The 144179-nt window shown below is 43.2% G+C and overlaps 1 protein-coding gene across 1 annotated transcript; it reads left to right on the forward strand.

Annotated features, from left to right (window-relative positions):
• The first annotated feature begins 12018 nt into the window (after positions 1–12018).
• On the forward strand, positions 12019–108572 carry sdc2 (syndecan 2). Its single transcript, XM_052022631.1, has 5 exons — positions 12019–12397; positions 90030–90168; positions 105459–105610; positions 105965–106109; positions 108409–108572. Exons 1-5 carry the CDS (start codon positions 12338–12340, stop codon positions 108570–108572), a joined length of 660 nt encoding a protein of 219 aa, XP_051878591.1. The 5' UTR covers positions 12019–12337.
• The last annotated feature ends 35607 nt before the right edge of the window (positions 108573–144179 follow it).

Below are 144179 nucleotides of genomic sequence, written 5' to 3' on the forward strand. Positions count from 1 at the left end.
GTGTGGAACCTCATCCCATGACTTTGGATGATGTCACCAAGTAACAGCAGGAGGAATAGTGTTGTGCACAATTGTTACAAACATTAAAAAGTCACTTATTATTTAGATAAGTTACTTCTGCTGATGGGATCTATCCCAGGGTATTGAGGGAGGCAAGAGATGATATTGCTGGGGTTTTTAACAGAGATTTTTGTATCCTCTTTAGCCACAAGCGAGGTCCCAGAGGACGAGAGACAGACAATGTTGTTCCTTTGTTTAAGAAGGGCAATAGGGAAAACTAGGAAATTATAGGCTTGTGAGCCTTACATCAGTGGAAGGGAAATTAATGGAGAAGATTCTTTAGGGATAGTCAGCATGTCTTTGTACGGGGGAGATCGTGTCTTGTGAATGATTCCGTTTCTGAGGAAGTGGTGAAGATGATTGATGAGGGTCGGGCAGTGGATATTGTCTACATGGACTTCAGTAAGGCATTTGACAAGGTCCCTCATGATAGGCTGGTCCAAAAGATTAAGGCACATAGGATCCATGGAGACTTGGTAGATTGGATTCAAAATTGGCTTGGCCATAGCAGACAGATAGTAGAGGTGGAGGAGTGTCATTCTGGCTGGAGGTCTGTGACCATTGGTACTCCACAGGGATAAGTGCTGGGACCTTTGTTGTTTGTGATGTATATAAATGGTTTGATTGAAAATTAAGTGAGGTGACTAGTAAGTTTGCACGACAAAAATTGGCAGTGTTGTGGATAGTGAGGATGGTTGTCAAAGGATAGAGCAGGATGTAGATCAATTGGAAATATGAACAGAAACAGCAGATGGACTTTAATCCAGACAGGTATGAGGTGTTGCACATTGGGAGGTGTTACAGGCTAGGTTACTATTGGTGAATGTTCCTTTAAGACATAGCACAGTAGTGTGTGTGTGTGCGTGCGTGTGTGTGAGTGGCGTGATGACGACAACAACAGGAGATAAGGATGTGATGACGTTGTTTGGAGCAGACAGTCGGAGTCAGTCAGAGAAGAGAAGGGAGAGAGAAGGAGAGAGAGAGAGAGAGAGAGACCAACCTGCCTGCTGGTCTTTGTATCGATGGATGAAAAATAGTAACTGTGTCTGTCACTACAATCCACGTATGGATTTTTGGAGTAATCCAGTGGAGTCCACTTTGTCGTTAACCTGTAGAAGGAAACAGGTATTTGTGTGGACGGCCACGTCTCGAATGCCTTTCGGGTGGCAGATACTTCGGAACAAAGGAATGGAGATCATCAGTGATTGAAGTGTTGCATGAGTTCCATCCTGGAAAATTTGGATTTCGTAATTACTCTCTATTTTCTCTCTACATTTCCTCCTCAGTCAACGGTGGTTTTGCAAAAGCCTTTGCTCACGTTTCACCTTACGGCTTGCTGAACTGAACTTCAAGAACTATTCCTGGACTTGGAGTTTGGGAATTTGCCACACACACACTTTGAGTTTAGTTTTTGGTGTTAATGTTTAAGATCTAACATTTTTACTTTTATTTTTCTTATTATCATAAGTAGTTATTAATAAAATAGTTTTTTAACACTTATACATGACTCGGTGTGTTCCTCTTGTTGCTGGTACATGACAGAGGTCAAGTGTAAAGGGAAACTATACAGTAAATTGCGGGGCCGTTAGGGGCAGTGATTTACGGAGGGGACATAATCCCTGAAAGTTGCAAAACAAGTACATAGGGTGGAAAGAAGGCATACAGGATACTTGCCTTCATCAATTGGGGCACTGAGTACAAAAGTCAGAAAGTCATGGTCTAGCTGTTTAAACCTTTGGTTAGGCCACATTTGGAGTATTGTGGGCAGTTCTGGTCACTGCATTACAGGTAGGTTGTGGAGTCTTTGGAGACGGTGCAGAAGAGGTTCACCAGGATATTGCCTGAACTAGAGAATATTAACTATAGGGAGAGATTGTTTTCTCTGGAGTGTCAGAGGCTGAGGGACGACCTGATAAAGGTGTAGAAAATTATGAGAGTTATAGACAGGGGAGGCAGTCAGAGTCTTTCTGCCAGGGTAGAAATGTCAGATGCTAGAGGACATAGCTTTGAGGTGAGAGGGGGATCGTTTAAAGAAGATTTACGAGGCAAGTTATTAACACAGAGAGTAGTTGGTGCCTGGGACTTGCTGCCGGGGAGGTGGTGGAAGCAGACACAATAGCAACGTTTGAGACATTTAGACTGGCAGATGAATAGGTCGGGATACGGACCATGTGCAGGCAGATCTGCAGTCTCAATTGGTATCGTGGTCGGCATAGATTTTGTGGGCCGAAGGGCCTGTTCTTGCGCTGTACTGTTCCACGTTGTACATTCTCCATCCACAAAACTAATTGAAATGTCAGAAATAGGAGCAGGGCTGAGCAGAAAAAGCTGGTCAGTACCACCACAGCTAAACCTCATCATCAACCCCGCCTTCCCGGCCGAGCCCCTTGATTCTCTGAGGCCAAGCAAGCAAACTAAGATTCTCCACACCTTCATCAGTGGGGACGGAAAAATATTTCAAAGATTCATAACCATCTTTGAGATTTTTCTACATCTGTTGTCATCTGAGCTCGTTAGCGGGGAGAACTCTATGGACAGAGCTGTGCAGGCAGATGAAGAGACAGAAGGACAACACCTGGCGTCAGAACCAACAGGAGGTGATGGGATGGACCGTGGGACCCAGGTGGTCTGTCAACACATGGGCATCTGCTGCCAGTCCCTGCAACAACCCACCCTCATCATTGCCAGCCAATTTGCAGCCTGAGCCCCAATTGTCCACACTGAGTGGCTGCACCGTTCACAACAGCTCTCTCACGCAGTCACTGCAGCTTGTCTCGATGGCTCACTCTCTACTGAGCTATGTGTTGACTATGGGAGTGTCATCAGGGGACTGAACCCTCCTGCAGGTTCCCTACTCAGCAGTAGGGAGAGCAGGGGTTCACACTAGGTTCCTGGCTATCAGTGTTGTCAGTGACGCATCTCTCTAGATGTATGATACCACAAAGACTCTCATTCCTAAGAGTCACATCTTAAGCGCTAAGTGAGGTACCAATGTAATTTAACTCATCTCTACCTTTTTAAACACTTGTAAAGTTCTTTTCAAATGGTTTTTATATTTCCATTGCCATTGTATCTGATGACAGAAAACCAAGTGGGAACATAGGCAGCGATGAAGATGCAAAGAGGCTTCAACATATGAAAATTTGTAATATTATGATCACTCTTCCTCAGAAGGTCCTTTACTTTGAGATTACTAATTAAACTTGTCTCATTACATAGCAGCCGATCAAAGACAATTGATTCCCCAACAATTTTTTAAAAACTGATTTGAATTCATCCTTCAAGCACTCGTTTTGCCATTCTACATGATGGTTCAAAACACCATGATAATTACATCAGGTTTGTTGCAATCTTCTTCAGTTTGTTCATTTGTACTCTGTCCAGCTCTGTGTAAACTGTCCAGATGCCTATAAACTACATCTGACAATATATTCTTTCATTTATCATTTATTAGCTCAACACGAACAATGATTTTATTTCCTGCTGTCAAAGCTATTGAGAATGTATTGGAGAAATTGACTGAGATAATAACAGTTGGTTTCCCTCAAATCTTCTGGTTTTCTCCCATATCCCAAAGCAGGTTATTGGCTACTTTAAACTACCCCAGGTAGAGATGGGTGGGAGTTGATGCACATGTGAGAGAGAGTAGGTTGTGGGGAAATTTTGGGAGCTTAGGATTTTTCTGTGAGCTGGCATAGAGTTGGTGGACCAAATGGCCTTCTTCAAAGTCATAAGGAAATATGAGAAATATGAAACAATAAAGCAAGCTTTATTGATGACAAGAACTGAGAAAATTGCCAAATTTTGACAAGAAGAGAGATGGGAAATCTGCTAAAGACGTTCTTGATTACGCAAACATTTTAATGATGGAAGAAAAGTACTTCTACTGGTGGATGAATTACTAAAAATTGGCATACTTTTCAGAACATCGCTAAAAGAATAAAGTCAGCAGCTTTTTTTTCAGGTGTCTTCTAGGACATAGAATACTCTTTCAAATAAAAGATGTTTAATTGCTTTCAAATTGAATAATACATTTTCAACAGGATCTAAAAGAACAAGACAATGAGATTCACGGACAAGTGGCTCAGCAGACAGAGTCTACTGTGTCAGGGTCCTGCATTGCTCCGTTCAGTGCTGTGCCCTTCTGATGCCTGCTGTACAGGAACGTACGTTTCACTGATATCCCACGATTTCATTGCATGTCTTCTGAAAGCGAAAAAAAGGATTTCAGAGGATAGTTTTACCTGGGATTATTCATTCTTCCTGTGTAGGAGCCTCGGTAATGCAGATTACACATAGTTGGCTCCTCTGGTGTGCAAAATGACTGCTATTGTTTCATACTTAATGTAATGATGAACTGCCTCAGACTTTCTCTCATGTATTTGTAGAACAATGACTGATGGGGATTATTGATAAAAATTGATCAGTGATGTACAGAAAATTGCAAAATAATTGAAGTTTCTCTGCACAAAAATTGATTAGAAATCCAAAACTGGATTTTTAAACTGTTCCACTTTAATATACCTTGACCTATCTTTAGGGGGCACTGTAGCCTTTGCGATGATTTTAAAACTGTCACCAATCTGCTACTTATGATAATAAGTAAAATAAAAGTAAAAATGTTAGAATGTTAGAAGTAAAAATGTTAAATCTTAAACATTAACCCCAAAAACTAAACTCGACGTGTGTGTGTGGCAAACTTCCAAACTCCACGTCCAGGAATAGTCTCCAAAGTTCAGTTCAGCAAGCCGTAAGGTGAAACATGAGCAAAGGCTTCTTCAAAACCACCATTGGTTGAAGATAAGACGTAGATGTAGAGAGAACATAGTGAGAAATTACGAAATCCAAATGTTCCACGATGGAACCCAAACGACAGCTCAGTGTCTACTCAGCAGTGATCACTCCACCGCATCTGCCTCACCCCGAAAGGCTCTCGAATCGTGGCCGTCCACACAAATACCTGTTTCCTTCTACAGGTCAACAACAAAGTGAACTCCACTGCTTTGTTCCGAAGTATCTGCCACCCTGAAAGGCATCCGAGATGTGGCTGTCCACACAAATACCTGTTTCCCTCTACAGGTTAACGACAAAGTGGACTCCACTGGATTACTCCAAAAATCCATACGTGGATTGTAGTGACACACATAGTTACTGTTTTTCATCCATCGACAGAGACTAGCAGGCTGCTCTCTCTCTCCCTCTCTCTCTCTCTCTCTCTCTCTCTCCTCCGACTGATTCCGACTGACTACTTCAAAAACATCATTACGTCCTTTATCTTCTGTTGTTGTAACCACCCCCCCCCCCACACACACACACCACTATGCTCCATCTTAAAGGGACATTCACCTATAGTAACCTAGTCCGTAACAATACCTTCTGCATGGCAGAGTTACTAGTTTTGAAAGATGACAAGTTTTCTATAAAAAAATGACAATAGCCCATAAGTGTAATCTATCAGGGAAGGTGTAAAGTACAAGAGGTTATTGGTCCTAAGCTGTGGCAATTGGGGCACTTTGCATTTCCAGCCAGACTCCCTGTATAGGAATGAATAGTAATTGTTGTGGGTAAATATTCAGTCAAAACAAGGGAGTTCTGGAGTTAATCTGCTGTGAGAGATCTTTGTGCTACTATTCCTGTAGTATAATACCACATTCATTGCAGTCCTAGAAATGTTTGATACAAACAACAATGTACATTGACTGAAGCCCAGAAGTTGTTTGGATACCATTCAAGAAACTTGGTAGCTCGCTGTTGTTTGAAGACTGTTGTTGGCTTTTTAAGGGTGTTCCCTCAGATTTTCTCAGAGTGAACAGGGGTGCAAGAGAGTGGTGAAGTGGAGCAATGCTGGAAATGTGAAAGACTCTTATTCCCCATGACAGCCAAGTGATCAGGAGGTACAAAGAAGGGAAGGTGGCCATCTGAGGTGGCTGATGCTGAACGCTCTGAGAACAAGGTTCAGACTCTGCAGATGGAGGTGAAGGAGCAGGTCCATGCATTTTCTCTGGTTCAACAGATGACAGAGTTCAGTGGCACTGCAAAATGTGCCAATATTAGTCTAGCAATTGCTTACATCCAATTACTTCCTTCTTACATGGAATGTAACTTTCCAACTGTTTGAAATCTCCGCTTGCCTTGATGAATGCTGAACCAACATCATGTAAAGACCATCTAGGTCAAAGAAGCCTGCTCACCACTCTAAACATTCACTCTTTCTCTAGCAACACACCACAGGTATAGTCTGTATCACCGACAGAAGGCACTGCAACAGCTTTCCAATACTACTTCAACAGACCTCCAAAACCCACAACTTTTACCACTTACAAGGGCGATAGCAACATGTGCATGGAAATGCCATTGCCTACTAGTACCCCTTCCAGCTGCAGACCTGCCCAGCTTGAAAATATATTACCACTGCTTTGTAATTGCCAGGTCAAAATCCCGGAAGTCCTTTCCTGACAAGTGTGGTACTCCCTTCATCACAGGGAATGAAATGGCTCAAAATCCCTCACCAGCATGTTCTGATGTGTAGCCAGGGAAGGTAGTTACGTGCTGGTCTTGTCTGTAACACCCACATCCTACAAATTAATAACCTTTGCTTTGGTATCTTTCAAGTTGAGTTAGGAAGGTTTCTGGACTAAAATGGAATCCTGGCCTATGTACACTGGGCAAGAAAACTGAGTCCAAAAATCACAACTTTGTTCAAGTGGAGCGGGTTTGAAGGACAGTATGGGCTTCTCTTGCTCATATTTCTCATGTCCGAATGCACATTAATTAAACTCAGACCTTTATCCGTCCTTGCCTGGAAACCCTGTTCCCAGGTGGTGAGAGAGAGGTGGCAGGGTGGTTGGGGGGTGGGTGAGCTGATGGTGTGGTGAGCAAATGGATCGATGAGTAGTTAACTCTTCCCTTGCCTACCTACCATCATTTGAGCTAATGAGCGGAATATCTACAAGACATCCTGGGCTCTGCTGTATTGTCCCAGAAAGAATATGCAGATCATGTCTGATAACCTATTCAGTCAGGCTAGACTGGACAGACCAGTAAAATAGAGTGCAGAAGGGGCACTGTGAAATTAACCCAGTTGATGCAGGAAACATGCTAATTCTGAGCTACCTGTTGATTGATTTTGCAACCAGTGCCATCTGCATTGCTATTTGGTTTATCACCTTTCCAAGTAGGTGGCCAGTTTGTGGTTTGACTAATCTGTGCTCCCTAAGGCCAACTTGCGTCGGATTTGCATTGTGCTGGCACAAGTTGAACATTACAGAGATGATTATTGCTTGCCAAGTTTCATGGCGTGGCATGGGATAGGCCAGGTTGCTTGGCTTCCTTGGTTGAAAATCTCCAAGAAATTCAGTGGCCTCATACGTAGTCCGTCTGTGATGGCAACTTCATAGGCCAGATACCACCAGGTGTACCATAAAACTCAGAGACTGATCTTCCCACCATTGTTCACTGACCAACTATCCATCAGGTCTCAGATCTACACCAAGCCTGCTGTCTACATCCCACAGATTACTCACATTTCGTTTATTTATCGATGATGGGCACAAAACACTCACTAACGTCCTTCCCCCCCTTGCACAGAATGAGGTTCTGCACATCTGGAGGCAGCTGATCAGCAAGCTGCAACTTATCTCGCTGAGGTAGAGAGGGCTTGTCATTACTGGACAACCATCATATTGTTCATGGCTGATGCTGTAGATGACAGTATCCTCATCCCTAATCCCCTTCTCACGTCCTACCTCCCCCTCGTTCTTCCATCTCCTCTGATTTATCAGTGTCTCAGTACACGTGGCAATAAAAAACCAGTGGTCACTTGGTTTGACCACTCTCCTCACAATAAACCTACCCATGAGCTCTCCTCCTGCCACAGGCCAAAAACAGACAGCATGAGGAAGCTGCTAATGAAGATGCACCATCATGTGATTTAGGAGATTTCCAGCCAGCTGCTCAACTACTGATATTTTGTGTGCCGTTCGAGTTAGCTCCTCAGCAGGACCTGAATGTGGTGACTCACCAGGATTGAGCAGAGTTCAGGCAGGGTAGGGAAATGGGTAAATTGGCTACTCCTACCTCACACTACAAGGTCACACATTTACCACAGGAGACCCAAATGATGACTTTAATAAACAGTCTCCAAGAGAAGGACGATGGCAATGCAAAATAAAATGCCTGATGGATTGGCCGCCTACATCAAATGTTAAGTAACATTAAGGATTCCTGCACTAACCATGAAGAGTTCTTGTGCAGAGCTTAGAACCTATTCTTTGCACAGCCAACTATCACGCAACATCTGATGGCCATCTAACAGCCTCACTTAAGAAATGCAGGTTTGATTTGCTTAATGTTATTGAGTTGTGAAGAGTTTTGTGCATGATCTTAAAAAGTAACACCACAGGTAGACAGGGTGGTGAAGAAGGTGCTTAGCAGGTAGACATTCATCGGTCAGGGCACTGCGTACTGGAATTAGGACGTTATGTTGCAGTTGTACAGGTTGTTGGTGAGGTTGCAAGTGGACTATTGGGTCCAAGTTTGGTCACCATGTTATAGGAAAGATGTCATGAAGCTGGAAAGAGTGTAAAGAGGATTTACAAGGATGTTGCCAGGACTCAAGGGCCTGAGTTATAGGGAGAGGTTGGCCAGGCTGGGACTTTAGTCCTTGGAATGTAGGAGGCTGAGGGGTGACCTTATAGAGGTGTATAAAATCATAACAGGCATAGATAGGGTGAATACACACAGTCTCTTTCCCAGGGAAGGGGAATCAAGAACTAGAGGGCACAGGTTTAAGGTGAGAGGGGAAAGATTTAACAGGAACCTAACAAGCAACGTTTTTACCCAGAGGGTGGTCCATACATGGAACGAGTTGCCTGAGGAAGTGGGTGAGACAGGTACAATAACAACATTTAAAAGACACTTGGACAGGCCCATGGATAGGAAAGATTCAGAGGGATATTGGACAAACGCGGGCAAATGGGACTGGCTTAGATGGATACCTTGGTCAGTATGGATGATTTGGGCCAGGGGCCTGTTTCTGTCCTGTATGCCTCTGTGAGCAAAACAAGTTTACATAATACATTTGCTTCCAATTCATTCCAAGGCATCCAAAGTAATTTTCAGCAGGCTTTCTTCATGGCTAACAAAAACATTAAATTAAGGGCTGAATTTGAATCCAATTAGTGACAGGAAAGGAACAATGTTTTTGTAATACAGAACATTACTGACTGTGAAAATAAACCTTTAAAAATATAACTTTAACTCTATCTGCACACAGTTTGTTGCGATAACTGCCAAACACATATTTGGCAGAATCACATTTATTTTTGATACACAGCCTTTGAAAATATTGCAAGAACTATCTAAAAATATGATACAGTCTTTGAAGAAACCTGATTGTTAATTTGATTGTGATGCAAAGTAAAAGGTAAATTGTCTTGCCTTTTGGTATTGGTATTGGTTCATTATTGTCACTTGTACCGAGGTACAGTGAAACACTAGTCTTAGGAACCGATCTTACAGGTCAATCCATTACACAGTGCAGTTACATCAAGTTAGTACAGAGTGCATTGATGTAGTGCAGGTAAAAACAATAACAGTACAGAGTAAAGTGTCACAGCTACAGAGAAAGTGCAGTGCAATAAGGTGCAAGGTCACAACAAGGTAGATTGTGAGGTCATGAGGTCATAGGTCATAGTCCATCTCATTGTATGAGGGAACTGTTCAATAGTCTTATCACAGTGGGGTAGAAGCTGTCCTTAAGCCTGGTGGTACGTGCCCTCAGGCTCCTGTATCTTCTACCCGATGGAAGAGGAGAGAAGAGAGAATGTCCCAGGTGGGTGGGGTCTTTGATTATGCTGGCTGCTACACCAAGACAACGAGAAGTGAAGATGGTGTAAAAGGAGGGGAGACTGGTGTCCGTAATGCGCTGGGCTGTGCCCACGACTCTGTGCAGCTTCTGCATTGGGGGAAGTGTCTAGTATTGGTTCTTCGCTGTGGTTTGTAGAAAGAAATATATTCCAGAGCCACAAACCTTATTTTTGTTTCACTGCTTGTTATGAAATAGTGAGAGATTTTTTTCTCTCCTCACTACTTAAACATAATTTCCACAGGGTATGTTGTGCAGGTAGCAACTTAATGAACTAAAATGTATTAATTATCAAGCAATATAGACTTTACAGTGAAAAAAAAATCCTCTTCACCCTCTGTAGTCTAAAAAATCTTGTCCTCGTTTTCAAATCCCACTGCAGACTCATCCCTCCATTTCTCCATGTTCCCCTTCCAAGAAATTCTCCCAGATATCTGTGCTTCTCCAATTCCAGGCTCTAAATGGATGAGTTGCTTCACCATTGCCCTTGGCAGGTGACCCACGCCGGGGATACACTCTCTAAACCATTCTGCCTCGTTACATCTCTCTTTAGACAGTCCTTGGATCCCATCTTCCTGGTTTAATGTTAAATTTTAACACCAAGCATCTTGAGATATTTTATTACTTTAAAGGTGCCATATAATTGCAATAAGAACAGAAAATGCTGGAAACACTCATCAGGTCAGGCAGCAGGTGTGGAAAGAGATTTGATGTTTCAAATCAGAGGCCCTTGGTCAGAATGGGGAAAGAGAGGAAACAAGTTAGTTTTTAAGCTGCAGGGAAGGTTAAGGAGGGATGGGCAGCTCAAAGGTAATATCTCACTGAGGGTGAGGACAGGGTTGCCATGGAGATAAGTTGTAGGGGTCATCCAGTGGATGGGTTAATGGAGCAGTTAGAAAGGAAAATGGAACAACAGGTGTGAGTTGAGGATGGATGGAGAACGAGATCACAGGCAAAGGAACGTGAGAAAGTGCAGGATGGGGGATGGACTGCACTGGTGGAGAGAGACTGCACTGGTGGAGAGAGTAAATCTGAGACTGCACTGGTGGAGAGAGATTGCACTGGTGGAGAGAGTAAAACTGAGCCAATGTCACATTTGGATGATTACAACAGAAATGGACAGTTCTGATACAAAGAGAAAGTGAGTTACCTGAAGAAATGTAAGTTGTTGTTATTGGGTAATTGGCACCGGTTCCCCTGCTGAGCCAACCAAGCTTCACTTGATTTTCTGCCTCTGTTTTGTCCTATCAGCAGCTTTCAATTCCTGTGCGTTAACCTATCCAACAACCTGTCCCGGGCCCAGCACAGAGATGCAATCACAAGGAAGGTGCGCCAGTGTCTTTACTTTCTTAGGAGGTTAAGGGGTTTCGGCTTGTCACCGAACACGCCAACAAACTTCCACAGATGCGCTGTTGAAAGTATTCTGACTGGGTGCATCATGGCCTGGTACAGCAATTTGAATGTGCAGGAACGTAAGAAGCTGCAGAGAGCAGTGGACTCAGCCCACGGGCACATCCCTCCCCACCATTGGTGGTATCTACGGGAGGCGCTGCCTCAAGGAGGCAACATCCATCTACAAAGATCCCCACCATCCGGGCCGTGCCATCTTCTCACAGCTCCCATCGGGCAGGAGGTACAGAAGCCTGAAGTCCCCTCACCACCAGGTTCAGGAACAGCTACTTCCCTTCAACCATTCGGTTCTTGAACGAACAGGCACAACCCTAATCACTACAGTTTAGCAACACCATGAACACTTTGATCACTTTGCACTAAAATGGACTGTTTTTTTGTTCCAACTGTGTTCTTTCTTATAAAAATTGCACATAAGTTATGTTTTTCTTGTCAGTGCTGCTGATCTGATGGTCTGTGCCTGTGATGCTGCTGCAATCAGAGTTTCACTGGCCCTGTGCACACGGGGAGTTGTGCAGAGAGCAACAGGCTGGAGCGGGGTGGACGCGGCTCCCAGTGACGCGGCGGACGGGACGGGACGGGACGGGACGGCACTGCCGAGCGTTCACGTCCATCAGCCCCGCCGCGCACGCTCGGAGCGGGCTTCCCTCAGTTAAATCCCACAGCCTCGGCGCACGGGGGTTATTGCAGGAGTTAGGTAAGGGCTGTGCTAATGGGCTGAGGAGGGAGCTCCTGCCTTCTGTATTCCTTTCGGCTGTGTTTCTGCCTGAGCTGCAAAGTTTAATGATCTGAATTGCATTTTGATCAGGGAAGGAGGAAGCGGGACGCGAGGGGCGAGTCGGCGGAGGATCAGCCGCTGAGGAAGGAGAGGGGAAGCCGCGCTGCTGGGATTGAGGAGGTGCGGCTGGGGCTCGGCTCGCTGGCGGGGAGAAGCCCCGGCTTCCCGGAGGGAGGGAGGCGGCGTGAACCCTCTGCAGCCCGGACCTCGGCTCTGCGCCCGGGATGGGTAACGGCTGGATCCTCCTCACCCTGGGGCTCTGCACCCTGGCCAACGGAGAGCTGGTGAGTCCGGGCTCCGGGGGGGGGGGGGGGGGTCTGGCGGTCCGGCGGAGTGGTCCAAGGGTGGTCCGGGGGGGGGGGGGTGGGTTCAGGGGTCCGGGGGGTGTCCGGGAGAGGGGTCCGAGGGTGGTCCGGGTGGTGGGTCAGGGGTCTGGGGGTCCGGGGGACGGGTCCGAGGGTGGTCTGTGGGGGGGGGGTGGTTGGGAGGTCCGGGGGGGGGGTGTCTGGCGGGGGGGGGGGGGGTAGATCCTCCTCGGCGGGGCAGCGATCCAATATCTTCTTGGCAAGCGGTGAAAGTTGGGGGTCACCTCAGTGCTGCAGTGTTCCATCTGCAGTTGAACGTAATCCGAGCCCAACTCCCCGCTCAGCCGGTGCCCGGAGATCGGATCTCAGGGGGTGTGGAGGAGCTTTGCCCCCCCCCCCCCCCCCCCTCCGTCCCCGGCAGTTGCGAGTGGGAGCGGAGCCGGCTCGGCGGCGCTCTCCCCGTGCGGGACGGCGGCGTCTGTAATCCCTAATCCCCCGGGGCACCCGCGGCCGGGACTGGGGGCTGTGGGCAGGAGGCTGCGGTCACCGGTCGCCGTGTGGGGATGACCCCGTTGGCGGAACGGGCCGTGCATTCTCCCGGGGGAAGGGCTGGGAAGAGTGGGAGACAAAGTTTGTGTGTGGCGGTGCAGGTGAGCGTGTATCTCCGCCGTCCTTTAGATGGCGTGTGAGATTGTCTTCTGGTCAGCGCTCCCTGATTCACCGGTTTATGTGAAATCCCCGGTTCCTGCCCCAGATATTCAGCCGCGCAGCCCGGTCCTTGCTTCCCTGCATCGATCGGGATGTTGTCATCTCGTTACATGTTTGGCTTTTGTGTAGTTTAAACCCCACGGAATTCGCCACAAAACCGTTAAAGTAAATGAATTCAAAGTGAAATTAAACAAACTTTTTTTGTTCTGGAAGGAGTATTATTCTCAACAGCTATTCCGATGACATTTGTACATTGTCACACGCCACTCTCTTCAGTGAAGTTACACTTTATTTATCATTTTTTAAAAATCTATGTAATTTGTCAGTCGATCTGTCGCAATTTCACTTGCTCTCCTGAATGTTTTATAGAGTTAACTGTCCCAGAAATAAAATAACATTCTAATAAACTTTACTGGACATCAGAGATTGTTCAGGTTGGAAGATTTTTTTCTGATACTGGTCTCCAACAGAGAGACCCATTAACACTCCAAGCAGCAGAACTTTAATATTGCTTTGTATTTTTCCCATACTCTTAGTATGTTGATAGAATTCAGTAAAACTTCATGCCTTGGAACAATCCAGTTGTGACTGATTTTTAGTTCATTCTACATTATGGATTGCTTTGCCGCAACGAATTTGGTTGAGAGTTTGCAAAATTATTCGTACTTTGATTAAGCCAATAATTTTGGTTTTCAAAAGTCAAAATTAGTTTATAATTATAATAAGGCTGTTTGAGGGTGGGAGTCTTACAGCAGGCGTGCCTTTGATTTTTTTGAAAATTTGGATTAAACAATTGATCGAGACTGAGTACAGTGTTTTGGAAGGAGAAGTAAATATCAAGGTTCTTGGCGAGCTGTGTGGAGCACTCCATTCACCAACAGCAGATGTTTGGGCAAGTAGCAGATGAGAACATTGAGACCTCTGCTGAAACATGTAAAGGGAGGACTGTACACAAGAACAATACTTGCCTATCAAGGTCACAGTATTTCTCATCTGAGTTTTGGAGAGTTGAGCTGTTGCTGCTGAAGCTCTGTGTTTACAACTGGAGGAACCAATATGTGATGTGAAGTCAGGATATTGACATCACTTGACATATACAACTCTTTGTTTTTTTGCTACTTCATGCCTGAAGTTGTGTAGTACAGGCCCATATCTGCAGTTGCTGTCCAGCCAACCAGTTACTTGGGCAATGAAATCCTATAAAGTTCTAGGTGGCTCAAATTCTGATAAGGCAGTAGGATCCCTACTGGCAGATTTAATTGTCCTGTATGTGCATTACCCCATTGATGATTGCCTGATCCATTAACAAAAGCCACCGGTGTGCAGAATGGATCTGAATGTTTCTTATTTGGATCCAGTTATCCTTGCAAGGAAGGCAGTATCTCAAAGTATAAATAACTGGGAAAACAAGTCAAATCATCTCTTGTAAGGTAAATGGTTTTTTTGCTGGATAGTTCACTTCAGCACTGCCAGGTACCAAAGAGAGGTCTCTGCTTGTCACTGGCACAGTTATGTTGGAGGTTTTTTTCACAGTACAGTGTGTACTGATTTAATCAACACCTTGATTTGTAGAGTATTGAAATGTGGTGATCAGCTTTGTGTTGGTATCAGACTGCCTGCAGTACGTACATGTGCATCAAATTCAAACATCTGGGGAATTCTATGAAAATTATGTTTTGGGAGTATCAGTAGCACAAATGTAATTTTTTTTGTTTGTAGCCACTTCCACTATATCCAGAAATTAAATGTCTGTAGCAAGATTTTACTAACTTATTGCATAAGACTGAAGACTTAAATACTCAAATTATTCAATGACATTTCCCTTCAATAAGATTATAAAATCTTCAAATTAAAGGAATTTCAAAAAATTGGTTTGGAATATATTGAAGATGTATTATTTTAAACTGTTATTTTCTCCTTCCTTTCCTCTGTTTTCATGTATTGTTCTATTCGGGAAATAGTTACGAGGGCCAAAAATGCAGGATGTCCACAACTGGAACGTGTGAGGCTGGTGAAATATTACAGTACAGAAATGGGTCAGTCTGCATTAATCTAGACATAAGCCAGATCTATCCTCCCTCGTCGAGCAGACAGTATTATAGAATTTTATAATATGCAAGAAACAATTGAGCCTGTTTGTTTGAAAAATGCTGTCTGTTGTCTTATTCTAAAATATTATTGATTCCATTTGTATTCAAAAATAATTAAAATCTTAATTCTCATTCTTCTGGTGAATTTATGCTTTTTCTTTGTCAATTCACCAGTGGAAAATAGACTTCAATTTTTAGCTTCAATTTTTAGCTTCATAGTTTTCCTTTTTAAAGGAATCCTTTGATGGTAAATAACATAAACTTGGCTTAAAATTAGAATGTTGAATGATAATTATAAAACTTGCAGGGATTTTACTGTGGGGAAAATGGAATTATACCTCTGGTAGGAAGGTTGAAATAGAAATTGTAACATTGGAGTTAAACCTTGTAGGAATAAAACACTTCATCATGTCAAATGTGTAGTGTAAAATTGGATTTTGTTCCATCAGAAAATTGATGGATGCTGACAGCCATTAAAGGTTTTAAGCTGGTTAAACATTTTGTAGAATTGCAACAAGAGGAGGCAGGGGGAGTTGAAGTACATGTCAGCTGTGATCTAATGCAATCGTGCAAGGTTTGAATGGTGTACTCCTGTCCAATATTCTTTCTGCACTGACGTGCCCAAGATGGCCCACGTTATCCCCTGTCGCAGTCCCTTAATGTTCTCCACAAGGCAGGTCTGACAGCATTTGTCAGAACAGAAATAGTTCATGTCTTGTGTTAATGAACTTTCATGAGAATTTCCAACATTTTCTTTTTATTTTGGATTTCCTGTGTTTGTAGTGGATCCAGTCTTTGATGCTCTTAGATACAAGGATATTGCTTGTAGCATTTTAATGGCCTCGTCTATTCACTTGTAAGAATACCCCATATTCTTCCAAAATGTATTAGTTAACATCTGTCAATGATCTATCAAACTAACCTGTATTACAGGCTTCCAGTACTCATTGCCGTTCACCTTGAATTCTGTGGTGGCTTAGTAAATTTAAAAAAAAATGCTTCAATTTAATGCTAAATCTAATCTATAGTTAATGGGATTATTATTCCACTTGTAAAGTTTTTCCCAATTGAGATACTCTTTTATACTTCCTTCCATTTTCTGTCTGCCTTTCAACTCTCTCTCTTTCCATGTTACCTTTCCCATGGCAATGTGTCTCATGTGGAACATATTGAAATGCTTTTTAAAATCCACTTGCATTTATTTTTCTTTTATGTCTCTGTTTGAAAATCCTGTAGTTGGCCAACCATGATCCATCTTTTCTAATCTGTGCTGACTAGAACTGAATAAGCAAAGATTTGTTCGACGATATTGAGTGTATTGTCCTTTTGGATCCTGAGGGTAATACTGTTTGTCATAGGATATTGGATTGCTCAAATTACCTTTGTCTTGGTAGGATTTCTTAACTTGATCACCCAAAACAACATAGGTTACTTCTGTAATTGTTGCACTGTGGCTGCAGTTTATCTGTCTACAAACTGACTGCACTTCCTTGCTGAGGCTGTAATGAGAGCATCTCCCAACCTGCAACTTGCACCTACTGCCCTTGTCCTTAATGGTTGATGAGGACACCACCTGTGGTTTCCCTGCAAGCTTGATGGAATTGGTTTATTATTGTAACATGTACTGAGGTACAGTGAAAAACTTTGCTTTGCATGCCATCCATACAGATCATTTCATTGCAACAGTGCCTTGAGGTAGTAAAAGGTAAAACAGAGTGCAGAATAGTGTTACAGTTATAGAGAGAGTGCAGTGCAGGTAGACAATAAGGTGCAAGGTCGTAACGAGGTAGGTTGTGAGGTCAAGCATCCATCTTATCGTACTAGGGAACTGTTCAATTGTCTTATAACAGCGGGATAGGAGCTGTCCTTGAGCCTCGTAGTATGTGCTTTCAGGCTTTTGTATCTTATGCCTGATGAGAGAGGGGAGAAGAGAGAATGTCCAGAGTGGGGTCTGATTATGCTGAGATGCTTTACTGAGGCAGTGAGAAGTATAGACAGAGTCCATGGAGGGGAGGCTGGTTTCTGTGATGTGCTGGGCTGTGTCCACAACTCTCTGCAGTTTCTTGTGGTCTTAGGCAGAGCAGTTGCCATACCAAGCCGTGATACATCCAGATAGGATGCTTTCTATGGTGCATTGATTTTAAAAATTGGTCACGGTCAATGGGGACATGCCAAATTTCTTTAGCCTCCTGAGGAAGTAGATGCACAGGTGAGCTTTCTTGGCTGTGGCATCTACGTGGTTAGACCAGAACAGGCCATTGGTGATGTTCAGTCCTGGGAACTGGCATGGAGGTACATTGCTGTTTCTTCATTGTCGCTTGGTCTAAATCCAGCACAACATCAGAGAGTATCTTCAGAAGGCCTGCTACGTTTTGTTTTGAAAGCAATGTCTCACCACTGCCTTCTTGAGGATAGCTAGGTGCTGGCTTTGCCAGTGACACCCACTTTCCTGAAAACCAAATAAATGTTAAGAGTTTCTCTCTGTATCCATGTTTTGATTAAATTGGTCAGCAGAGTTGTGTATATGGCTGCTTTGCAGAACATTGTCACAGTCTGGAATGTTTGTCAACCTGTTTAAAATTTCATGAATATGTCATGTGTGCTTTGATGCTGTTGTGAAATGACTACACCTGAGACCAATTTGGTCTCATGACAACATGATTTTTTTGAACTTTGCATCATCAAAGTACATGTTGTAAATTTAATTTTTGTCAAATGCATTTTCTTAAGGATACTCTGCCTCATTGATGCCCAGATACCTTGTATTTGCAGCAAAGAGTAGGTGTGCCAAGTACCTTTCATGATGGATAAAGACTAATTTCAACACCACAGCTATGTCCGAATCAGTAATGTCCCATGGAGCTTTGACATTTGGTTAAGCCACACCCCTTGACAACTCTTTCCATGTTTGTGAATGTCATTCACAAACATTCAAAACAAAAGTATTAATTATACTTGGAACAATTAAATTTGAAAATTTTTAAACAAAAACAGAAATCATTTAACCACTTTAACTTCATTTAAACACATTGGTTAACTTAATTTAAAACCTGCAAATGGCTGAAATGAACAATGGTTGAATTTTAACCTGGCGCTTGCTTAGCATCCAGTTTTTCTGCTGTGTAGCTGTAGAATCAGCCTTCTGCCAATGGACTCAATGAGGAATCCAGCATTGGAGCATAACCAAAATAATGGTGACATGGATTTCACTCAAGTACAAGATGTGATCATGTTCACGTGAGGGGTGTCTCGGTCATGGCCTGGATTCTCAATCTGGCCGTCCTTGCAAACAATAATTCTGCATTGTTGCTTTAGTCAGGAGTAGAACTTCCTGACTTCAATGAAATCCCTTCTGGGAAGGCAGGAGGGAATGGAGTTTCATGTACCTGGAAGGAAGGCCAGAAAGAAGTCAACTTGGACATCATTGTCATTGGCTGTGGCACAGGTGGAGCACGCATATTGTCATCAGCTGTGGCACAGGCAGACCATGCATATTGCCTGCGTGGTCCAAACTAGAAAGGGTGTATGTAATCTGAAATTAAAAAACTAGAAATGCTTCCTGGTTTTCCAAGGATACTGCTTAATGTAAATTCATGGAAATTTAACCGTTCAAATAGATATTGAAAATTCTTAGCAAATATTTTGATCTTCAATTCATATCTTTTAACATTCATCCATAAACCATTGGTTGACTTGATGTAGGAAAAGAGCTCTGAATCTAATTAGTTGATCACAAGGTACTGGCCAGTCTCTTTGCTTTTCCTTGGGATATGTACTTGTGAAGAGAGCTGGAGCTCTTGAACATTGCTGCTTAATCTATAATCGTAAACGTCTGTGTGGATTCTCCCATTGTGCCATGTTTGAAGAAGTAAAATTGCTGTTTCAAGGCCTCGTCACAGAGTTAATTTGATCGCATAGGTTGGTGTTTAGGACATTTTGGGGTTAGTTTGTAAAAAGTCAGCATCAGGAAGTTATAATCGGAATGCTTTAAGTATTTTGTTTTTCCCAAATTAAAATGCTTGAACATTAATGAATTTGGAGAAGGTCAACAAGGATCCGTTCAAGATTTTAATATAATAAAAATCTCATTCTCTTAACACTAGTTAATATCGTGTGTTGCTGCGCATGGTGGAGAAGTAGGATGAGGAAGGGAAGGAATGGGTGGGAGAGGGCACCTTGAGGTCATCATTGTTTTGTGGGAATGAGAGTGGTGGACATCTTGTGTTTAGGGAGAGGATGGTGGTATTTTGACTATTTCATTCCCCTTGTGGTTTATTTTGGAGAGGCTTTTTGAATTTGAGATTATGCATCATTTTCTGACCCACAAAGCAAAGTTACCTTTGATTCCTTCAACACATCAGTCTGAGACCTTGTGTACCTGGATGATTGCATATCTGGTCACTTTTCGTTTTTGTGTGTAGGCTTGCCTGGTGTAATATCACAAGCTGACATTTATTTTAAATTTGTGCACAGTGAAAACTTCACTAATCTAATTCTATTCTTATCAGGTTCAGTTTGTGGGTACATCTCACAATTTAAGTTATTTAATGATGAGACTACTGAATGGTTCCCTTATATGATGAGATGGACTTATGACCTCTCAAACTACCTCGTTATGACCTTGTACCTTATTGTCTACCTGCAATGCACTTCCTTTGTAGCTGTGACACCTTATTCTATTCTGTTATTGTTTTTGCCCTGTACTACCTCAATGCACTGTGTAATGAATTGATCTGTATGAATGGTATGCAAGACAAGTTTTTCACTGTACCTCTGTACAAGTGACAATAATAAACCAATACCAAAATTGTTCATTGAATTTAACAAATTTGACTTGAAAGATCTGAGTTTTTTTTTGTTTCACTTGAAGATAAAGTCACCTACCTCTACCTACCCTCCCACCCGCTCCCCCCCCCCCCCCCCCCCCCCGCCCCTCACACCCCTGCCTCTGATTTTGGGTGCTTTACCAATATATTTTGCTTTGAAAGCCACTGTAACTTTTGTTTCATAGCAATAGTATAGGGAAAAAAACACAGAAATTACTGGGAGCTGCCGAGGAAGTAAGTGGGGGGATAGATTGCTTGTACCTTGATGGAAAGCCAGAAGGAAGTTAACTTGGATGTCATTCCCATCATCAGTGGCATTGGTGGAGCAGGCACATTGCCTTTCCTTGCTCTCCAACCGGGAAAGCGTGCATAAAGTAGGAAACCTGAAAACTGCAAGTGTTGTCTGACTGAAACCCTTTAGTAGGGATGCACATCTTGTTATGGGCTTTCTAAAGAACTATGTTAAAAGTGTGGAATTATCTTACTTTGAAGAGCACAGATATAATTTTGCTTAATGTTGGCTTAATCTGTGATTTTTTTTTTGAGTGTGAGAACACAGGAGTAGGAAATCAGCCAATGAGGTTAGGCTTTTATTTCCCACATTTGAGGAGATGGTACATCCACTTTTCAGGTGCTCATTCTGTGCAGTCTCTAATAGTTGTATACTTCATGGAATTCGATAGCCAAGATAAAGGAATGCTCTGTTTGTTAGGAATTAATCAAATGGCTATACTGAAATTGGGAAACGCACAGTTCACAAACAACTTCTTAATCTGTTTCTGACTTGATCAAAGTTAGGGAAAAGCAGGCATCCAATGTATTTTACAAAAAAAGTTGTATTGGTAAAAGCAGTTGGAGAAAACATGAAGATCTACCCTGAAGGTAGAAAGATGTGATATTTAGGTCGCTATGGAAACAGTGATTTTAAATTTGGATTACAGAAATCCAGAATATTTCGAAGTCAAATTGTATTCCCAGCAGCATGGCTGGAGATACAGTATTCATTATTATTGCAAATGTGGGTGTTCTGTTCTTTTTTTGCTAGCACTTGATTTACTGCAGTTCTGGTACAGAAAATGTTCTTGTGCAGTCTTTGGAGCAAGCTCTGAAGAGTTCTGAAGCATTAGCCTAATGTTTTTGAACAGTCAGAATATAAATGAGTTCCTGTGAATGCATAAATGGGTTACAGAAGTTGGAGGTAGGGACTGTTACAGTTCAATCAACACAATAATGGTTGAGACAGGTTTCTGTAAGTAGAGTCTCGTTGAAAGCAAAGAATTCTACTATTTCATATTTGTTGTCTCTGAGATTACTTATCAAGGATTAACAATGATCCTTTTGTTAGAATGTCACATTGGAGGTTCTGGAATATTCTTTTGCGTTTTAGATTAGTGAACAATTAGAAAGTGTATCAGTACACCTAGAAGAAAAAGTTAACTGCATGTTGGTCATGGTAAGTTCTGCTTGTGGAACAAGATAAACTATTGTGCCTTTAGGGTGTAAAGAAGGTTGGTATGTTTTATTGGAAAGAAGGTTAGGACATCAATCCTTTCCTTTCCCAGAGGCCAAGTATCATCTTGCCTATTGTACAGCCTTAGCTGATGGCTTTCCCACATAGTTCAGTAATAGGAAGATCGATACTATAGAAGTTCTTTAAATTGATGTATTTTGGGAATTTGAATATGTTTTCCTGCCCAGTAAATTTTGGTCCATAATTTTTTTTTACTAATTAGTAGCTGAAACCTTTTTGTGTATTCTGAAAATATTTAATCCATTTATTTTGGGTCCTAGAAATTTTGACAAGAGGTAATTATCTAGGTGTAGGCATTTTCCCCCACCCATGCAACACCTTGAGAACTCATTGTCTTTGGCAGTCTCTCAGCATTGAGGATGACTTGCTTCCTCAGTGGTTTTCTGGGTTTTGGGATGACTAATGAAGCCAGTGTGGGAAGTGCAGACTCCTGCATAGATGGTGCAGCTGGGTAGTTGGTGAAGTGGTGCACTCCTCCCACTGCTGACACTGGCTCCTGCATCCTCCCAAACCACTGACTCAATCCTCCCTGCCATCCTGACTGTTGCTTGGGCTACAAGTGGGGGTGTTTTTTTTTCTCCCCCCAAGAAGGTTTTGAATCTTTTCCCTTCCCACCTGGCAATCTCCTCCCGTGACACAGCTTGGAAAAATTCCAGTCTGTTTTGGGAGTCTGGTGTCTGACATGCAAATGAGGTGGCCTGGTTTACATTGCCAACCAAGTGTAACCAGGCCTCAGTGCTGCAACCATTGGTCTAGTTCGCTAATCCTTCGACTGAATTTGGAGGAATTTAGCTAAACAGTGTTGGTGATTTTCTTCCAACGCCTTGATTTTCCTGCTGTGTATTGTCCCAAGTCTCAGAAGCATACAGGATAGCATAAGCCACTGCCTCTGTAAGGTTTATGCCAAGTCTTGATCTTCAAACACCCTTTCCCTCTTGACCAAAGGTTGTATTGCTGAATTGAAGGTGCTGACGACTTTTGCCATTGATTTTTTTTTTGCTGAAATGTGTCTCTCGAAAAATGGGAAGTGGTCCACGTTTTTCATGGTCTTGCTATGAACCTTTCTGGTCAAAGGGCAGTGTGATACAGTGGAGGTTGGTTGTAGAGGACTCTGTCTTGCAGATGTTGAGTATAAGACCATTAAATTGCATAATTTGAAGTATGATGGCATGTATTCAGAAGCCTGGATTATTGAAAGGAGGTGGAATCCCACCTCAACAGCTTGGGAATTCAACCTTGTCCTCAAATGTTTATATATATGACCCATCTGGTTCATCAGTGATCTTCAGGGAAGGAAAATCTGCCATTCTTGCACACACCTAACTTGTAATTCTGTTTCATAAATATTTGTAAACACTTTTTATTTAAGGTTTGGTAGTTCACTGTGGGTAATTTTGGCTTAAGCTCTTGGAAAACCTGAGATGTCAACCCTTTGACATGGAACCAACCAGACCTTAAATGTACAGAGTTCAGGGATTCTTTTTGAAGTGCTTAAATGTTTACCATGACAGACCTAAGTGCATTCATGTAATTATTTGAACATATCCACTGACATGACATCTAGTCAAGCCAAAGTTGCAATGTGTGAACCTGGTCGAATCCGATGTGGTTCTTAGTCACATGAGGTGCACCTAAGATGAGATGATCATTTAATGATCATTCGTGCTTGTCCTTAAAGTGATGGTGAGCCATTGCAATGAACTCCAGCTCAAATGCTGTGAGGTAGGGAGCACTGCAAGTGTGCCAGTGTCCAAATAATCAATGTCTGTTAGCACTTCTATTTCACCTTTTCACTTTGTGTTCAATTATTGTAACTTTGCTAGTGGAAACTAGTTTTGTCGGAAGAGAGGGTTTGGTGAGAAAGGGCAATACCTAAGGCGGTGAAACGTTGCTGGGTCTTTTGCCCACAGAAGTAGACGTTTGTGGTCTTTCCATGGACAAGAAGTTCTTGTGTCCATTTCACTCTCCTGCCCTGCCCATCTAACTCAACAGAGGAAATGCTTGGAAATCCTTAAATATCTTTTGAGTTCCTTGATCATGCTCAATTAGTGACCTTTTTTGTTGGGGTTGGAAAATGTATTTTTAAAAATTGGTCTTTTGAGACCGAGTAATTGTGGGAAAATTACACCGACGCAGTCATACAATTTCTAGTCAGTCTTGGATCAGTGGTTTCAGAAAATAGCTTACAGATGTGCAAGTAATCTTGTACTCACTTGCTTTCAATTTTTTAAAATTCCATTTGTGTATTTTTTTGAAAACCACTGAATGAGAGACTATTTTGATGTAGAAGGTTCCAAAGGCGCTCCTCTCAATGAGAACCAATGCCATAATAAACAGGAAGACCAATTTTGGTGAAGCAGGACTGTGCTTCTGGCTTTCTCACGAGGCAATTGCTATTGTGAGATGGGGCGGAATTACTTGGGTCGCAATGATTAAAGCAGCAACTACCCCGTTGCCTGGTCCAGCTTGGTCTGTGTGCTTGTATTACAGAAAGTGTTGCCTAATATTGTGTTCAGATGAGGAACTTGTGTTCAGCTAGCACCATTTCCAATCCCAGGATATCCTAAGCTCTCTAAGAAATATTTTGAGGATAATTACCCTGAGGAAAATTTAGAAATGGAGTCTGAGTAGGCAATATAACTCATTGAGCTTGTGCCTCTCAGTAGGATCATTAGCCCCAGCTCTGTTTTCTTGCCTGGTCTCCATAAACCTTTTGATTTCCCTCAATTTTCTCAAACCTTTTGAATGTAATATCTTGGTCTTCAAAGCTCTGTTAATATAAGATTACAAAGATTTCTCCACATCTCTCTGGTGGCCAATCTGTTGTCGTGAATCTGTGCTCAGAGTCCAAGATTCACTCACTGGTACAAACATTTAATTCAGCATCCACCTTGTTGAGCCCCCTCCGTAATCTTGGATGTTTCAGTTAGAGCACCAGTTATTCTGTTAAATGCTAATAAGTGTTGGCCCACACTGCTTGACCTTATAAGATAATCCACTTCACCCCAGGAATCGAACTAGTGATCCTTTCGCACTTCCTAAGTACATCATCTTCAAATAGGGAGCTGTAACTCATATGCAGGATCTGGGCCCATGCACTTATTTCCTGTGCACACAGATTTTTGACTACAAAGCAGCATAAATCAAAACCTTCTTAATTCCACACTTCATCTGTGCACTGACTTTGCTGTGATATTTATTCATCTCTCTGATATTGTATACTTGTGGCTGTTAAGCTGCCATGGTATCCTTAATGTTGGGATTCAAGTTTCCATGAAAATGAGATATCAATGTGAAGGCTCAAAGTGCAGAATACCATTGGTGTGGAAGGTGACTCGATGAGGTGAGGACAAACCAGGATTTTAAAAACCTATGGGATGGGTAACTTTGAAATTGGGTTCCAATAGGTTGAATGGGGAAACTAACAATGAATTGTATTGGGTGTTCAAATTGCACATTTAAAAATGTACACGGATTGCTTTTGAGCAACCTTCAACATACAATTCAATTCCAAGCTGCTTTGTAGAAAAGTGGTACAAGTAAAGGCTGCAGGGTAGCAAAGTGATGTAGCTGGTAGAGCCTCTCGCAGCACCAGAGACCTGGGTTCAATCCTGAGCTCGGGAGTGTGCCAATCTCCCTGTGACTGCGTGAGTTTCCTCTGGGAACTGTGGTTTCCTCCCACAGATGTGAGGGTTGATAGACAACTGTAAAATTCCCCTAGTGTGTTGGTGAGTGGTAAAATTTGGGGGGGAATCGATGAGAATGTGGGGAGAGTAGTATTAGTGTGAGAGAGTGGTTGATGGTCCGCACAGACTTGGTGGGCCGAAGGGCCTGTTTCTACGCTGTAGGTCTCTGATTCTGGTAGTGGGGGTGTGGGAAAGAAAAGGACTCAAGTGCGTGTCCCTCGACCATTGACGTCACCCAGTGTCATTAAGCAGAATTGGTCACTGTCAGACTGCTGCATTTCCTAACGTTTCTTGTGCTTATTAAAAATGGATTAGCAGTGAAGTTTTTTTGTTTTTCTGTGTACTTCTCGGTCACTTTGAAGGATGCAAATTCAACTGAAGGCTTGCTTTTATTTTTGAACAAAGTCATTAAAATTATTTTAATATGTTGTCCCCATGGATTTGACAAGCCCTCTGTACATCTTATTTTCTTTTCCGTTGTGTTGATTACATGTTAATCTATGTACAGTGTCGTTAATTTTTGGATTGATGGATTTGGGTGAAAATGTGTATCCCAGCGCACGTAATACCGGTTGTTGCTTCAGCTGATGTTGTGACGTTTGTGCTCAGTGATGGAGCAGATGTTGCGTGGATGGCTTGACTGACAGGCAAATATCTGCTGGACTTCACTTAGTACAAGCTGCATGTAGCCACGTGATGGAGGGAGGAGAGTTCTCCTGATTAAATCAAAAGCCTGTTCACAATTTATAATTTAATATAAAGGGTCACAACATCTTTCTAACTAATCTGGCTCACAGCAAGCTCATGTATTTGAATTTCTATCAAAGAAATAAGATGAGACTTTTTCTTTGACATTATTGTCTTCCCAGCCTGCAAACATAACTTTATCCAGATCATCTGAGCCGTGACTGTTGAAGTGATGTGATTTCCTGTGATGGACTTGGTTGTCATCTGTCCCTAGTTAGTGGTTCCAGAGCTCAGAAATTAGTTAAGTGCCAGGCATCCTACTGTATTTCAAAAGTCAGATTATTAAGTTACTTCCCGAAACTTTTGAAATTAATACAGCTGAGATAGTTTTAGTTTTAATTGAGACTGACAAGAATTGAGACCATGATTGGTTTTTGTTTGGAGAACGGTACCAAAGTATGCAGAGTTAATAATTGTGGAAATAAGCTTATTTGGCTGATCTCAGAGCCCATTTCCTTGCCCTTGTTTTCCCATACCATAATAATTTGTTAATCTAATTACTGTGCTATTGATTTATAACTACACATTCCTTGAAGCTTAACCATTTGACATCCCAGCAAATAACAGTAAACAAGCAAGATGAAGGCAACTTTCATTTGCCACACAATGCTTGAGTGTCTCCTTCCTTTAAACCCCTCCCTCCACGACCCCTCCAAAAACCTAGCAAGAGGGTCACACACAACTTGTACTTTGCTTCCCTGTCTTTGTAAAGAAGAGAAGTTAATGAAGGTATTTTTAATGTTTGTTTCCTCTTTGCTTTTTAATGTCTCATCTCTGACCCTGAAACCACTTTCCTTCCTTGGGATATGGTGACGTGGACACCAGCAGCTTTCTGGCGTCTTGCACAAGGGTCAGTTATTCGTGTCTGAGGGATTCTTAAACTATGAGGAACATGGCAGTTGAGCCAAATCCTGTTCTACTCCGTGCTCTGCCTGAATCTGGTACCTACATTTTTTGTTAAAGTAGATGGAAATGAAGACTCTATCCACTGCCCAACTCCACTCTTGATCCCTCCCTGGTGCCCTGCGCCTGCCCTGGGCCCTGTGCCTGCCACCTTGGGACCAAGTGCATTATCTGTCTTGACTGACTTATGGAGCTTTTGGTTGCCTGACAATGCCTAGATTTTGTTTTTTTTTGGGCAGTCCTGCATAGAATTGTTGGCACATATGCTCATACCAGTCAGAAAATTTGGGATTCCTGCATTGTATGGGAGCTTGGATCTTGCTGGCTGTGCCCTGTCAGTGATCTCTGGGCTGCGCCCTGTCCCTGGGCTGTGTGGGGTCCAGCACTGGAGCAGGGGCTTGCTGAGATTGCTTGGGTCCTGCCACCTGCTTCCTGCACCCCCTGTATCAGTGGTGGAGATACAGCTGGGAGAAAGGCAAGTTCAGGCTTTTTAGTTAAAAACTGGAAATGCTGTAAAAACTCAACCAGTCAGACAGCACCTGTGGGAAAGGAAATGGTCAACGTTTCAACCCTGGCACCCTTCACTGGAATGGAGAAAGAGAGGAACAAGTTAGTTCAGGTAGCAGTGAAGGTGGCAGAAGGCAGTGGATGCAACCACAGGAATTATTTCGCCCTATCGAAGAAATTCCCTTGTTGCACCCATCGCGCACTCACACCTGCTGCTGCTTTGTCCAAGCTGACTGGTCATGGGGTGTCCCAGTCTGGTGAGCTCAGTGCTATGAAGAGGCCCATGTCTCCGTGATGTCAACGTCCATTCGAAACTGCATCCATAAACTACCTTGAACACTCTTACTACAGGTCTCTCGAACAAGTATACATTGCTGCTGCTTCATCTGGGTTTTATTAAGTTGTTATTGGTAAGAAATTGAATGCAGTGCCCTCTGATCTTTATAGCTTGAGCGTTTGATGTCAGCTGAGTGTCAAACTGTTGCAGTGTTTGTCCTGACTTTTGTTCCCTGCAGGTTCTGAGATCCAGGCCATGAGCCACATTGCACTGCCTGTGCTGTTAGGTCTGTTTCTTCTCGTCCAGCAGGACGATTCCAGCTGAAGTAAAACTGGGTCCAAGAGACTGCCAGCAGGTTGTGGAAATGGTTTCACAAGGATTTGGCTTGGGCTCTGGAGTTTTAAGATGTGCTCAATAGCCTATTGCTGACAAAGATTGCAATGTTGTGAGAAGGTTGTGATTAAAGCTGGAGAAGAGATGATGAAATGTTTACAATCTGAAGTTGTATAAAATACAATTCAAGGTTCTCTGCTGCTTCCTCCCTCTAATTTTTGAAACTTTAAATAAATGGCTATTAAAATCTGATCTCAATAACAGCTTGCATGTATCTGGGGCCTTGTTTGTAAGAAACAGTAGTATTGGTATTGGTTTATTATTGTCACTTGTACCGAGATACAGTGGAAAAACTTGTCTTGCACACCGATCGTACAGGTCAATTCATTACACAGTGCAGTTACATTGAGTAAGTACAGAGTCCATTGATGTAGTACAGGTAAAAACAATAACAGTACAGAGTAAAGTGTCACAGCTACAGAGAAAGTGCAGTGCAATAAGGTGCAAGGTCACAACAAGGTAGATCATGAGGTCAGAGTCCATCTCATTGCATAAGGGAACTGTTCAATAGTCTTATCACAGTGGGGTACATGTCAAGATATTTCACTTAAGATAAGGTTTCTTTATTAGTCACATGTACATCGAAACACACAGTGAAATGCATCTTTTGTGTAGAGAATCCTGGGGAGCAGCCCGCAAGTGTCGCCACGCTACCGGCGCCAACATAGCATGCCCACAACTTCCTAACCCATACGTCTTTGGAATGTGGGAGGAAACCAGAGCACCCGGAGGAAACCCACGCAGACACGGGGAGAACGTACAAACTCCTTACAGACAGCGGTGGGAATTGAACCCGGGTCGCTGACGCTCTAATAGCGTTACGCTAATCGCTACACTGCCTTGCATGCCAGAGCAAGAAGACAAAGATTTACACTTGGTCAGAAAACCAGGGGTGCCTCAGTTTGGCCATTAATTGAGCCACTTTTGCTGCTGTGTTTTCATTGGCTGTCTTAGAGATGGAACAGCTGGTAGGGGCAAGGGAGTGACTATTTGAATAAAATATTGTAAAACAAGTATAGTTGGCATGACAGCACAGTGGTTAGTGATTTGCTTTGATAAGTGCTATTGGATTCAGCCTGTTTAAAACTGTTGGCCCTGAAATTGCTTGGGACGCGTTCCTGGCGGATTCAGTGGAATTGTGCCTCGTGGCACAGGACACGCAGCAGTCAGCAGGGGCACACCTCCTGTGTTCATCTGCCCCATGGGGCAGAAGCATTTGGCAGTCAACAGCAGTGGTTGTTGATGCCCCTGCTATGCCTTTCCACCTCCCAGGTTAACGTCCACCCCACCTTGGGAGGGCAGACATTGCGCTGTGGTACAGGCTGTGTCCCTGGTCTCCATCCCCATCAGTGGTTCCGACTTCTGTCTGTTTTTGTCAATGAGCTTCAGTTTGCTCGGTGCAATCCTTGGCGGTAACGTAGGTCGGGAATGAGCTGGGAGAGTCTGGATTCCAGCTTCAAGCCGTGTGCATCCAAGATCCTGCCAAACAATCCATCCGCCCCACAATATTCATACTGTAACTAGAGCAGAAAAATGGCAAATATTAGAAATCCAAACTCAATAAATGCTGGAAGGTTAGGCAGCATCTGTGGATTGAGAGCTGTTGGCATTTCGCCTTGTTTTGGATTTGCCTGCTGTGATCTGGGTGAAGGAATTGCCCCAGAAGTTGAACGGACAGCAGGGTTGTGAAGCAGTAACAGCAAAACTGACACTTGTACCGTCTTTGTCACCCAGTAAATTCTGATAAAGCCAACTAATAGCTCTGCCCCAGCCCTGGTAATCCTGAAGAGAATTCACTCACTACTGTCCCCACCAGTTAATTTGAAACATGTGGCCTTATAGTTTTAAAAAGCAACTTGGAATGCTGAGGTTGGTTTAAACTTAAAATCTGTTTGATATTGAATAATGGCTGAAATTTCAATGCTGGTTGCTCTTTTTTTGCTAAATTCTTTAAAAGTATGCTCTTTAAAGTCATTGATTATTAAAAAATTGACTATATTTGAAAGGATGCTATTAAGACATCTTGGCAGAAAATATGGTACAGGAATGCAATTGGTTCGCTACAAGCATGTTTTAAGGATTTGTTGATTGATCATCTGGCATTAGATTTCAACTCAACATTGGCAGTAAACTTTTCTATTGAAGACTAGTTGTTGCCATTTGAAATGGAGGCTAACTTTTATTGCTAATCATGGACCAAAAAAATTGTCAACTTTAATTGTAAAATTATCAAATTTTAACATGAGTAAAGGAAACCATTATCTTGCCCAAAGTGCTTTATTTTTGATGAACTGAATTACTACCAAAGATGGTTCTTTTGCATATTAGTAAGTACAAGACTTTTTAAACTCCTCAAAGTACGATCATTTAAATACCATTTTAAGTAAGGGAATCCTTAATTGTGGAATGCTCAAAGCTCAAGGTGGTAACATGAAATCTTTCAGGCACAGGGCTTTGTGTAACATGAGACCATCTCTTCCTTTCCTGTCAAACCTCGTTTGCTTTTGCTTGAGGCTGAGTCTCTGTTTCTAGCAGTGTCACTTCAAGCTGCCAAAAACCCACGCAGCTGGCGTGGAAACGGTTCGTCCTCAAACCCGAGGACTGCCTCAAAGGGTAGAAATGTAATCATTTTCAAGCAAGTCTCTCCTAACCCCCAGCTTTAATTCTGCTGTCTCCACAGATTGTCCAGTGCTTGACCTGCTGTATATTTTCCCCTTTTATCATGTCTCAGGATATTTAGAACTGGACTGAAGTTAAGTCAAACAATGCAATAGTTTAAATTCTTTGTCTTCCTAGGCAGTCCCTGGGGTCAAAGATGATTTGTTTCCACTCCAGCTCTGTAGTTTGAGGTGGTGAAAAGTCCACTATGGGGTCCACAGACTTTGCCTCAGTTGGGGTAGGTCGTGCTTGGCGGGTTAGTGGGTGGGTACTTTGGGAACAGGCCCCCATTGTAGAGACACAAGGTGCTCTTTGCTTTCCTGAATGCTCCTCCATTATGAATGGATTCCCATGAGTTGGTGAGGATGTTGCATTTTGTTTTTCTGAAGAAAATATGAAAAATGTCCTTGAACCATTTCCTCTGACCCCCTGAAAATCTTCTGCTGCTGTGCGTGCTTTGGGAGTCTGGCATCAGGCATGTGGGTGACGTGGCCTGTCCGTTGAAGCTTGTGGAGCGTGCTCAGAAACTTGATGTTGGTCTGGGAGAGGACGCTGACTTTGGTCGTTCTTAAGGCCTTGGCATTCTGCCTTTCTCCTTTTTTTGCCACTTGATCCTGCCAATGGATTTGCAGAGATGGTTTGCTGCTACTTCAGTGCTTTAAGGTGCCTACTGTCCACCCATCAGACACACACAGAAGGGTAGGGATCAGTGCTGCTCACACACATGAGTGTGGTATCAAGGGGTGAAGTCTGTGTCTTCCAAGACTCTCATCCCCTGGTTAGCTGAAGGCTGTGCAGGTGAGTGGTAGGATGGTGGATTTCAGTACTCGTGTTTGCTGAAAGATCATTCCCAGGAAATGTAGAGTGATCCATGTTTTCCAGGATCTCTGTGGCAAAACCCATGCAGTCACTGCGAGAATCTGTAAACTCCACACAGTCAGCGCTAGGGGTCAGAATCAAACCCGGATCACTGGGGCGTGGAGCCGGCTGCACAACTGCCCCGTTGTCTGGAATTCAGTTCAAACTGATGGAAGAAAAATCTCCCAACAAGTTTGTCATTTGTGTTGGCTTCATATGTCCTGTTTTCCCCCTTTTTTATCAAAAGCTACCAGCAGGAGTGCCACACATTAAATTGTATGTACTTGAAAACTATCTTCAAAATTGATTTTTTTTTTGTTATTGAGCAGATACTCATGTATATTGTGATCTCTTTGGGTGGCTTTCGAGATTCTTTAGTAGTGACTCCTAAACTATTGCCTTTTGAAGCCTTGCACTATAAAAATACTTTCAGTCTGGGAACTTTCAACACCACTTGTGATAACATATGCTATTTGTTTTAGAGTAATTAAGTGGAACACTTCCAGACACTCTGGCTGGATGGAAAAATTGTAGAACATTGTGGGAAGTTTTTCCAGCATCGTGTCTTAAAGTGGCAAGAAAAATAAGAGCCCAGATGGGGAAAAGGGAGGAATGTCAAAATTCTAAGAACTGACCATGATAAATTGATAAATGTGTGTGTTGAGATCTGGTGAAATGTACAAGATTAGGTTGTAACTTTGACTCGATCTTTTAAGTAGGATACTCCTGCAGAAAAGACTTGCTTTACTTGAGAGCCTTTTGGTTCCCAATCTTTTAATGTTTTGCATGTCTTCAGAATTAACACAAAATCCAGACCTATATATCTTCCAATTTTTTTTTCGATTGGGTTACAAATATAGTCATTTTAAGTAACTAGTGGTACATTTATTTAAGAGGTTTGATATTTTTCAATCAAACTCCATGGACTCAATTTCTGATGCTTGTCATCTTCTGAATCTGATTTTTATTTAATGTGGCTAAGGTAACTGTTTCTCAAAAATCTCTTTGATTCACTGACACAATGTTTCAAGACTTCTATCACGTTTTGTGATTTTTATCAAACTTTCAGGCGAGCAGTGTATTAAAGAATCTCCCTGGCTCATGACAAACTTTGATTTCTGCATGAGTGCCAAATAGTGTCACACGTAGTGGCAATTTATTTTTCCTTTGGCCTTTTGTTTATATATTGAGACATGATACCATAAATATTGATGTCTAGCTTTATCTGTATAAGTTGGACATATTTCCTGAGTGGTGAACCACTTTTCAGCTTGTGCTAACAGACTAGATGCACAAGATTTAAGTAAGGCATTGCTTCATATGGAATGTTAATAGCAAAGTCGAATGTTTTGTGCATTATGTTCCAGATTTTTTTTCACTCTTTGCAGAGATTTGTTAGCTCTGATACAAACTGTACTGTGGAATTTTGAATTTGTGTCCTTCGTTAGAATGTCTGATCTATAATTGTGCATGAAAGATGGATGTATCTTTCACTGAATAGTTATTAAAATTTTAAAATCATAAAAGCAGTTTGGAATTGGTAATCATAATTCAATAAAGTGTGCATTTGGTGCATTGAAACAGAAGGATGGTCATTTCTAGCAGAGTAGGGCTATGCAATAGTATTGCTGCAATAATATTTGGGGGAAGAAACAACTTTGTGGTGTCCAAATGTGACTCCATCTTCCCAGATGGTGTTTTCATTGTTTGTTTGCCAGTCCCTGATTTTGCCAGCCACTTTCCCATTAAACAAGTAGGGTAGTTACAGGTTGGCACACTCTTTCATTCTTTCAGCTTTAGAAATAACCACAAATGGGAGACATTTTGCATACACTGTAGCTTAATTTCCTCTGCAATGTTGTTCGAACTACTGAAGAGATTAAATCTGTGTTGGCATTATGCCACTGTTAATGTATTCTCTGCACAGTGGTTAGTGACAACTCTCTTGTCCCCATTTGTCAACTCCTTGCAAGAGTCAAGGCAGTGAAACACCATCAGACCAAGAAAAACTCCCAATAATGTGTTGGGATTATATTTGACCACTGAATATGTGGTACCTTGGGGTCATGTTACAATCCACTGACCCTTACAACATATCAGGAAATTTAACAATAGTAAACAAACTCCAGACTATCAGCTCTGTGGCCAATGTTCCAAACAAACCAGGGAACAACTGGTAAATTGGTTTATTATCATCACATGTACTGAGGTACAGTGAAACTTTGTTTTACATGCTGTCCGTACAGATCATTTCATCACATCAGTGCATTGAAAGCAGTTTGACCTGAACTGTGTTTGTGTGGGACAATTTGTGAAAAAGAACAGGTTATTTTTACACTCCATTGAGCTTAAAATGTTTCCTGAATTATACTCTCATTTCTTTTTCATTCCTGTGTAAATATCTTCGAGGGTTACACAATCTATGGTATCTAGGACTAGGTTTCATGTTAGCCAATCAATGCAGGAATACCTGCTCTTGCAGACTGTTACCACTGATGGTTCCTTTGCTTCATTGTGTACACATCATATCAATGTGGTGCTCTATCAATCTTGTAGGAACATAGTGGGCCTTGTAAGTAACTTGCTCCCTCGACATGCTGCCCCTTGGGGATTGCACCAACCATCTCTGAAGAGGAACTTTTCTCTTTCTTTGAAGAAGAGGAACAAGAACAGATGTTCTATACCCACTACGTGGATCTATTCCACAATCCAAGAGGCAAAGCTCAGAAACCATTGTCATAGAGTTGTACAGCACTGGAACCCTCCCCACCACCTACCACGTCCATGACTGCCATCAAGCACCTGTCTATATTAATCCCATTCTCCATCATGAATTGCTTTGGTGATGCAACTGCTCGTTGAGATACTTGCATGTTGTGAGATCACCTGCCTCTCTTCCCCCACCCTGGCAGTGTGTTCCAGACTCCAACCACTATCTGAGTGAGAAAGTTCTTCCTCATATCCCTTGTAACCACTTGCAACTTATCCTGAACCTGTGCCTTTTTTTAGCTTTCTGGTCCAGGGAAAAGTCTTCTACTTTCTACTGCATCTGAGTTTTTCATCACTTTGTACACCCCCTCTTTCCCCCCACCCCAGCTTGTGCAATCTTGGTGAATCTCCTCTGTACCCTTTCCAGTGTAATCCTACTGTTGCTATAGAAACCATTCGCTCTAAAATACTGATGTCAGAGATTGCCAAATAACAAAATGGCAGTAAGTAATAATGTTGTAGGACTGATTGGCTAAGAAAGCTCCTTCCAGGCAGGCAATCTGAAGTAAAATCATTGGTTAACTCTTAAACCAGAGCTGGGTTGGCAAAAAGATGGTAACAACGTGACCAAATAGAATCTGAGAAGCATACAGGATGATAATGTTGGGTTCCTCTGATCAGCTGGGAAGTTGGACACAGTAATGGCAGATGAAATTTAATCCTGACAAGGGCAAAGTGATGCATCTTGGAAGGTCAAGTGAGAGTAGGGCTTGCACAGTAAACGGCAGGGCCGCAGGGAGCGTTAATCAACAGAGGGACCTTGGGATACAAGTTTAAAGATCCCTGACAGTGGCAACAGGGGTGGTGAAGGAGGTGTGTGGTATACTGGCATAGAATGTTAGAGCAGGGCTGTCATGTTACAACTTGATTAAGCCACACTTGGGGAACTATGCAGTTCTGGTAGCCACACTATTAGGAAGGATGTGATGGTGCTGGAGGGTGAAGAGGAGAGGCATCAGGATGTCGCCCAGATTGGAGTGCTTCAATTATAAGGTGCGATTGGATAGTCAGGGTTTTTTCACCCTGGAGTGCATGAGGCTCTGGTACAAAGGGGATTGGTTGGGATGATAAGAATCTCTTTCCCATAGTGGTGTGTCTAAAACAGAGGTCATGGGTATAAGGTGAAAGGTGGGAAATTTGGAGGTAATGTGAAAGTTGTTTTGTAATCTGGAATGCACAAGCTGAGACAGTGGAGGCAGATAACACCACAACATTGAAGATGCATCTAGACAATGGCCAGCCATTGAAGGCTACAAATGAAATGTGGGTGGATGGGACCCATGTAGGTGAGTGCGGTGGTCAGTGTAGATGTGGCTTGCCGAAGGGCCTGGCTCTGACTGTGGATGTAGTGTTGCCATCAGCACCACTGCTCCTGAGGATGTATTCAGGATGAAACGTGAAGGTTCTAATCTTGCACGCTAGTTTTTTTTCCTACATTTTGGCCTTTTTTCTTGAATGTAAATAATTGCTGTTGGCCACATGAACTAATTTTATCCTGGCCCTCACAACCAACTTTAGATTTTAGGGAGAAAACCAAATTTATATTTGTGTTGTCTCTTGCAATAGATTTGATTTAATACCTTACAAAGCACGTATGCAAATTGCTAGCCTTCTTGTGTGCGAGTTGGTATTCTGTTACATGTGCACTAAAAGGTGTTTTAAGTATCTTCTGCAAGAGCAGTTTTGGCTCTCCTTGTACAAGCACTGGCAGTAATCAAAGTTTTTTTTGGTAGTTCATTTGGATGCAGTTTGTTTTCCTCTCTTCACACTTGCATTTGGTTATGGTGATTTCTTAGAATTAGGGATTGGTGCCAAAGAAACATTTTAAGTATTATTTTGTTATTGTTCTCTTGTGTTTAATTAAACTATAAAATAATTAGCCCGTTTGAAATGGTATTTGCTGATACCAGTAGCGAGTGTAATTGCTGCATTTGCTGATGTGAGCATGTTGCAATGCCAAAATAATTTGCACTGTTGTTGCATCTTCTGTCAGCTTTGACTTCTACAGCCTAGATTGAATAACCTCATAGAAAATTATGAATTGCTTAGTAATAATTGTCTTGGATATTGATTTATGTCCTATAAAGAAGCTTTAAGCAGTGATTATCATTTTTTTTGAGGAGGGGAATAGTTGTGCAATAGTTATTCCAGTCTATGGGGTTTAACTTCCAGTAAAATTATAAATGCTTGCTCAACTCTAAATTCATTAAATTTTGTTTCAATTGGCTATTAATATTTGTTGTGAATCCAGTTTTGGAATCTCTTTTTACTTGCTTTTGGTTCAGGATTTGACCCCCAGTTGATTTTTCAGGATACCATTATTGTTGGATTTGGCACAGAAGTTCCTACTTCCCACTGATCGCAGGCTGACAGATGCCCTTTAAGTGCTAGCATGCCATTTGGAAAATTGAATGTTGTTCTCTATTTACCAGGGAGTATCACAGGTTGAGGGGGAGCAAGGTTGATGTATTTTATTAAATACTGAAAAGATTCTCCTGAACAGCAATATTGTGTTCTGTGAATAATAGTCTGTGTGAAGGTAGGTTTGTGCTGTAGTTTTAGCTAGAGGTTTAATCCTTTGTGAATGAAGTTTAGAATGTGTTAATACTGTACATTTGTAAGGATTATAAAGAAATTCTTTTCACCTCAATGCAGAATTTTTTTATCTTAGAATTATCCATATTTACTAGTTCACACAGAAAAGAATGTTAATACAACTACATACATCAAAGTGCATTGGCTTGTGTGATCTTGTATATCTTGAGCTCCAGTGCCAGCAGTGTTGACTCATTGCTCTTTATTAAGGAACAAAGATTTCCTGATTATTTCCTCCCTTGATAAAACTGATTAGAGACAATCGAGGCATGGCCAATTCCAAAACACTGCATTGACTGTGAATGGAAGAAAGGTCTAGGCTGTGCTACAACACTCCAATGCATGCAATTCAAGATTTGGTGTTAGAAAACCAGCTGGAAATCACAGCACAGGAACAGGCCCTTCAGCCCACCAGGTCTGTACTGGACATTTTGGCAATTTAAACTAATCCCTTCTGCCTGCGCGCAATCCACAACACACTCCGTTCCCAGCATATTCATGTGTTTATCTGAAAGCCTCTTGAATGTCACTATTGTATTTGCTTCCACTGCCACCTCTGGCAATGCATTCCAGGCACCCACCACTCTGTGTAACAAAGAACTTGCCCTGCACATCCCCTTTTAAACTTTCTCCCTCTAACCTTAAAAGCACGTCCTCTGGTGTTTGACATTTCTACCTTGGGGAACAGATTCTGGCTGTCTACCCTATCGATGCCTCTCATAATTTTAAAAACCTGCATCAGGTCTCTCCTCAGCCTCTGACGCTCTGGAGAGAATAACCCAAGTTTGTCCAACCTTTCCTTGTAGCTCATATGCTCTAATCCAGAAAACGTACTGGTGAACCTTTCCTGGACCCTCTCCAGTCTCCACATCCTTCCTACGATGAGGTGACCAGAACTGCACACAGTACTCCATGTGGGGTCTGACTAAAGCTGCAGCATGATTTCCTTACTCTTATAGTCAACACTCCTACCTATGAAGGCAAGCGTTCCATAGGCCACCTCACCCACTTGCGCAGCCACTTTCAGTGAACTATGGACCTGGACCCCAAGTTCTGCACAGGTGTAAGAAGCAGCTCCAATGCATGGAAGAGGGAGAGAAGTGTCCTGATGCAGGGTTGACCCGAAACATCGACAATTCCTTTCCTCCAGCAGATGCTGCTCGACCTGTTGAGTTCTTCCAGCAGATATTTGCTGCAGTCAATTTAGTTTCTCTCATTCCTTTTCGGAAGAGTCACTTAAATTCTGAAAAATCCAGAAAATCTTAAATCTTCTGTGCTTGCAGACTAATGCTCCAGTATCCCCAAATCTCTCTCCACTGATGCTCAGGAGCAGAAAGGAACCTTTTCTGATTTGCATCAAGAAGTTCTGATGAAAGGTCATCAACCTGAAATGTTAATTGTTTCTTTCTGCACAGACGCTGCCTGACCTGAGTATTTCCACCATTTTCTGTTTTTATTTCAAATGGTGCTGTTGAAAAGGCTAATTGCAGGTTGATTTTTCTTCAGCCTTTTACTACGACTCGAGAAACGTTCCCTACTTTTCAAGCATGTTTTAAGATGGAAGAGGGAGTGGTATGGCTGATGCTGAAACACGATATTGTCTTCAAGACTTGTGCCCAAGTCAGTTGCTGGCAAACATGGGTGCAAGAGTAGATATTCTCGGTATGCACCATGACTGGGAGGATGAGCTTGAGAGCATCTTGAATGGGTTACGCTCAAAGGACAGGGGGAGAAAGACCTTTTACCATCAACCCATATTCATGGTGAATGTTGAGAGAGCATTTCCTCTAAATTTGCCAGGTTTGAGTGAAAATTTATAAATAACACTGTGCATTATCGAAAAAGAAGTGAGTTAAAGTGTGTTGGAGTATTAATAGAATGATATCTGCTAGTCCAGCACCAGCAAAGTCCCGAGCATGCAGGGTTTGCAGAATTTTACTGTATTTACCTGGCTCTACTTCAGGAGTCAATGTTAAGGTGGAACTAATAACCTTGTGCTTGAGCTGGAACATTTTTGAAAGTTGAAAACATTGGTGCCACTTTGTATGCCAGTGTTAACTCCTGAGCAGTTTGGTCCCAGATCTGTGGTGATTTAGCTCATCTTGTGATGCTACCTGGTCTCAGTGTCTTCTGGCTAGACAAATGAGCACCTTTAATTCCTTCTCCTTTTGGGTGCTCTGGTTTTCTCACTGTTCTCCTTCAGATCTGAATACTTTTGGTATGCTTGTGTGGCGCTCAATGTACCACACTAAGTACTGCTCGGACTTTACCCTTCCATTTGTCAAGCAGTCTAATGTCCCGTCAGTGCTCCCTAAAGAATGGCTGTGTGGGTGCCCCTACCCTATGATGGTATTTGTGGAGTCGCAACCTTCTGTGTGACCCTTCTCGCAACCTTCATGAGCAAGAACATTTGAGAAGAGTAGTGCGGAGAATGGATAAGTTTCATCCGATACTGACCCTAACCCATTGCCACCAGTGACTTGGGAAGGAAATCCTACGGCTTCATTTTCTCTGCACATTCCAAAGGAGGATATTGCAAGAGTTGGAACCTGACAGTTCACTGCAGCTTTGTTTGTTGCTCACTTGAATTATGGCGCAGCGTGGGTTTTTAAGACTGTGCATCAGTCAGTACAGTGCACAGCCAGTCATTCATTGCATTGGCAGTAGGTGGGCTGAGTCTACTTTGTACTGTGAGGTGACATTTGCTTGGGTCTATTTTGCAGTAACCAATAACAAGAAAGTGTTCCATTCCATAAGAGAGCCTTGTAAGGTGCCTCTCTTCCGGCAATACTTACTTGTTTGTTTTACTTAGTTTGGAATGGACCACCTAGGGCACGGTATTCAGCCAGCCAGCCCACATAGCCCCAAGAAAATATTTATAACGAAATTGCAAAAGCATAATGACTTTCTTTGTTCCTTTTGTTCATTTGTTTCCTCCCTGCCATCAATAAAGGCTTCACCAGAGACGAAGGCTGCATGAAGACAAATCTAAAAATTATCTTGGGTGCTCACGTTTTCTTCACTTCCGGTCTGAATAGTTTCAGAATGCATGTGCAGCTTTGGTGTGAATGCATATAGAAGCACTCGGTAAAATTGTGGCTGATCTCATCTTTGATCTCCTTAACCTTTCTGGAGTCCAAAGATTCAAATTGGCATTAAACAAAATGTTTTGGTGTGAATTCAAATGAATGTCCTGCATCAAACTGCCTTGAGCTGATCTGTGTAGTCCAGGTATCTCATTGATATGGGTGGTAATTTTGATGCTGATTATGCAAGCAATTTCGAACGGCATCAATTCCAGACAGCTGCCGGCTTTTAAGGCTCACTGGCACCGGACTGAGCTCCAGTCTGAAGGAAGGTTCTGCTGTTCCCAAATACAGTGTGTTTTGACTTGAATAGAAGCTGGCCATGTCATGGTACATTTCATACTTTTGTAATGGAACATGAATATTTTAATCTGGAGTTGTAAGTTTTCCATTATTTTTGATAATTTGATGATCAAAAGTGCAGAATTAATTGCAGTACCACAGTAAACAATTTGAGGATTGCGTATAAATTATTAAAAACATTTTGTTGACCCTGAACCTAGTTTGTGAAAACACATAGTATGGGATGTGCCTGGAGCATTTCATTTCCTCTGTAGCATCTTTTAGCAGAATGAATGGAAGGTTTGAGGATAATTATTTGGTAGTGCTGGTTACTTGTGCACACAAACACATTTTTAAAAAAAGCATTCACCATTGTTTTGAGGAAACCAGACAAGCCCGTGGCAGCAGTACGTTGGTTTTGTGCTTCACACAGTGAATACTTGGGTTATTACTGCCACCTTTCATTGAGTTCATAAAGGATGTCACCAATATTAATGACAGTACTGCAGTCAAATCCTGCCTCTGAATCCTGAAGGAATACCTGGCCAGGCTGGGATGTTTTTGCCGTGATGTAATCTCTTTGTATATCAGAAGGACGATGGGCAACTTTTAATCTGATTTGGTCAATCCTAGAATTTTTCCCCTTCGTGAAATGCAAATGTTTTCAATTTGCTGGTATCTTGATAAATTGAAATTCCAGTCAGGTCAGGTTCCAATCAGATCCAGCATCAGTGTTTTTCACCGCCTGCTTTTCTCCACGGATGCTGCCTGGCCTGCTGAGTTCCTCCAGCATCGTCGTGTTTTTCACCTGGCTTCCAGCATCTGCAGTCCTTTGTTTCTCTAGATCAGATTTGGGAACTTGTGTCTTAAATTTTAAAAAAAGTGCTAGATATGTCATTTTATCTAGAGATAAAGGTGATGGTGTTTGAAATGAGGATCCTTCGTAAAGGCGCACAGCTGAAAAGAAGGAAGGTGTCATTTTTTTTTCTTGCAGGTAGTGGCTGTTCTGTTGGATATTTCTGCTGTTCTGTTTACATTTCCATTTCTATTTTGCTATGTTTCAGTAGTGTTCAATGACGTGAATGCTGGCATTGAACTGTTCTAGTCCCTTGTACAATGCATTTGAGCAGTGATTTGGGACCTTTTGTCAAATAAGTTGTGATACTCCAGAATGATGCTTTGAGCTGTTTATTCCACACAGAACCACACTAGTTATTAAGGGAATATCATTGCAGGTGGAGCATAGTTCTTCATTCAGAGTCCGTCATAATGAACTACAGTGATTCAGATTGATAATGGTTAAATTGTGTTCACCTTTTGAGTTCTATGAATTTTCAACATAATTGATATAGGAAATAACAGCAACTTTTTAATGGGTCCCCAGTTTACAAAAGGCATGTCTGGTTTACCATAAGCTGTATTACAACTCGAGTACTTTGTAAAGCTGTGTAATTGTACTTTCCTTGCAGCATAAAGTTGACAGAAGGCTTCTGTTTGAGCTTTCTGTCTTGCCACTGTTGCATGAGTTAAAGGTTAACAACTCTGCCCATTTTGCTGCCTCACAAATTCCTTCTCCCTAGAGCAGGGCCAGGCTGGTGACCATAAACACAACTGGGGTTGTTTCACCTCATTGGAATTTGCACACAAAAAGGCCAACCAGTGATTGTACAGCGAGGACTCGTAATCCTGTAGTGGAAGGAAGTCAATTGCACAGCATGCATGAATGCGTGCATTCCTGAATCAATGAAGCACCAGTGACTGTGCGGTCTCCTGAGGTTTTAAACACTATTGTTCACTAATCAAAGGGGTGGATTGAATGTGTTACGGGATATGATGACGTTGATTAGTGAGCAAAATCTACTGCCTGTCTTTGTCCATGGTTTGTTTAACACATTTTAACTTTTAACCAAGATTCTATTCTATCTAAGATCCAGTACACTGTGGAAAGTACTGGAAAGCCTAGCTGAACATGTTTCTGTTTTGTATATACAAAGATTTTTTTTGATATCTTTTTATTGTTCGAAAATCTAACCCTCTAAATTCAAAGCAAGCTTACTCACAAAAGCAAAAACACTGCAGATGCTGGAAATCTGAAATAAATAAACAAAACGCTAGAGATATTCAGTAGATCGGGCAGCATCTGTGGAGCGATTTCTGGTCTGTGACCTTTCATTATTATTAACCTAGCCCAAGTGGTGAAATAATGATTTTTGCCACTGACTTGGACAAAAGTTACTATGAGTTTTATACTGCGAATTCCCATTTTCCCACTGGTTCTGAGCAACAGTGATGTCATTAAGCAAGTGGGTAGATTGTACTGTTGGAAGAATTCTCAGAAGGAAACTTCTTAAACACTTTAAAGAATAAAGATTAGGAGAAAAACTTGAAATTAAGGTAGAAATTAACTTTTTTAAAATTTGTTTTCAAATTTCTTTTTTAAATAACATAGAATTGGGCTCGACAAGTAAAATTTAAGAGTGGGAGTGGTTGTTAATTTATAATTATGGCTTATTGTATCATTTTCAAAACTCGGTTAAACCTCATTTGTCAAAATGTAATGGGTTAATGTTGTACAGGCAAACAGCTGGGATACTTGGCAGTTCAGATTTCTGCTGCTCACCCTGGAGAAAGCTGCAACAACACAGGCTGTAGAAGAGCAGGAAATGAGTGACAACGGGATTTCCGAATTTAACTGCAAATGCTTACTCCAGAAGTTAATGCTAGATTCCTACATTACACAGCTCAACTCTGACCTCACTGTATTTTCACTGCTTTTTCCTGGGCTCTTAATACCACTTCCTAACTCTCTTTATTACCCTGCTTTAATGTTTTAAGATATATCTGTTACTGTACAGTAAATCGTCTTATGGTTTGCAACACCATTTTACTTCCCCAAGGTAACATGAGTGCAAGTATAAAATTGATTCTAGGTTCTAAATATGTGTGTGCCTCTTGTATGATCTGTGATATTTCCTTACTTAAGGACAGTACTTTGGAAGGGTTGTGGGAGCCTCTAAGTTTCAAAACATTGTTTTGTGTTGGCTATTACAATTAAGTTGCTCTTGTGTCTTTTTAAAAAAAAAATGGAGGTTCTTTGCAAGGAAGTAAAAGCAGTTTTTTTGCACATGAAAGGAGCAATTAAAGGCAGTCTATGAAGATGAGCAATTGGCTTAAAGGTAGAAGGAGAGCCTGTTGCAGAAAACCCTCCGGGGTGGGGAGGGAATCAGATTTGTAGTATTTCAGACTTCTTAAATCATGAGATTTAAAGCTTGATGTTTCTCTATCAGATTAACATAGTTGTTCATTTCTATGATTGTCTTGTGACTTCTCCATCACGTGACATCTTCCGCTCTGAGCACAGACAAGTATTTACCTAGATGTGCGATGTTGCAGCTTGGAAGTGGTCTGACCAGCCTGTGCTCTGCACTCCTCGATTGTCCTCGTGCACTGCTTAGTGAAAACTGTGATCTCGTGTTTATGGCAATGTTATTCTCTTCAATCAGATAATTACCAACCAATTATCCAACACTGTTTAACATCTTGGGTCGGGAGTAGGTTGAAATCTGGATTCTAGATTCTTGCCTGCATGTTTAAAGGAATGTGAAAAAACTTGTGTTGAAAGCAGATTATTAACTAGGATTTTATTTCCATTACACAATAAATGGCACCTTTCCAGTGGACAGTTATCAAGGACAAATGAAAATTCCTGAAATTGAATTTCAAATGTTACAACCTAGTAGTCTTCAGGCACCAGGATCCAAACAAAAATTGTCCAAGCTGAACTTGCAATGCATACATTTATTTTGAAGTTTAGTGATCTCTAGATTTTGTAGCGTTTTCCATTTTACAGGATATGGTAGCGAAGTGGTTGGACGATAGATCCCAAGGTGAGGATTGGAATCCAGCCTGGCTTGACATGGGGGAGGATCTTGTTTTCAGTTAATCTGGAAGAAATGCCAGCATCAATAATAATAATGAAACTGCTGGATTGTCACTTCAAGAATCAAATTGACTTCTTTTGTCCTGCATGGAAGAAAATCTGTTGTTGCTCTTTCCCAGTCTGGCCTTTGACTCCAGCCCCATCAATGTAGTTGACTCACTTCCTGTGAATGAAAGAATCTAGCTGGCACAGTGGAAGGACAGCGAAGCTCCAGTTTAGTGTAGGTAAGAAGATAAAGTATGATTTTTTTTTTGAAAAGCAGGTGGTCAACATTTTGGGTCAGGACCCTTCTTCAGGACTGAAGATAGGAAAAAGGGAAGCCCAATATATGGGGGGGGGGGGGGGGGGGGTGGAAACGAGCAGTGATAGATGGACAAAAGAGGGGAGGTGGGGTGGGCACAGGGTGGTGATTAGGTCGATGCAGGTATGAGATGGTCATTGGCAGGTGCGGGGGAGGAGGGGGAGAGCAGATCCACCGGGGGATGGGGCAAAGGCAGGGAGAACAAAAAGGGGATAGAAAAAAAGAGGCTAGGAAAGGGAAGAAAAGAAGAGGCACGGAATTCTAAGCACAAACTGCAGGAACAGCACCTCCATTTCCCATCTTGGAACATTGCAGCCTAACGGCATGAACATTGAACACATTGAATTCTCCCACTTTAGGTAATCCCCCCCCCCCCCCAACCACGCCTCTTCTACCCCTTCCCACCTATTTCTTTTTTTTCTACCCCCCCTTCTCTCCTTAGCTTTGCCCCACCCCCCGGTGGATCTGCTCTCCCCTCCTCCCCCACACCTGCCCATCACTATCTCTTACCTGCATCTACCTATCACCACCCTGTGCCCACCCCACCTCCCCTCTTTTGTCCACCTATCGCTGCTCTGCTTTTCCCTCCTATATATCGGGCTTCCCCTTTTCCTATCTTTAGTCCTGAAGAAGGGTCCTGACCCGAAACATTGACCGCCTGCTTTTCTCCATGGATGCTGCCTGGCCTGCTGAGTTCCTCCAGCATCATCGTGTTTTTCATCTGGATTCCAGCATCTACAGTCCTTTGTTTCTCTCTGATTTTTGAAGTTGCTTAAATGCCCATAATCATAATGGTTAGACCTCTCCGTGATGGAATGTTGGTAATAACACAATTAGGGAAGTAAATGACTTGGATAGGAATCCCTTGCATCTTTCGGAAGTTTAGTTTTACTGTATAGTGTATAATCTACCATGTTGTCTTTCACTAACCAAGGCTTATTTTTTAAGCAACATATGTTTGGAATCCATGATCGTATGATGTAACTGGCCTCCCTGCCAAATGGATGATTTAATGGTGTGCAGAACAGGGAGGAAGGAATCTACAAACTAGACCCCAGGCACACAATATATTTCAGACTGGTGTAATGCTGGAAACTCTCTCTCCACAATAAAAGTCTGTAAATATCAAAATAAAAGAAAAAATCTTTAATTTCATCTTTTATGCTCCCTGCTGAACCTCCCTGCACTCTGTCTGCTCCAGCACCAAGTCCCCTGGTACTTCTCTGGTCATCTCCCTCCCTCCCTCCCCAGTTTGCTTCCCAACCACCAATTTCATCGTAATTTCCTGAATTGTAGGGAGCAGGATAAATCAGTGGTTTAGAGAGTATTCAAAAATGCAAACCCCTTGTTTTTAACCTTGCCCACCAACCACCCCCCCCCCACACTGCTTTCAACTAAGACACATCTGTTTAAAATGTGATTCAAGTAGTCATTGACAAATCCTCAGTACCACATGGAAAAAGTGGAGGTGGTTCTGGTGTCTTTCCAATATCCCCTCCCCTATGCACTCACCAATACCAGAAGACACAGACTCTACAGCCAACGATGCTGCAATAGTTATTATAATAGAATTTGTATGTTTGTCTATGTACTAAGTGAACATGCTTAAGAAAATTTAAGTATTCTATATTTGGGGTAGCTTGACAGAAAAAGGAACTTTCATTTGTGGAAACATACTACATTTTTGAGGTGTTATGAAGCGTTATGAGGCCAATGAGTTATTTTCGTATAGTTTGAGTAAATATGGCACCCATCTGAATGCTTCTCGTACAGCAAATATCTGGTTAACTGTTTCTGTGTGGAGGTGATTGTTGGTCAGGATACTAACAATTCCCTGAAGGCTTTGATTTGGCGTTTAAGCTTGTTTTCAGGTGCTGGTCTAAACCCATAAGTTCCTGCTTGACATATGTTTGTCATTGTAGAGACAAACTTGTGGACCACAAGGTGGGATGAGCCATTTCAGTGGATGAAAGCTGCTGCTTTCTTGACCTCTTAAATTTCTGGCACACTTGTATAATACTGCATTGTGTGGAAAGACAAATAAAAATCTTAGATGAAATAGAACACATTTGCTTTATTTCTAATTCTTTCCCATACTCCTGCCACTCAACCAGCCAAATTGGGACAGATGCAGTTAGTGGATAATTTGATTGCAGCAGTCTTTTATAAAGGAGCAATCTTGTGATGACCTTTTATGAACCACAAATGCAAAAATATACTGAAATTTGGGATGGAAGAAGGCCAGTCACTCCATTAAGCCTGTGGGTTTAACGTATCCTGTACATGTGACGTCACCTATCCATTATCCCTGAGGAAGAGTACTTTGGTTTAGGTTATGGTGTTTTGTTTTGATGCTCAGTCATTTGCTTAAGCAAAAATGTAGTCGTTTTTCAAAGTGCAAAAGTAGTTAAATTGAGAATGATTGTAATAATTATTATCAGTTTGAACCAGAATTCAGGTGTCATTTAAGTTGCCTTTCTCAAAACCCAATGGTTTTCATAGTTACAATTGAAACTAAACAGGGTGCAAAGCAACAGGACTGCCATCAGACTGAGCAGTTAGATAAACTCTTTCAGCAGATGCCGGGAACAGTGCAAAAGGAGGAAAATCATTCACAGAAACCCTTACTTTGTAATACTTGAAAGCTTTTTTGAAACTTTTTTTCCATTGATGAAGTTGTTTGTTTACTCACAGAAATCTTGCTAAATTTTTAAAAAAAAATGACAGTTTGATTTTTGAGTGTAAACCCAGCAACGAATAAAATTTGTGGGCTTATTTTTTTCTCTCTGTGAAATGTGAGGTTTTGTGCTCTTTACAATTGAATGAATCCTGTGCAGACACAGTATGCTTCTAGAAAGTCCGTGATAAATCCACTCTTAAAACTAACTCCAAGTAAGCCAGGCTTTAGCAACCTGTGGATGGAGGAGTTTGTCACCAAAATGGAAGCCTACAGAAGATCAATGTGGATACATAGTTGTCTTGGGGATAGGAAGGAGCATTGAGGTGAATAGTGGATTTTTGTTCCAGACTCTTTTCCTTGGGGATTGATACTGGGAATATGATTTGATGCATATCAATGACCTAGATGTGCAGGGCATAATTTTGAAATCTATAGATGAGGCAGTTTGGGGTAGATTGGGAGACTTGAAGACGAAGGCTGGTGGATTGGGATGGAATTTAATGGGGCAATATATTTTAATGGGAAGAACTGGGGATATGTATGCACACACCTTTTGGAAGGTGGCAGGGCAGTTTTAGAATGCAGTCCAACAACTTACTGGATCCTTGGACCATAGAAGGAAGAAATTTTAAACCTTAATAAAATCAGCCATGATTGAACAATAGAGCAGACTCGATGGGCTGAATGGCCTAATTCTGCTCCTGTATCCTATGGTCTAAAACACTGGGGTATTGTGTAATACTGGGCAACTTGCATTTTGAAGGCCCCAGAGATGGCATAAAATTACTTATTAGGATGGTTCTGTGGTAAAACATTACTGCTGAGTGGGCAAACTGGAGCAGTTGTGCTGGTTCACCTCAATGTGAAAGGCCTGGACAGAGTAAATGGAATCTTATTGGCAGGAGGACTGAGAATCAGAGGGCATAAACTTAAAGCAATTGGCATAATAACTGAAGGAAACAGGATAAACTTTTTTTCTCTCATGAATTTTCTGATCTATGATTGAATTAGTTTTGAGCAATGGATTCTAATTCTTAAGGAGTTGCTAAGTATAATTGGGAAACAAAGGGTTGGTGGAGGTTGTTAAAGGGGGCAGGCACTGTTTGGTCTGGGGCAAGAGGTTGGCCTGGTAGCAATCTCCCTTCATGAACAGAGCTGAACTTGGATTAAAGGATAAATTTGTGAATCCAGATTTGGGGCGGCAGAAGATGTGGTGTGTGCTAATCCAGAGGAGGCCGCCAGTAAAGTTCTGCCCCTTTGTCAGTGGTCATGTAGTCTTGCATTCGACTGTCAGTAACAAATGAGCCTGATGTAGGCCCTGCACGTGGATGTTTAACGCGTCAGTGTGGCTGCCATAATGCTCTGTAGGTCTTTCACCACACCAAGCTGACCAGGAAATTTGGTTGCTGGATGACATCTGTAAAAGGTCGAATGCAAGAAAGCATACTTGTAGGTTAAGGGGTTGGCGCTGGGGATGTGATTGGATTGCAGGGTGATGAGCCTTTTATTGCTGAATCTGCATATCTTCCACTGATGAAATAATAACTCACTGGAATGGGGTTCCTCATTCCTGCTGGTCACCCTGAAAAACTAATGGTTGTTTAGGTCGTGGTGGAACAAAGTGAACATGGTAGGACCTATCCATTAATTGATGCCTAGACTAGGTCAAGGAAAGATCCTTGGAGGTCAGCAAGGCCACAGACCACCCCAATAAACACGAAGGTCAGTAAGATGTGTCCCTCCAAATACAGTCTAATCGAAATTCTGCTACATGGCCTTGGAGCAAATGGATTTGCTTCATAGCAGTGTTGATGAAAGCCATGATCAAGTTCTTAATGGAACCAATCACACAAGACACAAAACATTCCACTGTTCCATTAAACCAGCACAACAGTGCCTTACAGTGTGCAAGCAATAGGACATTTATAATATCTTGGGCTCATAAATTACGCATGTGGCCAGTTAATCTCCAGCAGTACTTTACACATTTATCGAGTGTGTTCTCACAGGAAGAACATGTGGGCTCCCTGTTGGGTAAGCAGACCTTTGGTGCGTGTTGATTTCGAAGACTTGAACATGGTTGAGTTTCCTATGTTGGACACCCACTGACTAGCAATAAATTACTTTCAACTTCCTATTACTGCCTGCAGCAAAAGTCTGCTGAAAGATGGTGCCTAACAATCAGGTTTCAAAAAATGCTTGAATGCTTCAGAGGAAAGGGGGGAACTCTGGAACAAAAACTATTGGTGGATGTGTATCGGAATCGCACACTTGTACATTGTGAAACTTGTTGTTTTGTGGCAGCAGTACAGTGAAAAGACATGAAATTACTGTAAATTACAAAATAAATAGTGCTAAGAAAAGGAATAACAAAGTAGGGTTCATGGACCGTTCAGAAATCTGATGGCGGAGGGGAAGAAGCTGTTCCTGAATTGTTGAGTGTGGGTCTTCAGGCTCCTGTGTTGTTGAAACTGCTGAAGCAAGAGGATACAATTATTTTCTGCCTAAGCAAATTTTTCTCAAGTTTATTTCAAACAAGCAGAACTGAGCAAGTTAGATCCTCTGCTCTCTTGCAGCTGAGCTTGATGTGTTTGGCTCCAGGGTTATGTTAAATCCAGCAGAGATTCAGATTAATCTCACAGCTGTCCTTCCACGATGCCAAGTATTGCTATGGAAAATGATTGTATCCTCTTCCTTCTGTCCTTTCATCGAAGTACTCTGCAATACTAGCAGAATTCCAGGGCAGCATTGAGAACTGAGTTGGGTTTAATGAAACGTATGCCTACAGTTAAAACTCGCCAAAACCTCTTAAGAAATTCGTCAGGATATTTTGCATCATTGTGAATCCTGGCCCATGAAGTACTTCTGGTTACTAGAGTTGTGTATCTTTTTGTTAAGACCCACTCATTCAAGTTGATCACTTGCATGGTTATATGTAATAAATCCAGCAGCAAGTACACTTTTTTTGGAAGGCATCTGATTTTTTTTTTATTTCTATGGAATGTTAAAGTTGCAACTGTAACTGAGCCCTCTCACCCCCACCCCTCCCAAACCCAACGGGGATAGGGACCCCCTTGTCCTTACATTTCATCCCACCAGCCTATGTATCCAACACATCATTCTCCGCCACTTCCGCCATCTCCAATGGGACCCCACCACCAAACATATCTTCCCCTCCCCACTCCTTTTGCAGGGACCACTCTCTTCACAACTCCCTAGTTCACTCCTTCTCTTCCCCCCCCCCCCACCCATTTTGCTCCCACCCCAAGAACTTTCCACTGCCCCCACCACAGGTGCAACCCCTTCCCCTACAAGCAGACTAGGTGACTGTTTTGCTGAACACCTGTACTCTGTCCATAACAGAGATTTGCATCTCCCTGTTGCCAGTCACTTCAACTCCCCCTCCCACACTATCACTGATATATCAGTCCTCGGCCTCCTCCACTGCCGGGAGAATTCCAAGGGCAAACTAGAGGAACAGCACCTCATTTTCTGTCTTGGAACTTTGCAGTCTAACAGCATGAACATTGAATTCTCCAACTTTAAGAGACACAAACACACAGACCTATGAATATCTCTTACCTGCATCTAGCTATCACCACCTGGTGCCCCCCCCCCTCTTTTGTCCAGCTATCACTGCTCTGCTTCTCCCTCCCTATATATTGGGCTTCCTCTTTCCCTATCTTCAGTCCTGAAGAAGGGTCCTGACCCGAGGTGTTGACCGCCTGCTTTTCTCCACAGATGCTGCCTGGCCTGCTGAGTTCCTCCAGCATCATTGTGTTTTTCTGCAGTCCTTTGTTTCTCTTGGAAAATATTTGCATCGCTATTGGTTCTGAAATAGTATTGCAAATGGAAAGCAAGTCACCTCCTCCAGCATCATAGTGTTTTTCATATATTTTCTAAGAAGATTGGATTCAAAGAAATTCTCTTCAAATCTTCCTCTGATTTCCCACACAAAGGAGATTTTCAGTCTCGTGCACCTCTGTATGAGGGGCTGAGAGAAGAGAAGATGGATTCTCCAAGGTGCTGATTTAGGTGGACTTTAGCACTCTCCAGACTCTGGACACTGCAGTTGTTGTTGGCAGGGATTTGACAGCTTGTTAAATCCGGCAGAGAATTTGCAGATTAATCCTCCAGCTGTCCTTCTCTGAGCCAAGCAACTATTGTTACAGAAAATGATTGTATCCTCTTCCTCCTTACCTTTCACAGGATTCACGGTGAGGTAGCATAAGCTTAAAGTAACTTGTTTACAACATTTTTGAGTGAACAGTTTGTATCATTAAAACCATCATTCAAAAACCAGCAAATGTTCACTTTTAGCATCTAAGACTTCCAGGAGAGCTAGTGGATGGCTGAAGACCACATCATCTTACCCAGAAGAATTGAGTTAGTTTTTCTGCTAGGTATTCCCTGTGGATCAAGTAGGACCTTCGCCATTGTCATTGGGTTCTGAGGTGACTGCTGAGGATGGACAGGATTTGCGAACTCTTCCACATATGGAGCAGGCAGTACCTGATGGGGGGAACGGATGGGCGGGTGGGTGGTTTGTGAGGTGATGCACTCCTTCACTCTGTTTACGCTGGGCTTCTGTGTGCTCCTCACCCATGGACTCAAGGTTCTTGGTGCTATCACAATGATCCTCCATTTTAACCATTCATGGGCCAGGAATTCCAGGAGATGTTGAAGTTTTTCTTGGAGGGTTTGAGAGCATTTCCTCTGTCTGCTGAGTATTCTCTTCCATTGACAGCTCAGAACAGAATTTTTTTCTAAAGAATCCTGGTGTTGGGTATGTAAATGATGTGGACTTCCTGGTGGCCTTGCTCTTCAAGCTGTCGGCCTGGCAGAGGGCACTGACAATCAATCACTTGTCCTTCCAGGGGATTTTGCATAATGACAGTTGTGCTGGTGGCATCTTTTGGATGCCTTGAGTTATCTGTTATAGCTAATCCAGTTTTCAGCACATCAGTGTGCTGGGGTCACTGCCTGGCAGACCACGAGTTTGTGCAAGGTTTGAAGTCTTGATCTTCAAATATCCTTTTCCTTGGTCGACCAAAGGTTGTGCTGGTGCACTGGGGGGCCTGGTGAATTTCAGCATTGCTCTCTGCCTTTCAGAAGTGATTCCCAGTAAATGGGAAGTGGTCCATCTTTTCCAGGGTTGCGCCATGAACCTTTTGATTATTGAAAGCTGCCATCGTACATCACAACAGGTTGGTAGAAGACCTTTGTCTTGCGTATGTTGAGTTTAAGGCTTCTCCAGTCTTGTGCTTCAGTGGATAGGCCTTTGCCTTCAAGGGTGAGCTCCATCACACATTCGGTCACAATCTGACTTGGAACTATCTTGCTGGTCCTTTGTTGCTGGATCTAAATCCTTGAATCCCCAGCAAATGGCACAGTGGGTGTAGCTTCACCAGAAGGACTCCAGTGGTTCAAAAAGGCAGCTTGCCTCCACAGCCTTGCAATTGGGATTGACAACAAATGCTGACCTTGCCAGCAGCTTCTGTCCTGAAAATGGAAAAGTTCGGACTTGCTGCCATGCCTCATCGCCAACTAAAAAATAACAAGACCCAGGGAGCTGACAGTATCACCTCTGAAGTTCTGGTGAGGAGCTTCACTCGCACATCCACAGCTTGCCCACCCGTGTGGGGAGCAGAAGATGTGCTGAGATCCTCAGCTGCCTATTCTCAGTGGATGTCGATCTGCTCTCTAAATCGTAGTGTGGATTCCATCCATCTGGAAGGCAATATGGACATGATCTTTACAGCAGGATAACTGCAAGAGAAGTACAAGGAGCAGCACCATCCAGTAGACATGGCCTTTTTTTTGACCTCACTAAAGCCTTTGACTCAAATCAACTGGTGAGAGTATGGAGCGCCCACCTCAAATTCAGTTGCCTGCAGAGATTCACCTCAATCTTGCTTTTACTTGACTACCTGTACCCATACCAGTGCCAATGTCAATGAAAAAGCAAAGCTGTGTCATTGCCCTAGCACTTTCCTTCAGTTTCTGTCATATTGCTATACCTCACCCCCAGCAAGCTTTCTGTTGTCATGGAGCTAATCTGCAGGACAAATGAAAAACTCTTCCACCTACAGACTTTTATTCCAGGACCCGTGGTCAATAAAGTAGCTGAGTTGTGTGTGCTGATTGTTGTGCCTCCGTCTTCCTGCATAGACTTGGCAGCAATGAAATCCTGTAATGATGCCGTTTTGCAGATATGCAGTTAAATCATTGTTGGGACTTGGCCCATTTGTCTAGTACTTTTCTTCTTGTTTCAAGCATGACCGCGAAGCTGACTGTCTAACTCGTTCACAGACAGACTTGAGAATGACAACCAAGTGACAAATGTGAAAGCCATTTTTAGTGTTTGCTTCTGACGAAAGCTGACCTTGGGTTCTTTGTTGGAGATTCTCCTGCTAGCTTGGGTAATATTCTGTATAATGAGGCTTTGAAATATTTAATGATGTTTTCTATTTGTAGTAGTCTTTGATGTATCTGAAAATATCTTTTTAACATTACACAAGAGCAAACTGACCTTTCACCATTGGTGATATATTTTAAGCATCGAATAACCTGCATCCCACATTGTAAATGCTTTCATATCCTTTCTCTGGAATTCACATAATCAATTTCTTCTGTTGAATAGAAGCTGTGGTCGAAGTTGCACCTCTTAAGGTTTTAAAAGTAGTAATGATCAACTGGACAATTGAAAGATCGACGCGAAGTGGTTGACTGTTCTACATTTCACTGTGTCAGATTTGGTGTCCTCTGCTCAGGCAGTCCCTCAGGATTGAGAGTGGCTTGTGCTCTGGTTTTGTGGGTTCTAAAGTGACAGAGGCTAAGGGTGGGGTGGGGAGGGATATCAGTAATCCAAAGAGGATACAAGTAATCACTTGGGAAAGCTGAACATAATCAAACCTAGTCAATATGGTCTTATGAAAGGCAAGTTGATTGCTTGAATTCTTTGAGGATGTGATGGAGAGTTGATTGAGGGGAACTTGTAGTGTATTTAGAATTCCAAACGGTATTTGACAAAATGCCACAGAAGAGGTTAAGAGCCCAAGGTATAGGAGGAAGTGTGTTCACATGGATTGAAAACTGGCTGTCACGTAGAAAACAGTTGGAATAAACTGGTTCTTAGTCTGGAGGGAGTGCCCTGGGGGTCGGTGTTTGATCCTCATTTGTCACGTTAATGACATGAAAGAGGGAACAAAATGTAAGGTTTCCAAATTTGATGATGATACAACAAGTATTTATTATAATGTAGACATGTGATTCTGCAAATAAGATAAGATCTTTATTAGTCACATGTACATTGAAACACACAGTGAAATGCATTTTTTGCGTGGTGTTCTGGGGGGCAGCCTGCAAGTGTTGCCATGCTCCCGGTGCCAACATAGCATTGCCCAAACTTGCCCGTACTACTTTGGAATGTGGGACGAAACTGGAGCAGCTGGAGGAAACCCACGCAGACACGGGGAGAACATACAAACTCCTTACAGACAGCAGTGGGAATTGAACCTGGGTCGCTGGCGCTGTAAAGCGTTATGCTAACCACTACACTACCATGCCCTAATGGGACCAGACAGACAGCAAATGGAGCTGAATGTGGGGAGGTGAGAGGTCAGAGGCACCTCTGTCAGAGGAATTGAAAGGCAGATTATTATCTAAATGAAGAGACTGCAAATGAGTAAATTTCAGAGGGATCAAGGGTATGAATCACAAAAAGTTAGCGGGAAAGTCCGGCACGTAGTTAGAAAAGCAAATGACACGTTCGCCTTCATTGCAAAGGGGCTGGAGTTTAAGAAAAGTGAGGTTTTCTATAGTTGTACAAAGTGTTGATGAGATACAATTTTGGTCCCCTTAACTACAAAATGATTATAGTAGCATTGGAGGCAGTCCAGGATCAAGAGAAGCTCCTGCACATGGAGGGGCAGAGGTGGGTGTGGAAGTCCCTCAAACGATGAAAGGGGGATTACCTCAGGGGGCCACGTGAGGGGCAACAGTGCTGTGTGTGTTTGTGCTTTTCTTTTAAAGTTTACACTACTGAAATGTAACGACCATGAATGTTAAAGTTTTCTTGGTTTTGCATTGTTTCTTCCTTTTTGTATGTACTTTTTATTGTGAATAAAGTCTATTTTTGAAGTAAAAAAAAGAAGCTGGACAGTTTAGAAGAGTGAGGGGTGACTCATTCAAACATACCTGATCCTAAGAGGGGCTCGACAGGGGAGATGTTCAAACTAGTAGGAGAGTCGCAAACAAGGGGGCCAGTCAGTTAAAACAGAGGTGTGTGGAAATTTGTTTGAGGATGGTGATTCTCTGCCACTGAGGGTGAAGGGCAGATCATTAGATACATCTAAGGTGGGGGATAGATAAAGATCTGGGGAATTCAGGATAATGGGGAGCTGGCACAGAGGAGCAGTGGATCATATTGAATGGCGGGACGGGCTTGAGGCACCGGGCAGCCTACTCCTCCTGTTCGCTCGTGTTATTTGTTGGAGCTGGGGGTGAAAATTCAAGTGCAAAGAACTGAAAATTACTGGTTAAGAAGAGCAAAGTAATAAAACAAAGATGAGGTATGGAAGTAACCCCTAAATCATGCAAGATTTATTTTCACTAAAGAGAACTCAAAACAGTTGGTCTTAATACGTGTGCTGATTTCTTTTTCAGTTGCTATTTTTGGACTCCCCGAACCTTAATTCCTTCCTATAACTTCCTTTTTGAGGAAGCACTGCAAGAAATAGGAAGTTAACGAGTATCACGGGGATAGTTAATGAGCCGTGCAGTTGGCTATGAATTGTAGTAATCTACTGATCTAAAACGTCTGTGTTTTGCAAATACCGAATTGCAGCAAAACAGTCTTGAGATAAACTGAAAGCATCATCCTTGTATTACAAGTTGTCTGAAATAGTTGTGTACAGTTTATATTTGTGGAGGACGGAAAATACTGACCTTTTGGCTGAGGAATGTGTTCATTCCTGTGAGTTTGAATCAGGAAAATTTGAGTAGGAAGAGTCACAAAGCAATTGAACTGAATAGGGAAACTTGTGTTTTTTTTAAAATACAACTATTTGACAACAGCTTAAATAGTGTTTGAATGTTTGCTTTATGATAAGACCACCTCCTCTTTCCTATCACCTCAGGGCTTCCTGCATGTTGTGCTGAAGCTGATGTTTCCCCTGAACCAACTCCACCTCTAAGTTCTTGAATCCTTGTCCCCAGATAAGTTTTGTTTGAATAACTGGCGTTGAGAAGTTAACAATTTATGAATCTCGCACAAAAAGGGAAGGTAGTAGACACCAAGCGGAATTGAGGGTAATTGATCTGAGATGGATTTTTGTCGATCGATCATTCACTGGCTGGACCTCAAATCTCCAGAGAAGCTGAGAGTATGAGAACTCCGACAGATATTGCAGGAAGGTTGGGTTGTTGAAGGAGCTGGAAAGTCAAAGAGTGGAGATATCCATAGTTGGACCCTCACCAGGCGATCTCAAAGTTGGGCTTTGGATTTCAATGGGTTGAGGAAGAGTTAAGCAGCAAGAATGAGAGAAGACAGCAGTTTGGCAGCAGCAAAGTACTGAAGGTGCTCTGAGCAGAGATTTGAACAACATACTGAGTGTCGTTCTCAGAGACTGGAAAAGTTTCAGAGGGTGGGAAAAGTTGCTGGGAAATTTTTTGTCATCTTCTAAGAGGTAAATCTAGTGTGGGTGATTAAAATGCTGAAGGACTTTGAGAGATGACGTTGAAAGGTGTGAGATGAGAAACACTAATGTTTGGGGCAAATGAGTGCGGGGGAGGAGGGGAGAGCAGATCCACCGGGAGGTGAGTGAAAGGTAAGGAGGAAAGAAGGATGGTAGAAAAAGGACAGGCTAGGAAAGGGAAGAAAAGAGGAGGCATGGTTGGGGGGAGGGGGGTGGTTGGGGATTATTTAAAGTGGGAGAATTCAATGTTCATACCGTTAGGCTGCAAAGTTCCAAGACGGAAAATGAGTGCTGGTTTGGGAGTTCAGTGGCGGAAGTGGAAGGTCCTGACCCAAAACGTTGACCGGCTGCTTTTCTCCACGGACACTGCCTGGACTGCTGAGTTCCTCCAGCATCACCGTGGTTTTCATTAAGGAGGGCGACTGACATTTGGAGACCAAGGCACTCTGTTTGTGACGTTCATCATCTGGGGTGGGCTCAATCAGTAGAGATTGGTTACAGGTGATGTACAATGAATAGGACTGGTTCTGTTTTTATTTAACATAAATGCGAGACACTCAGCAGGTCAGAAAGCATTCGTGAAGAGAGAAATGGGTAATGTTTCAGGTCTGAGATCCTTCGTCAGAACTGGGAAAGAGATAGACAAGTTGGTTTTCAGTGGGAGAGAAGGTGGGGTGTAGAACAAAGGGAATATATCTAATAGGATGAGTTCAAATAGGTTTATGGGGGCAGTGCCAAGTGCATCATTAACAGCACATTACACAGACACAGAAGCAGAGTGAAGCCGTGGACATGCCCAGCAAGCCTGGCTGCATAAGAATAAGAAAAACTGGCGGGTAGAAATGGCCAATTCTGATGCAGACCGGAAATAAGAGTGAGATGCCTAAAGTTCGAGATTTAGATATTGAGTCCAGAAGGACTTTTATATTGTTCTTGAATCATCTGGTGGTTCTCCTGATTGTGAATCAAAGGTTGCAGACCCAACCCCCATTGCAGGACTAGTGCACAGTCTGGGCTAACGTTTTAGCACAGTGTAGCTCCACTGTTGGTGCTGTTCAAGTCCTTGTAAGTGGTTGCATGACTGTTCAAAGAGCAAAGTGTCCTTGTGTTGTTCTGAATAATGTTTATCCTTCAATCAATGCCACCAAAGCACTTCTCTTTGTTGCTGTGGGACTTAGCTGTGTGCACATTAGCTGAACTGTCACGTTGGCCTTCATTGCAGTTACTGCAGTGTGGGGGGGGGGGGCGCGGATGGTGGAGGGGGAGATTTTTGTCATTTAAAAAGCACGGATGGCCTGAGGGCTGGAAAGGTGACGTGGAAAAGCAAGTCTTTTATAAATTTGACTTGTATTTTCTCCATGGTGTGATGGGATTTAAACCCCGAAAAGGACTTCCTATTTGAGTTGGTATGTTTTTTGTGATGTCTTTACACTTTCAGCTGCATAAGTTATTGATACTGTATCGGGGATCCATTGGAGTGAGTGAGTTGTTTTGGGATCTGGCGCAAATGGGCCAATTTAGCTATGGCAGAAAAGGCAGCTGCGGAATGGACTGGTCAGTGTATCTGTGACACCACCGATGATTGGGCAGCGAGGTTTAAATGTGTGAAATAGGACACTTGGTTCAAGCCTTTAGGAATGTGTGGGACTGAACAACTGTAATTGTTACAGACCTAGCCAAGCAATGCTGGGAAGTGTCATGTTGTGCAAAGAACCCTGAGGAGTGAGTGACAACAAAGAGCAATGTAATACCTTGGAATGGGAGTGGTGGGGGGGTAGGGAGGAGGAAGGAAAAACTACATTTTCTGTATTTATTTTTGTTTCAAACTTCCTGCATGGTTAAATGTTAGCACAAGTCCCATATATATTGGTTTAATTAATGCATAGCTGAAGAATCTTGGGACCGGTTTTGTTTTGATGTTTGGGATCTAAAGCAGGAAGAAACATAGAAGCCATTTCCTGTCCAGTTTAATCCAGTCGCGTTCTGAATGGGCCACATGAAACCTGAGCACAAGCGATCTGTTGTCAGGCTGCAGCGCTTGGAATGTGGTGCCTGCCGAGAAAATGTTGGGCTGTTTTGAAGCCAATTGATTTTTTTTTTAACTACTTTTTCCTCACACATTCCAGCTGATATCATATAAGCATAATGGAGCAAAAGATGTTTTTAAGTTAATGTTCTAGATCAAAAATGGAGCTTTCTTCATGCAGTAATTTCATCTAGTACTTGCGTGCCTCTGTGCCTGCCCTCTCTGTGATTCCGTTACTGAACAAATTGATTGCTGGACGTCTGCTTTGCCTGAATTCTGTCTTGGTGGAGAAAGTTTTTAACCTGTAACGACAACTATGTGTTGGCTTTATTATTTATTACCGTTCTAGCTTGTAATGTTTCAATGTATTAGTGCTGCTGCCGTATTGGTTTAATACCCGATTTAAATTGTTTACCTCACTAGTCCTGCCAAAGCAAAATTTAATTCCATTCTGTTCTGTCGCTCATTGCTTGTTGCCACATTTATCCACTGTTCCACTGGAGACCCGTGGTTTCCTTTTAACACTTTCAAAGTTGGTTGAAGTTAAATTCAGGATACAAATGCTTTTTTTAACATAGAATATTACAGCACAGTACAGGCCCTTCGGCCCACAATGTTGTGCCAACGTTTTATCCTGCTCTAAGATCTAGTTAACCCTTCCCTCCCACATAGCCCCCCATTTCTCTATCATTCATTTGTATATCTAACAGTCTCTTAAACGTCCCTGATGTATCTGCCCCCACAACCTCTGTCGGCTTTTAATCAGAACTTCAACACAAAGTATTGTATTGAAGTTTAAATTCAACAATAAGAGTTTATCCTGTTGATTCAAATGATCTAATGTTTGACATCAGCTTCTGGTCCTGTGAGATTTATGGTTGATTTTGGGTCATTGTTTTCACTGCACAGAACATTTGTTGCTCTGAATCGTTTAACTTGAGGAATCTCAGCGCAGAGTCATTGGTGCACAGTTATTTTTCTGTCTGTCATACGTGTGCTGGTCCTTTCTTGGTTTCTCCAGAAGGTACTTGTTATGTTTCACAGTGACTTTCCTGTAACTGTCAAGATGGCTTTGCTTCATGTATGAACCTGGACCACAAATATTCACCGGAATATTCAGACAAATGCTTAGGAGAAGCAACACTGTTGTACACCAAACATTTTCTCACCATCTTGCTTGATCACCAAGGGCCCTCACCATCTGGGACACACCCTCTTCTCATTACTACCATTGGGGAGTGTCACGAACCAGCAGCAAAAGAAACACACTGAGCATGATTCAGCGTTAAAAACTATTTTATTAATCACTACTTATGGTAATACGTAAAATAAAAGTAAAAATGTTAGTATGTTAGAATTCAAAAATATTAAACCTCGAACGTTAACCCCAAAACTAAACTCTTCGTGTGTGTGTGTGACAAAGTCCAAAACTCCCAGTTCCGGAATGGTTCTTAAAGTTCAGTTCCGCAAGCCATAAGGTGAAACATGAGCAAGGGCTTCTTCAACAACCACCGTTGTCTGAAGATAAGATGTAGATGTAGAAAAACATAGAGAGAGTACATACGAAATCCAAATGTTCCACGATGGAACCCAAACGACACTTCAGTGTTTACTCGGTAGTGACTTCCTCACCCCGAAAAGCATCCGAACCGTGGTCGTCCACACACAAATACCTGCTTCCTTCTACAGGTCAGCAACAAAGTGAACTCCACCGGATTACTTCCAACTTCCATACATGGATTTCAGTGGCAAACACAGTTATTGTTTCTCATCCATCGATAGAGAAAACAAGCAGGCTGGTGTCTCTCTCCCTTCTCTCTCTCTCCTTCTTCTTCAACAACGTCATTACATCCTTTATCTTCTATTGACGTAAGCACGCCCCACACACACATACACACACACTCTCTATCTTAAAGGGACTTTCACTGAGTCCATAACACCTCCCACCTAAAAAAAAAATTTTCCAAGAAAATTTTAACCGCGCATAGTTAGTAATTTTAATAATTATCATGCTACACAACTACAGACTATCAGATTAGTACAGATACATGTTTCCCATTTAACATCGGGAAAGACAATCAGCAATCACATTATCTTTGCCTTTAATGTGAGTTATCATGAGATCAAACTCTTGCAAAATTAAACTCCAGTTTAACAGCCTTCTGTTCTTGTTTTTGACTCGGCTCAGAAACACCAATGGGTTATGATCTGTATACACAGTCAATGGTTTCTGAGCGGTGCAAACATATACACTGAAATGTTGCAAGGCTAAAACAAGCGACAGTAATTCTTTCTCTATGGTGGAATAATTCTTTTGATGCTCATTAAATTTCTTTGAAAAGTAAGCTACAGGATGGTCAATATCATCAAGGTCACCCTTCTGCAACAACACAGCTCCTGCAGCTTCATCACTGGCATCTACTGCTAATGAAAATGGCTTTTCAAAGTCAGGTGTTCTGAGCACAGGATGGTAGCATAAAATGGCTTTCAGCTTCTCAAATGCTTCTTGACAAGAATCTGTCCAAACAAACTTTACTCCCTTCTTCTGAAGATTAGTTAGGGGAAGAGCAATATCAGCAAAATTCTTACAAAATTTTCGATAATATCCAACCATTCCCAAAAATCTTCTAACAGTCCTCGTACCTGTGGGAATAGGGAACTCAGATATTGCTTGAACTTTTGCCTGAACAGGAGCTTGCTTGCCTTGACCTACAACATAACCAAGATACGTCACAGTGGCATGGCCAAATTCACTTTTAGCCAAGTTAACTGTAAGGTTAGCCTTGGAAAGTCTTTCAAACAACCTTTCTAACGCAGAGATGTGATCTTCCCAAGTATCATTCCCAGTCACTAAGTCGTCAATGTAGGCATCTGTATGTTTTAACCCATGAATCACTGAATTAATCATTCTTTGAAATGTTGCCGGAGCATTTTTCATTCCAAATGGCAAAACATTGTATTCATACAATCCAGAAGGGGTTACAAAGGCTGAAATCTCCCTTCCTCTATCTGTTAATGGAACACACCAGTACCCTTTTAATAGGTCAATCTTTGTAAGAAATTTTGCCTTTCCCACTCTGTCTATGCAATCATCCACCCTAGGAATAGGGTAAGCATCTGACTTTGTTACAGCATTCACTTTCCTGTAATCTGTGCAAAATCTAACAGTTCCATCAGGTTTAGGTACAATAACACAGGGCGAACTCCAATTTGAAGTAGAATGTCTAATAATATCATTTTCCAACATGCATTTTATTTCCTGATCAACAAGTTTACTTTTTTCCACATTCATTCGATATGGGTGTTGTTTGATTGGTTTTGCATCCCCAACATCAACATCATGGGTAATTATCGATGTTCTGTTTGGAACATCTGGGAACAGATTTTTAAATTTTAAAATTAATTCTCTCATCTGTTGTTTTTGTGAAACTTGTAAATGGTCCAACTTCGTTTCAAGGTTCTCCAGGATATTTTGGTTTTTCAGTTTCGATGGAACAATATTTGGTCTAAATTGGCCTTCCTCAACATCAACATCAGGCATTCTAGAAACAACCTTTACACCATCCACCAAGGCCACAACTGAATCCCTCTCATAATAAGGTTTTAGCATGTTTACATGACAGAGTTGTGTTTTCTTGCGTCTATCTGGTGTTTTGATTATATATGTTAGATCAGTCACTCGAGATTCAATAACATAGGGTCCAGAAAAACGAGCTTGCAAGGGATTATTTTGGCTAGGGAAAAATACCAACACCTTTTGCCCCACTGCGAATGTCCTAGGCCGAGCACGTCTATCAAAATATGTCTTCATTCTTATCTGGCTTGTTTTCAAATTCTCTCTCGCTAGCTGGCCGACTCTCTCCAACCGAGTTTTAAATTTTTGGACATAGTCCAACAGACTCAAGTGAACTTCCTCATTAACCCATTGCTCTCTTAACAACTCCAAAGGTCCTCTCACCCTATGTCCAAACACAAGCTCAAACGGACTAAATCCGATTGACTCCTGGATCGATTCTCTAACGGCAAACAAAAGTAAATGGATACCTTCGTCCCAATCCTTTGTGTTTTCAAAGCAATAAGTCTTCAGCATATTTTTGAGAGTAGAATGAAATCTCTCCAGAGCTCCTTGAGATTCTGGGTGATATGCAGATGATACAATCTGCTTTGCTCCCAGCTCATAGACTATTTGTTGAAAAATTTTTGACATAAAATTACTACCTTGATCAGATTGGATTTCTTTTGGCAAACCAAACAAGGTAAAAAATTTTACAAGAGCCTTTGACACCGTCTTGGCCTTAATATTTCTAAGGGGTATTGCCTCTGGAAATCTAGAAGTGGCACACATGATGCTTAACAAATACTGATTTCCAGTCTTAGACTTTGGTAATGGACCAACACAGTCCACAATCACCTTCGAAAAGGGTTCACCAAAAGCAGGAATTGGTTTCAAAGGAGCCACAGGGGGTTTTTGATTTGGTTTACCTACCATCTGACATGTGTGGCAGGTTCGACAAAACATCACCACATCTTTTCTCAAACCAGGCCAATAGAATTGTTTCAAGATCTTCCCTACAGTTTTATTCACACCAAAATGACCACCCAAAGGCATACTATGGGCCAGGTTTAAAATCTCATCCCTATAAACTTTTGGAACAACAACCTGATGAATAACTTCCCATTCCTCAGTAACAGGAACATGAGGAGGTCTCCATTTCCTCATTAACACTCCATTTTTGACATAGTATCCAGTTGGCACTTTTTCAATCTCCTCACATGAGAGAGCTTTTTCTTTCAATTCTGTCAACTCAGGGTCCTTTGTCTGTTCCACCATAAAATCCTTCCTCGACAAAGACAAATCTTTAAATTCAGGCTCACTATAAGGATGTTGATCCTCCAGTGAAGACAGAAAAGTCTCAGATAAGGCATCATAATTTTCTTCCTGTTTAGGACTGTCACAAGGAACTACATCAGACTGCATCGGACTGTCTGTCTTGGCTAATTCTCTAGCTCTAGCTCGAGTCACCGCACATGATGGGTAAACATCTGGATCATCCTCAGACTCATCAATCCTTGGTTTGGTTGTTAACCGTACCACAGGATCACTTTCTCCATTTGCAAGGTCATTTCCCAATAACAAAGAAACTCCTTCCACTGGCAAACTAGGTCTTATCCCTATCTCGACTGGTCCTTCTACGAACTTTGACTTTAAAATCACCCTGTGAAAAGGGACAGACATGGTCTCACCTGTAACGCCTCGTACTAGATTTACTTCACCAGTGTCACTTTCTTCACCAAAATTTAAAACACTGTCCAGCAAGAGAGATTGACTAGCCCCAGTATCTCTAAGAATTTTCACTGGCACCTGGGGTGACTCATCATTCAGTGAAACAAAACCCTCTGATACATACGAACGGAATTCTTTTCTCACCTCCTCCAACTTTTCCGCTTTTCCCTCTTGCAAGGACTGATCTTTAACAGCATCTCCTGAACCTTTTTGATTTTTAATTGCCTGAAAGCAAGCATTGGGCCCAGCTTCCTTCTTTTTCTTCAAAAGGGCACAATTAGATATCACGTGGCCAGGTTTCCTACAGTAATAACAAGTACGCTCAACAGGTTTCTCCAGCCCTGGCTTCTTTTCATCCTTTCCTTTTTGATTACCTCCCAATTTAATCTCTGGTTTACCTGGATTGTCTTTGTAACTCTTTTGAAAGGTTTTAGGTTGTCCCCATTTGGATTTATGGGTTAAAGCATAATCATCTGCCAACCTAGCAGTTTCTTGTAAAGTTTCCACTGCCTTTTCATTTAAATATGTTGTTAATTCAGCTGGAACACATCTTTTAAAGTCTTCCACCAGTATCAATTCTGTCAATTTATCATAATCCCCATCTACATTTTTAGCCAGGCACCATCGTTCAAAACATATTCTCTTTCCATTGGCAAATTCCATATAAGTCTGATCTGCAGATTTCCTCAAGTCTCTGAATTTTTGTCTATAAGCCTCAGGGACCAATTCATAAGCCTTCAAAATAGCTTGTTTTACCTTGGTATAATCAGCTGCATCCTCAACAGACAAAGCAGAATAAGCTTTTTGAGCTTTACCTTTAATCACACTCTGTACCATAAGAGCCCATCCTTTCCTTGGCCAGTTTGAACTCACAGCAACCTTTTCAAAATGTTGGAAATACTGATCAACCTGATCTTCTTCAAACGGAGGGACTAATCGAACCTCCCTGCTGGCTGAAAAACCATCATCAGAATCAGATTCCGAACTCCTACGCTTCATTTGTAACTCATGCTGCCTCTTTTTCTCCTCGTTATCCAGCTCCATCCTCTTCAATTCCATCTGCTTCATTGCTAGATCAGCCTCTATCTTCATTTGAGTTATCTTTTGTTCGGCCTCTAATTTCTCTCGTTCGGCCTCTATCTTTAACTGGGTTTGTTCTCGTTCAGCCTCTAATCTCTTTTGCTCTCGTTCAGCTTCTAATTTATTTTGTTCTCGTTCAGCCTCTATCTTTGCCAGCTGCACCTGTGCCTCAGAAATTGCTATTTCACTGCCAGGAAACTGTTTTAACACTTCCTTCTCAAACACCTTCTTTTCCACATAATGGCCAGCTATCAGTCTCTGAATATCTGCCTTTCTCATAGACTGCTTTACTTCTGTAAGGTTTAGCCTTGTAGCAATCTTTATCAAATCATCCTTTTTCGCCACCTCCAATCCCTTTTGGGTTGGTGACTCCAAAAATGCCTTAATATCCATTGCTGCTGGTTTCCACACACACAAGCCAATTAAAAAGAATTTATCAGACCTCCCTCAAAAATCTTTGGATTGAATCCCGAACAAATCTCGTCAATCTGGGGTACAATCCCAGACGACACTCGTTAACCTTGGGAACTATCCCGGACGAGCCCCCAATTTTGTCACGAACCAGCAGCAAAAGAAACACACTGAGCATGATTCAGCGTTAAAAACTATTTTATTAATCACTACTTATGGTAATACGTAAAATAAAAGTAAAAATGTTAGTATGTTAGAATTCAAAAATGTTAAACCTCGAACGTTAACCCCAAAACTAAACTCTTCGTGTGTGTGTGTGACAAAGTCCAAAACTCCCAGTTCCGGAATGGTTCTTAAAGTTCAGTTCCGCAAGCCATAAGGTGAAACATGAGCAAGGGCTTCTTCAACAACCACCGTTGTCTGAAGATAAGATGTAGATGTAGAAAAACATAGAGAGAGTACATACGAAATCCAAATGTTCCACGATGGAACCCAAACGACACTTCAGTGTTTACTCGGTAGTGACTTCCTCACCCCGAAAAGCATCCGAATCGTGGTCGTCCACACACACAAATACCTGTTTCCTTCTACAGGTCAGCAACAAAGTGAACTCCACTGGATTACTTCCAACTTCCATACATGGATTTCAGTGGCAGACACAGTTATTGTTTCTCATCCATCGATAGAGAAAACTAGCAGGCTGGTGTCACTCTCCCTTCTCTCTCTCTCTTTCTTCTTCTTCTGACTTCTTCAACAACGTCATTACGTCCTTTATCTTCTATTGACGTAAGCACGCCCCACACACACATACACACACACTCTCTATCTTAAAGGGACTTTCACTGAGTCCATAACAGGAGGAGGTACAGGAGCCTGAAGACCCACTCTTAATGTTTCAGGAACAGCTTCTTCCCCTCCGCTATCAGATTTCTGAACCGTCAGTGAACACTACTTCATTATTCCTTTTTTTTGTGCTATTTTGTTTTTGTAATTTATAGTAATTTTGTATCTTTGCTTGGTACTGCTGCCACAAAACAACAAACTTCACATAAGTCAGTGATAGTAATTCTGATTTGCATGGGAGTGACAGGATGGTTTTTTTTCTGTTCCTATCTTCATGGCATTTAGCCCAGTGTATTTGAGAATGAACGTCCTTGATGTTTCTCCCACTCCACCATTTTTGAGGCTGGCAGAAACCCTGTTTTGGCCCTGTAAGTGGGACCTCTGCCAGATTTACAATGAAGCAGGAGACGTCCCATTGGAATTCATCCCCTTCCAAGTTGGATTAGAAGATTTGCTGGCTCAGCTGAGCACCAAACCTGGGGCTTTTCTGGCTTCTGTAGGTTACCTGCCCACTGATGACCAATTCCAATGAGAATCTGGCTTTCAATGACGTGCAGGTGGATGTGGCTTGTTTGGGAATTTGTTTCTGATTTCTGGTCCTGCCAGCCAGCTTGAGCACCAATATAAGGTTCTTGGATCTGAGTTCCGGAATACAACAGCAGCCACTTACCAAAACTTCTCAAAGCACATATCGAACAAAAAATTGTATTGAGTCATGGAAGAAGATATTGAAGCATTTGACAAAACACTTACAGGGTGGAAAGCTTTAAAGGGTATAAAAGGGAGTTTTGAGAGGATGTGTCAGAGGTCAAGGCTTTGATTGCATAAGGCACAACTACCAATGGTGAAGCGCACAGATTTGGATGTTGAGTGAGACCAGAAATGAAGGAGTGCAGATATGCTGGGAGGGTTCTGTTGCTCGAGGTGGTAACAAAGTTAAGGTGGAACAAGATTGTGGAGGAATTTGAGACTTAAAATATCAAGGCCTTCTCTACCAAAGAACCAACTTGGTTCAGCAATCATGGTGCTGATGAGAGTTTGGGCATGCATCATGGAATTAAGATTACCTCATTTATAAAGAGTAGAAGATTTAGTTCAAAATGTGCCTACCATCAACACTAATATCTGCACCACCCTTGCTATGAAACTTATCACGTTGCTTTGAGAATACTCTATGTAATAACAGAAGACATTTTAACATGTGGCTGTAATTCTCTATTTTAATGATAACACTAATAATTTATAGTTGTGATTTTATTGTGCAATAAATTTAAATTTAGAACATATAGAGCATAGAACACTACAGCACAGTACAGGCCCTTCGGCCCACATTTTATCCTGCTCTGAGACCTATCTAACCCTTCCCTCCCACATATCCCCCTATTTTTCTATCATTCATGTGTCTATCTAACAGTCTCTTAAATGTCCCTAATGTATCTGCCCCCACCACCTCTGCCGGCAGTGCGTTCCACACACCCACCACTCTCTGTGTAAAAAAAAATAAAAAAAACTTACCCCTGATATCCCCCTTATACCTTCCTCCAATCACCTTAAAATTATGCCCCCTCATGTTAGCCATTGTCACCCTGGGGAAAAAGTCTCTGACTGTCCACTCAATCTATGCCTCTTATCTTGTACACCTCTATCAAGTCACCTCTCATTCCTCCTCCTCTCCAAAGAGAAAAGCCCTAGCTCACTCAACCTATCCTCATAAGACATGCTCTCCAATCCAGGCAACATCCTTGTAAATCTCCTCTGCACCCTCTCTAAAGCTTCCACATCCTTCCTATAATGAGGCGACCAGAACTGAACACAATCCTCCAAGTGTGGTCTAACCAGAGTTCTATAGAGCTGCAACATCACCTCATGGCTCTTGAAATCAATTCCCCGACTAATGAAGGCCAACACTCCATACGCCACCTTAGCAACCCTATCGACCTGCGTGGCAACCTTGAGGGAGCTATGGACATGGACCCCAAGATCCCTCTGTTCCTCCACACTGCTAAAAGTCCTGCCATTAACCTTGTATTCTGCCTTCAGATTCAATCTCCCGAAGTGTATCACTTCACACTTCTCCAGGTTGAACTCCATCTGCCACTTCTCAGCCCAGGTCTGCATTCTATCAATATCCTGTTGTAATCTACAGCAACTTTCTACACTATCCACAACACCACCAACCTTTTGTATCATCAGCAAACTTACTAACCCACCCTTCCACATCCTCATCCAAGTCATTTATAAAAATCACGATTAGCAGGTGTCCCAGAACAGATCCCTGTGGAACACCACTGGTCACCGACCTTCAGGCAGAATACGCTCCTTCTACCATTACCCTCTGTCTTCTATGGGCGAGCCAATTCTGAATCCACAAGTTTCCCTGGATCCCATGCCTCCTGACTTTCTGAATAAGCCTTCCATGAGGAATCTTATTAAACGCCTTACTAAAATCCATGTACACCACATCCACTGCTCTACCTTCATCAATGTGCTTTGTCACATCCTCAAAGAATTCACTCAGGCTCATGAGTCATGACCTGCCCCTCACAAAGTGATTAATTATAAGGTGATTAATATAGTAACTTATCAGCCACGCACGCAGGATGCAATTAATTGTCTTCAACCCTTTACTGGAGAATAATGCACACAGCAAGCAAGAGTAAGGTTACTTGTACATTTATTGGCACTCTTCAGTGGTAGCAGCACTGATTTCAGAGAGAGGAGCTTTGATGTTTGGGTACTATTTCCATCAAATGTTTTTCATGTACCCAACACCACACTCCTTGTTGCAGGTTAATTCTTGGTTCGGAGCTCGCAGCACTCTTTCAGTAATTTCAAAGTAAATTTTTAAATTGCTGAATAATTTAGATGTGAATTGTGCTGAAAAATGAAGTTGTACAGCATGGAAACGGGCAAGTTGGCCCAACTCATCCCTGAAGTTGCTGTTAAATGATTCATTTAATTCAAATGTCTGGATTGTCCAATCTTATTTTCAGGCAAAGAAAGCCAACAGAATTGTCAGAAGTGGGTGGCATCTAGATTTTGAGTTCTTTCGCACTTTGTTGCCACTGAAGGAGGGGAGGTGGTTTCTGAGACACGGCCCAGCACATCATGGAAACCAGCATCCCCTCCATGGACTCTGTCTATACTTATCGCTGCCTCGGTAAAGCAGCCAGCATAATCAAAGACCCCACCCAACCCTGACATTCTCTCTTCTCCCCTCTCCCATCAGGCAGAAGATGCAAAAGCCTGAAAGCATATACCAGCAGGCCCACGCATAGCTTCTATCCCGCTGTTGTAAGACTATTGAACGGTTCCCTAGTACGATAAGATGGGCTCTTTGACCTCACAATCTACCTTGTCATGATCTTGCACCTTACTGTCTGCCTCCACTGCTCTTTCCCTGTAACTGTAACACTTTATTCTGCATTCTGTTATTGTTATCCCTTGTAGTACCTCAATGCACTGGGTAATGAATTGATCAGTACAAACAGTATGCAAAACAAGTTTTTCACTGTACCTCAGTACATGTGACAATAATAAGCCAATTTACCAATGTATCAGTTTAAAGTGGATGAGATTGCTTGACAGCTGGCTGGCAGTTGTGGTTTGTAGTCATTGAACGATTGGGTGAAGCAAGTTTATTTGTAATATGTTCAGCATTGCTTGCAGATAGTTAGTGGACGAATATTAAAGGAAAACTGTTGCATTTCTGAGTAGAATTTGGAGACTGAAATTTCTTGAAATAAAAGCTGACCAAATATGGGATGATTTAGACAACTAAAGGAGGCAAAAATAAATTGAACCTTTGTTTTAGAAAAAAGCATATACAAAGTACATGAAGGCAAAGGAAATCTTGGGTGTTGAGGAAATCCAGGAAGGAACAGGAAATCAAAACAAATAATAAAAGAAATAATAAAATGCTCAGCAGAATCATGTAATAATGGAACTTGTGGTGAGCCCCACTGGGTGTCATTGACATTTCTGGGGTGATACTGAATGAATACGCTGCTTCAGTTTTCACTGAACATGCGACCAAAGAAGAAATGGCCAAGGGGAAGGATATTGCAACATTTAAGCTGGAAATAAAGAAGCTGCTGGCCATACTTGTGAACAAACTTTGCATAAGATGATTACTGCCACAGATGCTTGACAACATTTTATAAAAGTTCAAAAGGTAAAGGAGCAATAATGCCAGAGTAACGCGGTTCCAAGTTTCAGAAAAGGGGCAAGTCCTGATAACGAAACACAATTAGCTCACTAACAGCAACAGCAATGAAAGTAGAATCTTTGCTAAAGATTAACTATCACAACATCGAGAAGAATGGATGTTTGAGCAACCTCATTGAATTCTTTTATTAAATAACAATCAAGACAAATGAGTGAAGGTGTGCATGGACCTTCAGAAGGCTTTTCATAATGAACTAATAACAGATGGCAGGTTACGTGGGTGGCGGTAAACTGAATTGGGCAGTGCAATGGCAATTTTTTTCAATGCATCATGGAAGGACTAAAGCAGTGATGTGAAATGGTTGCATTCACTGCAGGTGGGAAGTACAGAGTAAACTATTATTGGTGAACAAAGGCATCCTCTCCCCACACCTGAAGCGGGTGTAAAGACCGATTTTAAGGTCTACCTCTGGCCAATCCGCCACTTTGATTACAAAATATAATCTGCCTTCTTTTTACCCAGTCAACCAATCCAGGCTGTCCTCCTCACAACTTGTTTACCCACCTTTGTGTATCATCCAAGTTATGATCTAGATCTGTAAATAGTTGAGGCCACAGCATTGATGCCTCTGGTTACAGGTTATGTACCTGGATTTGGCTATTTTCTATGTCAATAGTCTCCCAATGTCATGAACTCCTTGTATGTAGTAACCTTTTTATGCTGCACCTTATTGAGTAAAAAGCTAAAGCAAGGGATTTGTGTTCCAGAATTAGAAAGATAGTGATTTTGGGAATGATAGAGCAGGGCTTGATGCTTTCGTCTGGAAAAGCGCAAACTGGTAGAGGTCTCTAAATTTATAAAGAGGTGTGATAGGGTTGGCATGAGCAAACCCTTGTGACTGCAACAAGATGGAATAAATACAAGACCTACAACAATAGATCAATTAATTTTGACAGTGAAAACCCTGGGAAACAAATCATTTGACTCATTCACGGAACCTCTGTATGAGTTTTTGTTTGGGCTCTCCCAGCACACTCAGAGTGGAGTCAGTGTCTGTGCTCGCATTGGATAGTGGGTGGGCTGACTTCTTTCCCACAACACTGCTTTGGTGCAGTTTTCATTTTCCTCTTCAACTGGCCTATAATTTAGCAAATTATCAACTGTGCCTCAGTTGTTAGCACTGATGGTTAAGTCAATAGATTGAGGTTTGAAATCTTAGAGACTTGAGTATGTGTCCAGACTGATACTGCAGCTCAGTACAGAAAGAGTACTCCATCATCAGAGGTGGAGTCTTCCAGCTGAGCCCCATGTGGGGTAGGAGGGAAGAGAGTGCAGCGCAGGATGATTAACATTTATCCCTTAACTAACATAACTAAAGCTGAATTCTGGCCACATGGCTGTTTGTGTGAATTGGCTGCATCGAAGCCACCTTTCCTACAGTGAGTACAGTTCGTTAGAAATGGCCGTGAAGTACTTGGAGACAACTTGCGGACCAGAAAAGTGCTTTATAAATGCATGTGTACACCTGTTGGAAGAGAACAAAATTAATTTTTCCCTTTTCTTTAAAAGGCTATTGATAAGTAGGCAAAAAAAGCAAGTGCTAGGAGCCAGCAATGAAAGCAGAAAATGATGGAAACACTCAGTATGACCTTACAAGTGAGCTTGGTTATTCTATCAGTGCGGACAGACAGGCAAAACTTGACCAGTCTGGTTATAATTATACTGTGGTTAATGTGTGTTTATGTTGTGGGAGGGAACCACCCTATTTGCAGCTCATTCTGAAAATTCAATGTCTGTTCAATGTGAATATGAAGAATAATCGGTCAAACGTGTGTCTAAAATATTTGTTGCACAGTAAAGCTAATCATGCGTTTGGCCTTCAGCAGAAGAAACACCTTCCACTTTTGAATGAAGGCAAACAATCAACACTAGCCTAGAAATTACTTTTCTACCTTTTATTTTTTAATTTTTTAATTTTTCTACCTTTTTTCCCTTCTACCTTTGTGAAGGGAAGATCATGTTTCACAAGCCTGATAGGGTTCTTTGAGGAAGTGACCAGGAAGGTTGATGAGGGTAGTGTAGTAGATGTGGTCTACATGGATTTTAGTGAGGCATTTGACAAGGTTCCGCATAGTAGGCTTCTTCAGAAGGTCAGAGGGCATGGGATCCTGGGAGGCTTGGCTGTGTGGATTCAGAATTGGCTTGCCTGTCGAAAGCAGAGTCTTGTGGTGGAGGGAGTGCATTTGGATTGGAGGGCTGTGACTAGTGGTGTCCCACAAGGATCGGTTCTGAGACCTCTACTTTTCGTGGTATTTATTAATGACTTGGATGAGGGGGTGGAAGGGTGGGTTAGCAAGTTTGCAGATGACATAAAGGTCGGTAGTGTTGTGGATAGTGTGGAGGGCTGTCGGAGTTTGCAGATAGATATTGATAGGATGCAGAGCTGAGCTGAGAAGTGGCAGATGGAGTTCAATCTGGAGAAGTGTGAGGTGGTACACTTTGGAAGGACAAACTCCAAGGTGGAATACAAGGTTAATGGCAGGATACTGAGTAGTGTGAAGGAGCAGAGGGATCTGGGGGTCCATATCCACAGATAACTGAAAGTTGCCTCACAGGTAGATAGGGTAGTTAAGAAAGCTTATGGGATGTTAGCTTTCATAAGTCATGGGATCGAGTTTAAGAGCCGCGAGGTAATGATGCAGCTCTACAAAACTCTGGTTAGACCACACTTGGAGTACTGTGTCCAGTTCTGGTCACCTCATTATAGGAAGGATGTGGAAGCGTTGGAGAGGGTGCAGAAGAGATTTACCAGGATGCAGCCTGGATTGGAGAGTATGGATTATGAGGAGAGACTAAGGGAGCTGGGGCTTTACTCTTTGAAGGGAAGGAGGATGAGAGGAGACTTGATGGAGGTGTACAAAATATTAAGAGGAATAGATAGAGTGGACAGCCAGCGCCTCTTTCCCAGGGCACCAATGCTCAATACAAGAGGGCATGGCTTTAAAGTAATGGGTGGGAAGTTCAAGGGAGATATCAGAGGAAGGTTTTTCACCCAGAGAGTGGTTGGTGCATGGAATGCACTGCCTGGGGTAGTGGTGGAAGCAGATACGTTGGTCAAGTTCAAGAGATTGTTAGATAAGCATATGGAGGAATTTAAGATAGAGGGATATGTGGGAGAAAGGGGTTAGATAGACATAGGTGAGGTTTAAAGGTCGGCACAACATGGTGGGCCGAAGGGCCTGTATTGTGCTGTATTTTTCTATGGTTAAGCAAATGCTGCTTGTGAAAGTTCCATAAAGATTGAAATTTTCAATTGCAAGGTTGACAGAACAGCAGTCTCAGTGTGGAGTATTCTACTGGTAAAAGTACTTGCAGCTGTCTATATTTAGCCTAGCCTGTGTGATCTTTGTAGCTGGCTCTTGACAACTCAAAACCACAGAATAGCTGCAGCACAGGAAGTCATTCAGGCTTCTGAGTCCTTATCAGCTTCATATAAAAGTGATTTCAGGTCGTCCGACTTCCCTGAAATCTGCCCATGGCCCGCCAGGTTATTTATTTCAGATACTTATCCAGCTCTCCTCTGAACACTACCATTGAAAATCTGTCCGTTTGATAATGCCAGCAGTGCATTCCTGAGTTTATCCACATGCTTCTTGAAAAATCATCCCCATATCATTTTTGGTACCTCTGCCAATCACCCTCAGTATATGTCCACTGGATCTTGACACCTCTGCCAAAGGGAATGGTTTCCCTCTGTTGTCTGCGTTCTTCTGTCTCATTCCTGGAATTCCTTCTGTGCCCCTTCTTAAACCTTCTACATTTTTCTGAGGGTTGGCGCTCAGACTGGGCACAATACTCTTGTTGTGGGTGAACCACCATTTTATAAAAGTTCATCAAGACTTCTCTGCTCTTGTGCTCTTTGCATCTGCTTATAAAGCCAAGGATCCTTGAGAGAGAAATCAGGAGGGCAAAGAGAGGACATGAGGTTGCTCTAGCAGACAGGGTGAAAGAAAATCCCAAAAGATTCTATAGCTATGTTAAGAGCATAAGGGTAGTAAGGGACAAAATTGGTCCTCTTGGTCATCTATGCATGGAGCTGAAAGAGATGGGGGAGATCTTTTAAATTAATTTTTTATATCCATATTTACTCTGGAGACAGACAGAGTCTATAGAATTAAGGCAACAGAGTAGTGAGGTCATGGACCATATCCAGATTACCGTATCCAGAGGTGCTGGCTGTGTTGAGGTGGATAAATCCCCAAGGCCTGATGAGGTGTCCCCTTGGACCTTGTGGGAGGCTGGTGCAGAAATTGCAGGGGCCCTGGCAGAGATATTTAAAACATCCTTAGCCACGGGTGAGGTGCCGGAGGACTGGAGGATAGCTCATGTTGTTCCATTGTTTGAGAATGGCTTTAAGAATGAGCCAGGAAATTATAGGCTGGTGAGCCTGACGTCAGTCGTGGGTAAATTATTGGAAGGTATTCTGCGGGACAGGGTATACAAGTATTTGGATAGACAGGGACTGATTAGGGATAGTCAGTGTGGCTTTGTGCATGGTAGGTCATGTCTAACCAATGCTATAAGAGTTTTTCGAGGAGGTTACCAAGAAGGTCGATGAGGGAAAGGTAGTGGACGTTGTCTACATGGACTTCAGCAAGGCCTTTGACAAAGTCCCGCATGGGAGGCTGGTCCAGAGGTTAAGTCACTTGGCATTCACAGTGAAGTAGCCAATTGGATTCAACATTGGCTTAGCAGGAGGAGCCAGAGAGTGGTAGTAGATGGTTGTCTCTCTGACTGGAGGCCTGTGACTAGTGGCGTGCCGCAGGGATCGGTGCTGGGTCTGTTGTTTATCATCTATATTAATGATTTGGATGATAATGTGGTAAACTGGACCAGCAAATTTGCAGATGACACCAAGATTGGGGGATTATTGGACAGCGAGGAAGGCTCTCAAATCTTGCAGTGTGACGTTGACCAGCTGGGAAAATGGGCTGAAAAATGGCAGATGGAATTTAATGCAGACAAGTGTGCGGTGATGCACTTTGGGAGGACAAACCAGGGTAAGACTTGCACAGTGAATGGTAGGGCTCTGAGGTGTGCGGTAGAACAGAGGGACCTGGGAATATAGATCCTTGAAAGAGGCGTCACAGGAAGATAGCACGGTAGCGTAGCAGTAAGCGTGACGCTATTACAGCGCCAACGATCGGGGTTCGATTCCCGTTGCTGTCTGTAAGGAGTTTGTACGTTCTCCCCATGACTGCGTGGGTTTCCTCCGGGTGCTCCGGTTTCCTCCCATGTTCCAAAGACGTACGGGTAGGGTAACATGGGTTTAAAAAATGGGCGGCGTGGACTCGTTGGGCCGAAAGGGCCTGTTACCACGCTGTAAGTAAAAATAATAAATAAATAAAAAGGTAGATAAATAAAGAGAGCTTTTGGCACTTTGGCCTTCATAAATCAGTTCACTGAATACAGGAGTTGGGATGTTATGTTGAAGTTGTACAAGATGTTAGTGAAGCCAAATTTAGAGTATTGTGTGCAGTTCTGATCACCTACCTACAAGAAAGATATCAATAAGCTTGAAAGAGTGCAGAGAAAATTTACAAGGATGTTGCCAGGACTTGAGGACCTGAGTTACAGGGAAAGGTTGAATAGGTTAGGACTTTATTCCCTAGAGTGCAGGAGAATGACGGGAGATCTTACAGAAGAATACAGAATTATGAGGGGTATAGATAGGGTGAATGCAATGTAGGCTTTTTCCCTTCAGGTTGGGTGAGACAAGAACTAGAGGACATGGGTTTAGAGTGAAAGGTGAAATATTTAAGAGGAATCTGAGGGGGAACTACTTCACTCAGAGGGTGGTGCGAGTGTGGAACGAGCTGCCAGCGGAAGTGGTGGATGCAGGTTCAATTGTAATGTTTGAGAGAAGTTTGGATAGGTACGTGGATGGGTGGGGTTTGGAGGGATATGATGCAGGTAGATGGGGCTAGGCAGAAGATCAGGTCATCATGGACTAGATGGGCCAAAGGGCCTGTTTCTGTGCTGTAGTGCTCTGACTCTATCCTGTAGACATTTTTATTTAAAACTACTGTCTGAATTTGCCCTGCCACTAATAGTAAATTGTGCACACACATCCTCGGATCTCTGTGCCACTCTTTGAATTGTACCCTCTAGATTGTATTGCCTATTCTCCCTACCAAACTTTAACATTTCCAATTTCTCAGCATTAAATTTAATCTGCTACTTGCCTGTCATCCACCAACCTACCCCTCTCACTCTCTCTTACTCCTTTTAAATCTATTGCTTTCCTACTCACAGTACACTAAGTCTTCCAGACTTTCATCTGCAGATCTGGGAATAGTGCACTGTACACCCAAGTCCAAGTTATTGTTGCATGCTAAGGACAGTAGTGATCCTGCTGCTGGCTCATGGGGAACTCCACCGTCCAACAGCCCAAAGAAACAACTTTTACTATTGTCTTCTTTTAGTTGACAGATTTTTTTCCTCCCTCCTACTACATATCCTCTTATTTTCTGCTCTTTAGTCTTGATGATGAACATATTATATAACATATTATCAAACAACTTTTGGACATCTGCATACATCACATCAAGCGCATTTCCCTCATCAACCCTCTAACTTCAAAATATAAGCACCACTTTTCAAACTAGGCTGCTACTTAATGGAAACTCTAATGACAGGACAGTTAGGGTGGGGCTGGGGGGGGGGTGGGAAGTGTGCTCCCAGAAAGTCAGGAGGGTCTGAATAAACTGGTGAAGAACTGTTCATGGGTGAGGTGTGTTCTTTTGCAAGGTAGCCATGGTGACCCTTCAGAACAGAGCCAGGAGATCCTGAAAGAATGTTGCAAGGGTGGTACAGTCCATGAAAATCCTCACCATGAGGAAGTCTGCAATGGAACTGAAGGTCCACTCCGATAGGCCGAAGGGAAAGTTCATGAGACTCGTTCCTTGACCATGGAATTTAGCTGATTTCTCCCTTCCAGTAGTGAACAGTAAAGTGTGAGACTGGCAGATGGGAACCGTAGAGGCCCAGAGCAGTCATGTTCAGATGATCCACTTCAACCAAATGGTTCACCCATGGGACCCAGTGATGATAACATGTTCTCCTGCCTGTGGAGCAGTGCTTATTTAAAAAGATGGAGATGGTGACTCAATTTTTGACATCCCACTACTCACCCTGGGGGCCAGTCCCCATTTTTGCAAACCAATAGCGATGAGGCTGAGAGTGATCTGTGGTCTGGACTTCAGAGCACTAGTGGTTGTACTTGAGCTCACAGATCTGTGGACAAAGAATACAGTTGTGTGTGTCCTTTAAAGTAGCACTATTTCTGGGGAAATAGGATTAGTAAATGCCTGATTGCTTTGTGAATAATTAAGGACTCTCTTTTTCAGATTAGTGGAATTGAAAATCAGACTGGAGATGAATTTTGTTTATTGCACCACTGTTGACCTTGAGGGAGTTTTATGCTGAAATTTCTAAGTCCGTATTTACATTGATTTTTAACTTGTAACATACTTATTTACACACTTGGAGAGAGGGCAAGAGGAGCATTCTGTTAGCAGTAGCATCACATACCCCAGTATCTCGAATGCTGACTGAGTCATGTTCATCTATCTGCTGGAAAAGGTAAACCATGAAAACTCAGAATTAAAGGGATAAGTGTTAAAATGCAGAGGGTTGTAGACTCAGCCAGCTCCCTCACAGGAATGACCCTCCCCACCATCGAGGGCATCTCCAAGAGGCGGTGCCTCAAGAAGGCAGTATCCATCATTAAGGAGCCTCACCACCTGGGATGTGCCCTCTTCTTGTTACTACCAACGGGGAGGAGGTACAGGAGCCTGAAGACCCACACTCAACGATTCAGGAACAGTTTCTTCCCCTCCGCCATCAGATTTCTGAATGATCCATGAACCCGTGATCTCTACCCCGTTATTCCTTGTACTTTTGTAACTTGTAGTAGTTTTTATGTCTCTGCAGTCTACTGCTGCTGCAAAACAACAAACTTCATGTCATGCAGTCAGTGATAAACCGGATTCTGATGAGAGAGCCTGTCAATGTTACTTGTACATTGCCTAGTAAAAACTACTGCTTAGTTTTTAAAAATTTTGCCAACTTATATATATTTTTTAAAAATTAACGTGGATGCAGGAGATCTAATGTTTGCTCTGTGCCTTTGATTCTGTTAATCTTTTTCCCCACGTACAAACTTGGATATCTCTCTTCAGTTGGGTTTTGCCCAGCAGCCTGTCACTCCCTCTGTTGTGAGCTTTGCTTTTCAGATCCTTCTCATCTCATTCATTATTCACAATTAATTGGTTTAACCAAGCATTTCACTCATAACCAAAACTTTCTATATTTAGAATGCAAGAGCTGGTTTTGTTGATGACTATCCCTATAAATCTGAAGAGAACTAAGCAATCTTGGGGGGAAAACTTGTATTTTTGTTTTAAATTCTGCCTGTTCTTCTCTCTCCCCATTATTTAAACACCACTGACTTGTAGCTTGTCCCACCCACATCCTGAACTCATTTCTTTTGTTATGTTTGTGTATGCCTTCTATTGTTTCTGGCAAAAAAATCTGGCTTTGGAATGTTGTGAACTCTGGTGTAGTTCAGTATCTTCTGCGCTGCGCTCTTGTGTAGGACGGTATCTTCTGCGCTATGCTGTTGTGCAGTTCAGTATCTCCTGCGCTGCGCTCTGGTGTAGGACGGGACCTCCTGCGCTGCGCTCTTTTTTAAGAAAATGCATACTTGTTTTGTAAGGAAAGTTGAAGATATTAAACTGTGCTGAGGAAAAAAAACTCCACAGTTGTGTATGTAGTTTGACAAGTGTTCAGAATGTTAATTCACGTAAAGTCAGTACAGGAGAAATTATGCTGCTATTTTAATGCTACAAATTTTGTATATAACACTGTTACCTTTCACTGATTTTGTATATTAGTTTAATTGGGTGCAGATGGTTGCAGCAATGAAAGGAGGAAAGGATTTGTGTATGTACTTCTTGAAATAGCTGCAAATGCAGCAGCAAAGTTGTTTATTATGGAGCTAAATTATTACGTAGCAGGGAGCTAAAGAATCCATTTATTGCTTGGTGGTGATTGAGGGATAATTATTGATCAGGATATCAAGAGAATTCTCAACTCTTCCTTTAGGTGTTTTGGCATCTTTGCATTCACCTGACAGAGTGGCCCAGATTTAAAGTCTCATCCCTGGAAGGTGCTCTGGCCTCTGGACTTGTCCACAAACTTCGAACTTGAGAGCTGAGAGGGCAGGCACGGGGCAGTTGTTGAGACACACCCATTGGATCTGTTGCTCTTAAAATCTTCTTTTCCCTTTTCCAGATCACATGATCTCCAGCTCCCAAGTTGTGCAGCAATTGTGGGTGGATAATCAGTCTTCCAAGATCCAATATTTGGTGCACAGTAACCTGGTAGTTTGGACAATGTAGGCATAGATCAAAAAAAACATAACTGTTTAACAACCTGTTAGCAGTTGTCCATGGTGCAGGTTTATGAAATGGAAAGCTGTGAAAGAGATCCATTCTATTGTATCCTATACTTGGGGAAGCTGTGGAGAAAACCATCTTCAGACTACACTGTCATACTTATGAATCCAAAAAGCCTACAGCCATGCTGTACTGCACATGGCTAGTGGCTCGAGTCCAAATAAAAATTGTTGCTCAACTGGATAAGTGGATAATTAGGGCAGTAGAGCTGAAGACTTTTTTTAAGCCCCATTGACTTGCAGTGTGTTATTATCACAAGCATGACCATCATGAATAGCCCATCCCTAATTACCCTTGAAAAGGTCCTGAGTCACCATCCTGAACCTTTTCAGCCCAACTGTTTTGATACAGCTGAGAACCCAGTGAAGAGTCACCCAATGCTGAGGATGTCTAGCAGATTTCCTCCTTGACAGACACTTGTGGCCCAGATGGCTGTACACTTCATGATCACTGTTACTTAGACTGGCATTTGGTAATTAAAAGAATTTAAATTCCCTAGCTACCATAGTGGAATTGACTGGTCAGTCATAAAAGTTTCAAGGAATATCTTTAGAGAGGACAGAGGTTGAAGGCAAGGCTTAAGGGGATTCCACAGTGTCGGGGTTTACCTGCTAAAGACGTGCTGGAGCTGTGAAGTTTGGGGATGAGCAAGGGGCTAAGCAGGGGAGTGCAGATATCAACAGGGTGTTACATTGGAGAAAATTAGAATTGGGAAGGGACACAGCTGGGATGGCACTTAAAGGAGTGGGTTTTACAATCAGTGTCCCTCAACTGGGAGTCGGTATAAGACCTGAAGCACGGGTGATAGGTGAATGGATTTAATGCAGGTTGAGACAGAGTAAAAGTAGTGAATGATCATAAAATTTACAGGGAATAGAATACAGTTTGTCTGAAATCTTGTGCATGCATGAAATGCTTTTATCATGATAATTCTGAGGATACACAAGACCTGCAGATGCCGTGTTTTTCATTTTTTTTCTCGTGTTGTTCCTTTCAATATCTATCCTTTTCTCACCTGCCTTCTCGCTGCTGGTCTCCCATGTTCACTCATTTAAGTCATCACCTTTTTTTATTGATATTTTTATCTCTACTCACCACGTTCCCTTTCTGCCTCCACCTTTCCAGTTGAGGGAGTGCATGAAGAACCAAGAGGTGTTTTTTGCTGTAACCACCTCACCTCTGCTTATTGACTCCTTCCCACCTGCTGTGCCAACTACTGAGTGGATTCCCTCGCATCCATTTCTCAGCTTTGCAATGACCTTCATTGTCTTGGCATTAAAGTATTTCCTCTAATCCATTCAATTCTCACTTCACTCCAGTTTGTTTATGTTAATGGGAGTATTTTCTAAAAATTTTAAAATACTTCATTATAAGGACTGTGAACGTGCTTGAAGGTAGCTAATGTTTGTGGGTTTCTTTCTGTAAAAATTCCATCCTGTGTTAATTGCAGTAAGTAACCACAATTTGAAATACAAAGCATGAAGAGGTAGCTGATAGAGCCAATTCCTTCCCATACCTCTACGTGGTTTGGCCCTGATTGTGGTGGTGATAACACTAGAATTTGAAGTTGATGATCAAATCCTTTTACTTTAATGCAGGATATTCTGTCTGTAACAAAAGCTGATATGCTGGAAGAACCTAGGCAGTCAAGAGCATCTGTGGAAAGAGAAACCAATTAACGTTGAAGACCCTTCATCAGAGTTGATTCTGTCTGTGTGCTTGTCCTAGTGTTTGCTTAAGTTGAATGAACATGAATACAGCCATTTGTTCTGGTCCTTGGAAAAGTTGAAGTGGACCAAATAGCTGTCCATGTGAATAAGACACTGAAAAGTTACTTGTTTTGTCTGTTACTTGCACCATACTTTTGTCCATTTATTTTAAGCTTCTCATGTTCTCGCATAGGTATATCATTTTAAGTCCATGGATAGGAGAGGTTTAGAGGGCTATGGGCCAAACGCGGGCAGCTGGGACTGGCTCATTGGGCAACACAGCATGGACGAGTTGGACCAAAGGGCCTGTTTCCGTGCTGTGTGACTGTATGAAAAATAATGTTCTCAGAAACACTTAATTTTCTGCAAAACACTTTACTATCCCAAAAGAATCACATCTGTAGTTTTTTGTTAGATGCTCAGGCACAATATCTTCAATCCTTACACTGCTATTCCCTTGCAAAAAGCAAGAACTAGTTTGATAATTTGGACAACTTCAGTAGATGGGTGTCCCGGGTACACCTACCCCTCCTCCTCCTCATGACACAAGCAACATTAGTGTCTTGAGCATTTCCAATGTATCAATTGGTAAGACTGAACTTGTTGAAATATCCATTATGAATTCTCTCATGAGTGAAATCTAATTACATTGGCATTGTAATTAAATGCTTGGATTTTGGCCCTCAAGGAGTTCATTGCCTACTTGTATTTACCTGAGCAATGAAGCATATTTAACCAGAGCATTGACAGACTCGTGATGTGATGAGGCCCCTCATTCACGCTATTAATAATAAATCTTGCTGCAGTACAGAATTGTGTAGTTTGGCCATCATGTGTCCAACTGAAAGGGGACGGGCCACTGTTTTCACCATATTGACCTCCGGCTCAAGGCCCTTTTTATAAGGAATATTTCCACCCTTTCTGAAGGAAGCTCATTATCCTTTGCCTTGGGAACTGAGCAACGGCTGAAGCAATTTTTGCATTCTTTTTGAAGCAATAAAGAAGTAAATGCTGAATTGTTCAAGCAAAGTAGCTCAGGTTCTTTATTGCTTCAAAAAGAATGCAAAAATTGCCCTGTAATGATACAGACCAAAGGTTGTTCATAAATATTGCCTAATTCTTGTACATAAGCATTCAATTGCAGCAGCATTTGTAAGGACAAAATAACAATGGTGTATGCAAAAAGGTCAAACTATTTGTTTTAAAATGTGTGTTTTTAATGGATGGTTCATACAGTACTTTTACTGTATTGCAACAATAAATTTATTGAGATTAAAAGGTACTAAAAAGCACACTTTTGAGAAGACTGCATACATGGGTAGCTTTGGGTGTCTCTTGGGTGATTGCTTGTACAATCAACGAGCTGAACCAATGAATGTGATCTCACCTTTGTAGTCTTACTGCAGTCCAGCTGCTTTTGAAGAGGGTGAAGGTTGCATCTTGCACAGGAGCTAGTTTCAGAAAAATTGAATAGGTTTCCAGAGATTTGCCATAAAATAAGACCAAAGGAAGTATTAGAGGCAGAGTATTGCAGCAGTGAAAACACTGTTAGCTGCTGAGTTTCAGATTTCCAATGTCTGCAGATTTTTTGTTGTGATTTTCATCAGCTGGCTGGACTGCACCATGCCGAGGGAGTGATTCAGGTAGCTTTACTTATTTCTCCATATCTGTGTTACAAGACATTTAGCTTGATATGGAGATTAAGTGTGCTAATAAAGCACACTTTTCAAGAAGACCACATCCATGAATTGCTTTTAGGTGTTTCTTGGGAGAAAGTCTTTAAGTATCTCCTTGATTTTTTTTTGAAAAAACAGATTTGCTGTTTTAAACCTGAAGGGTAATTGTTGCAATGAAGGAAAGGAATGATATTTGATCTTGTGCATCATTATATAGTGGTTCACTACTACTATTCAACTTCTGTCAGTTTTGTACACCCTCTGATTGTTGTTCTGGAGTAGATGTTGATCTGTGGTGTTTAAGTGATGTAAATTGCATTCGGGTATTATTGATATGAATGAGGGAGTACCTCTCAGCTGTGTGAAGAGCTAACTGGTTAATTTTCCATTGTGAAGTTAATTTGTTCTTATTCACTATTTATTATACAAGTGTATCGGCAAGTTATGATTAGCATTTGCTCCCAGACAAAACCGATGAATGTATTTGTTAATCTTTAGGTATAAACTAAGCAATTCTGGGACCTTTTAATGACATTTTCTGTTCTGTTTAGTTTATGCCACCTGAAAATATTGTACTGTTTCTACTCTCCACCCAGCCTGTAAAGTAGGCACAGAAAACTTGTATTCTATGAACCTGTGGATTTCCTTTTCCTTCATGGACCCACACAGGTGTCTGTACACATCCCCAAAGAGAGCAAAGCAAGTTGAGATGGCTATCAGGAATAGACAGGGATTCTGGCTTTGTAAGCTGAGCCATAGTATCATTTTGTTTTCTGACAGTTGTGCTCAAAGCTTTGGAAAGATTTACTACAGCAGCAGTGGTGAGTCGAGGGACTGGAGGAGGTGGGTGTGTTTTGCTTGGAACAGAGAAAGCTAAAAGGAAATTTGATAGGAATATTCAAAATTGTGAAATAACCAGAAAGCAATTCCATTGGGGAAAAGTCACCAAGGGCAGAGGTTGTGGGTAGCTGATAGAAGAAAGCTGGATGTTGTGCTCTGGGATGCACTGTCTATCTGAGCATTGGAAGCAGATTCAGTTGTAACTTTGAAAAGGGAATTGGGTCAATATTTGATGGGGATAAATTGACAGGGCTCATCATAAAAGAACAGGGAAATGAGTCTCTTTGGATGGTCTCGAAGGATCAGTCACCTCAGTGGCTCAAATGATCATCTCCACTGAATCGTCCTGTGATTACATAGCAGCTTTGCTGTCAGCTTTTGTTTCTAGTACGAAACCTTGGAGTCAAGGCTCCAATTGTAACTCTTGTAACTCATGAACTGGCTGAAATTGGAAATGCAAGATTATTCCCAGAGAAGCTGCATTGACTCTTCCATCAGCAACCAAGTAGTTCTCACCAGGTGGTCAGCTCTGCTATCAGTTTCCAAGGTGGGCCTTGGGAATGTTGGAAAATCCATCAAACAGTAGTCTGTGTTGTCCAACCTTGGTGCTCACTGGCAAATATCTGTGAGCACACATTCACAGCCCACACTGCTCCCCTCTCCTCACTGCCCCTGCTGAACTCAATGGTGTCTGACTCCAATGTGCCGAGCAAACTCGGTGCAGTGTAATCATGGGTGTGCACTGAAGGCACACATCTACGCACACATGAGCGAAGGAAACAACAGGGAAACCTTTGAATCATCTGGAAGGAAGTGGAATTCTTTTTAGATCAAAATACTGGACTGTCTACTTTTAATTTGCACAAAATGCCTTCAGCCTGAGTTGTTTATCAGCTCATCTTGTTCCAGAAATTGTCTAAGTGGGTTTTGGGCAATGGTAGATGGACACGTGAAAGTTCCTATGACAAACTTCACTCCCTCCACCACCACCTCGCGCTGTTTCTGCACCACACCCACCCCAAAACCCTGAGTCCAAACTGACCCAGAGACCCGCTTTCTTCTCCAGGTTTCTCAGCCAGAGGTTTTCTACAATTCAACTGTCTAGGTGCCCTGAAAAATCTTGGCAGTGCCTGGACCACTGGTGGCAGAGGCTGTGCCACTGGGATAAAGGCCAGGAGGTTCAGGAGCTCAACAATGCAGCAAGGGATGGGTTTGACTGGCCCGGGGGTGGGGGGTGTGATTGGAAGATTGGAGATTCAGTGATTGCCCTGCCCCTTCCATTAGACATACCCATCTTCAACCTGAAAAGCAGTTAAATTGGAACTGCTGGTTGGCAGGTTGGATAACACATCCCCTTGTGACCAAGCTGATGTTTAGTCTTTCAATCCACTGACATTTAAGGAGGAATTAGCTGTGGATTCCTTTGCCCTCCTGACTGTTCTGCTGAGATTTCAGCAGACAAGCAGGAGAACTCTGCAGTATAGCTGCGTGCTTAATGTCACAAGCCGTGTAGAATGACTATAATATTCAGCAAATGAAAACATCAAATGAAGCCTTCAGTCAGAAGTCACTTTTCTAGATGTGATTGTCTAGCCAGATATCAGTGTGGCCTCTCTGCTTTTGAAAACGTGAGATACCAGGATGGCTCAGGAAAAAAGCAAGTTGCTTGTGATTGGAAGTTGGAAAGATGTGAACATACACCTCTGTTTCCTTACTCTTGCTGTTCAGCTTGTGACCGATGGGTATAATCAAATGATGGGATGAGTGGTGCTCCTTTTGGAAGTAACTGCTCCACTTGACTGAAACTTGCCAGTCAAAGCCAACAAATCCACTTGATCATTACTCCAGGGCTCAACTTAAATGCAGCAGAGATTATGATGCAGCTGGTGAGCAATGGCATGAAGCAGCAGTCTAAATATTTTTCTTGGAGAAGTGATTGCAGGCATTCTGTGTATTCCTTCAGTGGGGAGGATGGATAGCTGAATATGTTGCCAACATCTTTCTGACTGTAATTAACTTGTTACCAAGCTTCATCCCCAAAGCAGTTCCCAGAGATGGACGTTATTCCTCAGTCAGGTGCTCTCACCAGGGGACGTGAAGGTGCTTTCGGTCACTGCAGGTTGTCCTGAGCCTTTCTGGTCTTGTGCACTTGGACAGCCCAGCAGTGCAGCAGGTGAAGCTGCTGCCTCACACCTCCAGTAACGGGTTCAGTCCTGACTCGGGGTGGGTTGTGTGTGGAGTTTGCACATCCTCCCTGTGACCAATGGGTTTCTTCCCTCCAGGGGAGGCAGTTTCCTTCCACTTCCCAAAGACTTGAGTTGGTGGGTTAATTGGCCGCAGTACATTGCCCCCAGTGTGCGGGTGAGTGGGAGACTGTGGGGAAAGTTGATGGGAGGGTGGGGAGGACAGAGCATGGACCCGCACAGATGGAGGCACAAATGTGGATAATGAGAGAGGTGAAAGGCTAAAATAAGAGCAAAAGGGAGGGCATACAAGGAAGCAAAAATTACTGGGAAAACAGAAGACTGGGAAACTTTTAAAAACCTGCAGAAAGAGACTAAGAAGGTCATTAAGAAAGAAAAGGTGAATTATGAAAAGAAGTTGGCAGATAACATTCAAAAGGATACTAAGAGTTTTTTTAAATATATGAAGAGTAAAAGAGAGACATAGGTTGATATAGGACCAATCGAAAACGGTGCGGGAGAGATTATAATGAATGATAAAAAGATGGCAGAGGAACTAACTGAGTATTTTGCATCGGTCTTCACTGTGGAGGACATCAGCAATATACCGGATAGTCAGGGGTCTCAAGGGATGGAACTGAGTTCAGTTAAGATTACTAGAGAGAAGGTGCTAAGAAAGCTAAATGGACTAAAGACACAAAAGTCTCCCGGACTGGATGAGGTTCATCCCCGGGTTCTGAAGGAGGTGGCTTTAGAGATTGTGGAGGCATTGGTGATAATTTTCCAGGAATCGATAGACTCCGGCATGGTTCCGGAGGACTGGAGGGTCGTAAATGTAGTTCCGCTGTATAAGAAAGGTGGGAGGCAGCATAAAGGAAATTACAGACCTATTAGTCTGACATTGGTGGTGGGAAAGATATTGGAATCTATCCTCAAGGATGAGGTTATGGAATACCTAGAGGTGCAAGGCAGGATAGGTCCAAGCCAGCATAGTTTTGTGAAGGGAAGATCCTGCCTGACCAACCTATTGGAGTTTTTTGAGGAAATCTCAGGTAGGGTGGATAAGGGAGAGGCTGTAGATGTTGTGTATTTAGACTTTCAAAAGGCCTTCGACAAGGTGCCGCACAAGAGACTGATTAATAAGATGAGAGGTCATGGAATTACAGGTAGGATATTGGAATGGGTGGAGCATTGGCTGGTTGGCAGGAAGCAAAGAGTGGAAATGAAAGGATCTTGTTCTGGTTGGCTACCGGTTACTAGTGGTGTTCCGCAGGGGACAGTGTTGGGGCCGCTTCTTTTTACTTTGTACATTAACGATTTGGATGATGGAGTAAATGGTTTTGTGGCTAAGTTTGCAGATGACACCAAGATAAGTGGAGGAGTAGAGAGTATTGAGGAGACAGGTAGGTTGCAGAGAGACCTAGATAGTTTAGGAGAATGGGCAAGGAAATGGCAGATGAGATTCAATGTTGAGAAACGTGCAGTTGTACACTTTGGAAACAGAAATAAATGGGCAGATTATTATGTAGAAGGGGAGAAAATTCAAAGTACAGAAGTACAAAGGGACTTGGGGGTACTCGTGCAGGATACCCTAAAGGTAACTACCAGGTCGGATCGGTGGTAAGGAAAGCGAATGCTATGTTGGCATTCATTTCAAGAGGTATTGTGTATAAAAGTAAGGAAGTGTTGAGGCTCTACGGGGCACTGGTGAGGCCTCATTTGAAATACTGTGTACAGTTTTGGGCCCCATATCTTAGGAAGGATGTGCTGATGTTGGAGAGGGTTCAGAGGAGATTCCCGGAATGAAAGGGCTTACACATGATGAGCGTTTGTCGGCTCTTGGACTGTACTCACAGGAGTACAGAAGAATGAGGGGGGACCTCATAGAAACTGTTAGAATGTTGAAAGGACTGGACAGAGTAGATGTGGTTAAGCTGTTTCCCTTGGTGGGTGAGTCCAGGACTAGAGGGCACAATCTTAGAATTAGAGGGTACCGGTTTAAAACAGAAATGAAGAGAAATTTCTTTAGCTAGAGGGAATTCTTTGCCACGTACAGCTGTGGAGGCCCGATCATTGGAGGCATTTAAGGGGGAGATAGATAGGTATCTAATTAGTCAAGGTATCGAGGGATATGGGGATAAGGCCGGAAATTGGGGCAAGATAGGGATAGTATTAGTTTAGCTCATGGAGCAGACTCGATGGGCTGAATGGCCTACTTCTGCTCCTTTGTCTTGTGATCTTGTGATGCCTGATGGTTCATGTGGGCTGAAAGGCCTCTTTTGGTGCTGTAATAAACACAGGTACCACAGGTTAACAAAAATGTTTTGGGAATGCTTTTCTAAAAAATTCTTCTAGGCAGTGAAAGTTTCATTTTATATTTTTGGCTCTCTGAAAACCTATAGTTAAAACGGCAAGCGTGGTTCTTTATGTTGGTTGTGTATCCTGAAGCTGTGAATGCCTGTTTGGAGGTACTGAAGACCACCTGAAGCATCAGGTCCGAGTACAAACTGCCTGCTGTTGTTGCAGGCAGGACATGGTTTTACAGCTGTTTATAACTTTAGAAAAATTCCGAGGTTCAAGTTGCTGACCCCACTGGAAATTGTGGGTTCTGTGTGGGAGGATGGCAAGCATGAGAAAGAGCCCCAAGTGAATTAACCCAGCGAGCAGGTAGCGCGAGTGGAGCTGGTGCTCACTGTGGCCGTGACGTTACGTTTACACTACTATTCACACCTTGCCCACAGTCTGCTGAAACCCTTTAATCTGATCGGGCTTGTGGATTTGCAGACAAACATGCAGAAGCAATCTGCAGTTACTAATTTTTACAAAATAACTGCTTTGTTCAGCTAGTACAGAATGTGCATTTTAAGTTAGTGTTTAACTGTTTCTGCCTATGGCATGCAATGGGCTACCTCACTGAAACTCTGTTATAGTTGAACCACATTTCAGGAGGGGGATAGATAACTACTACCCACCACACGGTCAGCACATGTTACAGAAGGCACATTTCTACCCCATAAATTCTTGTTTTTATAATTTCTTCATGTGCCGTTCTAATGAAAAATGCTTTTTGTTTATATAAAGCTAAGAATAGAAGTAAGGTCAGTGTCAGTAAAACTCTTCAAAATTCTTCCAAGGTTTGCTTCTCTATGGGAAGTAAGGTCCTGCAGTAAATAGTTTACGCTCCACTGTTGCATTCATTGATTTGCAAAGGGGGACCATCACATTTTCTTGGTGTGTGGCAGCAGAAACCAAATGTTATTTTGTGACAAGGACGCCCTGTGCGTAAAGGGTTTGAATTTACTTTTATTTAATCACTTTCTTCTTTTTTTTTGTAGAGACAGTCTGTCTCAGCAACTAAAATGCCATGGCCTGAGGAATTCTACCTGGAACAGTCAATGGATACCAGCGAGCCCGTTGAGTCTGGAAATTGGCCAGTTGATGATGACGACTATGACACTTCTGGATCAGGTTCTGGTAAGTTGACAGCAGCACCTTGTTTTCATCTTGTCAAGTTCTGTGGAAATTTTAATACATTTTCATTTGCCACTAAACTGTTCTGGTAATACTGACATTCGAGCATTGATAGAATGTCTTTTACTTATTTATTTGATGTGATGTTGTGGGCAAGGCATTTATTCTCCAATCCTAATATTGCCTTTGTGAATCATTTGAGGAACAACCACCTCCTCTTCTGTCTGAGCACACTGCAGCCTTCTGGACTTTAAATTCCCTGAAGTTATAGAGTTCAATTTTATTTCTCTGTACCAGTTGTCCATCTGTGATATCAGCTGGGTTTGTTTATTTTTTCTCGGGGGACAGAGGACATCTGCATCCTGACCCACCAGGCATGTCCTGCTACTCTGCATATTGTAGCTCGTGTCGTCTTTTGTTCACGTTCTCATTCTCTGACCACCCCCGTTCACTCATTGACCAGATCACTGTTTACAGCTGATCCTCATGGTAACCCTGGGTTTTCCCAATCAGTAGCACCCCCTCCCCTACCCTCCCTGCAGCTTTTTTGTCTCCTTCCCAGTTCTGACGAGGGGTCTCTGACCCGAAGTGTTGACTCTGTTTCTCTCCCCACAGATGCTGCCTGACCTGCCGAGTGTTTCCAGCATTTTCTGTTTTTGTATCAGGTCAACCTTGTTGCCCAGATGTTGCTGTGTATCTGCATGGATGAGACCATTGAGGAGTTGCAAAGGGAACTGAATGTTAAAGCCATCAGTCATTTTTCCCAACTCTGGCTCATTGATAAAGCATTTAAAGTTGAAGCTGGGTCACCTGGTCTTCCTGCAAACTCCAGGAGACAGCCACAGCCATTTTCCTCTGCTCTGATTCCAGTCAGTTTCCCCCTGATTCCTATCCACTTCAACTTTACTATGGCTTCCTGATGACGTACTTAATCATGTTTGGTCTTGATGCTAAAAATACTCCTGTACACGAACCAAGCCCAGAGTGTGGGACTGTTGGAACACACCTGGATGTTGGTGAGTAAGTGGATCGCACTGTCAAGGGCCTCTTGTATCACTTTACTGCTGATTTGAGAGATTAGGGCAGTTTGTATCATATTGTTTCTGCTATTTGGCATGCATGTTGTTCTGTCAACAAAATCCCACCTCCTGTTGGGTACAACCAGTGCTGTTGCTGGTATCAGGGTTCATCTCCTGGTCTGCTGGCAACAATAAACTGAGGGATCTGTCTGGAGTTATGAAGTCAGGAGCTTGTGGTGGAGACTAATTGTTGCTGTGATGGCCCACAGCATCTCATGGACAGCATGCTTTAATTGCTAGGTTTGTTCTGAATCTATCCTATTTAGCATGGTGGTAATGCCACAAAATACAATGAGTTATGTCTTCTGAGTGCAGATATGACTTTGCAAGGACTGTGGTCCTGATATCAGTGCTGCCAGAGGTGAATGGATCTGCAGCACTTGGATTGCTGGTGACAGTCAAAAAGGTTTTACCCCTCCTGTTGATTTTCCAGTTTGGTACCTGAACCTTTGACTCAGTAATGGTGCTGTGAAGCTCCTCTTTGTGGCAGATATTGAATTATCCCACTGAGTACATCTTGTGCTCGCGGTACACTGTTAAAGATGAATCTTCAGTCCTCTGAGGGAAGGCAGTGTATGGTAGCCAGCTGGAGACTTCCTGATGTTTGACCATTCTGGGATGCAGCAGTGAGTCTTGTAGAATGCCCAACAGTACACACTGGCAACAGTATTTCAGAGCCAATGTTTCCTGAAGAAATAGCAATATTTTGAAAAGTTTCAGATGGAGACTTTAAGGAAATGCTAAACCTTTTGGTACATTGTTAGAAATTCAAGTGTTACCCTGTTATTTAGACCCAACTTTCAAAATGCCTTTCTATTTCCCACCAGGAAGCCAGCGGGTTGATAGAGTAGCTGACTAACTGTTGGGGGTGGTGGGATTAGCCTGGGACACTTTAGACCTTGGGATGTGGGAAAGGAGCAGGCTACACATTAGGTGAGGGAGCACTGGCCATGATAACGAGAGACACTGCAGTTTGTGGCTTCTCTTACGCAAGGGCTAGAGAAACTCCTCAAACAGCAGATAGAGGCTGTAGAGCACCTGCCTTAATGTTATTGAAGTGATGGCAGAAATGTATTCACAGCACTGGGTTTGATTCAGGGATTCAATAACTCCTGACAATTGTGCATTAAGTTTGAGGCCATTGGTTGAGATCCAGGTCCCATCATTTGGGAGGACAATGCTAAACCTATTCATTCCACTGGATGATCGAATGGTTTGCCATTCTGATCTCATGAAGTAATAATAGAAATGTTCTGACGCGGGCAGTATTGGTCAGAGATCTGGAGCAGTGAAAAGTTTATTAACAGCCTAATTTCTAGTGGTACTAAATAACAAGCCCGCTTAGTCCAGGCGATCACTGAGTTACAACGACTTGTGGACATCCCTACCTATGTTCGAGTACCTACAAGATCATTAAATTCAAAAGTTAGATTATGTACAAATGTTCATTGCTATGAATGGCAGAACGAGATTTCTCTTTCTCTTCACTTTTAGTCATTGTCTTTTATAATACATATATGAGTTTGATGCCATTAATTACAAAACTGTGGAGGTACGGTTACCATATCGAGTGATTTTTGTGTATTTTCTGACTTCTGGATGTCTATCAAAACTGTACCCACTGGTTACCCACACACCGCCCGGAATGATTTCCTCGATTTTAAACTTCAGGAAATTGTTGCTTTATGTGTACGATTGCATAATTTGTTTGAAATTATTTTTAAAACCCTTATCTGTCTTAAACTCTTGAACAGTCTGGTGTTTTGATCCTGTGATTGGGTTTAAAATATTCACTTAAATAGAACTATCATTATTTAAGCACTGTAAATTTATGTGCATGAGTAGAATCTAGACGCGCCCTTTCTCACCACCACCTGCCCTGCTCACTGTTTGGTTCAGGAGAATCGTAGCCAATTGCAGTTGCCTTCTCCCTGAGACTTCTGTACTATGTGCCTGGACCCACAAGGCAACAAGGTTGGGAATGATAAATGTCCTTGCTGGATCTGTGGTGTCACAAGACAAAAAAAAAGAAGCCAGCACTCAGACTAGGAGGCTGGAATGTACGGACCACGACCACTGGTATATCAGATGACCTTCGGGAGGTCCACTTGGAGTCTCAGCAGTTTGTTGTTAATCACTGCTATCTTGCATGAGTCGCTAAGTGGACATCACAACGCTCCAAGAGACATGTCTCGCAGGATCGGGAACCCTACGTGAGAGAGACTATACCTTCTTCTGGCAGGGCAAGGGCTCAGATGAGACCAGTGAGCATGGTGTCGGCTTTGCAGTGAAGAACTCACTGCTGAAGATGGTGGAGCCTAGCGAGAAAGGGACGGAGTGGATTTTCTCACTATGATTCCACACATCCGACGGGCCTGTCAACCTTGTCAGCATCTATGCCACAACCCTCTACTCTACACAAGCTGCAAAGGACGAGTTCTATGATCAGCTCTCAATGACAATACAGGAAATCCCAAGTCGGGAACAGTTGCTGCTACTTGGCGACTTCAACGCCAGAGTGGGCGCCGACCATGACTCCTGGCCAAGCTGCCTGGGGCGGTATGGGTTTGGCAACATGAACGATAACGGGCAACGACCGCTCGAGCTTTGTATGCTCCACAAATTGTGTGTCACTAACACCTACTTCCAGACCAAAGCTCAGCATAAAGTGTCTCGGAGACACCCCCGCTCGAAACATTGGCATCAGCTAGACCTGATAATCACAAGATGCTGCCACCTGAGAAATGTGCTCATGACTCGCTCCTTTCAGAGTGCCGACTGCGACACAGACCACTCTCTGGTTGCTGCAAGGTCAGACTTCAGCCAAAGAAGATGCACCACGCCAAGCCTCTGGGCAAGCAGCGCATTGATGCTAGTAAGACCCAACACCCAGACAAAGTGGCAGAGTTCATCAGATCACTGGAGGATGCTCTCCTTGCAGACCCACCAGAAGGGGATGCTCTGCAGAGATGGGAATCTCTCAGGGACACTATCCACAGCACTGCACTCAAGGCCTTCGGGAAGAAACGGGACAAAACACAGGACTGGTTTGAAGCGAGCTCAAGTAAACTCACCACTGTCATCGAGGCAAAGCGTGTTGCACTACTAGAGCACAAACGCCACCCCATCCAGACGACAATGCAAGCGCTAAAAACAGCAAGAAGCAGGGCTCAGAAAACAGCCAGACGTTGTGCAAATGACTACTGGCTACAACTCTGCGAAAGCATCCAGTTATCATTTGACACAGGCAACATCTGTGGAATGTACGAGGGGATCAAGAAAGCCATCGGTCCAACCCAGAGCAAGTCAGTACCACTGAAAACCAAAACAGGCGAGACCATCAAAGACAAAGGCAAACAGATGGAGAGATGGGTGGAACATTACTCCGAACTCTACTCCAGGGAAAGCAGCATCCCGGACAGCGCGCTAGATGCTGTGGAATGCCTCCCTATCATGGAGGAACTAGATGCATTGCTGACTGTCGAAGAGCTGAGTAAAGCCATCGACAGCCTGCCCACTGGGAAGGCACCTGGACTGGATGGCATTCCACCAGAGGCCATCGAGTGTGCAAAGGGTGTCCTACTGAACCACCTGCACGAACTACTCTGCCAGTGCTGGAACGAGGGAGCAGTGCCGCAGGACATGAGACACTGCAGCATCGCCACCCTATGTAAGAACAAAGGGGACAGGATCGACTGTAACAACTACAGGGCGATCTCTTTGCTGAGCATCGTCGGGAAAGTTTTCGCCCGTGTGGTCCTGAACAGACTGCAGAAAATCACCGAAAGGGTATATCCAGAATCTCAGTGTGGCTTCAGGTCAGAACGTTCTACAATCGACATGATCTTCTCCCTTCGACAGCTACAGGAGAAATGCAGAGAGCAAAGACAACTGCTCTATGTTGCTTTCATTGACCTCAGGAAGGCCTTCGACCTTGTGAGCAGAGATGGCCTGTTTAGAACCCTCGCCAGGATTGGTTGTCCCTCGAGGCTCCTCAGGATAGTGGACAGCGAGGAAGGCTTTCAAAGCTTGCAGAGGGATGTGGACCGAATGGAAAAATGGTCCAGAAAATGGCAGATGGAATTTAATGCAGACAAGTGTGAGGTGTTGCATTTTGGAAGGACAAATCAAGGGAGGACATACACAGTAAATGGTAGGGCACTGAGGAGTGCGGAGGAACAAAGGGATCTGGGAGTTCAGATACATAATTCCTTGAAAGTAGAGTCACAGGTAGACAGGGTTGTAAAAAAAGGCTTTTGGCATCCTGGAATTTATAAATCAAAATATTGAGTATAGGAGTTGGAATGTTTTGGTGAGGTTGTATAAGTCATTGGTGAGACCAAATTTAGAATATTGTGTGCAGTTCTGGTCGCCGAACTACAGGAAGGATGTCAGTAAGATTGAAAGAGTGCAGAGAAGATTTACTAGAATGTTGCCAGGTCTTCAGGAGTTGAGTTACAGGGAAAGATTGAGCATGTTAGGACTTTATTCCTTGGAGCGGAGAAGAATGAGGGGAGATAGAGGTCTACAAAATGATGAGGGGCATAGACAGAGTTAATGCAAGTAGGCTCTTTCCACCTAGATTAGGAGAGATAAGTACGAGAGGACATGGCTTTAGGGTGAAAGGGGAAAGGTTTAGGGGGAACATTAGAGGGAACTTCTTCACTCAAAGAGTGGTGGGAGTGTGGAACGGGCTGCCATCTGATGTGGTAAACGCGGGCTCACTCTTAACTTTTAAGAGTAAATTGGACGAGAGAGGCTGGAGGCAGATAGATGGGACTAGCAGAATAATGTTTTGGCACAGACTAGAAGGGCCGAATGGCCTGTTTTCTGTGCTGTAGTTTTCTATGGTTCTAGTTCAGTCATTCCACACAGACATGAAAGGCATGGTTCGGTTTGACGGCTCTTCTTCAGAGGCCTTCAACATCCGCAGCAGTGTGAAGCAGGGCTGTGTGTTTGCCCCCACCCTGTTCGGCATCTTCTTCGCAGTCATGCTGAAGCACGCCTTTGGAACATCAACAGATGGTGTCTACCTCCACAGCAGACCGGACGGGAGGCTGTTTAGTCTGTCTCGGCTAAGGGCGAAAACCAAGGTTTGTGAAGTACTCATCAGGGACATGTTGTTTGCAGACGACGCGGCACTGGCAACACACTCTGAAGAGCAACTGCAAAGCCTCGTGGACAGCTTCTCAAGAGCCTGCCAGGACTTTAGGTTGACCATCAGCCTGAAGAAGACGAATGTTTTGGGTCAAGGTGTTGAGCACCCCCCTGCCATTACCATCGACAACTACAAGCTGGAGGTAGTCCACAAGTTCGCATACCTTGGTTCCGCCATCACGGACAGTCTCTCCCTAGACTCCGAGATCAACAGACGGATCGGACGAGCAGCCTCAACATTCGCCAGGTTGGCAAAGCGAGTCTGGGAAAACAGAAAGCTGACAACACGCACCAAGGTTGCAGTCTACAGGGCCTGCATCCTCAGCACGCTGCTTTACGGCAGCGAGACCTGGAGCCTCTACTCCAGACAGGAGCGGCATCTTAAGGGCTTCCACCTTCGTAGCCTGAGACACATCCTGGACATCAAGTGGACTGACAGTCACCAACAACGAAGTCCTGACCCACGCTCAGATACCCAGCCTCTTCACCCTGCTTCAACAACGTCATCTCCACTGGCTGGGCCACGTACATCGCATGCCAGATGGGAGGCTCCCGAAAGACCTGCTGTATGGGGAGTTGGCCTCTGGCAAGAGAGCACAAGGACGGCCCCATCTTCGCTTCAAAGATGTCTGTAAGAGAGATATGAAGTCACTGAACATGAATGTTGAGAAGTGGGAAGAAATTGCAAGCGATCGCTCTCGCTGGAGGCTGGAACTACAGAGAGGTCTGAAAGGAGGAGAAGAGAAGCTGAGTCTAGCTGCTGAAGAAAAGCGCACTCGCCGGAAAAACAGCACCAAAGCAACACAGGAGGACAGCGCCTTCAAGTGCAGTCGCTGCAGTTGAGACTGTCACTCCCATACAGTCACAACAGATGCTGCTCTACCACTACTGACTGAAGCAAGACTCTCCATGTGCAGATCCATGGTCTCGTAAAACTAACGGATGCCACCAATGGTGTCATGGTTTTGCTAGGTGAGTTAGAACATAGAACATTACAGCACAGTACACTAGCTCACTCAACCTCTCCTCATAAGACACACTCTCCAATCCAGGTAGCATCCTGGTAAATCTCTGCACCCTCTCTAAAGCTTCCATACCCTTACTATAATGAGGTAACCGGAACTGAACACAATACTCCAAGTGTGGTTTAACCAGAGTTGTCAAGGACTTTCCAGATTCTGTTCCAGTGAAGGAGTTGTGCATGATTGTATGTTCCTGAACTTACCACCACGCGAGTTGAAGGCGTTAATCCCATGTGCATTCCACGTACAACTGATGGAATGCTCACAGAATGATTCTCCCCAGGCCTCTGATCTGGCCATTGGCAGTGGCTCGCTGGTGATCCATGCCACCATTCAGAATTGTGCTGTGACCTACTTACTGCTTGCTATTAATAGTTATTTCAGAAGCTTTCTGCTCTAAGTTCACCCATAGTCAAGCAGATCCCGAACCCACTCCCCATGTACTGCTAAACAAGGACACTAAGCCCCCATTTGTCACTGCGACCATAAGCCGTTAATAATTACTGGAGAAGATTCTTCGAGACAGTATTTATGGGCATTTGGAGAAGCATAGGCCGATTAGGGACAGTCAGCATGGCTTTGTGAAGGGTAGGTCGTGCCTCACGAGCCTGATTGAATTCTTTGAGGATGTGACAAAGCACATTGATGAAGGTCGAACAGTGGATGTGGTGTACATGGATTTTAATAAGGTGTTTGATAAGGTTCCTCATGGAAGGCTCATTCAGAAAGTCAGGAGGCATGAAATCCAGGGAAACTTGACTGTGTGGATTCAGAATTAGCTCATCGGTAGAAGACATGGTGGTTGTAGATGGAGTGTATTTTGCCTGGAGGTCAGTGACCAGTGATGTTCTGCAGGGATCTGTTCTGGGACCCCTGCTCTTTGTGATTTTTATAAATGACTTGGATGTGGAAGGATGGGTTAGTAAGTTTTCAGATGACACGAAGGTTGGTGGTGTTCTGGATAGGGCAAAAGGTTGCTGTAGGTTACAACAGGACATTGATAGGATGCAGAGCTGGGCTGAGAAGTGGCAGATGGCATTCAACCCAGAAAAGTGTGAAGTGATGCACTTTGGAAGATCGAATTTGAAGGCAGAATATATGGTTAATGGCAGGACTCTTAGTGTGGAGGAACAGAGGGATCTTGGGGTCCACGTCCATAGATCCCTCAAGGTTGATGTGCAGGTTGATAGGGTTGTTAAGAAGGTGTATGGAGTGTTGGCCTTCAGTAGTTGAGGTATTGAGTCCAAGAGCCAACGAGGTAATGTTGCAGCTCTATAGAACTCTGGTTAGACCACACTTGGAGTATTGTGTTCAGTCCTGGTTGCCTCATTATAGGAAGGATGTGGAAGCTTTAGAGAGGGTGCAGAGGAGATTTACCAGGATGCTGCCTGGATTGGAGAGCATGTCTTATGAGGATAGGTTGAGTGAGCTGGTGCTTTTCTCTTTGGAGCAAAGGAGGAGGAGGAGAGGTGACTTGACGGAAGTGTACAAGATAAGAGGCATAGATTGAGTGGACATAGAACATACAGTACATAGAACAGTACAACACAATAAAGGCCCTTCAGCCCACAATGTTGTGCCGACCTTTAAACCTCACCTAAGGCTAACATGAGGGGGCACAATTTTTAGGTGATCGGACAAAGGTATAGGGGGATTTCAGAGGTAAGTTTTTATGTTACACAGAGAGTGGTGGGTGCGTGGAATGCACTGCCGGAGGAGGTTGTGGGGGCAGATACATTGGGGACATCTAAGAGACTCTTAGATAGGTACATGAATGATGGTGAAAAGGAGGGCTATGTGGGAGGGAAGGGTTAGATAGATCTTGGAGTAGGATAAAATGTCGGCACAACATTGTGGGCTGAAGGGCCTGTGCTGTAATGTAATGTTCTAATATCTGCTCCATCTGGCAAATATGGGTTTTGCCCAGCTCATGCATAAGAAACATGCAAATCCTTGGCCCATAGGCTATATTATGCTGAGGGATGTAGTGTTTTAACAGAATTGGATGATCAAAACTTTTTTCTTTTTTCTAAATCTTTGTAAACTTTAAAATTGCACTAATCTGAAAATAGATACAATTTATTGGATGTTTATTTTGTTAGACCACATTTCTTTGCATTATCGAGTATTGTTTTATCAGATGTAAAACTCCTCACACCAGGCAGACTGAAGTAGCACACTACAGTCGCTGCTCGTAAGTAATCTTGCATCAGATAAAATTTCTGTCTCAAGACTTTACTGACATTGCAAAATGCAGTAAATCCCACCACCACCTGCCGCAAAACCACCTCTATCTGCTTGGATTAAGATGTTACTCAGATTAATTTGACACTTGGGTAAGTGATTTTCAAAAGAGCATGTAGACCATCTTGTTCCACTCTTTTTTAACAGAAAGGAAATGCCTAAACATTAAAATGCTCTGTGAGAATGAGCGATGTTTTATATCGCTAACTCCCAAGCTCTTGAATACAGAATGGCTCTCTTTATCTTCCCTAGAATCAGATTTTTTCCAGAAGTAAGAAGTTGGGATAGAATCAAGGATGTCAGCTTCCAAAGTTGTGAAATCATTTTGATAGCCAGCCCAGCAGTATCCAGAGACAGGGCTGTACATGTTCCAAACTCTTGGAAGTGGTCGAGGCAGGTACAATTGCAACGTTGAGGAGGCATTTGGATAGGTATGTGGAGGGGAGGGGCTTGGAGGGTTATGGGCAACTGGGACTAGCAGGGAGGATGCTTTGGTCTGCATGGACCAGTTGGGCCGAAGGGCCTGTTTCTGTGCTGTATTACTCTGTGACTAAGTAGATCACAGAGCTGAGCCACACAATGAAGGATCTGTTCTATCACAGAGGATGCCCCTTTTGTTGTCTGCCCACCCTCCCTGTTTAACCCAAGCACCAAGCAGAGAGTCCTTGAATCTTCCGAGGCCAGAAACCCCTATTGAGAAAGCAGATTAGTTCCATCTGGATTGAAGCTGTGTGCTTCCTTCCTGATCCGAGCCTCACTTGGCCTGGTCCCTCCCTCTCTCTAATCCTACCACAGTCACCTGTCACAGCAAGTCAACGACTGCTGTGTGGGGAAGTTGATCCTAGCCTGTCCAGAGGAATGTTAGTGAACATTCGGTAATTTAGCAGCTTCTCTCTTGCCTCGTAGCTGCTCACCAAAGAAGAGGATGCCATGTGGAGGCCCGTGTGCGAAAGATTGCTACTTCCATTAGTTTAATACACAGGTAAATGAGACCCCAAGTTGGACATCAGATCCATGAAACTCACATAAATTCAAATGATTTGACAGGTTCGAACAATCTGTCACCTTAGTATATTCAAAGTACATCGTTTTCTCAAGACCTTTCAGGGATTTTTGCCTAGCAACATCCACAAAATTTGGAAGGTAGCATCACAGGTTTATGTGGCCATTAAATAAAAAATGGATGCAATCCTACAACTTGTAAATAGAGGCAAAAGATACGCAACTGAAAAAAAACACCACTTGGGTCTCTGCTGGGTCTAATTCTGGGCACCACACGTCAGGCAGTGCCCAGGACACACAGCTGCATGTTCCCCAGGCTGTGGGACTTCACTTGTGCACAGAGCACAGAAACAGAGATGGCCCTGCTTGGAATAAACTATTTCCACTTGGAACAGAATAGTTCCACTGAGTTCCTCCAGCAGTTTGTTTTTTTTGCCGTAGATTGTGTGCCTCTCTTTCTCAAGCATCTTTCTTCTTTCAGCCTGTGGTATTATGTTAAGAACTTCAAAATTAAGGAGTTTTGAGTAGGACAAAGAAGGGTGAATGTGTAAGATTAAGTGCAAAGAGGTTCAGTTGAACAAGGGGCTTTTAACAAATTATTACAAACAATACCATGCTGCCTGAAAGTAATTTCATAAAAGAAATTGGATATATGCTTGAAAATGACCCACTTCTAGGGCTATGAGTAACAAGGAGAGTGCATACTTGGGAGAACTCTACCAAAGGTCCTCTTAGGCATGACAGGCCACGTGGCAGCTCCCCTGCTCTATAGCAACCCAGAATTTTGAACTGAATATGAAAATCTGTGTCGTTTTCTTATCAGGCGGCTGCTTTGATGCAGGATGGCGATACTGAGGATGGGAAAAATTCTGATCTTTTAAATCTGGGTGATGCGTGAGTGGTTCTGTTCAGTATTTCAAGATCATTTGTGGGAATGTGAGAAGCACAGGCTCAATTTGTTCCTCAAGAATGCAAGCAATTTTTATGCTAGACCTAGATTTTATAAACAGAATTATTTATGGCAAATTTCCATGTTTTACCCAGTTAGCTTTGTCTGGAAGCTTTTTTGTAGATTTTTCGCATTGTTTCTGTGTCCTTCCAACGATAGATGATCTTGGGATGGCAGCTTTCCCAGATGCATGGAATTTCTGCTTGGACTCTCCCATTAACTGTAATTTTGATGTAAGAACCTCAGGAACACTGTCAAATGATGAAAATAGTGTTGATACTTTTTTGTAGAGATAGACAGCTCTTGCCCCAAAGTTATGGGAACATTCCCCTTCCCCTCCTCCCTACTCACCTGAAAATCGCTTCCCTAAAGAGTTTATAAAATTAACTGAAATATTTTGGGGGTTTAATTTTGATAACGACTTTGACTTGCATTATCACTTGTTAACTATGCCTTTTTTTGTCCAGCTTTTCAATATGCTGAGGTTTTTTTAAGTCAAGATGTGTTTGAGGAAACAGAAGTTAGCAATCTGAGTTCTGCCATAGAGCGCACATGAGAGAAACAAAGGACTGCAGATGCTGGAATCCAGACGAAAAACACGATGATGCTGGAGGAACTCAACAGGCCAGGCAGCATCCGTGGAGAAAAGCAGGCGGTCAACGTTTCGGGTCAGGACCCTTCTTCAGGACTGAAGATAGGAAAAGGGGAAGCCCGATATATAGGAGGGAAAAGCAGAGCAGTGATAGGTGGACAAAAGAGGGGAGGTGGGGTGGGCACAGGGTGGCGAGAGGTAGATGCAGGTGAGAGGTAGTGATAGGTGTGGGGGAGGAGGGGAGAGCAGATCCACCGGGGGATGGGTCAAAGGTAAGGAGGAAAAGAAGAGGCATGGTTGAGGAGGGGGGTGGTGGTGTGGAGATTACTTAAAGTGGGAGAATTCAATGTTCATGCTGTTAGGCTGCAAGGTTCCAGGACAGAAAATGAGGTGCTGTTCCTCCAGTTTGTGCTTAAATTCTCCTGGCAGTGGAGGAGGCCGAGGACTGACATATCAGCGATAGTGTGGGAGGGGGAGTTGAACTGACTGGCAACGGGGAGATGCAGATCGCGGTTACGGACGGAGCGCAGGTGTTCTGCGAAACAGTCACCTAGTCTGTGTTTGGTTTCACCAATGTAGAGCGCGCATGTACAGGAATGGCTGGCTCCCATATCTAGAATCCTACCTCTTTCTGAGGCAATTTCAAGGCAATATTCACTTACAGGGTGTCAACCTCCCTGACAATGTAGAAGTTTAGTGGCCATTGCCTTTTTCCCTTTGGAAAAGTGTTGGTTAGCATTTCCAGTCCATCTTCGTAGTGCTCCTAGAAAGGGGGTTCCAAGGTTTGCCCCAGCATTGATGAAGGAATGAAAAAATAAATGTTGGTTGGTGTGTTACTTTGAACAGAAGTTGGATGGTGATGTTCACAAGTTCCTTGTCCTTCCAACAAGTAGAATTTGCAGACTTATGATGTAGAGTTGAAGATGCCGTAGTAAGTGACTGCACCTGTACCTGGTCTGGTGATGGTGGTGAATTTTTACAGCAGTGAATGGAATGCCCGTCATGGGGACTGCTTTTTGCCCTAGTTGGTGTGGAGTTGTTGGTGTGATTTTGGCACCACACACATCCAAACTTTAGTTTTCCATTGCACTGCTTTCTTGTGTCTTGTGGATGGTGGAAAGACTTTGAGCCAGGAGATGATTCACTTGCTACAGAATTCTCAACTTCTAAACACCTTGCTTTGCCATAGTGTTTATCTGCTAGTGTGGATGACATATATTCAGGTTATTTCTGATTGTGGTCTGACAGACAAGTTTCCCAACTTTATCACTTGTGTGAGAGTAGGAGCGTTGTTCTCTTTTATTTATAAAACCTTGTAGTTTGCAGTCACTTTTGGGGGGGAAAAAAAAGTTTACCCCACGTAAGCAACCAAATGAAGTAGACATTCAGCTGTGTAAATGTGTGAACATGTACTGCATACACTTCTCCAGTACTCGAGCTCCACTCTTGAAGCAGGGGAGGTTTGAGAAATGGTGGTCAGAGTCTCTGCAATTTCCTCCCATGTTTTCTTGAGCAGTCTGAGATGTTTTGTTTGGACCTAGTGGTTTCTCCACTTTCAAAGATGCTAAACCTCTTCTTTCCCTTTTTACCGTCCAATGCTTTGTGCTTGTCCACCTTCACTACAATGTCGGCATCATATCCCTTTATTTTATATAAACGTTTATTCACTAAAAGCACTACAAAAAGACAACCAGTGTCAATACACTACATCTAATACAGAAAAGAAAAAACTAAGCAACGACATACTACAGTAGAGAATGCAAACTAATACTAACGAAACACACACGCAACGCTACACCCGTTAACGCAACACACGACACTTCAAATAAGAATCGCGTTCGTACCGTCCACGACACACGCGATCCCCTGAGGGGCCCACCGGCGCGGAACTCAGCTAGGGTGCCCGCGGAAACCGCGTGCTCCCTCTCTAAACACACCCGCGCGCACACGTAAGCGCGGAAGACGGGCAGGCAGGCAGACCTGCCGGTACCCTCGGCCGCCCGCCGCCGCGTCCCGTGGATGGCCAGCTTGGCCAGGCCCAGCAGGAGACCCACGAGGAGATCTGCCGTGTGCCCCTCCCCGCGCCACACCGGGTGCCCGTAAACCAACAGCGCCGGGCTGAAGTGCAACCAGAACTTAAGCAGCAGTCCCCGCAGATACTCGAAGAGGGGCTGCAACCTCTCGCACTCCGCATACGCGTGGTACACTGTCTCCTCCTGGCCGCAGAAGTGACAGGCGGCCAGGGTGTTGGTGAACTGGCTCAAAAATCAGTTGCACGGCACGGCCCAGTGCAGCACCCTCCACCCCAGGTCCCCGATGTACAGTGGGAGGACTCCTGCGTAGGCATCACATCCCTTTTGTGAAGATGTCACAAAACGTCCATCTAAAACCTTGCCCACACCTCTGCCTCCACACATTGTTACCTTTCTGGCCCCTAATAGGCCCTGCTGTTAGTTCTCCTCCTGCTGTTAGAATCAGGTTTATTATCACTGACGTGTTGTGAAATATGTTGTTTTGCGGCAGCAGTACAGTGCAAGGCATAACAATTACTATAAGTTACCAAAAAAATTAAATAGTGCAAAAGAGGAATAATGAGGTAGTGTCCATGGGTTCACGGACTGTTCAGAAATCTGATGGTGGAGGGGAAGAAGCTGTTCCTGAATCATTGAGTGTGGGTCTTCAGGCTCCTGTACCTCCTCCCCAATGGTAGTAACGAGAAGGGGGCATGTCCTGGGTGGTGAGGGTCCTTGGAATTTCCTTGATTTTACTTGTCAATATTTTTGTCATAACCTCTCCTTGCTTTTCTAACTTCCCATTTAATTTCACTCCTTAGAGTCGTCCTGTATTAAGTTCTCTGTATCTGTAAACCTGCCTCTTTTGCCTGGTTTTACCCTCGGTGCACCTTCTTATCCAAGGGATTTTGGATTTGTAAGTCCCACCCCTTTGTGAGAACATGCTCACTGTGAATCTTTTGAATCTGCTTCACAAATGCCTCCCATGCTCTGAGAATTATTTACATTAAATTTGCTATTTCTGGTCTACTTTTACTGAAATCTGGTATAATTTTCCTTAATCAATTTAAACCCTTACTCATTTAGTAATATGATCATTAAATGTTTTGATTTTCAGTTAAGCATTCAGAAAGGTAAATAGCATTGTTGCTGTTAGATTTACCACAGTTAGCACCTAACCTGCAACCTATAGTGATTTCTTGGATAGATTTTGAGATGGATTACCTTTTTCCACAGGGAATTTTGAAACTGAGATACAAATGGTGACCTTCAGTCCTGTACAAGTAAACCCAGACATCAAGCCAACTGTTGATGCCACAAGATCAGTAACTGTCAGAGTCGAATCAACTACACAGAAAAAGATGGTTAGGAAGCCTGTCCGAACAGAGGCAAGTCAATGCAGCTTGGATTAAAGGAATATTTTCAGATTATTTAATTAATTTTCTTAAACTAGTTAACAGTACTGTGTTTTTGAAGAGTTGGTTTTAATTATGTCGTCACTGTTCTGTGATAGTGTACAGCCATATGTACATTTGTAATGAATGAATTTCTTGGATTGCCTTACTCCCTCCCCACCTGTACCATATTTACAGAGACCCATTGTGCAAAGTACTCGATTATCTATTGCTAGGGCTTTTTTTGAACAAGTAGATTTTGTATTTGGTTTAAAATTACATTATTTCCTTTTAAACCCTGTTTTGGAATTGATTTTTCATTTCCTTCATTGCTTTTTTTTATCGCAGACAACTGTAGACACCCTGGTTAAAGAGGAGACAAAGAAAGGAGATGACTTTGTTATTGAAAAGCCAACTATTAATACTGATGATGACGATGTGTCTGCAAAAAAACATTCAGAAAGCCTTTTCCAGAGAACAGAAGTGCTTGCAGGTAAATAGAAGCTTTATGCTTTGCTTGTGCTTCCTTAAATGAATGATAGAACACAAATGAGTGCCAGATGAGTGGAGGGCAGCAAATGTGGCAGCTTTATTTGAGAAGGGCAGCAGGGATAAGATGGGTATTTATCAGACTTTAAATCTAATGTCAATGGTAAGGAAGTTGGGGAGGTAAGAAATCTGAGGAACAGGATTAATCTAGGACAAGCAGGGATTAATCAAAGAGAATTAGCAATTCTTTGTTAGGAGAAGATCTTTGCTCACCAGTTTGATTGAATTTTTCAAAGGGGTAACAAAATGCATTGATGAAGGCAGTGCGGTTAATGTGGTCTACATGGATCGCAGCAAGTACTTTGACATGATACCACATGGATGACTGATCGAAAAGATTACAGCCCTTGGGATCCAGGGCAACTTGGATCCAAATTTAGCTTGGCAATAGCAGGTGATAATGGAGGGTTGTTCTTGTGATTGGAAGCCTGTGACAGCATACTGGAGGGATTAGTGTGGGGGCCCTAATTGATTGTTATACGCATTAACGATTTGGAAATAGTGTAGGAGATGGGATTAGCCAGTTTTCAGATGACACAAATAGTGGTGAGAAGCTGTGGTACTGGATGATATTGATCAATTGGTGAAATGGGCAGAGCAATAGCAGATGGAATTTAATCCTGAGAAGTGCAAGGTGATACTTGTGAGGGCCAATAAGGGCAAGATGCACAATGAATGGTAGGCCATAGGAGTACTGAGGAACAGAGGGATCTCTGTGTATAAGGATCCCTGAAGGTGGCAACGTGGGTAGATAAGGTGGTGAAGAAGGCATCTGGGGTACTCTCCTTCATTAGCCAGGGCACAGGATACAAGAGGAGTGAGGTTTTGGTACAACTTTATAAAGCATTGCTTCAGCCAGAGCTGGAGTACTGTGTACAGCTGTAACTGTTACAGACTGGGAACGATGTGATTGCATTGGATCAGGTGCACAGGAGATTCACTAGGATGTTGCCTGGGATGGAGCAGTCCATTTATGAGGAGAGACTGGAGAGGTTGGATTTGTTTCCATGGATCGGAGGAGACTGTAGTATGTGAAGTTGAGGCATTGATGGAAGGAGACCTTCCCCTTTGCAGAGGTCCCAGAAAAACCAAGGGCATGGGCTTGGAGTAAGAGGATTAGAGGGGATCTGAGGAAAACCTTCTACTTGAAGGTTGTTGGAATCTGGAATACAATGCTTGAGTGAGTATTGGAGGCAAGTACTTTAAGAAGTATTTAGACAAGCACTTGAATCACCAAGGCCTAGAAGGCTGTGGTTGGTAACTGGGATTAGTATAGATGGGGACTTGATTGTTGGCTTGGACATGGTGGGCTTATTGATGTAAACTCATTGATCTGTCTTTTAAAAAAAACAAAAAAGTATTTTAGAGACAGCTTTCATTGTAAACCAATTAGTTTGTTGGAACAGTTCTAGTCTGTATACTTTATATTATGCAATGCTATAAATGTTTATCTCGGTGAGTTTTTAATTTTTAACCCATATTATTAGTGTCTGGGAGCTTACCCACTATCCGTGTTGGGCTGGCTGGTTCACAGTCACACATTTTATCCCCTTCTCCCGTTCTGAACAGCAGTATTTTGTCTTCTTGCTAGTCCATGGCCATAGTGTCTTTTCCATTTTGACTTTGGAACTCAATGTTTTAATGGAGTAAGTCATTTGAACAGCATTCTAAGTAAAAACAAAAATAATCTGAGTATTTTAACTCCCTTTTGGACCAGCACTGCCAACGCAACAGCCAGAAGCTCTGTCGCCTTTGGTGCAGGATAATGTGGTTTGCCCAGTGCAGGCAGGTGAAGAATGGTTGGGTACCTGTTAGAACTTTCCCCAAACCACTGTAGCAAGCCTGTGCTCCTTGGGCATTCCTAGCGCCAAGGACACACAAGATAGGACACAACTGAGAATAAGGGTTTTCGATATCCCTACAGTCCTATTGTAAGGGCCTCATTTACCTGCAGTGGAAAATTTGGAATATTAATGAGCCAATGGAAGGGCACCCCAATAACACACTGCAGCCTTCTCCTGGAACTAAATTGGGTGACTGCAGTAGAAAAATCTTGTTCAAAATGTGAAATAGTTCTGTGTGTAGTCCACTGGCAATTTCTTCCAATTCAGTACTGAAATGATGCCAACAAAAAGTGAATAAGGTACTTGTTTTTAATTTGATGTACTCCATGCACAGATGTATTTAATTGTCTGAATATTTCTGCAAAGATTTATCTCACTATTCTAATATCTACCTTGCAGCTGTTATTGCTGGAGGAGTCATTGGCTTTCTGTTCGCCATCTTCCTTATCTTGCTGTTGGTGTACCGCATGAGGAAGAAGGATGAAGGGAGCTATGACCTTGGTGAACGAAAGCCTTCCACTGCAGCCTATCAAAAGGCACCAACCAAGGAATTTTATGCATAAACCTTCAAAGTATCTCTATTTGTGAGATCGCTGAACTATATTAATTAAAGCTTTTTGCATAGAGATAATGAAGACCTTTTCTTAATGAAAAGCCATTCAGGCTTTCTTATAACAAACCCTGTTGTATTTAAAACATTTTCCTATATTCTTTAAAAAAAATGCCATCTGATCTATTCTTAATGCTTAAGATTTTGACAGTGAATCGTGGCTTAGTGTCCACTCACTGAATTTGAAGAAATACATGTTAAACTACATCTGCAGACAGAAAGAAAGTATGAAAGATATTTCTTCTGTTTTCTTAAATTTTCTATCAGAGTTCTATAATTTAGTCATAATGCATATAAAATTGATCTTGCAAGTAAAATGTTCATTAATTTATCTTCAGATATGTTAAAATGCCTTTCTATAGTTTTCATGGTGCAATTTGTCTTCAAATAATTCAAATATGTGTAAATGTAATTTCTGCTATGGGAGCTATGTAAACATGGATCTCTACTTTGTATAGAACAGTAGTATCATGATGGTTATTTTACACTGTGCTTGATAAGCATCTAGCAAATGAATACCTGGAAAACAGAGTACAAAATTTATTTTTGGCAACATTCTGTAAAATTGTGCCCATGTGTATTTGCAGATCTCCTGTACATAAGATCTGATATAAAATGATGCTAAACCTGAACAGACCCAAAGACTAGTGACTTAAGCTGCAGTAGATTTATACAACCACAGATGTATGTTAATTTTATCTTTTTTGTATTAATTTCTTTTTTAATTTGGTAGGAAATGAAGATTTTGGACCAGACCTTTTAAAAATCAACAGGTACAGGTTTTCATAAGCCTATTAAGTGCCTACAATTCTCTGGTTCCTTTGCTGCTGTCTTGCAGGGTTTTTTTCTGGTTGATATCAGCAAATGTATGGTAATTTGTAAGGTCAGTTAATTTAAGTGCTATGGTTTTTACAGTTCAACACGCGTTTTAATTGGAAATGGGGAACATAAACTACTGAATAAATTATGTAGCCCACTGATGAATTACCATTGCCTCTTCATGTGTCTTTTCAGCAACTCTGGTTAACACTTAAATAGAGCATTGTTACCAATTATATAACACAGGGTACTCCTTTGTAGTCTAGTCACGTATGTCGAGTTTATTGCCATGTGCATGAGTACAGTGAGGTACATACAGTATACAATGAAAAATTGTTGCTTGCAGCAGCATCACAGGTAGATACAGACAGGACACAATATAAATTATACAAGACAGTAAAAAGAGAGGAAAAAATTGCAAAATGCAAACCCTAATACAAAAACAAGACATTTGTGCAATAACAAGATACAACCAGGCACAAGTCCGTGGTAGTGCGAGAGCTGGTCTGTAGTGTTCCGTTGCTGAGGTAGGGTTAGGGTTAAGGTAAGGTAAGGTAACATTATTAGTCACATGTACATCAAAACACACAGTGAAATGCATCTTTTGCGTAGAGTGTTCTGGGGCAGCCCACAAGTGTCACCATGCTTCCGGCGCCAACATAGCATGCCCACAACTTCCTAACCTGTACGTCTTTGGAACGTGGGAGGAAACCGGAGCACCTGGAGGAAACCCACGCAGACACGGGGAGAACATACAAACTCCTTACAGACAGCGGCCGGACTTGAACCCGGGTCTCTGGCACTGCAAAGCGTTACGCTAACCGCTACACTATCGTGCAGGTCGGTTCCAGAACCTAATGGATGAAGGGAAGTAGCTGTTCCTGAACCTGGTGGTATGGGACTTGAGGCTTCTGTACCTCCTGCCCAACAGTAGCAGCAAGAAGAGGGCAAGACTCAGGTAGTCAATAAACAATATGCTAGACTATTGTTTATTGACTACAGCCCTGCCTTCAATACAATAATTCCAAGCAAGCTTGTCACCAAACTCCGAGACCTAGGACTCAACACCTCCCTCTAACTGGATCCTTGACTTTCTAACAAACAGACCACAATCAGTGAGGATAGGCAGCAATACCTCTGGCACAATTATTCTCAACACTGGTGCCTCACAAGGCTGTGTCCTCAGCCCTCTACTCTACTCCCTATACACTCATGACTGTGTGGCCAGATTCTGCTCCAACTCCATCTACAAGTTTGTAGATGATACCACATTGTAGACCGTGTCTCAAACAGCGATGAGTCGGAGTACAGGAAGGAGATAGAGAGCTTAGTGGAATGGTGTCATGACAACAACCTTTCCCTCAATGTCAACAAAACAAAAGAGCTGGTCATTGACTTCAGGAAAGGGGGCAGTGTACATGCACCTGTCTACATCAATGGTGCTGAGGTCGAGAGGGTTGAGAGCTTCAAGTTCCTGGGAGTGAACATCACCAACAGCCTGTCCTGGTCAAATCACGTAGATGCCACGGCCAAGAAAGCTCACCAGCACCTCTACTTCCTCAGGAGGCTAAAGAAATTTGGTTTGTCCTCTTTGACTCTCACCAGCTTTTACCGATGCACCATAGAAAGCATCCTATCTGGATGTATCACGGCTTGGTACGGCAACTGCTCTGCCCAAGACCACAAGAAGCTGCAGAGAGTTGTTGACACAGCCCAGCGCATCACGGACACCAGCCTCCCCTCCTTAGACTCTGTCTTTACCTCTCATTGTCTTGGTGAAGCAGCCAGCATAATCAAAGACCCCACCCACCCGGGACATTCTCTCTTCTCTCCTCTTCCATCAGGTAGAAGATGCAGGAGCCTGAGGGCATGTACCACCAGACTTAAGGACAGCTTCTACCCCACTGTGATAAGACTATTGAATGGTTCCCTTATACAATGAGATGGACTCTGACCTCACGATCTACCTTGTTGTGACCTTGCACCTTATTGCACTGCACTTTCTCTGTAGCTGTGACACTTTACTCTGTACTGTTATTGTTTTTACTTGTACTACATCAATGCACTCTGTACTGACTCACTGTAACTGCACTGTGTAATGAATTGACCTGTACGATCGGTTTGCAAGACAAGCTTTTCACTGTACCTCGGTACAAGTGACAATAATAAACCAATACCAATAGTGGGGATCCGTGATGATAGAAGCCAATGTTGTGAGGCGGCACCTCCTGTAGATGCTGTCAGTGGTGGGGAGGGCTGTGCCCATGGTGCACTGGGCTGTGTCCACCTACTCTCTTCAGCCTCTTGTGTCCCGAATAAAACTTATGAGATATTTATTGCATTCTTCAATCAAAGAGAATTTCAATTGTTTTGTGGAGGATACTGTTTCATCTCATTCTCCTTGGCCCAAATGAAGTTGAAATGAGGTGAGTAACAACTAACCTGGCTGCCGTGACTGCAGTTGTATTTCTAAGTTTGCAGATGATACAAAAATTGCATATGTGGTGGATAGTGAGGAAAATAGACTAAGGCCACAGCAGGAGCTGGATCAATTGAAGAGCTGGGCAGACCATTGGCGGATGCAATTCTGACAGGTGCTAGATGATGCATTTTGGAATGTCAGATAGGGGTAGAGTAAATGGCAGGGCATGAAGATGATCAGAGGGACCTTGGGGTTCAAGTCCATAGTTCCCTGAAAGTGGAAGCCTGGGTAGATCGGGTGGTGAAGGCATAATGCATGCTTGCCTTCGTAGGTCGGGCAGAGATTATCGAAGTTAGGATGCTTGGTTGAAACATTTAGTAAAATGGTTGGACTGCAGCTGGAGCTTTGTGTGAAGTTCTGATTGCCACACTACAAGAGGATGTGGTTGTGTTGGAGAGAGTGCCAAGGAGATTCACCTGGGTTAGAGTACTTCAGTTTTGTGGGGAGAGATTGGATGGTCTGGGTTTGTTCTTCCCTGGAGCAAGGAGGCTGAGGGGTGCAATTGTAGGAGGCAGACATAATGGGGTGAAAGGCTCATTTCTGTGCTGTACAACTCTGAAAGCATTTTAAGCTAATTAAATGTGGCAAGGAGCATTATCAAAAATCTGTCACTGAGTCAAACAGTAATATTTGAACAGATGATTGGAAGCTCAGTGCAAGAGGTACAGTTTACAGGAGGTTCAGGGCTGAGGGAGAGAATTCCAGAGCTTCAGGGTCTGGGCAGCCACTGAGTGGTACAACTACAATCCAAAGAGGGGGAACTGAATTCAGGAAGATAAGGAGAGCACAATTTAGGGAGTGGAGATATTGGAGTGTTTCAGAAGAGATAACAGGGAAGAAGTCACTGACGTAGACAACAGTGTGAGGGTGCAGAGCTATGAGAAACAAGGATAAGAATTTTAACTGAGGCATTGATTAAATGAAATGCATTGTTGTCAACAAGCACAGGAGTGATGGGTGACTGGAACTTGAGTTCAGTTCGTGGGCAGCTGAGTTCTCGATCACCAAGTTTCAGAGGGTTCAAGGGAAGCCAGTCTGAAGTGTGTGGCATCTTCAAGAACAGAAGGCAGGGATGTGAGTGCTTCAGCAGAAGGCAAGCTGAGTCCAGGATGAAGTTGGGCAGTGTTGGAGGTGATAATACGCAGTCTTGCTGTTGGCCTGAAGCTCACATCTGGTCAAGTATGATGGTAAGTTCATAAGTTGTCAGGTAGCTGCCAGTGGGAGGGATGGAATAGATGGCCAAGGAACAGAGTTTGGAGGGATTCCAAAGGTGAAGGTTCCAGTCCTTAGTCATAGAGTCATCCAGCATGGAAATGGGGCACCGACTAAAATCCCCATCTAAGTTCGTCCCATTTGGCCCATGCCCCTCTAAACCTTTCCTATCCATGTACTTGTCCAAGTTCCTTTTAAGTGTTGTTAATAACTTATAAAAGGAAATCTGTGGTCATCCAGGGGTGTATCCCAGTGAGTAGAACTAACTGTTGACGTGCATCTGGAACTTGATGCAGTGATTTAGGGTGAAGTAGAAAGGGAATGGGGGGGAGACGGCAAGGATGAATTCTCGGTAAGTACTAGAGCTGATGGTGTATGAAGAAATCGTGCGGCTTCTGACTGTGACCTGAGAACGACAGGATCTAGGATCTACTAAAATGGAGCTTTTCCCCAAGGTACATTGTACAAAATTTGACTTCACTGCAAAAATATCAGAATACAGCCTTTCTTCATTTCTCATGCCCTTTTAACTGAATGAGACCAACGGGGAAAAAGACTCTGGGACAATTTAATATCTTCACGTAATTCCTGCTCTCACTCCCTTTGCTTTGCAAAAGATATGGGCAAGATGAGTGATTTTCTTTTTGTATCTTTAATAACTTTAATGGATAGATGATCAAAGGTGAATGTATTGTTTGTCAGCAACAATCTCTCAGGTCTCAATTATTTAATTTCTACCATTAGCTCAGTGACAGATTGCAGTAATCTATAGAGCCCTGTATGCCCAGCGTATATGTCCGGGTCCAATCAAGCTTGTAGTTTATTGATCAAGTCTGATTCAACTAATATACAACATCCAGCTGATCTCAGGAGATCTGGGGATATTCATGCCAAGCTGATGGCTGATACTAGCATACCGAATAATAGAAATCCATTGTTCAATCTATCATAACCAAAACTACTACCACACATACCAGGTATACAGTATAAAGAAACTACTGAGGCAGAGGTTGCAGTTCTGAGAGCTGACTGTGAGCTGGAGGTTGGTGAGGTGGTGGCTGATATCAGGACCATTTGCTTTCCAAGTTCTTCAAAATCTGTGACCCATTGAGATCACAATTTAGCATATGCATACAAATCACTGAAACATTAACTCCCTTCAGAATGTACACAGGCAACAATGGTAAATGGTCTGGAAATTGGAAAATGATTAGAACTTTGGGGGTGGGGGGGCTGTAGGGTAAACACTTTTTTTGAACCAAGCTGGGGAGAAATGAATCTTCTGTACTTTTTTTAACTGGATTCACAGAAAGAACAGAGAACAACTGATTATCCTTAAATAAGAACTTTCAAATGCCATCTTTGAAATAATCCTGAATAATGAATTTAATCTCATCACAGCTCTTGCTTGTGAGATTTAGCTTTGTGTGTGGGACAACGGGGTGTTTAATTCTGAGTTGGTGATCTGCTGTTTACTTGAGTGATTTTGAGTGTATCTGCATGAAAATATTGACTGATTAACAGGCTGTGAAATGGAAATGTGATGTTAGTCCTTGCTGAGACTTCCAGTCAGTGCTCTGGATGAAGGCTGCAGGGGTCAAGAAGGAAAGGAAGGCATGTATTGACTATTCTTGATGCTAAACTATGGAATTCCCATTCCTGAACATGCCCCCCCATCCCTAATCCCACTCACCCCAAACTCCTAAATCTGAGCTGTACAGATGAACTTTTTGACCTGCTTTAAATACATTCACTTGGTGTGAATTTGGTTTGTCTGATTATACTGCAGTGGTGTTCCTTGTGGAAGTTTAGTACTATGTTTTAGTAAAACTTTGACTTGGTTATTTCTTAATAAATCTGGAACATTTATATAAAATAGTTTCACGGAACTATATTTTCCACTGGGAAGTAACACAACATATTGGTTAGATTATTCAGAGTGAATTAATGAACCAGTTCATATGTTCATATCCTGCCCTGCCTATTGGAACATTTAAACACTATTTGTTAATGCATTCTGGATTTTTTTTAAATCCAGTACTGGTATAGGTGATTATTCAATTACTGACTGCCATAAAATGTAACTTGCTTACTGATGTTCCTTAGGAAGGGAAAGCTACCATCCTAACCCAGTCTGATCTATATGTGACTCTTAGCTGTCCACTGAAATGGTCTTTAAAGCTGTTCATTTTGGCAATTAGAGGCATTTACTTGCTCACCTTGAAAGCAATACTTGCGACCTATAAAACAAAATGATACAAGAAATATTTGCATGTATTTGGAACTGTGTATCTTCAGGATATCTGATAACAGATCACCACTATATGGAAGATAAAATGCCAATAAATTTGCATTGAAAAATGTATATGTGACAATGTGTTTTTGGTAGTGTTGGCCTTGGAATGGTGACTAGGATATTAGTAAGAATTCTGTTACAGATATACGTGGAAATAGTGGGTCAGGTGGTACATTTGGCAAGAGTTGTTTCAGGTTGGTGAAAAGTTGTCACCTTGAAACTCTTCTCTCCACAGGTGCTGCCGAGTGTTTCCAATGCTCTTTTATTTTGCAATTTCAGCATGATTGGTAGTTTGCTTCTGCACCAATATTTTGCATCCTCTGGAGCTGAGAATTGTTGTCTTGGTTTACAATGTCATGCAATAAAAAAAATCTGTGCAGTGGGTATCCCCTCAGAGGGGGTTTGTAGGATGACTCCAGATTGTGCTCATGTTTGCGGTTGGGGACGAATGATAGTTGCAGACGTGAAACTTTAACTGAGCCAAGCTGTCATTTACGGCTATCCTGATGTAGTGGGCATCTTAATTTTTTCTAGTAGGGAAATTAAATACTTTTTTCCACATATTAACTTGGAACATTGTAAATGCCATTCTTAGGGAGGCTGTATTCTACTTGGAATGAGTCAGAGGACAATAATGTTTTTTTTCTTTAACTGATAATGGAATTATTTAGTTAGTAATCAGTAATGTTTGTTGAATTTGTTTTGCCCCCCATTTTCCCATCTAATTTTAAGTCAGTCCTAATTACTAGTTTAATGTTTTATGAAAGGCTTCTGGCAGTATTATTTGGCAACTTCATGTCTAAGGGAATTGTAAAAACAATTAAGGTGTGATTGGTTCTTAAATTACATTACAGAAGAACAGCAAGGAATGATTATGCAGTCAGAATAAACAAACTGGAGCACTGCAGTTATGCGTGTTTTATTGTAGAGAAGAAGAGGATTTTTAGGGCTTGAAATCTTAAACTTCTTATGCATGAAGATTAACTTTGTCCACAATGTATCACTTTGTTCTTTTGAGTTTTGTTCAGAATTCCCTACCTGTGGACAAAAGTATGGCATAGAGATCTTCTTTCTAGATTTTGTGTCAGGATATATTAATGTTATTCAATTTTCACTTTTGCAATGGCTTTCCATTACACATGCAAGTTATTTGTGGTATTTTCATATCTATGGAAAATGATGAGGGTTTTCACAGCTGATTGCTTCTGAAATGTAACAAGTGAACATTTTTAACAACCAATGAGCATTGACCCTTGTGTTCAGAAGGCTTCCACCTCGCTCCTTAACAATGACCCTACCAAGAGATTGCTAAAGTCCACCTTTGCTTGCATGCAGGGACCACAGCAGGTGTACCTTCAGCATCTGCCCACCACCTAGAACCATCCCAAGGAGTTCCTGAATAATTTAGTCAAGGTGGTACACTCAGTGTAGTGAACTCAAATTCCTAGTTCTGTCCGGCACCTAACCCCCACCCCCCCTCCCAAAATAAAAGCTCCTGTCTAATCCCCTCTTGCCCCCTCAGAAGCCACTTTCTCTGGCCAGCAAACTGGTCACAAGGACTAGAACTGGCCTCAGTTCCATGCATGACTGACTTTCATTTGCTTTAGATCTTAGCTGCTACCGATGATTGTAGCAATGCACAAGACCATAACCATCAGTCTCCAATACCTGCCCTGTCACTCATTTGGGTGGCATCTATTATTCTGCACAACAATTTCTAGACCAATCTGTTGTTGATACCCTGGGGAGAACTTTCCTTCCAACTGAGGAGAGAAATATGCCTCATCCAAAGATGTCCCCTCTAGCACTGCAGCACTATTTTACTTTCAGGATGTGTTCGACTGGTTCTTGTGTAAAGTCTCTACAGTGATAATTCAACCTTTAGCATCCTGATCTGGAGTTGAGATTTCTCCCAACTGAGCCACAGCTGATACCTGTGGAGGAAAATGAAAGTACTTTTGTGAAAACCACTAACAGCTGCACCAGATGTTCAGGAGCAGAAAGGAGAGGTCGAGGCAACATTCTGTTATGCATTTCTGGGGAGAACAGATAACTCCGAACCATCCAGTACAGTATTGTTTGGAGGTACAAACCAATAGGGGTGTGATTACACTACTGGAGGTATATAGGCTGCCAACTGGTGGCATCATATTGGGGAGCAAATTTGATGGGAACTTAGATGTGCAAGAGCCGGAGAGAGAGAATACTGGCACAACTTCAACTACCTAAATATAAACTGCGATAGGGGTTGGGACTGGAAGATTTGCTGCAGTGTATTCAGGGGAATGTTCTTGTTCAGTACATTTCTGGCTCAGTGAGGAAGGTGGTGTTGCTTCATCCAATCTAGTGTACTGCATTCAGTATTCAAACTGTGGCCTCCTCTGCATTGGAGAAACCAAATACAGGCTGGGTGATGGCTTTGCAGAGCACTTGTACTCGGTCTACAGGAGCAACCCTGAACTTGCTGTTGCCTGCCACTTTAATTCACCATCCCACTCCCATTCTGGCCCATTCTGTTGCAGTGAGGACCACGAGCCCACGGAGCAGCACCTCATCTTCCATCTGGCACATGGCAATCGACTGGACTCGATATCAAATTCTCCAACTTTAGATAACTCTCGCTTTCTGTTTACACGAGAACTGGCCACATTTGCCTGCCATCATTTTGGCTCAGTTTTTCCTTTTTGTTTATTTCTTTGTATAATCTGATCTGCTGTGCATGTCACCCAGCCTTACCATTAGCAATACGTTATTACAGAGAAAGAAGCTTAATCTGATGTTAATGGCCCTGTTATTGCTACATTAGGTTATCCAGTCTCACCCCATTGTTCCACACATTCCCCTGTCTGCCTCCTAAACTAATCAGTTTCTCATTTCCTCAGTTGCCATGAATGGTCCCTGACCTGAAACATGAGCTGTGTCTTTTCCCACGGTAGCTGACCTGGATGTTTCCAGCAGTTTCTGTTCTCTTTCAGATTTCAAGCACCTGCAGTTTAGTTTTCAAGTGTTGTTGGTGGAATTGGTTCTGGGAAGTCCAAGTAGATGTAAGGGAGCATCTCGGAAGCGGTGATTAACATTTAGAATAGCTACAGAAAAAGATTTAGACCGTTCCAAGGTAAAAATAGTGGGTGGAAAAGGCAGATTTCAATGGGGGTAACACAGCTGGCCTAGTTAACAGGAATTAAAGCTCGTTAGATAAAGCTCATTGGACAATGAGAGACCTTTTAAGATGGAAATGTTTCATACAAAGAATAGGTACATTTCCATGAAGTTGGGGAGACGAATTAAAGCCAGACCTCCCTGGATGTCTGAACAGAGGGTAAAACTGATCTGTAAATAATAAAGCATGTGATGGATGCCAAATTATTGATGGGGGGAGGTGGGGAGGGGAGGGGGGGTCCAGTTTGGAGTAAAAGATGTCGTGAGGGAATCATGAAGGGTATAGCCAGTAAATAGGAACTGTTCCCATTGGTGGGAGGGTAAAAATCAGGGGGCATAGTATGAAACTGGGCATGAAACCATCATTTCACATCCATTCAAGTAGGAGTTGTGTCTAACGTTGTCATAGAGAAGAGCAGTTTTAAAACTCAGAGGTCTCTGGTCACAATGAGTTTCTACCACATGAAGTTTATACTTTAGAGAAAGCAAGTGCTGCCATTTGGGTCTGCTATCATTGAAAGTAGCTGGCAAGGCAAAGACATCTGTACAGTGGTTAAAGTCTACAAAGATGAAAGATTTCTGCTGGTGGGGAGAGAATCTGTCTCAGTGTTTAGCACAATACTGCATTCTCCATACTCCAACTCATTTCATCTTCTAGAACAGACAGCCATGGCTAACGTTGTGCCCGTTGCATTATCGAAACACTAATTCTGTGTAGGAGTCATTGTTGATATTGGCCATAAAGTTCCTCCTCTTATTTTTTTTAAAAGATTCTTGCTCTTAGTTCTTGGTCCTTCATTAGTTGGACCCAACATTACACATTTAAAGAGAAACAACTGAGAAATCCTCATCTGGAAAAGCCCCAAACATTAGAGAAATGCAGCTGCATACAATGCAACAAAGCAGCTACAATGCAACAATGCAGCTGCATACAATGCAACAAAGACATCGGTTCCCAAGTGACCTTCGCATTCGGAGACTTTATTTTGGAGAGATTAGACATCCTGATGCTGATTGAGTTTCGACACAAAGGTTATTTAATTTCCTGGAAGTGTTGTTCAGACAGCATAAATATTTATTGTGTCTTCACGATTTCACTCCTAACCTGCATTCCTGCAAATTAAGGACGACAGTTTTCTTGATCCATTTAAACTAAAATAATCCCACAGAGCTTTACAATTCTTGTTCCATCACTTTCATGTGAAGTAGTTACTGATTGTACACTGGGAAAATTCTTTGAGTGCCAAAGATCTTAGGGATATGATATTATCAGGAAAAGTCAGCAGCTGCACCATTTTTCTTGGAATCCTGATTGGGAAGGATCCATAAATTTCAGTTACAGAAAATTACAGTGCAGAAGGAGGTCATTTGACTCATCACATCCACATGACCCAGTTAGTCCCAGTCCAGCTAGTCCCCATCCCTGTCCTATATCAATACACCTGCAATGTCTTTCCTTCCATATACTTAACCTATTGCCTTTTGAACACAATCAAAGCTGCTTCCACCATTATTCCTTCTCCTGTCACTTTCTTCTTTTGCCAATCACCTTCATTCTATTTTCCCAAGTTCCTCCATTCCACCAATAGGAAGAGCTTTAAGCTTGTTAAAATCTCCTTTTCAACTTGCCCTTCCACTTTCAATGACTTATTCATATTTACCCTGACCTCTCTGTGCTTCTACCCCTTGTAGAATTGTGCCCTCTAGTTTATATTGAAACTCCCCACCAAAATATGACACTTAGTAGTTCAGCAATATGTTTCAGTACTTTACTGAGTAAACTCTCAGTAAAGTACTGTTATTAATCATTTTCTTTTACCAACTTTTGGCTGGGACAAGCATGTGTGCAGATTTTAGATTTATTATTTCTATGTCATATTTCAAAGAGGACAATGGCACTTACCCAACCTGTCCAGAGCAGATTCACCAGTTATTACCTGATTTCCTTCAATATCTTGGGGTTAGGGAGAAGAAAGTATTTTGAAGCAAATATTGGGAGGTACTCAGTAATAGTGAGTGGGCAAGAAGTGATGTATAATGCAGGCAATCCACTTTGGAAAGATGCATGAAAAAGCAAATGATTATTTAAATGCAGTGAGACCACAAATGTTCTTGTACTGAGGATCTGGAGGTCCTAGTGTATGAAACACTAAGGGTTGGCATGCAGAGGCAGCTAGTATTTAGGAAGGTTAATGGAATTTTGGCATTAATTGCAAAGGGTATGGCATATATAGGTAGATAAATTTGATGCAGCTTTACAACTGCTTGTGAGACCATGCCCAGAGTATTGTGTCCAGTTCTGGTTTCCATGTTTACTGAAGGATATGCTTGCACTGGAGGCACTGCAGTGATGACTGGCTTGATTGATTCTTGGGATGGAGGTGTTGACACATTGAAGCAGGTTCAGCCTATGATTGTTTAGAAGTAAGAGAGCTGATTGTTGATAGTGAGGCAGTCATGGGGTTCTGAGGGGTGTTGCCAGGGTGGTTGCCAAGGGGGTATGTGGAACAAGGGTGGAACCATGCCCCTATATAAGACACAGGTGAGGAGAGTCTCTTGTCCCAGAGGGTCGTGACTCTTTAGAATCCTCTATTCCAGAAGGCGGTGTCATTGGCTATGTTCAAGGTGGAGACCGACAGATGTTGGAACTACAAGGAAGTTGAGAAGTAGGGGGATTGAGCAGGAGGATCAGCTATGGTCTTATTGAATTGTAGAACAGGCTTGTGGGGGTGGTGGGGGGGGGGGGTGGGGGAGGTTGAGATTGACCTAGTCCTATGATCTTGCTATATTCCTTTAACTGCAGTGCAATTCTATAGTTCTGTCAGATTCCAAGTTGTTTAATTGTTGCAGTCTGCATTTGTTCAGCATCATTCCCATCCCCTGTGACTGCAGACAGTAGCAAAAGCACTGTACCCTTTATCAACTTCTTTGTTCTGTTGCAAAGTTGTTACCTCTGGTGAAAATCCCTATTTTCTGGAATCATAGGTCTGTTGCTCAATAATGTATGCTCTCAGGAACAATAAACTGAGACTTGAACGATAGCAAGTGAATTGTCATTTAGTCATTTCAGCCCAGATGTCTCAACACCCAAAGAAATAATTTAGGAGCAAGTGACTTCAGAGATGGTGGAGCCCCTTTCGTTCACTGAGCCAAAATAAGAAAATGTTTGATTCACTGTGGAGCAACTATGTAATCATTCAAGCTCCTGTAAATAAAACTGTACATCAATGGGACCAGCGTGTGAAGCCTGAACAGTGCCTTATTCGTGTCAGCTGTAGGCTGCGTGTAATGTGTTCCACTCAAGCAACTTGGTGAATCAGGGCACCAAGCTAAAGTTAAAGCAAAACAGAATTCAGATAATAAATGGAGCAGAAATGCACAATACAATCCCTTAGTGCAGGAAAAGAGACTCCTGGAAAGTCCTGGGATGGGCAGGTAGGACTTTTCTTGCAGTGAGCAGAAGCAATGGTCGGATTTTGAGGGCATCAATTGGGACAGAAGTTGTTCCTTTCTCCATCCTTCAGTGTACTGTTACATTGGAAGGTGACACTATTCTGCCACGGCACAGTAAACACACCTACCAGTGTGCTTGTCATTCAAGCCTCCAATGGGGTTTACAGTCTCGTGTTCAAATGTCAAAGAAAGTATCCCAGTTAGAGTTGACCTTCCCAGGAGGGAATTTCGTTGAGCACAACTGCAGTGCAAATAGGATTCAGAGATACCAAATGGGTTCACTAGTTAGATGAAACTGTACAAGTCCCACCATGTTACAGGTGACACTGGTGCTTAAGAAACCTTGAAATATCAATCAGCCTTTGTGCTCTTCTGTTTAGTTAAGTTAAATGTAGAAGCCATTCCTATATCAGCAGAATAATGATTTAGCCAAGTATAAAGCAACACATTTATTTTAAATACCCCCCTTTCATTAACTTTTCTATGTTAAAGGCATTAAATCTCCGTTGCTATTGTTTTTTAACTCCAGGCACCTGTGTCCAAGTAAAACTTTAAAGCATTTCAGCTGAGGTCTAGACAAGAGGCAATAATAAAGTGAAGACATTAATTTGGAGATATTTCTTTATGTATCTATGGATTCGAAGTGTCTTTTGCTAGGAACGTCCTGACTGAGCTTGTAGAATTTCTCCCAATCTTACTTCCTTACCATAATAATAAAGGCACTCATCTCAACATGGAGACATCTGCAGCACAAATCATTCTACCTTAGCCAGCTTTGTGAATGAGACTGCAGAAGATAGGGTACACATATACTTTGTGAGACTGCAGACATTAAGTAATGCGATTTTTTTTTACACTGCTCTGAGATGAAGCAGCTGCCTGTGTCTCAGCCCAGTTGGACCCGTTTTGTGATAGCAGGCAGGACATAATGACTTGCCACGAATGCTTCCAGTGATAACTCCAAACTTCCACAGATGCCAAATCCATTCATAGATTAATTTAGGTTATAGTTCAAAACTGGAATTGGTATTCAGAATAAGATAATCACTTGAGATGTTTAAGAGAGCACATACCTTAGCAGGCTTGTTGTTATAAAGCTTGTTAATGTTTACTTTGGAATCTATTTCACAGACTTCTCTGCATGACTTAGCAGTGACTAACTGTAAAGGTTGATTGGTTCATTAAATCAGTTCTGTGTCAGAGCAGAGCATTAAGCCACTGCTGTCTGATTATATGGTGAAGCCACATTTTTGTAGATTTATTTTTATCCGACAAACAGTAACAAGTACAGCAGTTGTTTGCTGAAGTTTGCTAAGAGTAACCTTCAGAGCTGTTTGTTTTGATTTGACCTTTACTTGCAACATAGCTGTTATCACAGTAAACCTGGTGAAGTTGCAGGACGTATACTGGTCTGCCTTTTACAGAGTTGCTTGGACCACGTTCCTTCAAAAGCTGTGCACTATCAAACTGCGATTTCCAAATGCAAACGTTTACAATGGATAGGTATTTTCAGCCATCAGTCCATGGTTGACTAACACAGTAACTCGAAGTATAAAACTTTCAATGTTTTACATTCAAGCTTTGAAACTTTGCTAATATTGCACACATCGACGTAAGATAAATTACTGAAGGATTTAGGTTGTCTGCAGGTTATTGATACCTGTAACTATGTTTTAATAATAAAAATAGTAAATACTCGGGTGGCACGGTAGTGTAGCAGTTAGCATAACGCTATTACAGCACCAGCGACCTGGGTTCAATTCCCACTGCTGTCTGTAAGGAGTTTGTACGTTCTCCCCGTGTCTGCGTGGGTTTCCTCCGGGTGCTCCGGTTTCCTCCCACATTCCAAAGACGTACGGGTTAGAAAGTGTGGGCATGCTATGTTGGCGCTGGAAGCGTGGCGACACTTGCGGGCTGCCCCCAGCACATTCTCAGTAATGCAAAAAAGACACATTTCACTGTGGTGTTTCAATGTACGTGACTAATAAATGTTACCATTATTGAGTGTTACAGAAGAGAGAGCTTGGCCCTTTTTTCCATAATAATGCCAAACTGTTTTTATTTGTGGCTCAGTTTCAGTAGCTTGTCCTGTCACAGTCGTTTGTAGGATGTGTATGCTTCCTGCTTCTCCAACCTACAAGCAACATGATTTTGGTTATTTTGGTGTGTATGTAAATCCATTCAAGCACAGGCAAACAAACACATTGCAGGTATCAGTGAAATGATGCAATTCATCCGCCTTATCCCTTTAGTAGAGGCAATAAAGAACGTATTACTAATTAAAGACGTGTATCGCCTGAGGTAAATTTGAAAGAAGGGAGAAGATGACCACGGTGGAATGTCTGAGAGCCCTGCATCCATAAGCTGCAACTGAAGTTGGTGTTTGGGTGGCTTGCAGAATGCTTTGGTGGAAGATGAGCTCCTGGGGACGAAGGTGGATAGTGCCAGCCTGTTCCTACAAGCTGGGTGCGCGAACAATCCACTGGGGCAGCAGCTGAATATTGGACAGCTGACCTCCTTTAAGTTAGATTGCCAGATATGAGTGCCTGCTACGTGTTCTCAGACGGTCAGTAGTGAATACAAGAACAAACGAAATAGGAGTGGGAGTGGGCCATTCAGCCCCTCGACCCTGTTCTGCCATTTAATAATATCATGGCCAATTTGATCTTAGCCTTAACTTCACTCTCCTGCCTGTTCCCCATAACCCTTGATGCCCCTATATTTAAAGATCTGAATCTCTCATTGGTGGATTATGATCTGAGCTACCATGTTGTGAACAGATGTTATATTTGTAAATTTACTGACAATACCAAACTAGGTGGGATTGTGTATAGGCAGGAGGATGTACAAGCTGAGTGAGTGATTGGGGACAGGGCGGATGGAATATAATGTGGTAAAATGTGAAGTTATCCACTTTGGTGCCTGTAACAGAAAAGCAAAGTTTTTGTTAAATGGTGAGAGATTCCGGCCGCTGTCTGTAAGGAGTTTGTATGTTCTCCCCGTGTCTGCGTGGGTTTTCTCCGGGTGCTCCGCTTTCCTCCCAGATTCCGAAGACGTACAGGTTAGGAAGTTGTGGGCATGCTATGTTGGCGTCAGAAGTGTGGCGACACTTGCGGGCTGCCCCCAGAACACTCTACGCAAAGATGCATTTCACTGTGTGTTTCGATGTACATGTGACATAAAGAAAGATAAAGATTGGGTAGTGTTGATGTTCAAAGGGACCTCAGTGTTCTTGTACAGAAGTTGTTGAAGGCTAATGTGCAGGTACAGTAAGCGATTGAGAGGGCAAATAGGATGTCGGCTTTATTATGAGAGGAGTCGAATTCAGAAGTAAAGAAATCTTACCACAATTGTGTAGGGCCTTTCTGAGACAACTTCCTGGAATGTTATGTGCAATTTTGGTCTCCTTACCTAGGAGATGATGGAGACACAAGAGATTTTGCAGATGTTGGAACCTGGAGTAGCACACAAAATGTTGGAGGAACTCAGCAGGTCAGGCAGCATCTATGGAGGGAAATAAACAGTTGACATTTTGGGTTGAGACCCTTCATCAGGACATAAGATATGATGTCCTTGTCTTTAGGTAGAGAGCAACAAAGATTCACCAGACTGGTTCCAGGGATGGTGGGTTTGCTGTAACATTCTTAAAGGGCTTGATGTAGGAAAGTTGTTTCCCCTGGCAGGTAGAGCAACAGAAGTGCAGGCAGATATCAGAGAGATGCAGTAAAAATAGGGTGATAGTACGAGGGGTTTTAATTTCCTGAATATTAACTGGGATTGCCTTAGTGTAAAAACTCAGAGGGGGCAACATTTTTGGTATATATTCAAGGGAGCTTTTTGACACAGAATGTAGACAGAGCAGTAAGGGACGGAGCACTGTTGATGATACCTTGGGGAATGAAGTTGGCCAAGTGGAGAGAGTGTCACTGGGGAACCATTTTGGGAATAGTGACAATAACTCCATATGTTTCAAATGACAACCAAGATGCTGGATGAACTCAACGGGTCAGGCAGCATCTGTGTAGGGAAATGGAAAGTCGACACTCCAGGTTGCGAGCCCTCATCTGGACTGAAAGATAGAGGGGAAAAACGCTGAAGGGAAGATGTGGGGCAAGAGCTGACAGGTGATTGGTGGATCCAGGTGAGGGGGGGTGATAAGCAGGTGGGAGAGGGGAGAGTGGAAATAGCGAGAGATGCAGGGAGGTGATGGGTCGAGGTGACAAAAGGCCGCAGATGATGGAATCTGATAGGAGAGGAAGTCGGAGCAGGGAATCAAGGGAGGCAGGTGGGGAGAGCAGAGATGGGGGAGGGGGAGGGGGAGGGGAGGGGAGGAACCAGTGTGTCTCCATATATTTCAAAGTGATTATGGAAAATCATGGGGTAAATTTTTTAAGCTTGAGCAAGGCCAATTTAATTAGAAGAAGAGAGGACCGGGCTAAGGTTGACTGGGATCATCTATTTGCAGGCAAGTCTACATCTGCACAGTGGGAAGCATTCAAACGAAAAATGACAAGAGTTCAGGGGCTACGTGTTCCTATAAGGGTAAAAGCCAAGAGAACCCTGAACATTGAGGGTTGGATAATGGAAAATCAGAAACGTATGGTAGGTATAGGGAACTAAAGACAAGCAAGGCCAAAAAGTGTAGGGAGGTGCTTAAAAAGAAAATTAGGAAGGCAAAGAGGGGTCATGAAGTATCACTGGCCAACAGGGTTAAGGTTAATCCAAAGGCACTCTGTAAGTATATTAAGGGCAAAGGAATATCCAGTGAAAGAGTAGGGGCCATTAGGAACTACAGGGCAATCTGAGTATGGAGCCAGAGGCTAATAGAGTGACCCTAAACAAATACTTTTCATCAGAATTTACTAAGGAAATGGACCTTGTGGTTGGAGAATTTAGCAAAGGGGAAGGTGAAGGTCCAGTGCAAGTCTCAATAAATAAAATAGAGGTGCTCAATGCCTTAGTGGACTTAAAGTTGGATAAATCTCCAGGGCCGGATGGGATCTAGCCCAGGCTGCTGTGCTAGGCAAGGGTTGAGATTGCTGGTGCTTTAACTGAGATTTTTAAATCCTCACTGACCACAAGTGAGGTTCCTGTTGACTGGAAGACGGCAAATGTGGTCTCTTTTTTCAAGAAGGGTTGTAGGGAAAAGCCTGGTAACTATAGACCTGTGAGAAACAAAGGACTGCAGATGCTGGAATCTAGATGAAAAAACAACAAGGTGACTGGAGGAACTCAACAGGCCAGGCAGCATCCGTGGAGAAAAGCAGGCGGTCAACGTTTCGGGTCAGGACCCTTCTTCAGGACTGAAGATAGGAAAAGGGGAAGCCCGATATATAGGAGGGAAAAGCAGACCAGTGATAGGTGGACAGAAGAGGGGAGGTGGGGTGGGCACAGGGTGGTGATAGGTAGATGCAGGTAAGAGGTAGTGATGGGCAGGTGCGGGGGAGGAGGGGAGAGCAGATCCACCGGGGGATGGGTCACAGGTAAGGAGGAAGGCGGCATGGGGGGAGGGGAGGGGAGGAAAAGGAGAGAGAAGAAAAATGGCGAGGAGAGAAAAGAGACGGAGGCTGGGAAAGGGAAGAAAAGAAGAGGAGGGGTGAGGTGGGGAGGGGTGAGGTGAGGTGGGGTGGGGAGGGGTGGAGTGGGGTGAGGTGGGGAGGGGTGAGGTGGGGTGGGGAGGGGTGGAGTGGGGTGAGGTGAGGTGGGGAGGGGTGGGGTGAGGTGGGGTGGGGAGGGGTGGAGTGGGGTGGGGAGGGGTGGGGTGAGATGGGGTGGGGAGGGGTGGGGTGGGGTGGGGAGGCGTGGGGAGGGGTGGGGTGAGGTGGGGAGGGGTGGGGTGGGGAGGGGTGGGGTGAGGTGGGGAGGGGTGGGGTGAGGTGGGGAGGGGTGGGGTGGGGAGGGGTGAGGTGGGGTGGGGAGGGGTGGGGTGAGGTGGGGAGGGGTGAGGTGAGGTGGGGTGGGGTGGGGAGGGGTGGGGTGGGGTGAGGTGGGGTGGGGAGGGGTGAGGTGGGGAGGGGTGGGGTGGGGTGGGGTGAGGTGGGGTGGGGAGGGGTGGGGAGGGGTGAGGTGGGGTGGGGAGGGGTGGGGAGGGGTGAGGTGGGGAGGGGTGGGGAGGGGTGAGGTGGGGTGGGGTGAGGTGGGGAGGGGAGGGGTGGGGTGTGGAGGGGTGGGGAGGGGTGGGGTGAGGTGGGGTGGGGAGGGGAGGGGTGGGGTGGGGTGGGGAGGGGTGGGGAGGGGTGAGGTGGGGTGGGGTGAGGTGGGGAGGGGTGAGGTGGGGTGGGGTGGGGAGGGGTGGGGTGAGGTGGGGAGGGGTGGGGTGGGGAGGGGTGAGGTGGGGAGGGGTGGGGTGAGGTGGGGAGGGGTGAGGTGAGGTGGGGTGGGGTGGGGAGGGGTGGGGTGGGGTGAGGTGGGGTGGGGAGGGGTGAGGTGGGGAGGGGTGGAGTGGGGTGGGGAGGGGTGGGTTGGGGTGGGGTGGGGTGAGGTGGGGTGGGGTGGGGTGGAGTGGGGTGGGGTGGGGTGGAGGATTGGGTAGAGACCTATGAGCCTCACATCAGTAGTAAGGGATTTACTGGAGAAAATGCTGAATGGTCATTTGGGTGTAATCAAGAGACAGCCAGCATGGTTTTTTCAAGTGCTCATCCTCTCTGACCAGTCTGATTGAGTTTGTTTAAGGTGTACTGATGAGGGTAGAGTAGTAGATATGATTTACAGGGACTTCATTAAAGCCTTTGTCAAGGTCCCACATGGGAGTCTGGTCCTAAAGGCGAGAGTCTGAGGGATCCAGGGTAATTTGGCAAACTGGATCCAAAATTGCCTCAACAATAGAAGGGAGAGGGTGATAGTCGAGGGTTGTTTTAGTAATTAGATGCCTGTTACTAGCATGTTCCTCAGGGTCTGTGCCAGGACCCTTGCTGTCTGTAATATAAGTGAATGATTTGAATCTGGACGGAGGAGACATGATCAGTAGGTTTGCAGATGACATGAAGGTTGGTGGGGTTGTTCACAGTGCAGAGGGTAGTCATAGGCTACAGAGTAATGTCAATGTGTTGGTGAAATGGGTTCAATCAAGATAAACACAAGGTGATGCACTTTGGGAGTACAAATGAGGATAGGACATACACCATGAATGGTAGGGACTTGGGCAGTATTGGTGAACAAAGGGACCTCATAGTACAAGTCCATAGATCCTTGAAGGTAGCAGTACAAGTAGATAATGTGGTTAGGAAGGTGCATGGCATACTTCACTGGTCAGGGCATTGCTTACAAAAACAGGTAGGTTATGCTCCAAATTTGTAAAACTTTGGTTAGGTCTTAATTTGAGCACTGAGTACGGTTCAGTGTGCCCCACCATAGGAAACATGTGATAGTAATAGAGAGGGTGCAGAGGAGATTCCCCAGGACCATGCCTGGGACGGAGCATTTCAGTTCTGAGGAGAGACTGGAGAGGTTGGGTCTGTTCTCCCTGGAGCAGAGGGGGTGAGGAGGGGACATGACTGAGGGATACAAAATGTGGGTGTCTGAGAGAGGGCTGAAGTGAATTAGATCGTGTGAAACTGGGCGAAAGGGATGGAGGAAGGAGGGAGCAATCAGGACAGAGATTACTGATTGGGTGGGAGGACAATGAGAAGATAGGGAAGGGGTCTGATTGGAAAGGAGCTGGTTCCAAAGATCATTGGTGTAGCAGAATGCAAGGCATAGTGAGCCAGCAGTTAAATATCACTCCCAACCCACACCATCCAAACCTTCAGCTCCACCTCCAGTCAGGGAGAGGTTCCCTGAGTTATAAACAGATAACAAGAAGATAGGAACTGGGACTACTGTGCGGGTAGACGATGTCTAGTAGATCCTGACTGTTCCGGGGCTGGAGTGTGAGCAGGATGTCCACCTCTATGATGTCTACATCAATTGGTGGGTCATGAAAACAATACTTCAATTATTTCAACCAAGAGAAAATTTGGATGTCGAGAGCTTCACTGTCAGGTTGTTAAATTATGTCAGTCAAATATTGGGTCTAATTGGCTTTACAATAAGCATCTGTAGTTACTTTAAACACAGTTGCATCTTTGAGTTCCAACACAATGTTACCCAGAGGACGATATTTTTATTTTTGGCTTCCTCTTTACTCCAGAAGCAAATCCATCTGTCCAATAACCAAGACATTATACTGTAGTTTTGTGCCAACATACTCTGGGTGTAACTTTGGCGAAGATACAAGAGAGTGATGTCAGATCGGTTCTCCTTTATATATTCTGCTGACTTGACTGCAAATCCTTGAAAGCTTCAGTTGACTTTCAGCTTCTTGTTATTTTAGTGGGGAGTTGGATTATGAAAGAGGGTTTGCCTTTTAGTTTTACTTTCATCCAAGCCCTCCACACCCCTGCACTAGTGTGGGTACTACTTTGGAGATTACACACCTCACATTATAATCCATAGATTATTCCCTCAGGTAATAATCCAATGATTAACATCATCATTGTTCTGATTATCAACTGAAAGCCTGCCTTCTATAATATGAGATGGTTTCTTCCTGTTCCTTCCAATGTTGGTTCCAATGTGTATCCCAGTAACTGGTTATCCTTGTCTCTTTCCAAAAGCCAGTTTGAGAAGTCGGAGACACAGGAGACGGCAGATGCTGGAATCTGGAGCAACAAATAATCTGCTGGAGAAACTCCCCCCACAGATGCTGCTTGACCCACCGAGTCCCTCCAGCAGACTGTGTGTTGCACTTTGAGAGGTTTCTTACCTTCTCTTGGATGGGGAGGGTGACAATCGTTCAGTCATTAATGTGTTGGCGCTTTCTCTAAGAGCACATGTCCATGGTTAGTGTCTGACCTTGGCCACCACAAGGAGTAGGTGGAGTGAATAGTGTGCCTACATTTTAAGGAAGTAAGATATGTACATGAGAGATATATGAGGGATAAATTAATACATAAACATACATGGCAGTGTAAGCCACTTTCATGAGATTGTGGCTGATCCGACTGTAACCCATACACCATACTTCTGTCTATCCACGGTAATCTTTCACTCCCTTGCTCATTAAGAATTTACCTACCTCTGACTTAAAAATATGCAAAGAATCTGCTTCTGGTGCCCTCTGAGGAAGAGAGGTTCAAAAACTGACCATCTGAAAGACAATATTTCACCTTTTCTTTGCCTTTAGTGGGTGATCCCTTATTTTTAAACAGTGAAACCTAGTTCTAGGTGCTTCCACAAGAGAAAACATCCTCTCTGCTTCCATCCTTTCAAGAGCCCTCAGGACGTCCCCTCTCACTCTTCCAGATACAGGATCAGCCGTTCCTCCTTATGGAAACCACCCATTCCAGGCATCAGTTTAGTAAATCTTCTCTGAACTGCTTCCAAGCATTAACATCCTATGGAACCCAATACTCTACACTGTATATTCCAGGTGTGGTCCTCAACAATGCCCTATATAACTGAAGGATAACCTCTCAATGTTCATTTCCTCGACCAATAGTTAGTACCAACACATACTGCAACCGCCGGCTGTTCTCCTTCCCACTTCAGAACCTATTCTTAATCCGAGACATCCCCGATCCTGGCAACCAGGAGGCAACAGACCATTCTCACACTTGGCCACAGAAGTGCCTGTGTGTTCCCCTCACAAATGAATCTCCTCCCACTAGTGGTCACTGAGGCATTTCCCTCCCCTGCTGTGCCTCAGGGCCACCACGGTGCCACAAACTCGGCTGCTGCCACCGCTGTCCTCTGAGGGGACATCTTTCCCAACAGCATCCAAAACAGCTTGCAGAGGGAATGAATGACTACAGGGGACTCCCGTATTACCTAACTGCCCCTCCTGGTGGTCACCTATCTTCTCTCTTTCAATATCTGTGGTGTGAGCAACTCACCGAACGTATTACCTGCCACATTGTCTGCATCCTGGATACTCCCAAGCGAGTCCACCTGCAGCCCCAGCTGCTCCATGTGGCCTGACGGGGGCTGCAGTTTGAAACACTTCCCGTGGATGTTGTCACCAGGGACACTGGAGCTGTGCCTGATCTCCCACAACCTGCAGGAGGATCATAGCAGTCCAGCTTTTATCTGCTGCCCCTTCCCCTAAGAAAGAGAAGAAAGAAAATGCACCTGATCGCTCCTCACCCTCCTCACTGAAGCCCACCCTCACCGAAGCCCACGCTTTGACCTCACAACTCCTCTCAAAATGGCCGGTCCCAAGATGGCTGCTCCTGCTCTACCTGGCGCTCCTTTTATAAGTCAGTGCTGCTGATCCCGTACCTGCTGCTAGTCTTACCTCACTCACTCTCGCTGATGCCGAATGTCGTTAGGGACATTAGGATGGGAAAAGGCTTGAGTGGAGCATATTGACCCATGGTACCATCAGATGTGATTGTCACCAATATTTTTGCCTGCAGATTCTTCCACAGGAGGACATCAAGGGCGAGGCAGCTGAAATTTCTCAGTCAGGTAGGGCAGGACTGTCCTGAATGCTTATTTGCATGTTGTGAATTTTGTGTAATCCAACATAATATCTCCATAATTGTTATCCAAAACCTTAACTTCTGCGTGTGTGATTATTCATGACAGGATGATGCTGCCTGGTTTTGAATCTCCGTTTCACGGAAGGCATTTGGTTCAAAGTACAAAAGAGGCATATTTTCAAAGTATTGTTTAGTTTGAAGCAACCTCTGTCCTTATTTGCTTATTTAGCACAGCTAGAGATTACTGCTGTCATTTCATCTGCTGATTATGATTGCAATATTGGACAATTTCCCAAAACATAGTTTATTTGCTTTTCTGTATCAACTGGAGCAGATGGCCAAACAAATGCACTCACACAGATTCAGTAACTTCCTTACTGTTTGGACTTTTCAATCCCTTCCTTCCCAGTTACCAACTAACTTTAGGGGAATAGACAGTGTCTGTTGGATGGGGGATAATACCTTATTTCACCGATTTATCAGCATATGGAAAGCAAAGGATCAGGCAGTCAGGGTACAACAGGTTAGAAAAAAAAGACTTGTATTTGAATCACATCCCTCATGTCATCCCAAAGTATTTTACAACCCAGGGAGTGTTTTTGTCACAGAACATAATGTAATGGGGAACAAGATCCCACAAACATTGATGTGGGAATGGCCAGATAATTGGTTTGAAAACGTTGATTGAGAAATAAAGAACCTCCAGCACACTAAGGATAATCCATGCTCATTTTGATATTGTGAAATGGAATCTTTTGTGTCCATCTGAGATAAATAAATGGAGTCTTGGTTTAGTATCATCAGAGGGATTGTACCCTGAGCTATCAGGCCCAAGTGCAATGCTTGGACTGGAATGAGCAAAGACATATCCCACTAAAAGTGTTAGTGGTTCATGTGTTGGGGACAGCTACGAAGCTGTTTGTCTTCAGGTCCTTCAAGAACAATACCAGCAAGACAGCCACGATTTCTCAGTCATCTGCATATAGATCACAGCCTGGGCAGAGGGGCAGGCGTCGTGGTGACTGGAGTATCTGACATGGGGACAGGAGTGGGGTGGACTTATCTGGGTTTGATACCTTAATGATACCATCATGGTTTGGGAGCTGGGTATTCTGTGGTGAATGACTCATCTCTGGATTCTCCAAAGCCTTTCTACCATTAACTGAGCACAATTCAGGAGTGTAATGGAATACTTTCCACTTATTGAGATAAATGTAGTAGAAACAACACCAACCAGAGCAAAGCTCCAGGGTTGAGCTACAGGCTTGATTGGTACCCTATCCATTGTCTCAAATATTAGGCCACTGGAGATCATGGCTGGATTGAGCTCATACATGAGAAACACTGCAGCAACTTGCCGCTTCCTAAACTTGTGATGTCCACCACCTGGCAGGACAAGAGCAACAGATACTAGGACCACCTCCAGATAGCACTCTAATGGAAACATATTACCATTGACTAAATCAAGACAAAGTCAAAATCCTTTTGTTCTCAACTTATCTGCACACTGAGTGCCTCTTCCCTACATGGGCTACAATGGTTGAAGAAGAGGTCTCACCACCATTCTCTCAAGGAAAATTGGTAACTATGGGCCAAATATTTGACTTGCCGACAGAACCCATATCCTACGAACAAATAAATATAGAGCAAGCCATTGGAAAGTTGACGATGCATTTCAATTATCTCGGCAGGTTTGGAGGCATCTTTCAGCATTTACCAGAGAGGATAATTTGTACAGTAGGAATAATTGTAATTGGCAGAAGACAAAATGGTTCATCATACACCATCAAAGGAGAAGAGAACGGCAGGGGTGCAGCAGGACGTGCAGAAGATGGTGGGCCATCCATTGCCAGAGCAGCAGCTTCATTTGCTGTTTGGGACACAAGGAAACTGTAATGTTGCAAAGGTCCACTTTCTGTGAATTGTAAATGGTATCATGGTGTCGGCTCCCACCATCACAGATTCCTTCCATTGCACCACTCCTCCAGGGAGCCTCTTGTTGTAATGACATTCAGCATGAAACAATGAAAAGGGTGAGCTTATCACTGGTACACAGTGTGTGGGAATAGATGGCCAGCCATCTCACTCAGTTTTTTGTGACATTATGATAAAAGGAGACTTTATAGCACGATATTTTGTCAAACATCCACGTTGATGAATTGTAAGTTTTTCCTATTCCTTCAGCATCGTCCTTCCAGTGTGGCTGCAGCAAAGGTAGAGGCAAGCTGCTCGGACCTCTGTCCCAACTACTGAGGCTTTTTTTGGCCTTTTCTCTCCGAGATCCTGAAGATCCGATCAGAGACTAATCTGTCATAAGGTACTGGGTGAGGTTGAGGATGGACGTGGGGGTGCAGTGGTTAAGAAAAAGGAACACTTTAAGTGTAGATCTTGTCCATTTTGTCCATTATCCCTCTCCTGGCCTGTGTAATGTCAGTCCTCCCACCTTGCTGCAGAGCAGTTTGGCGAACATCGGTGACATGTTGTAGGCCACTGAATCTGCTTGAGCCAGCTGACAGCTCCTGCAGGGCTCTGGTCATGGTCTCCATGGACCACTCTAACAGCCATGGAAACAGCCTTGCAGACATTCATGCAATTCTTTGCACGAGCAAGTTGGACACATCTGTCCCCTTCATGATGGTGGAGAGCGTGTCTGACATGTCTACAGTAACTGGCAAAGTTGCTGATGTGCCTTGAATATTCTGCATTTAAACAGCAGCCCCTAGTGCCCAGCATCTGTTTGATCTTGAAGTGAATGGCTCTCCATTGTCTCTCTATGCTACCAGTCTCTCCCTGTGTTCATTTATGAGAGGTGAATCATCAGGAAAAAGTCTGGTGGGACCCATCGAATGTGTGAGCATCCAAGCAGGATCATGACTGTAGGTCTTCCAACAGGGCAGCCTCAGAAATAATGAAGTCCTCTGACAAACTGTCCTCATGAATACCCAATGGCACTTGTTGCAAGAAGGTTCAAAAGAAAAAGATATGATCTATTCACAGTAATGCCACATTTGTGATGACCACCGATTTCAGTCATCTCAAAGTTCCATTGCACATGAATAAAGTCACACCTGCCTCCGAGACATTGGTAATTCTGTCAGCTGATACCTGTGAGCTTCTTCATCCAACAGAAGAATGCAGCTATGCTGCTTATCCCAGTTCAAGCGAAGACTCCCCAGCCTTCCCCACCTGGGCACCAAGCCAGTTGAACGAGGTGGAGATGGGATTGAGGGCAACACCAGGCTGCCCACCAACAAACCTCAGAGACACAGCCAGCTGAGACGCCTGCCAAAAAGCAGCTTGCAGTGGAAGAACCGAGGACCACTTTACTCCTTTTCTAGAACACAGCCATACAATTACTTGTTCTTGGCGTGAAGCCAGGGGAGGTAACTTGTCCATGGGAACTTGTCAGAGCAGAAGACCTTGTCTTCATCAATGCCTGCACTAAACCGTGGGATTCATTGTAAAACAGTCAGCAGTTGGATATTTGGCTGATTATTCCCTTCCCTCCAGAAGGTTGCAAAACCATCCCGACTATCCAACTACTTCAGCACAGGCTTGGAATAACAGGTGCTGAAGTTGCAAAGCCAACTGTCTTACTTTGTAGCACCTTCATCCTTCTGTTGCTCTCAGACATTTTTCAGATACCTCATTCCCAGCTCAGCTAATAATGCTGCCTTCTGGGTAGTTCTTCTAATGTTCTCAGAGGATGTGGATACCACTGGCAATGCCAGCAGTGTCCATGCAGAAGTGCACCTGAATCAAAGAGTCACCCACATGCGTAGATCATACAGTCACAGAGCCCAAATCAAGCCCTTTGCTCTGACATCAAACGCCCATTTGCATTTCCTACCTTTTTATTCTCCTCTCATTTCCATCAGTTCCCCCAAGGTTTTACCACAGTGGCTAATTAAGAACATAAGAAACAGGAGCAGGAGTAGGCCATCTGGCCCTTCGAGCCTGCTCCACCATCGGAAACCAGCCTCCCCTCCATGGACTCTGTCTTTACCTTTCGCTGCCTTGGTGAAGCAGTCAGCATAATCAAAGAGCCCACCTGCCCGTGTCATTCTCTCTTCTCCCTTCTTCCATCAGGCAAAAGATACAGGAACCTGAGGGCACGTACCACTAGGCTCAAGGACAGCTTCTATCCCACTGTGATAAGACTATTGAATGGTTCCCTAGTACGATGAGATGGACTCCTGACCTCACAATCTACCTTGTTATGACCTGCACCTCATATCTACCTGCAATGCACTTCCCTGTAGCTGTTGCACTTTACTCTAGATTCTGTTATTGTTTTTACCCTGTACTACCTTAATGCACTGTGAAATGAATTGATCTGTATGAATGGTATGCAAGACAAGTTTTTCACTGTACCTCAGTACAAGTGACACTAATAAACCAATACCAATATCAATTCAATAAGATCATGGCTGATCTGGCCATGGACTCAGACCCACCTACCTGCCTTTTCCCCACAACCCTTAATTCCCCGACTATGCAAAATATCTATATAACTGTGTCTTAAATATATTTAATGAGGGAGCCTCTACTGCTTCCCTGGGCAGAGAATTCCACAGATTCACTACTCTCTGGGAAAAGTAGTTTCTCCTCATCTCCGTCCTAAATTTATTCCCTCGAATCTTGAGGCTATGTCCCCTGGTTCTAGTCTCACCTACCAGTGGAAACAACCTTCCTACCTCTATCTTATCTATCCCTTTCATAATTTTATATGTTTTTATAAAATCCCCTCTCATTCTTCTGAATTCCAGTGAGTATAATCCCAGGTACAATCTCTCCTCATAGGCTAACCCCCTCATCTCCAGAATCAACCTGGTGAACCTCCTCTGCACCGCCTCCAAAGCCAGTATATCTTTCCTCAAGTAAGGAGACCAGAACTGCACGCAGTACTCCAGGTGCAGGCTCACCAGTAGCCTGTACAGTTGCAGCATAACCTCCCTGCTCTTAAATTTAATTCCTCTAGCAATGAAGGCCAACATTCCATTTGCCTTATTGATAACCTGTTGTACCTGCAAACCAATCTTTTGTGATTCATGCACAAGTCCCTCTGCACAACAGCATGCTGCAGTCTTTCACCACTTAAATAATAATCTGAACTTCTATTTTTCCTTCCAAAGTGGATGACCTCACATTTACCAACATTGTACTCCATCTGCCTTGCCCACTCACTTAACCTATCTATATCTCTCTGCAGACTCTCTGCATCCTCTGCACAATTTACTTTTCCACTCAATTTAGTGTCATCAGCAAACTTAGATACAGTACACTCGGTCCCCTCTTCCAAATTGTCAATGTATATCGTGAACAGTTGTGGGCCCAGCACCAACCCCTGTGGCACCCCGATCGCCACTGATTGCCAACCAGAGAAACACCCATTGATCCCAACCTCCTGCCTTCTATTGGTTAACCAATCCTCTATCCATGTTAATACGTCACCCCAACTTCATGCATCCTTATCTTATGGATGTCTTTTATGTGGCACCATATCAAACACCTTCTGGAAATCTAAGTATACAACATCCACCTGTTCCCCTCTATCCACTGCACTCATTATATCCTCAAAGAACTCCAGTAAGTTTGTCAAACAGGACCTGCCCTTCCTGAATCCATGCTGTGTTTGCCTGATGGAACCACTTCTACCTAGATGTCCCGCCATTTCTTCCTTAATGATAGCTTCAAGAATTTTCCCAACTACAGACGTTAAGCTAACTGGCCTACAGTTACCTGCCTTTTGCCTACATCATTTTTTAATCAGTGGCGTGACATTCGCTGTCTTCCAATCCACTGGGACCTGCCCAGAGTCCAGAGAATTAACCTGCATGGCTCTGGGATGTGGGAGGGAAACGGAACACCCGGGAGAAACCCATGCTGTGACAGGTACAAGGTACAAACTCCACACAGACAGCACCCGAGACCGGGACTGAACCTGTGCCGTCTGGTCTCACATGGATCATACTGACTGTAGAGCTCCTGCCCTGAAGGACTTGGTGAATCAGATAGGTTTTTGTGACAATCCAGCGGTTTCATGGTTAACATCACTGAGTCCAATTTTTTTCTGATGTTCCAGACTTACTTAATTACTTGAATCTAAATGACCCACCTGCCAACTCACAACTTCAGAAGTCTGGCTGCTAGTACAATAACTTAACCACCACACTAAGGTATCCTTTCCCACCCACATGGATACATGGGTGGGAAGGGGATGTGGTATGGAGAGGTGCTGGTGGGGGAAGAGGGCAGTTAACATTGTGCAGGTAACTTACCAGCCTGGTTTCTGATTGTTCCCAATCTTAACCTATTCAAGAGTCAGAGAATGATACAACACAGAAACAGGCCACTCAGACCACTGTGTCCACGCCAAACATTAAGCATCAGTGTACGCTGAGCCCATTTACTAGCACTTGGTTGGTAGACTTCTGTGCCACTGCTAACTTGACAGGGGTATCTGTTCAGAGCTGGTTCCAGTCTCTGCAGCTTTAGTTGGATGGGAAGACACTGAAACTTTCTTGCCACAGGAGGATAGTCAGAGATAGCATTCAGGCAGAGGGGTACGTCCAGGGAGATTCCTTCCCTTTCCTGTGGGATTGGGGTAGTGGGAAGCTGCTCTTGGCTGCAGAGGGGAAGCTGGACCCTCCTTTGCCGCAGAATTCCTTGCTGTCCACTATGGAATACAAGATCCTATCACCACATTGGAGTCAGCAAGCCTGTGCATTTCTTCTACTTCCCACTAACATCCCCACTGGGAATAGCGGGAAGTAACCAGTGGAATTTCCTTAAAGCCCAGCCACTGAAATCAGCTGGCTTCACCTCCCAGTGGCGGGCAAGAAATCCTCAGACGGTTACAATCTGAGCCTGAGTTTCCACGTCCCTGTACAAAGTTCCTGCTTGGCTGCAGGCAGTTAGTACTCCAGCTGTTGTTAATTATAGAGCTGGTATTTGCTTCAACCAGATTAAAATAAGTACATATACATGATTTTTAATCATTAATCTAATTACACATATCATTAGCTTTTCAAATAAATGATAATGTTTCATCCACAATCTCCAGAGTTAGTAAATTAGGGAAGAGAGATTTCCTGGAGTAGAGAAGTGGAGGTGAATTTTGATGGAAGGGAGAAGGCAGAATGGTGCAGCTCTCCCGGACTCACCCAAACCTCTGGTTATGTCCACCGCAGCTACAACCTCCTCACACCCCATGTGCCACACCCTGCTATCTCACCTCCTCTCCCTCTTCTCCCCTCTTCAGCTGGTGTCAGTGTGTTGGAATAACAACTTAGCCCTTAAAGTTGGCAAGACATAAGAGTTGGTTGTTGACATAACAAAATGGGGGGGGGGGGTGTGAAAACAATGCAGGCTCAAGGACAGTTCTGTCACACTGTTGTAAGACTCTTGAATGGACCTCTCATACAATAAAGATGAACTCTTGATCTTTCAATCCACTTTGTTGTGGCCCTTGACTACCTGCACTGCACTTTCTCTGTAACTGTAACAGAATATTCTGATTCTTGTATTGTTTTCCTTTTGACCTACCTCGACGTACTTATGTATGGAATGATCTGTCAAACAAAAGCTTTTCACTGTATCTCATAACAAGTGACAACAATAAACCAATTACCAATGACGTTGTCCTTTTCAACAGAGCTGCTGCAGAGATGGTCAACAGCTTCAAATTCCTCGGCATCCATATCACCAGCAGCTTCTCCTGGTCCCTCCACACTGATGCGGTGATCAAGAAAGTGCATCAGTGTATTCACTTTCTTAGGTGTCTGAGAAGATTCACCATGTCCACGAGGATTCTCTCGAACTTCTACAGATGTGCAACAGAAAGTATTTTGACAGGTTGCATATCAGCCTGGTACAGCAATTGCTCTGCTCTGGACTGTCAGAACATGCAGAGAGCGGTAAACACTGCCCAGACCGTCACAGGCACGTCACCTCCTTCCATCCAGTCCGTCCTCACCGTGCGTTGTTTCAGGAGGGCTGACAGTATCGTCACTGATGCCTGTCCCCCTGGCCATTCCCTTTTCTCTCCTCTACCTTCTGGGAGAAGATACAGGAGCTGGAAAGCCCGGACTCCTGAACCAGTCACCTCCCTCACACCCCCTTCCTGGTGGTGCTGCCACATTCTTAGCTCCACCTCTCGCAGTTATTCTGCTGTAGTCTCTTCGCCCTACTTCAGACTGCACTACACTCTCTGTACCATTCTGCTGCTTTGTGTTTGTCATTGTATTTGTTGTTGTATTTATTACTACCGTGTTTACTGTTCACTCTATAGCTCTATGTGAACAAGGAATTTCATTGCACACTGGTGTATATAACATTAAACTAATCAAATCTAATGTAATCTAAAATGTAGCCTCTCAACGAGACCTTCCGGCTGGGTAGCTGGTCAACCTGTTAATCTGGCTGATGCTAGTTGGGCAAAAGGGGGAAAGTATTTGCATGGGGTTCTGGGTTAAGTACCACAGGGCACAGGTGTCACTCACAATTTCAGGTTTCACAAGCACCCCACCCTCTCCCCTCACCTCTCACACACCTCACACCGGCCATACATAATAGAATCCAACACCAGAAAACTACAATGCTGAAAATCTGAAAGGAAAAAACAGACAATCACGAAGTACTTAGCAAACGTTATTGTAAATTTGATAAGCCGGGACATTGAGTTTAAAAGCAAACAGATAATGCTCGACATTCCAGAATTGTCAATGAGGATACTGTTCCCAATATTGGGAAGTTGGCATGAAGTAACTTCAGAAGCAAATATTAGTTTAATTTGTATTTTGTGATTTCCACATTCACCAAATACATGAATAAAGGAATCTCCTTTCTGCAGTTTCAGGGCCTTCCTCCAAACCTGGTTAATGAGGTCACTTGTTCATCTCTGTGCTCCTGACAAACTTATTGGAATTCAAGCGCATGCTGTGGCCCACATACCAACTATTATTTTAACTGCTCAGAAATTCCATGTAGTTCACAACCAAGATGCACAACTGAATGCTGGATGCCAGGAAGTGGCCATGCATCATGTAGCCAGATTTTTTAAGATTCGATGTGCAGTTCTCTTTGAAGTGTCAAGCTAAGTGCCAAACTGAAGACATGTTGTAAAGTTAAAGCCACATCCATTCAGGGTTGTATTGAGATTGTGCAAACTTATTTCTTTTATGTTATAGGCAACAGAGAGGCTTTCATCTCATTTGTCTGAACTAGATGAAACCAAGTACTCATGTTTGTTAAGAGAGAATTTGTGTTTACATGGTGTCTTTCATCTACGTTTGGTGTCAGAATGTTTCACAGATGATGGAGTTCTCCTGAAATGTTATCATTTGGAGAGGTGGCAGCAATGAGCTACAAAGCCAATCAGCAATGAGACAAATAATCAGACAATCTAGTTAAGTTGTCGAAAATGAGGAGTAAATGTTGAACAATCCCCTTCCCTATGCATTTAGGAATGTACCATGGCATCTTTGCACACATCTAAGATGAAAGGAGGATTTTCATTTTACATCTCACTTAAAAGGCAGCATCCCCAACAGTAGATCTGTCTTTACGTAGCACTGAAGTGTTACTGGGTTGTACCCACCCACCTCCAGGCAAAAAAGCTGTCACTTAGTCATGACAACACTCCAACAGCAATGCTCCAGGCTGCGGTAACAACTTGTTCAAAGAAGTAGTTTTGCGTTCATATTGGATTTTGAGAAATTGCCCTGGAAAGGTTATCAAATTCAGTTTTTATTGTTGCTTTGGTTGTCTGTCATTATGGCCTTGCTTTGCTCTGAAGGGTGTTTAGCATCTGATTACTGTTCAAGTGCAGGAAGCACATTTACAGTCTTGACTGAGATTGCAAGTAGAAGAGAGGCATTTCAGTTTGGGGGAAACTAAACAAGGTATTAAATCTTTTAATTGAATTTATCTATCAATTTTTGTGGATTATCTGTAGAAATTTTAATTATATATCCAGATGTGTTATTATTCATTGCAAATAGTATAACGGGCACTAATTTAGGAAGCATGGAAATAGAGTTGGTCAGTTGATCGGAATGTCCCTGCAGTGCAATCCAAGGCACTCAGAGTTATAAAACTGTGCTAGTGCAGCACTGCTATTGGCTGGAGGTAATAAAGGCAGCGTGACAAGTTTACACAAGTTACTGCTATTATAAATGTGGATTATAAAAGATTAATTCAGAATATGAGACTATGAATATACGATGTTGTGCTGACATTTTATCCTGCCCTAAGATCTATCTAACCCTTCCCTCCCACACAGCCCTCCATTTTTCTATTATTCATGTACCTACCTAAGAGTCTCTTAAATGTCCCTGTATCTGCCTCCACCACCTCTGCCGGCAGTGCGTTCCACGCACCCACCACGCTCTGACATCTCCCCTGTACTTTCCTCTAATCATCTTAAAATTATGCCCCCTCGTGTTAGCCATTGTCACCCTGGGAAAAAGTCTCTGACTGTCCACTCGATCCATGCCTCTTATCTTGTACACCTCTATCAGGTCACCTCTCATCCTCAGAAGGAAAGCCCTAGCCCACTCAACTTATCCTCATAAGACATGCTCTCCAATCCAGGCAGCATCCTGGTAAACCTCTTCTGCACCTTCTCTAAAGCTTCCACATCCTTCCTACAATGAGGCAACCAGAACAGAACACAATACTCCAAGTGTGGTCTAACCAGAGTTCTATAGAGCTGTAACATCACCTTGTGACTCTTGAACTTAATCCCCCGACTAGTGAAGGCTAACGCTCCATACGCCTTCTTAACAGCCCTATCAACCTGCACGGCAACCTTGAGGGATCTATGGATGTGGACCCCAAGATCCCTCTGTTCCTCCACACAGCTAAGATTCCTGCCATTAACCTTGTATTTTGCCTTCAAATTCGATCTTACAAAGTTTATCACTTCACACTTATCCAGGTTGAAATCCATCTGCCACTTCTCAGCCCAGCTCTGCATCCTATCAATGTCTTGTTGTAATCTACAGCAAATCCCCCCTGCCCTGATCACCACCTGGTTTATGACCCCTTTGCTAAGGGCACTGGGGCCTTCCTATTTATTCTATCTTGGGTGCTCATAATTGTGTATACCACAATTAAATCTCCCTTCAGCTTCCTCTCTTTCAAAGATAATGACCCCAGCCTGTGCAATCTTTGCTTATAGCTAATACTTACCAGTCCTGGAAACATCCTCATAGGTTTCCTCTGCACCCTCTCCAGTGCAATCCCTTGTGTGTGTAGTGTAGGGACCAGGATTCATGCAGATGTTAAGCTATGTACACTTCCTGCATAACTTACACAAGTTTGTCTGAGTAGAAAGCCACTTTCACTCATGTTCTTCCTGATTCTTTCATTTTGTGAAAATTCTAAACCTTTATAGGCCGTGACTGAGAACAGGTGTTCATTACATATAAGAAGCCTGAATGAACCCAAGACCCACTGTTCCAATGTACAGAGATTTACACCCCTGTATTGCTGGTTGAAGCAAAATAATATCCACTTCAGCTACTGTGACATAATATGGGGCAATTTTCTCATTTTATGTTTCTGCAGGGACCCCTGCACACAGAAAAATGTAATTTGGTAAATTTAGATGAGCAGAATTTTATGATTGTTATTTTAACTGTTTGTTACATGATCCGTGCCACAATTTGTGGT

This window comes from Pristis pectinata, chromosome 9 (genome assembly GCF_009764475.1).
Source record: "Pristis pectinata isolate sPriPec2 chromosome 9, sPriPec2.1.pri, whole genome shotgun sequence".
In the NCBI taxonomy this organism is placed as follows: domain Eukaryota; kingdom Metazoa; phylum Chordata; class Chondrichthyes; order Rhinopristiformes; family Pristidae; genus Pristis; species Pristis pectinata.

Coding starts and splice junctions, on each gene's coding strand:
- sdc2 (XM_052022631.1), top strand. CDS start 12,338: ATGGGTAACGGCTGGATCCTCCTCACCCTGGGGCTCTGCACCCTGGCC. Junction 90,169..105,458: donor CACTTCTGGATCAGGTTCTG/GTAAGTTGACAG, acceptor CTTTTTCCACAG/GGAATTTTGAAACTGAGATA. Junction 105,611..105,964: donor GGAAGCCTGTCCGAACAGAG/GCAAGTCAATGC, acceptor TTTTTATCGCAG/ACAACTGTAGACACCCTGGT.